We start from the raw sequence: 108,415 nt of genomic DNA on the forward strand, positions 1-108,415 counted from the left end.
GGATTCAGGGTGGGGGGCGTGTTGGGGAGGGGCCCCAGGGAGACTGGGAGGGCAGAGTGAGACAGCCTTTAAGTGCCATGGAAGCAGGAAAGCCAGTCCAGGGCCATCTGGCCCAAGTCCTGACCGGGGAGCGGCAGGCTGGCCCCAACATGTGCCGGTCAGTGGTCACCGGTGCACTGGGAGTCTGACCCTCCTCCCCCACCAGAGCTCGGAAGCAAACTTCGCAGGGGCTGCCACCGGGGAGGCCCGCAAAGCTGGGAGTGGGTCCCAGAGGGCTGGGGGAGCAGCAGCAGCGTCCGCCCTACCTGGGTCCCCCCCCCACCCCGGACCCTTCATGACAGGCAGGAAAATGTCCTTAAAATTCTCCGTCATCTACATCAAATATGTCTCAATAAAACTGTAAGAAAACTGTAAGGAAAATGAGTAATGATTAAGAGCTTAGTGGCTCGGGAAGGGTGCATGCAAAGCATGGGTGAGGGCGGGTGGCATGGGTTCAGGGCCCCCTGGTCACCACCACTGATGAGGGGGCCGAGGAGGAGCCGCCGGACAAGAAGGACGCTCGGGATCGGCCGGGAAGCCTGCGCTTGTGCCTCGGGGAGGAGAGATTTCGGAATGACACCTGGTGATGTGTGAGCCAGCATCTCCAGGGTGCGTCCCAGGTCACAGACGTTTGAGACCTCCGGGTTAGACGGGTTTTCAGAGCCTTCAGCACGGTGGCGTGCACGCTTGCTGTCTGTCCAACAGAGGGCGACCTGCCCACGGCCGCGTCCCTGCGGGACCCTGAACCTGCGCGCTGGGGATGATGGTCCCCTAACAGGACCACGGAGACTCCCACCTAGCACCCCCCAGACGTCTCAGGGGTGACAGCGGTAGACTTCTCTGTTGTGTTCTCAGATTATTATACTTCCAAATCCTAAGCGAATTCTGTCTTGAATTCAACCAGTGAATATAATGAAACTATTGATTGAACTGAAGACAAAGGAAGTTTTAGCTTTGAAAGAGTGAGGGACAAGTGATTTTAAAATAAGGCTTATTGATATCTCATTTAATTCTCAAAATGTTCGCTGTTTGCAAGTTCACACAGTATCTCAAACTTGGATTACTGGTTAACAATGGTGTATAATTAACCCTTATTTATTTTATAAATGTACTTCTAAATGCATATGAGTATTTAAATTCAGGACCTCTCAAGTATTTTAATATTACTCCTGCGTCAAAAACAAACAAACAAAGAAAAAACCACTAAGTTTCACCAACTACTAAGAAATGATTACTCAAAAAAGGCAAATTTCAGCCAAGGTTCAGTGAGAATTGTCGCAGGTTTTAAAAAAGAGGATGAATTGATAGGATTTATTCTACCATCATCTACTCTTCAGCTCATCCATTCATTCATTCATTGAACAACTATGTAATTTGGGGGCGGGGTTTGACTAGGATTTTTAAAACTTTTTCTTAGTTTTATTGAGATATATTTTGATGTACAATAAACTTCACGTTCAAAGTACACTATTTATGTTTTGATGTATGTATAGTCATCAAACCATCACCATGATCAAGGAAATGAACATATTTATCACCCCCAAAAGTTTCCTCCTGTGATTGGTCCCTTCCCATCCAGGCGCCCACTGATCTGCTTTACTGCACTTCGCATAGGGCTGTGCAGGGTCTCTATTCTGCTTGAGCGAGCGTGGTGGTTGGTGTCTTAGGACTCCGCCCATTTCACACGCCTTATAGAATTTATTGGTGTAAAGCTGTTCGTGATATTCCCGTATTATCCTTTCAAATTCTGGAAAATCTGTAGTAATGTACCTCCTTCATCCTGATAGTATTTCTTTTTCTCCCTTTATTTTTCCTTGGTTTATCCATTTTATGGATCTTCTCAAAGAACCAGCTTTTGCTTTCATTGATCTTTCTCCGTTGTTTGTTTTTTATTTTAAAGATTCCTGCTCTATTCCTATCCTCATTATTCCCTTTCTCCTCCTTGCCTTGGGCTTCATCTACTCTTCTCACTGTAGTTTCTTGAGGTCTCAACATCTGGCCCGTGTTACAGTTTTCTTTTAGTAACATCCTATTTTTTAAAAAATTTACAGTTGATGTACAATATCGTATTAGTTTCAGGTGTACAATCTAGCGATTCGACATCTGTGTACCTTACGAAGTGATCCGGACCACAAGTCTCGTGCCCTTCCCTCACTGTGCAAAGTCATCACGATATTATCGACTGGACTCCCTGGTCTCTACGTGATGTCCTGGTCACTTAGTTTTACTCTACGTCTGTCGATTGCCCCCGGGAGTCCAGCTTGAGCAGCAGTCTCCCGGACCTCCAGACTGATCAGCTCCGGGGCACACACTAAATCAAGTTTCTGCGCTGGCAAAGGAAAGGACCAGAGTCCTGGGCCACTAGAGCCACGACACCTGGCTAGCGAGGTCCAAAACCGTCCCCGGCCTCCGCGTCATTATTCGCAGAGTAACTGTTAACACGGGCACTGAACAGTTCCCTTATTCTATTTTCCCAAGAGCTAGGAAACCATTAGCTGGCGTCCCATCTCAATCAAATTCCTTCAAAAATCCAAGTGCCCACGCTCGGTCCTACGGTCGCCATCAGGCACGGGGCTACCCGGGCGGCCTTCCCGCGATCGGCAACGTCTGACCCGCGCTCCTACGGTTCCTTCTCAGCTCAGTTTATTTTCCAGTTATGCAATTAAGGCTCGTTACAGGTCCATCAGCTGCAGAATAGACAGCTGAGAGCAGCTCTGCACACCTTTCCACCCCACGCCCTCGCTGAGGGGGCGGGGAAGCCGAGGCCCCATGGTAAGGAATGGTAGAGGCGGAGCCACCTGGAGCTGGATCCGACTTGTCAGCACGATCTCAGGTACGGGAGTGCGCAGCTGCACACCAGCCGGGCGTTCGCAGGAGTCCGCTTTTCCTATAAACCGTCACAAATACGCGTTCTGCCTTCAAGGGGCAGGACCCCTGCGGCCAAGGGCGACAGGCGCGTGCGTGGCCCATACAAAGAGCTTGTGACAAAGCGTGAGTGAAGGAAGCTACGGCTTCCGAGTCTGTTCTTTTAACCACATCTGCAGCCGAAAAGCATTTTGTCACCTGTGCCGGTTTAAGATATTGCCACAAGATTCAACTCTTAGGAAAAGTGTTCCCAGAGACTGCAGCTAATAGAAAAAATTTTTTACTTGGCATAGAACTCCCTAAAATACTTTATGCTGTATTTTTAAAAGTTTTGTTTGTTTCCACTTTCAGCACCCCTCGTTCCGGCCAGCTCTCCGGCCAGCTCTCCATCCCACCCCAACGTCGCGACCGAATTCGCTGAACCGAGGTGGGGACAGACAGCACCTTCTCCACCTCACTACCCGCGGCCAGCACCGTGCGCGCCGCGCTGGGCCCAGGAGCCTGGCTGCCCAGCTCCAGCTCCGCCTTCCTCCCACCTCGCCCTCAGCTTACAGTGCCTACACTGTGGTAAGTAACCCAGTAAAAGGAATGCTTCTTTGATATAATATAACATCCGAATCATGTTCAAATTTCCCTAGATGGGGGTTGGCTCCATAGTGTAGTGGTCAGCATGGCTGCTTTACACGCAGCAGGTCCTGGGTTCGGGCCCCAGGGGGAGCCACGGACCATACCCCGGGTGCGCCAGGCCCTGGGTGCACGCCCCGTCTTCAGAGATCCAGCTCTTAAGGGGAGATGGCGACATCCGTAGATGAGGGGTGGAAGTGGGGGCAGGGGGAGGAATTAAAAAGGGAAATAAAATAAAATAAAAAAAAATTTCCCTAAATGCACCAGAAATGCGTTTTTGCGATGGACTGTTATAATAAGGATCCGAGTCGGGGTTGGCTGCTGGGCAGGTGCTGATGCCCGCACCGCCCACCTGTCCCTGTGTCCTGCACAGATGTCCCTGCTGGCGTGCGCGGCCAGCACTGCCCAGGTGTTCCCAGTCTGTTCTCCACTCTCAGCGCCAGAGGAAAAGGCCTGTGCCTGTCGTCTCTGTACCCCAGCTTTTGTCGCAAGGTCTGCTTCTAGAGCACACGCGCGGATTTTGAATCCTGACTCTGTTAGTTCAGGAACCAGCTAGTTATCCTCCGATGCAAACCAGTCATGGCGTCTGGGCCTCTACCGCCTCCCTGGGAAGGAGGTGACGGTGTGAGCTCACAGGGTGGGGGCAGGCTAAGTGAGTGCAGACGGCCTGGGGCAGGCGCTTGGCACTCAGGCCCCGCTGGCTCCAGGACACAACCCCATCGGGGGTGGCAGGAGCAGGTCTTCCTGGAGCTCCGATTGAGGGAAACGGAGATACACAGCGACAAAAACAAGGCCCCCTCGAGGCTACGTTAAAGCACATTGTTTAAAGTGACATTCTCGGATGTCCTGGCTGTGTCCTCTCTCCTCTGCCTTTCGGGTCCTCCATGCAGCACGGGGCCAGGATGGAAGGATGTGTGGCTTTTAGGACAAAACACCTCCTTGAACTTGCTTCTGGGACCGGCCGCTCCCCACTGCAGGTGAGGCCTCCCATCCGTCAGCGCTGCGCTCCTAGTGTTCCTTTGGACAGGGTCCCCTTTGTCCCCTGGTGCCCAGCACAGCCACCTTTGTGCCATCACCCACAGGAAGCTGTGTGTGCCCATCTGCTGGTGGTGCGTGCTGGCTTCACTTACAGGCCACCCCAGGACACACACAACCTGCTTGTCCCCAAAGCGTGAGGAACATGGCGTGTGACAGTGGGTTCTGGGCTAGCAATGAAGGCCGACTTCCCTACATGACGAAACCGTCTCCACTTAGGGTTTTGGGGACAGGAAGCCACTTGGTGTAGCAGGAAGACTGTTTTGTTCCACTTTTTAAGGCATGGCTGATCCCCGGAAAAATTTCCGAGGGTGGGGGCGGGGTCTCTCCCCAACATCCTCCAACCTGCCCAGTTCTCACTACCCACAAAGTGCCAGTGATGCCGGCAGCCGCCAGACCGGTCCACCTATCAGGGGATGCTCTCGACTCGTCTAAGTTCCCCCACACGTGAAACCCAACGGCCCCTCAGCCCCTCAGCCTGCTCCACACAAGGTGCACAGCCCAGTGCTCCGTGACGGCGGATCCGCGTCTGTGATGACGTCGGTTCACCCCGGTGGCAACTGAAGCAGCCCGCAGGCAGTACAGGGTGCGCCCTGGGCCAGCACACCACCCTCCTGCCCCTCCGCAGGCCGCGTCCCTTGGTCCTCACCTCTCTCTTTCTGGGCGAGTTCAGACCCCCAGAGTCCACGTCGCAGGCCCGGCACCGCCTCCCGCTGTACGAGGGGGCTGTGGCTCTACTTTGGTTCTGAGGACTGACGGGCCCCGATACGTAGGACAGAGTGGGCGCCAGGGTGACCCGGGGACATGGGTGGCGGTAAGGGACAGAGGGCTCTGGACGGTGCGGCCGTTTGCGTGGCCAGTGCTTTTCCACGTGGTCCCTGCGCATCAGTGCGGCCAGGACCATGAGACAGATGGGTCTCAGGCCCCTCCCGCCAATCCTGCTGACGGGGTTGGAAAGCCCAGGGCCCACACGTCCCCGCTAACAGCCCCCCGCGAGGCCGGGGCGCTGGGGTTTGAGAACACAGTTTCAAAGATCCGCTCTTTCTGACCACAGTGCTGATTTGCCCGCTGGGGGCAGAACGAGCACTTCATGGAGAAGACCCCGCCCCATCTCCCAGCCCTCGTGCTGCCACCTGGTGTCCCATGCTCTCATGCCCATCCCCCACCGGCCGAAGACCCGAGGCCTCAGTGAGGCTGAGGAGGTAGATTTGACATGCATTTTACAAAAGCAGCAGCCAAGACTCAGAGACCCCACAGGAAGTGGCAGTTGTTTGTCAGGTACTGGTTGGACCTGACCACCAGCCACACCTGACACGACACACCTGAGAACAGATGAGGCACAGGGACGGTCACTGCCTTTAGAAAGAGAAAGACAGCCAGAGACCGGACCTGGGCCACTGTTTCTGTCCCACAGCCAGGCCCCCAGCAACCTGTCAAGTGCTAGACTTCAGGTGGGACTCCCTTCCATCCCAAGCTACCGCTTTAGAATGTATTTTTTAATGCAATTCCAGGGGCTTTGGTAATTGCTTTAGATGGAGAAAAACATGACGCGGTATCCACACGGTATTTGGTGAACCAGAAGAAACATGCACTGATGTTTAAGATCACGTACACGGCCTCATGACTTCCTGACGAAATCTCCTGGAGCTTATCTCACCTACCATGTCATCTAATACCACCTTATTTGCAAAGAATTTAAATTTACTTTCCCAAGCCTTCTCTTACTGATCGTCACAGTAACTCTAAGAACTTGCATATGATTGTCTTCATTTTCTAAGACAAAACGGGGGCTCGGAGGCTGCAGAGTAAGTGGGGGGACATGGCTGCCAAGTTCTTGTGGAACACCGGACGTGTGCATGCCTAGGTGTGACCCCAGCTCCTGCGGTGACTGGGATTCCTAAGGCTCAGTGAGCGGCTGCGTGTGTGGTGTCACCAAGACCTGGATACGACGGTCACACGGGGCGGGGGCGCTGAGAAGAGGCAGCAGGTGTCTTACAGGTACATTTATTAATGCCACAAAGGACACAGTTCTACAAGCACACGGCGATGTTCCATGGTCCCATCTGTCAGAGCTTGTGAAACGTACAGGCGGACCGATGCGCGCGCCCCGCAGAGCCGGCTAATGGTGACCGTGGGCAGGAGCAGGACTCGAGCCTTTTGGAAGAGAACACGGATACGACTCAGGAGAGGAGGAGCAGGTAGAAAGTAGCCAATTACGCAAGTGTTAACAAGTCAGAGGCGTGAACGACAATCTTCGACAGTACGAAGGGCTATGGAGGGTTCTTTCCAAACCCGCCCGGTGTGCTGAAGGGGCTGCGTAAGCGACTGTGCATGCAGCAGCAAGACAGAGGTCAGGAGCCAGCCCTGGGTTTGTGCAGGGCTCAAATGACCACAGCTTCCCTGTCCTCTGGGAGACAGCGAAGAACCTAAACTCACGCAGTGCCTTCCCCCAGAGCACGTGCACAGGGCGGCAGGCCCATCCAGCTAACCGCGCTTCCTACAGGTGGCACCAGCTACCCCAGTGAATCCATTTTTCCATCACCCCTGCAGATGGGAGCTTTACTTGGCCCAAGGGGGTGAGCGGTGGTTCTTAGCATTCAGATTACAAGCAGCGGAATTTCAGAATTCTCTTTCCCGGCAGGTGCAGTGAACTTCACCTTCTGAAGTGACCCCATTGCATCTTCTATGTTTACTAAGCCACGTGCCAATGTCAATTCAGAACAGGGACAGACCTCGTCGGGGAAAGGGGCGATGGAGTTTTTCATTCCCCACCCATTTAAAAAGCAAAAATCTTACCTTTCAAAGCTTTACTTCTTTTATCTAAAATAGAAGGAAAGAAAAACTTGGTCATATCAACGCTTCCCACAAAGCCTCAGTCACCTCGTTGTGGAAATCCACATCTGACTGGCTTAAGAGCTCACACTTAGGCAAAGCTGTGACAGGAAGCCTTCAGGAAGCAGGAGTTACTAGACATCTTGAATCCAAGACGTGGTAAAATTTCTACCAAAGATGTCTGTGAGCGGCTCAACAGTGCAGAATTGGCAGGGCTCAACTCCCTACCGCCCCCCGAAATACAGTCTTGCAATTTAAAGTTTTCTGTTCTTTCCTCTTTAACCGATCACTTATTAGACACGGTTCTCTGTTCCACTGAGAATCAAATGACTTTTATCATGAAGATATTTCACGCATTCAGAACCATGGAAAAGGAACAATAAAATACCACATACCATGATTTCACCCCTAGCTGAGCCTGCATTTCTCAACACTATGGACATCTCCTAGGTACCTGAAATACCAGCGTCACATCCAGGAAATTCACAATTCTCTGATATCCGGGTCTTGTTCAAATTTCCCCAACTGTCCCCAGATGTCTGCCAGCTGACATGTGCTCCCCGCCTTTTACTGGAGGACCTCTGGGGTTCTGACGGCCACTCCTAGTCCTTTACGATGTCAATCGTGATGCTTTTGAAAATAATTTTCTTCCCGACCACTAACGAATCAAACATGGGGAAACTCACCAGCACTCCTGATTTTGTAAATGATGAAGGTCATCAAGCCCATTCCTACCCAGATCTCCTGGTAAACCTGGGTGTAGTAGGGCTTCATGGGGACCCAAACATTTTTTATGAGGCTTTGCAACATCTGAAAGGGAAGGCAGTGATGAACAGTTACACAGCCCTTGTTCTAGGCTCCGCTGGTAAGACACGTCCACTTCCCGTTAAGGTCCACCCTACTTCCCACACTATTCCACAGGGAGCCCCTCTTGTGCCAGCACCGCTCCCCACAGCCATTACTGCACCCCATGGGGGCTCACCTCTCGACGCCCTAGCCTTAGCCATCCCAGCACCTCTCATTCTTCACACCCAGAGCTCTCCCAGCATGTGCGGGCCTGAGGTGTCATGGAACGGTCCCCCTCTCGGGTGGCCACCCTCCACTAACAATACGCCCCAGATAACACACCACTTTCAAACTTTTCAATTGAAGAACCAGTAGATGAAAAGCTGTTGGCATTCAAAGCTGAAAAAGAACACGGTCCAGACGTGGTGATTTCCTGTGAGACTAACACCCAGGCTTGGACGCATGCTGATCAGGGGCCTTGGTCCTTTCTGTTAAATTTCAGCTTTACTGAGGTGTAACTGACATATAACATGTAAGATATTTAAAGTATACATCGTGGTGGGGATTTCATATCTGTATACACGGGGAACGGATTCTCCCGTGTGGTTAATTAATACATTCATCACACCTTTTTTTGGGAGGGGGTGGCAGTGAGAACTTAAAATTCTATTAGCAAATTTCAATAACACAACACAGTGTCATTAACTAGTCACAGTGTTTTATGTGTGTCTCAGTCTTGACTGCTGAACGCAAAGCAGACAGCATACAAGGACACTAGCTAAGAGCTGCACTTGTAACTTCTTTCATGAATAAAAATATTTAATGACTGAAATTGGGAAAAGCCATCAGATTCTGAACTTACACAGTTCACTTTCACGTGCAGGTCTCAAAGTCATGTTTGTGACTTTTATTGACTAGACTCTAAAATGACATGCTCTCGTTTCCATTCCATCGAGCTTTGTAACATCTGAAGCGGTCTACTAACTAGTCATTCAAGTCACTGTCGGGGTAACTAACCCAGCCCTTTCCATTTCACTGGAAACCGCTACCCTGGCTTCAGTTAGAGATGCAGCCTCAGCCGCGCCCCAGCCATCCTTGCACCTCGCATAAGGGTCCAAGACACCACCAGCCCTGCCCTGAGAAGGTGCCCGAGAGCACCCCAACAGGACCCTGAGGAGGCCTCTGGGAGCCCCAGACCTCAGAGTTCAGAGGCACCAAGTGCATCCTCTGCCCCCTGCACCCAGCGACGAGTGTGGAGGAAGGTGGTCCAAGGAGGCTGCATGTCTGGGACTCCTGGGTTCCAGCCCAGTTCTGCCTGCTCTCTTTCGACCCTGGCCAAGTCCCCGAAGCTGTCGTTCCAGAAGTTTCCCTTTCTGTGACACAGGGATACCGCCACTTGCCCCACAGGGCGCCCCGACGGAATTTAAAAAGGAAACGAAACCCTGCCTTGCTAGCGCCTGGCGTGGAGCAAGAATTCGGTCAATGATCACAGCCACAGAAGGAAACGCCACAAACACCCGCTGGCAGCAACAGCACTAAAGTACCGGGGTTCCAAGAGGGGGGCCTCGAGGTGCTGCTCTCACGTGGAGAGGCCAGAGGAGGGTCTGGAGGGTGCAAAGGAGATAAAAAGGGCTCAAAGAAACGTCAGTTATCCCCACGTTTTGCTCAGGGCCCAGGCGCCTCAGCCCTGCCTTCTCCCCACTAGTACCTTAGTACACTGCGAACACCTTCCCCCGGCTTTCCTATAACTAAGGTGGTCATATTTGCCCAGACAGGCGACATGTTCCCCACATTTACTAAAGTGAGACCCCTCACTTTTTTCCACGTGAATCCACCCTGTCCATCCACATGTTCCAGCTCTGTGTGTGGGTTTTACAGAACTGTTCCTTCAGAGGCCCACCCTACTCAAAGGTCAAATGGGTGTCCACCGTGCCCGCTCAGGTCTGCAAAGTTTCTAGCACATTATCAGCGAACCATTACCTGACCTTACACTGGAGACAAAACGCCTGCCCTGTTGAGCCCCAGACCAGGATTCGGCCCGAGTTCCATCCTCTGATCCCGTTTTGGTCCCGTTTCCCTCTCCCAAGGCCTTGTCACATGCACAGTATAACTTGGGGAACGAGTGGGTTGCGAGAGAACCTGGGGTGCACCGGGGAGAAGATACTAAACGGGGTGAGACGCCCCGGCTGGGCCTCCGGCTCCACCACTGACCAGCCGGGTGGCCGAGCCTTCCCACGGCCGCAGGACGCTCCGCACCGAAGGCGGCCCGCGCGCGGCGGCGTTGGACGCCAACGCCGAAGGAAAAGGCGCTGCTGCCCACTGACCGTTAAGCCCCGGACGGCCTCCCTTCGGCCTCGGGACCCGGCAGGAAACGCCCGCGTGGACCGGGAGGGTTGGACCCCAAGGTCAGTTGGGGCCGCGGCGGGGCCGGGGGAGGCTCCCGCTCGCCGCGGGTCCCCTCCGCGGGCCCGGATCCAGCCCCGCGCCTCCGCCGGCCACTGTGCCGCCGCCGCACCGACTCGGCTGGCCCGCACCGACCGCCCAGTCCCGGCCCGCACTCACCTCGCCACAGGAAAGGTGGCTCAGACCACCCGAACCCGCACAGCCGCCTCGGAAGGTCACCGAGCGCGCAGGCGCCGCGCGGGGCAGGCCGGGAAGGCGGAAGGAGCGGCGGCGCCCCGACGCCGCAGCGCTTCCCGGCCGCGCCTGCGCACCACAGCGCCCCCAGCGGCCGCCGCGGGTATGTCACAATTCGGTGACCAACCGTCCGGATTTGTCCGGGCCTTGGGACTTTCAGTGCTGAAACTGGGAAGGTCCTGGACACCGCGGACGCAGTGGTGAACCTGTAAAAAGGACCGTCTTTCTTTGCTGTGTTGAAGGCAGAGAGGTCGGATCTCGCGTCCCCGTGGTGGTTTTGCCTTTTCTCTTTATGTTAATATTTTCGCTCTGCATGTTTTTATGCATTGATTCTGTGCATAGCAATTCTACTCAGTAGCCAATATAAAGGCTTCCACGGGGGCTCCAGACAGTGATCTTGACAAACACAGGCTTTAAAAATAACCATGCTTACTATGTGCCAGGAAATAAAAACGAGACTGAAAATTTCAGAAAACTGGAAACTATAAAAAATGAAACAAAGGAAAACCACTTAGCCGATTTGAAAAAGAACCAAATAGAAATTGGATGGGTTTAACAGCAGATTAGACAGTCGGAGAATTCCTGAATTGGAAGATAGGTTAGAAGAAACCATTTGGAAACAGACAAAAGAGGAGTTGAGAGATAGGCTACAGCGAGAAAGTCTATCATATGTGTAACTGAAATCTTGGAAGAAGAAAATGAGAAGAGGACAGGAATATTAGAAAATGGCTGGCCGAGAATTTTCCAAAAGTGATAAAAAAAAAACCATACCAAAGATTCAAAAAGCCTTATGGAAACCAAGCAGTCAGGTAAATGAAAATAAATCGAGACCTCAAAACTTCAAAATAAAACCACAGAAAACTTAAGAAAAAGCAAACCTTAATAGCCAATCTAGAATTCAATGCATAAGGAAATTAACGTCCAGTAAAGAAGGCGAAGTGACATTTCAGACAAATTAACAGTTAGGGAATAACCAGTAGATCCTCAGTAAAAACAACAAAAAAATCAGTGTTCATTATTCAGGCAGAAGGAAATGAGCTCAGATGGAAGGATGGGGATGCAGGAAGGAAGAGCAATGAACACCATCCTGCTTCAAAGAGAAGAAAGCTTAGAGCAATTGAAGCTGCATGCAAAATTTGAAAGGCTTTCCATTTTAGGGTAGCGTTTCTCAAAGTGTGGTTCGGGCATTTCCAAGGCCCCTGAGAGTCTAAAACTATTTTCATAAGAACAGTGAGATGTTATTTGCCTTTTTCACTAAAATTCTCTCATTAGTGTGTGGAGTTTTCAGAGGCTGTGTGACTTGTGATATCACAACAGAATGAATACAGTACCATATGAGAATTCAGCTGTCTTCCACTTAGGTAGCTATTAAGAGATCTTTGAAAATGTAAAAGTATCATTCTCACCCAGAAATTTTTGGGTAAATAGTTACTTTTCATAAAAATATTCTCTAACACACATGGTTATATTCCTGTTCTTTTAAAATGAATTAAAAAGTAAAACATTTCTCAGTGGTAATCCCTAATACAGTAAATAGTACCCACATAAACAAAAACGCTCGAGGGTCTTCAATCATTTTTAAGAGTATAAAGGGGGCCTGAGACAAGGACCGGGTTTGAGAACCACTATCTCAAAACATGTTTTAGACTTATGAGTTAGAAAACTGCTGTCGACAACAGGCTTTTGGGGGAAACTTGAAGAACATCGTCATAAGCTATTTCAAGATAAAGCTTTTGAACTTCAAACTCCACTTGAGATCAACGGAATTTTAATATCTTGAGTTGCAAATCCAACACGCCCTAAGAAAAACACATCTTCAAAGAAAATGATGTTTAAAGAAACGGCCACCCCAGCAGATTTATTCAAAGTGCAGATGCTACATTTTGTGGTTGAGAAGGTCAGTGAAGACAGAAAGGTACTTCGGGCTCGGCTTCTCCTGTTTTTTTGAGAGTGCCTTGTTTTCACATCAACAGCAGTTGTAATGGCTGTCAGCTGTTAGATTTCCCTTTTCACCTGCAGCTCAAGCTGCTCTGGAATGCATATATGCAAAACCTCCAAGGCCCACAGGTCTTCAAAGGCCAGCCCACCCGCTCTGGCCTACATGTCTATAAGTCTATTAAGAAGTGTCAAGCTAACTCTGAACTTTAGACAGGAATGCCAGATGAGCTGGAGTATGGAGCACCAAGAACTACTCATAGACATCCAGGCTGTGCCGACACAGAATATTAAGTAGTGCTTAGTCAGAAAAATGGCAATGAGAACAAATTTCCAAACTGAAGAATCATTAAGACACTGTCCTTAAACTATGGGTAAAAACTCAACTTAAGAAGACTAAAGGAGATAGGAACCCAATCTAAGAACATAGAAAAAGCCTTCAAGAAAATGTGTGAAATGAATCCTCTTCAGAAATAGAGCAACTTCTACTTAAAAACATACTCATTGTGACATCGACAAAGGATGATAGCAGGTGGGAACAGTAACATGCTAGGAAGCACATCAGTGAGTTCCAGAATTTGAAGTGGTCAACATGTTTTGTAAACTTTAGAACATGTACTGGTCTTCGCATAAAGTATGAAGTTGCAGTACTTTGCAATCAATGCTCAATGACATACTGTCTCAATGATTTTACTATATTTTCTTATTTATTAAAAAACGAGTTCCTTTTTCCTGCCCAAAAATGTGAGGGGCACCTTTGGAGGCTGCGGTATTTGGAACAGTCAGAATAGAAGGCCTAGAGCTCACGTTAGTGGTGTGGCCAGGATTTGGACCTGGGATTCGCAGCTCTGTACCATGCTGGGCTCATTTTTTGAGACACCAATAGATGAGACCCATCTAGTCTGACTTCTGCTGCACTTTCTCAAGCTGACCTCTTGCCAATCCTCGGGCATTTTCCGGTCCTTAACTTACTGGACTTCACATAGCTGGTCCATGGTCTGCTTTCACCTGGCTTGTTCCCTAGAGCCCACACTGCGCCAGACACTGCTAGGCACTGACACTGTGATGGTGGCCAGGCAGTCATCTGATTCTCTGTCGCTTTCCTTCCTTTGTATACCTTTGCTGGATTTTTCCTTCTGCCTCTTCTTCCAGGCTGTTTCCCAGGGTTCTGTCCTCCACCTTCACTCATCTAGAACTTGACCCGGCCCATTTCAGCCACTCTGGGGTTTTAGCCACCGTGCATTTGCCGGTGACCTCCAACTCTGTGCCCCGCCCCCCCACCTGTTTGTCTAGGTGTGGGTAGGACGCTGGGCCAGAGATGCAGATTTAGGAAGGAGGAAGATGAATTCAGATTGTGTTCTGGCTCCACCCAACTCTCTAGATCCTCAACTTGGCTGCTCGAGCTGCCTGCCCACAGGCCTTCCTTCGCCTACGACCCTCTCTCCGAGTCCTCCTCCGTCGGATTCCTGCCCGGCTATCCGCAGGTGTCCACCCTGACCTTCTCCTTGCTTCTCTCCCCCAAATTAGGTGCAAGGTATCCCAGTGTGGCAGCCAGTTGTTTGCCTCAACAATACAACCACAAGTCCCTTCTCTGGTTTGCCTTCCCTCCCCTCACTCTGAGTTCTGTCACCGCGGAACCGCCGTGGCCCGGCACACAGTAGGTGCTCAGCAAACGCTGTCCCTCCTCGGCCTGAAGCGCCAGGCCTCGCTTAGTAACCCTCGGGGGGCGAGGGCAGAGACCGGAGGCCCCGCTCTTTGCCCTTCCCGAGTCCTCTGACGCCCTGTCCCCACCCAGAAGGCTGAAGGGTGCTGAGAGTCGCACTACGGTGACTCCGGGGTGAGGGGGAGCGGCTGACGATGCTCCCCAGCTGCGAGCCAGAACCAGCAGAGGCCCGGCCCCGCGCGGCGTGGGCAGGCCGAGCTCCCGAAAGGCCTAGCGCGGCGGGGCGGGGCTGGTGGCACACTGGCGCGCTCTGATTGGAGGGCTGGAGCAGGGCGGGGCCGCACGTGCGTCCTCGCGGCGTCGCGCCGCCGTCGCGTTCCCGCCGTCGCCAGTTCCCGCCGCTCTGTGGGGCAGTTGAGGCGTCGCCGACGACAGGCTGCGACCATGCTGCGCAAGCTCACCGTCGACCAGATCAACGACTGGTTCACCATCGGCAAGACCGTGACCGATGTGGAGCTGCTGGGCTCGCCGCCCGCCTTCCCGGCTGAGGTGGCCAGGGACGAGGCGCAGCGCAGGGACGCCACCCCAGAGCCCACCGCGGCGTCGGAGCCGGCCCCAGCCCAGGCCCCGGCGCAGGCGCAGCCGACGGCACCCGGGAGGTAAGGGGGCAGGGGAGGCCGGGTGGGTGCGGGGCCGGGACGACGAGGACTTGGGCCTCCCTGGCACGTGTCTGGTGCCTGCCGCGCTGGCCGTCTCGAAGTGAGGTGGCTGCCAGACAAGCCCCATCCCCTCACCGACACCAGGCCACCCTTTCCTTACCAGAGGAAGAGTTTTAAACTTTTTTCTTTTTTTTTTTAATTAATGGACTTTAGTTTTTAGAGCAGCGTAGGTTTACAGAAAAATCGAGCAGAAATTACAGAGCGCATGTGCCTCCTCCCCCGGCAGTTTCCCGTACTGTTGACACTTTGTTATGACCGATGGACCTTTGTAGGCACGTTAGTATCTAAAGTCCATAGTTAAGGGCTCACTTTTGGTATTGTAGGGCGACACACAGTGACATGTATCCACCATTAGTATCACACAGAGTGGTTTCATTGCCCTAGAAATCCTGTGTGCTCCACCCCTTCATCCCTCCTCCCTGGGGACCACTGATCTCTTTAATCTCCCCATCGTTTTGCGTGTTCCACAATGTCTTACGGTTGGAATCACAGTTTCAGATTGGCTTCTTTGATTTAGCAATATGCATTTAGAGTCCTCCGTGACTTTTCAGGACTCGTTAGCTTATTTTCTTTAGGTGCTGAATAATATTCCGTTGTCTGGATGGACCACCGTTTGTCCATTACCTACCGAAGGACGCGTTGGTCCTTCCAGGTTTTGGCAATTACGAATAAAGCTGCCATAAACTCATTTGGGTAAATACCAAGGAACACGAATGCTGGATTTTTGTTCAGTTTTATTGATGCTCCTTCTTCCACTATTCTTTGACTTAAGTAGCTGCTGTCAGTTAACCTGTGAATGCGATTTTTGTGGAGCTAAAAGGGCAGGAGGACACCTGTTTTTAGAACACCTAGATCTGTTGAGTGGAAACACCTGCTCCCTCTTTGAAGCAGGCCAGTGTGAGAGCAACCCGCTCGGAGTATCTGCTTCACTGTTTGGCCAGCTCTCCTCAAATTCAACACCCTTTACAGTTGAGAGAGTGGTTTTTGTTTTTTGATTTTCTTAAGTTACTCTTATTTGTTGGCCCTGTAGGACCTAGTGGGTCAAGTTTTCGTGGGTTGTTTTGAGCCTTTGTAGAGTCAAGTGCAACTTGGGATCTTTGGTAAATGTTTCTTGGAGGCAGGGAGAGGACAAAGAGACCCTTGTGCAGCTTTAGAGTGGTTGTTTTGTTCATGTTTTCGTTCACTTTATTTCCTTGAATTACTCTTCCAATTGATCCTGCAGGATACCCCCACTTACCGCCTCTCCCCTATTTGCTCCCCAGACTTAGAGGACAGAACAATATTGCTTTTAAATAATTCATTGTCATACTGGAAATAAATTAGTATTAACCTTGTCAGAAACTAAAAGCATAGATTTAAATGTCCTTTTAAGTTCTAAGGACCAGGTTTTTAAATTTCCGGGCCTTTCTGGACTGAGACTTTTGTAAAATGAATAAAAATGAATTTTCAGAGTAATGAAATGAAAAAAAGACAAAATACAAGCCACATTTTAAAAATGATTACAGTCAACACATGTAAAGTTACTTTGTAAAACTGCCGTAAGTGTTTCAACTTCTGTACTTAACTGGTGGCAGACAAACAACGTGGACTTTGGTCTGAGAAGTACTTCCTGTGGAAGTGCTGTCCCAGGCCCCCGACACACACACGTCCAGTGCCAGAGGCCCTGGATGTGGTAGGTGTGCAGTGAAACGGCCGCAGTACGTATGTCTTGAAACAGCCCTTTGAGATTGATGACATCATTTTGATTTTATGGATGAGAAAAAGGTGTTTAAGTGGCTTCCTCAACTTTCTATACTGAATGGTCATGGTAGGTAGAATGACCCCCGACATTGTCCACAGGAACCTGTGAATATGTTGTGTTACATGGCAAGAGGGATTTTGCAGATATAATTGGGGTTACAGACCCTAAAATAGGGTGCTTACTTGCATTATCTAATGCCCTGTGCCCTTAAAAGCAGAGACCTTTTCTGAGAGTCAGGGATTTGAAACCGGAGAGGGACTCGCCTGGCCCCTGTGAGGGTCCACGTGGAAGGCTGGGAAGCACTGCGGTCCTGAGGAGCAAAGACTGGATCCCACTGGCGGGAAGGGGGGCCGCAAGCCTGCAGCCCCAACAACCTGAATGAGCTTCCAGCAGAGAACGCGGCCCTGCTAATAAGTTGGGTTTGGTCCTGTGTGCCCCGCAGCAGAAGACCCCGCTGAGTTTACCTGGCTTTCTGATTTACAGAAACAGAATTTCCATTGTTTTAAACTGCTGAATTTGTGATCTGTGCATCCCTCAGAGACACTGCAGGTTTGGGCCCAGACCACCACAATGAAGCATGTATAGCAATAAGGCGACTCACGTGAATCGTTTGGTTTCCCAGTGCATTTAAAAGTTATGTCCCTTACACTGTAGTCTATTAAGTGTGCCATAGCATTATGTCTAAAACAACGTACACACCTTAATTAAAAATATTTTCTTCCTTATAAATGCTATATGAGCTGTTGGAAAAATGCCTTGCTTGACACAGGGTTGCCACAGCCTTCAGTTTCTAAAAAAAACGCAGTATCCGTGAAGCGTAATAGAATGAGGCGTGCCTGTAATCTGTTGTGGTCCAGCAGGAAACTAAGACGGTGGAAGAGCTGGCATTTGGGTTTCGAGTCAGCTGATCCAGGAAGCCAGTCTCAGCCACAGTGTCTCTGGCACGTAGTGGATGCTCAGACAGTTGTTGAATGACGTCTTTCCAGAAAGGAGACTTTTGAGTGGGTTTTGATGTTGATGACAAGACGTCTGACCAGGGGAGGGCAGGCTTTGTAAACATAGGATATCACATTGTGAAAAGGTACTGGAAGGGACGGTCACTCAGGTGGGAAGACTACCTTGCATTGAGTCCCTGGAGTCGGTCCGTGAGAACGCTGGTAAATCAGCTTAATGAGTCTTATGAGTAGTGACCACCAGCATTAAAAAAAGAGAGGTAGAAACCAGTTGGTATCACAGGTAGTTCGGCTAAGAATCGCTCTGTGAGATGCACGTGTGTCTGTTTGCGAGTTCAAGATCACAGTGTGATTTTCTTACTGAGAAAAGCCCTGCTCGAGTCCATGTCGTGAGAAGGTCAGGGACTCGGGAGGGATCGACGAAGCGCGTGTGAGCGTTGTTGGATGGCGTGCAAGTCGTGTTTGTAGCGATTTTACGGCTTCCCCCGTCTCGTTTTCGACATGGTATTGCATTTTACTGCTTTGTGCTGACTGCGGAGTCTGCTTTCATCTTCGCATTTCTGTTTCTTCGCCTTGGCGCATGGAAGGCGGAGACTTAGCAGCTGTCCGAGGCATTGTGAGCATCTGTCTCCAGCGTCGTCAGTGCCAGCTTTCCTCGAGAGCAGGCCGCGGGCCTCAGCCTGGCCAGGAGCCCTGCCGAGCTCCAGGCTCCTTCCGCCCCGTGTTCCTTCGCGCCCTCTGCGGGGGACGTCCTGTCATAGCTCACGTTAACTGCTGGCTCCTGCCGGTCTTGCTTAGTCGTCCCTTTCATGTCTTTTTGACTCTCCAGTCCCTGAAACTGTACTTTATCCCGGAGAAACCTCACCACAGAAAGCGTTCAGGTTGCCACTGTCTGATGCTCGCTTTAGCCTAGTTTCCTCTTTCCTTAATTTCACTTTTCCCTCTTGGTAGGTCTCAGTGTACGTCGCACACCTCCTGCGTTGGGCACCGTGTCAGGTGACAGGCAGTACAAGCAGCCTCCGTCCTTCTGGCAGATGAGGGCAGTCCCGTTTTCTGGCCGAGAAGGTTGGGGATCAGATAAATTAGGAAACTTAACAGCCCAAAGTGCACATCTGTGAGGGTGTGGGGCAGGTGCACCCTCTCCAGAGCCTGCGACTCTGTCCTCTGGCTGTCGCCTTGCAGAGTTTAGGCCTCGCACAGACGCTGGTTTGTGCTCACGTTACCCCCAGGGATCCCTGGTTTCTATTCAGTCTGAAGTCCGTGTTGTTTAAAAAACCTCTTTGCCTCCAACAGATTTAGTTTATTGGGTGATTTTCCTGTTGATGAGAAAAGTGTCTGTCCATTCTGTACCTGCTACCCACAGCTGGCGTCCAGTGACTGAGAAGGAGACTGTGGAGGTCAGAGGGGTGGTGTGGCCAGGTCAGGAGCAGTGCCTTCAGCCTTAGCGAGAGCTCCGCCACATCACCTGGGGCAGCAAGGAGCCACGGAAGGCACTGTGGGGTTCTGAGCAGAGCTGTGACATGTGTGACTTGCGGCTCTGACGGGATGATTGCCGTGTTGAATGTGTTGAAGAGGGCCCGGGACAGAAACAGAGAGGTCAGGGAGGGGTCTCTGATACCATCTGTGACACGAATTTTGTGTCGACTTGGTGGCACCATGGTGTCCAGACATTTGGTCAGATTTTACTCTGGATGTTTCCGTGAAGGTATTTTTGAATGAAATTAACATTTAAATTGGTAGATTTATTTTGAGTGAAGTAGATGAACCTCCATAGTGTGGATGGGCCTCATGTAATCAGTTGAAGACATGAACGGAATGAAGGTAGACCTCCCCGAGCAAGCAGGGATCTGCCAGCAGACGAGACGTCCTGCAGACTCGGGCCGTGACTTCCCTGGGTCCCGGCCGGCAGCCTGCCCTGCACCTCTACACCTGCGGAGGAATTCCTTAAAGTCAGTCCATCGCTCCTTGCCTGCCTGTCCGTCTCTCCCCCCTTCCCCACACACAGACATCCTGTTTGTTCCTTTTATCTGGAGAACCCTCACTAGTATATCAAGCAAGAGAGACGATGGTGGCTGAGACCAGGACGGGAGCAGTGGGGCTGGTAAGTGGTGGCGTGTGGGATGTTTTTCTGAGACAGGCAAGGGCTTCGTAACTGGGTCAGATAGCGTCTGTGAGCGAGGGAGCAACCGTGGGTGACACCAGCGTTTCTGGCTGAGCAACTGGAAGATGCTGCCATCAGCTGAGAAGGGCGGGCTGCAGGAGGGGCTGGTAGGGTACCAGGAGTCTGATTTTGAACACGTTTCCTTGAAATCCTTGTTGGATAACAGTAGATGGAGGCAGCCTGCAGGTGAGGAAGGACCTCTGGCTAGAACTGGACGTTCAGGAGTTTGAGCCTTTGAGACCAATTAGACAAGATCTGGTGGTGGGTGCAGAGAGAGAAGAGGTCCAAGTACCCAGGCCCGGAACACTTGGACGTTTAGAGGTTGATGACTTAGGATGAGCAAAAGGGATTGTGAAGGGACAGCTAGAAGGGTCAGGAAAGCCGAGTGAGCGAGCGCACTTTAAACAGCTATTGCTCACTGCCCTGTGTGTGCGTCTCCCAGTACTTTTATGTAAAGAAAAGTCGTTTTCCCCACCTGGGAATTTCTGGAGGGTACGGATTACCCCGAGTCTCCACCTCTCAGTGCAGGACCGGGCACAGAGTCGGGGCGCAGATTCGTTTGGATGAATGAACCGCCTCAGTAGGTGCCAGTCATTGAGTGCTGGTAATGTGCTGGGTCTTTATTTTAGGAATGATGAGAGTTGGCTTCCTCATCTGTTCCTGCCTTGATTGAATCATAAAATCCGTCTTACTCTTCTGACCGTAGCTGATTTCCCTAAGAGGGAGGGAAGGTGTGTATGTGTGTCCATGTGTCTGTCTGTCTGTCTGTGTCTATGTGTATACAGTCAATCCTAAAAAAATTCAGTATCCTGAAAACTGTACCGTAAAATATTTCCAAAATAAGAGCGTGTCTCACTGTTTATCACCACCTGGACTACATAAACCACCGCCATCTCTGGTCTGGGTGATCACAGAAGCCTTCTGTTTGTGGTTTCCTTCCTTCTCATCCTCGCCCCCACTAATTTATTCTAGCACCTTGAAGAAAACCTGGCGTGAGGTAGATACTCAAGTAGGTTGTTGCATGAACAGACATTCACACCTAAGGTTCTCCGGGCACAGGTGCGGCTTTCCGTGGGATAGATTGCCGTGAGAAAGGAGTGGAGACAGTACCGTGGCTTACGGTGCCGCTCTGGCTGGCACCTGCTCATCTGCTGCCCCCTTTGTCTGCATTCTGGCCACATGGGCATTTTTCCTGTGTCTTGAAGGCAGCAAACGCATCTCTACTTTGGGGCTCCCGCATCTACCCTTACCTCTGCCTGCAGTACGTGCTCCCGGCACCCACCCCCCGCCCCCTGCCCTGTGTCTTCTCCGGACTGGCTCTTCCAGGATTTGGGGCCCTGTTCAAATGTCTGCTCCTTAGACACGTCTCCTACGACGTCTGTAGCCACGGAAGTCCTCCCCCACCTTCTCCCCAGTCTCCAGTCTGTCCTCCTCTAGAGCACTTACTGTGCCCCAAGTCTTATTTGTTCCTGATGTTTTTGGCTCTGCCACCATCCCAAGGGGACCAGAACGATTCCACGGTTTCCGGGCGGGTAGGTAGTGTGAATACTTATTTTTAGTGGAAACGTTTGAAGAGTTACACTTTTCGTTTGTGTGTGTTGTTTCGATTTCTTTGTTGCATTCTCGAATCTTATTTATCTTTTTAGAAAATGAACCTCTGTGTCTGGTTTTGAGCATGTTGATTTGAGTTTGCCTGTGGACATCTGAGCGAAGGTGTCAAACAGAAAATGGGCTATATGCATTTGAGGCTCAAAGGGTAGGTTGGGGCTGGCGGCACTCTGTCAGGGGCCAGACAGAATGATGCGAATTCCTGCTGTGCCATACACTGTCTCTGTGATACCGGGCAAGCCACTGAGCAGGACTGAGGCTGTTTGCTCAGCGGTCGAATGGGAATAATAGGATCTACTTTCAAAGTTAGTATTCGGTGGGAATATACATACAGTGCTTCGCACAGGCCTGGCGTGTGGAAGAATGACTTTAGTATGGCCGAGTGGGTGGGCCGATCGACGATAATGATTGAGAGCTCACTGCATGTCAGGTACGCAGAATACTTTTACGTGGGTTGGTATGTTTACTCCTTACTATTCCCTACCTAAAACTTACATTACTGTGCCAATACTTTCTCTTCATAAAACACCCCCTTATATTTTTAACCCTCATTTCTTTGCCCACTTTTGGTACCGTAAACAGCCTAAGGTATAAAAGTGTAGATCCGTTAATATTCCGAAAGTTATTTGTGTTAAAATTTCTATTTGATTTTTTAGAAGTTCTAGAAACTCCTGTAATTTTAAACTACATGTAACAGTACTGTCACAGGAAACATGGTTATTAGGCTATTGCCAACAATGAGATGAGAGGCAGGAACTCTGAAAGAATACCAAAGCTCAGTGTATGTTTCTGCTCCCTTCGAAGTCCGGCTTAGAATTGATCCACTGCATTGTGGGTGACTGACAGTGGCACGGGGTTCGTTTTCGTCCGGGGGTAATGGAATGCCGTAACTTTCTACAGCTCCTCCTGTCACTGTAAGCTTTTTGATAGTTGTTGTTTAACAAGTGATCTTCCTGCCCGACCCGGGAGGGGGCCCTGTGGACAGCGCCGGGCTCATTCACTGCTTTCGCTCCGCTCCGTTGGGCTGCGGTGCCTGGGAGGGAGATCGAGGTGCTCTGGGCCCCTTTGTGCTCTGCACTTCCTGCTCTGCATGGCGAGGCTGCTAGTTTTAGTCCTGGATTTCACAAACTCCAAGTTCTGTTTCAAACAGAAACTTTGTTCTCACTGTTAAGGCAGCGATATTGCAGCTCCCGTTTGCTGCTTTCTCTCTTCCCTTCGCAGCTCGCACTTGTGCACTTTGGGGCCACGTGTCCCTCCCACCAATCGTTTCCACACTAGGAAATCTAATAGTAACTGAAGAAGCTGAACAAGCCTCGGGTAGTTACATCTCGAAAACCAAACAAAATAGCGAGCAGGGATGAGGGGGTCTTTATTTGAGATCCACTTAGGGCTGTGTTTCCATTTACCTCCTCTCATCAAACCCTGGTCAGCTGACACCGTTTATCACACAGTTAGGGTTTAAGACCAAGTGGAGGCCTCTTCAGAATGGCGTAGAAGTTGGCCGGGAGTGCAGGGAAAAAACGAGTCAGTTTTTTTTTTTTCTTTTTTCTTTGAGTATATATTTAGTTCCAATCTTTTTTTTTTTAGATTTTTTTTTAATTTTTTAGATTTTTAGAATTTTTTTTTAGATTAAAAAACCCAGTAAGTCTCCGAATACTGTTATAGACTATGTTCTTTGCTCTTACCTTCGAGAGCAACAGAGATTCTAGTGCTTTATCATAAAGTAAATCAGAGTAATGAAGTTTCTTGAAGGAAATTATGGAATGCGGAATTCCTATTGGAACCGTTTTGCTATTTTAAATGAACATAGAATTGGTTTAAGTTACACACCAGCTCTGACTGTTTTTCCTGGAGAGGCGCAGTTCATAAAGCAGTTCACCTGTGTTCGCTGACGGAACGCGGGGCTGTGTGTTTTGTGGCCTTTCCCTCAGTGTGAGCGGAGATTACGAAAGGGTCTGTGCTGGGATGAGCACTGCTTTGTCATCAAACGGGACCATATTTCCTCCCTCACTGTCATCTTTCCCGTCCCTGCTGAGTGACAGCTCTGGGGACAGTGATATAGTAAAGACAAGGTTCACATCAATCATTTATTTTATTTTACATACAGTTTCCTTTTAGGATAAAAGTCAAGGTTAATGTCTGAGTTTCACACAGAACGTGTCGAGCTTTATACTAAATACAGACTTTAGTTCCTGTGAGATGTATGAGAATTATAGGAAAATACTTCAAACATTTTTTGTTCAAAATATTTAGGAAACACTGTAGTTTTTACTAAACTTGCCGTTTTAGAGTGGTTAAAAAAGGAACACTATTTAAAACATAGGGCACACCCACAGGGACGTTAGCTCCTGACCTTGCAAGGAAGAAACGGAAAGTCACATCACGTTTTCTTATTGTCACTGTTGAGTTCGGATGCCGAGATGGTCGTAGTCTCCTGGGCGCAGTGGCCTAGCTGGGCGGGTGGTGATGCAGGAGGGTCCCTGTCCTGTGGGAGAAGGCGGGGAGCCGGCTCTTTGCGTTTCTGTCCACAGCGCTGGAGATGGTGGGGATCTCGTCCTTGCCTGGGGCCCCGGCGGCCCCCCGCTCTGCCGGGCCCTCGCGCTGCCCGCCCCTCCCCGAGCTGCCCAGGGAGTCTTCCAGAACCTGCTTGAAGATGTAGACGATTTCCCAAGGCAGCACGTCATTTTCTGCCAGAACTTCCCGGAACCTAGGGGGAAGGCAGCAGTGAGTCTTCCGGTCAGAACAGCTCCCCCCGCCCCACTCCCACCTCACACCCCCATGTCCACAGCCCAGCCTGGCAGCGTGATCATGATTGTGGGGCTGCTCGCCTTTGGAGAGGTCTGCGCCTCACTCTAGCATTATGCTTCTCATAAAGACATGGTGAGTGGGGTTTACAAACGTGTCCCAGCTGGCGGGCTGTCAGCAGTGACCTCCGTCCAGCCTGCGGGGTGTTTCGCTTGCTGGGAATTTGACAGCTGTGGTTAAAGGGTTTGCACGATACAGTAGTTCCCAGTCGGCTCTGTGAGGAGCCTGGACTCAACAGCACTCACATCACAGAGGACGTGTTTTACCTGCTGAGAATGCTTCCCGTTTGGCAAGGCTGAACTTGCGAGCAAAGAACTTCAAGTTGTCTTTGTTCAGTAGCTGGGATGGTCGTGTGGGGATTCTGGTAGTTTCTCAGCCAGTTGTAATCCACACCTGTTTTTTTCACTTTCTGTTCATTTTCGATCTCTTGTATTAATCTCTCTCGTTCCTTTAGATGCCATTTTAATTCCCGAAGCAGAGTCTTTGTCACTATGTCTGAGCCAGGATAGTGTGTGGGTTTGTAGGAATCATATTTTGGCCATTTCATCCAGCCAAAAAGTGGCATTTTTAGCCTATGGAAATATTTTCACTTGTTCATTTGCATAAAATATTGTGGTTCAGATGAGCAAATATTTGTTTCTTTGCAATAGATTTGCCAGAAAAGTGCATGAATTTTTTACTGGTTAGATATACAGGTCAAAGTAAGATTAGAACATGGATTAAAGTCTTTTAATTTCTAACTAGGTCAGTGCCAGAAACTGAGCTTTGAAAATACTTGTATGTAGCTGAACAGGAACAAAATATGCAAAGTTAGAATAATCTGCAGACTGAACATTTTCTGAGAATAACACTTAACACTTGCTATTAAAAGTTCTTAAGGTGCTGGAAAATGTTAATGCATAGGAAAGTGCTATCTACAAACGTACTTTGACTTAGGTTTTGTACAGGTTTAGAGATTTAAAACGTACCTGTTAAGGTGATGGATCTGATGTGGTGGTGTCGCCAGCTTACTCGGATCGGTGAGGAAGCGTGTTTCACGCGGGCATGTCTTGTTCCCCTGGAAGTGTCTCCTGTTGGAGTGAGTCTCCTGACTCAGCCACTGAAACTGCATTGGAAATAAATAACTTCTTATGTTAAGAACGAGGTTGCGATGTCTTCATTTGGAGAGAATGCTCATTAATTCACCTCGTAAGTAAGCTAGAAGAAATAACAAAAATAACTTACTATTTAATCTTCACAAATTATATAATGGTCTGCCTTTGAGTGGAGCTCAGTCTGTTTGAAGAGGCTGCTGGCAGCTCTGGATTCTGGTCCTAAATGCGTGTCGACACATCTTTGGTAATGAAATGAAGAACGGTCCAAGGACCACAGATGCGCTCCCAGCCAAAGTGAAGACTGTCGCATGATGTGATGCGTTGCTGTGCATAGCCGCGGGTCACAGTTTAGTGCTGTATTTTTATGCCTGTAGAGCTCTAAAAATAACCATGTTCTTCAGCTTAACTTTCAGGCCATTTGGAAGCCAGGTCACTGTCCCCTCTAATGAAAGCAGGAAAAATAGATCAGACTTGGCTTTTTTGCAAAATATACATTCTGAGAAAGCGCTTTATAATTGAGTAAAATGGGCAAAGAATGCCACTCTCAGTCACGTGTGGAATATTTAGTAAATGTTACATTCTGTACTCATTTTGTTTTTGTAAGTAGTAGTTACATTTGTATACTTAAGCGAGTTGCCATGCTAGAGGACATCACATACACTTAAGTAGATAACTGTATCGTCAAACACTTACTAATCTCTTTAAAAACGTGGTGATGAGGCAGTGATAGAATAAAGTCAGGAGGAAATAGAGAGGTCAGAGCATACAACTCATCACAGAAAACCGCTTTCGGGCTCCCTTTGCCGCCGAGGCGGAGGCGCTTGCAGGCTTTGTCTGGGTGAGTTCTGGGGCGTTGGGGCGAGTTCTGGGGCGGCCGGGCCTCGCCGCCTCGTGGCCCTCAGCGGGTTGTGCCTCCTTCGCTGGAGGGGACGCGCTCTGGCTCGGGCAGGTCCCAGGAGGCTGCCTGGTGGCTTGGCTCCTTGTGGCATCTATCTGTTCCTCCTGTTGCTTTTTCCTCCATATGAACCGTGCAGAGTAGACGTGGTTTACACGCGGCCCGCGCGTCATGGCGACAGCGTGCGTGCGGTCGCCCGGCCCCTCCAGCCGCTGGTACGGCGGGAAACGCCTGGCGTCGGGGTTTTCGCGATGCGGCACGTGTGCTGCTGGAGCAAGTTCATGGCGGAACTGTCCTGCCAGATTTTCTGCTAGAGTTACGACGAATCCTGCCGTTGCTTCCTTCGATGTCCTCCTGTCGTCGCCGTGACTTTTAAATTGTTGCCTCTGGTCTGGTAATGCAGACCCCAGGGTGTGGGCATGGGACGGGAACGTGAGTGGAGTGTCCCCGCCCTCTGCGGCCTCTGCCAGCTGCGGGTCACCCGTCGGGGCACAGCCTCGCCCTGTGGGAGGCAGCGGGTGGTGTGTGTGCTTGATCTTGCGGAGGCGAGACCCGCACAGTCGTTCCTGACGCTCCTTTTGCTTTCTCGCCCCCCAGGTCTCGTTGTCAGCGTGTTCTGTGTGCTTCGCCTCTCTGCCGCGTGCTCGTCGGAGCCCCTTCGCGTGCCTTGGTTGTGGCGGCGGGCTGTTGGGTGGTCTCCTGGGCTCTGCCCACTACCCACCCCCTTCGCCTGGTCAGAGCCATCGGTTAAAAAACCAGCCGAGATTCTTATTTCTCTCTCTGCTTACACCCATCCCACTCTGAGCAAAAGCCACAGTCATCATAATTAGTCCCTGCCGGTCCTCTAGTCCCCCACCCGGCCCTCCCCTGGCTGCCACTAGCCCACCCCCTTCCAGGCTCCCTCTGCTGGAACCACACGGGCCTCTGGACCCTGGCGCACCTTCTGCTCTCCCCGGACCCCGAGCTGCGGGGCCTTTCTCATCCTTCGTTCTGATCCTTGCTTAACCGGCCCCTTCTCGTCCGTCCCGTTCACACTGCGTCTCTCCTCGCCCGGCTCCTCTCCTGGCAGGAGGCTCCTCCGTGCACTTGTCAGGTCTGACATGCTCCGTGCTTTACCTTGTTTCTCTTCCCCGAGCCCCACTGTGCTCCACGAGGGCAGCCTGGAACTGCGTTTCCCCGGCGCCCAGGACAGTGCCCGCCGTGGAGTCAGCCCTCATCATTGCTCTGTTCGGTGAATTCACTAACGAGTCGGTTTCAGGCAAACGGTAACGCAAAGAATGCCGACACAGCCGTTGTTCAGACAGGAGCAGACTTCAAAGCAGATGATGTTTTGTTGGAGTAAAGCTCCTCGTTTGGTGTCCTGCTCTCCTGCGACAGCAGTGCACTTAAATTAGACGGGGCCAGCGAAACACGAGTGGCAGCGTTCGCACATCGCAGAGCAATTCTTCTTTCACTCAATAGATACAGATAGACATTTTTATCTGTTATAAGTGAATAGCCGTGGCATGCTTAAGCAGTGACACATTTGAAGAGGCCACAGTACAGCTTGTCCCTCTGCTAGACACTCGAAGTTCTGTTACAGATCGATGAAAAGGTGCCCCCACTCCCTGCAACCCTTTCCCTCTCCCTGTTTTCCTCCCCATCGCTATGAGTGCCTCAGCTTCTGTCCTGCCTCATGCACTGGAACCGAGGGCCCCTGAGGACAAGGGTTTGCTTTGTTTATCGCTGTTCAGTGCATCCCAGCGCCTTGCACGTGCTGGTGTTCGGGAGCCGTTTGCGGAGTGAGCGAAAGCTTCCGTGCCCGTCTGCGCATGCTTCCTCATCTGCACGTGCAGACGCTGCTCCACGGACAGGCGGAGGGACGCGTTGGCTGCAGGAGCAGCAGCATCGAGACGCTGTGCCGCGCCCTTCAGAGTGAGCCCAGACCCGTCTACGGCCCTCCTTATTGTCTAAGAATACGTTCTTTTTGGCCACATTGAAGGATGAGGAAATGATTTGTTTTACTTGTTTTAATTTGCAGCTAGTTGGTAAATGACTGAATTTGAGTGTATTTTTATTTGTGTATTGAACATCTGCATTTCTGTGACAACGTAAAAGTATTCAAGAACTTCTCTAGCACGTGGAGGTTTCTTGGCTTTTTTTAAAAAATTTATTATTTAAGCCTGTAGCACCTGGTTATCCTAGGTGGTCTCCCATCCAAGAATTAACCAGGCCCGACCCTGCTTAGCTTCCAAGATCAGACATCGAGCTTGTTCAGGGTGGCATGGCCATAGACCATGGACTGTGGCTCCACTGGGGTGTGAACCCAGGACCTTCTGCATGTAAAGCAAGACGTGCTAACCACTACACTATGGACCACGCCCAGTTTCTTGGCTTTTCGGAAACAGCATACTAACTTTGAATGTCCTTTGCAGGCCGCTTAGGCAGAGGAGCTCAGAGCTGGAGTATATTAACAAGTACAGACAGCTGGAAGCTCAGGAACTGGACGTGTGTGGCAGCGACCGCTCAGCCCATGGGCCAGGTAAGCAGGCGCCTCAGGTGGAGTGTGGTGCCCTGCGGGGGTTTTCACACGCTATAGCATTCCTTTCTTAACAGCCTAATAAATGTAGTATTTTAGTCAATAAAGAATCCATATTGCTACTTATTCAGGACTTTTTTAGGGGGCGAGTATATGATAAGTTGTAAATTGCTCATTTTTTTCTCTTTTAAATATAGTTCCTAAATAGTCTGTTCTTTGGAAGACTAATAATGGCCCCTTACCTTACTATTAATTGGAAATACTTAAAATTTTTATTTAAAAATTATAGCTTTTTTTACAATACACATATTAAAACAAAATTTGAAATGGTGCATAAATATGTAGAAAGGTAAAAGGCCCTTCCTAGCCCCGCCCTCACAAGGGTACAGCTGTTCAGCGTTTGGAGTAAGCTGCTTTCTCTGAGTGCACAGTTTCTTTTTGTGAGTTAATTATCTTATTAGCATCAGGCCTATTCATATGGTAAAAGCCAACTTTCCATTTTTTGCTTTATAAAAGATTCTCCATCCCACATTTTCTACCAGTTGAGCCGAGAAGTTCTGTTGCCTGTCCCTCCACCCTGTGCACATGTGCTCCGACCTCACGACAGAAGTCAGGGGTAGAGCCATAGTTTTCTTCCTTAGCCTTTTAAAAATTATGAAACACAGTCCGTACGTAATAGTACATAATCCTGCCCTTCCTGAGGTCTACCTGGGCTTCTTGGCAGTTAAAATATTGGTATCTTTCATCAGTTCTGGAAAATTCTGAGCCATTTTCCATGTCCCCCTCTTTCAGTTAGCCGTGTATTTTTCATTTTTTTGGTCACTGTATTCAGGTTAATTTCTCACTGTGTGTCTCGCCTTTGCCTTCCATCTCTGTTCATGCCTTGTCGTAGACTTTGGCCTGGTTTTCTCACTGTCTCATCAACCCTTCGGTTCTTGTAAGGTGACATTTGTATATTTCACCTAGCATCTTTAGTTGCTCTCAGGAGTGTTTGTCCGAACAACCCAGGACGTCATTACCAGAAGTGATAGTTCAGAATGCACGCGTCCTTTGATCCGGTTCTTACTCACGCAGAGAAAATACACAGTCGTGCGTACGAGAATGTTGATTGCCTCGTGGCTTGCCTGTGGGAAGCCTTAGATGTCTCTTAACTGCTGGTGCACAGTGGGCTGGTGACTCCACCTGTGCAGTGGGGGATGCGCAGCCACACGCGGTGCCGTGGAGGGACATCGCCATCTAGGATTTACTTTTGAGGAAGCCCATTGGGCTCCGGGTGACTCCGAATGCTGTCGTCCTCACTGCACCCCTGTTTACTGGCCCCGGGGCCCCACCAACCCCGTGTGCAGCACCTCTGGCCCTGGAGCAGGCCACTGGAGGTGGCCCGCGACCCCGCGTGTCTGCTCTCACGCTGGCTTAGGCTCGTGTGTGAGGCTGCTGTTTGCTTCCTTGGTCCCTGGTGTCTCCACATACGTGGAGCTTTGCACTAGGCAGTCCCACAGATCAGAGTGTGGTCCGGGAGGCACGGGAGCGCAGTGACGAAGAGGACTCGGCCCCTCTCACAGAGACCGTTTAACCCGTAGGCACACAAACACACGCTTGTGGGGACAAACGCCCTGAAAGACAGTTCTGCGGGTATATAAGACAAGGGCTTCTGACTTGAGCCAGGGTATCAGGATGGTTGCAGTTGAACTTGGAGCTGAAAGATGAGTATAAATCACCTCGGCCACGTGGGCATCAGGGCAGAGGGGCAATGTGCGCAGAGCGCGTGTGATGGGACAGAGTCTGGGGCTCCAGCCCTGGAGGAGGGACTCGAGTGGGCGTGGAGGGCTGCGCAGGCGTCGTAGGCTGGGTACTGGCCCCCGCAAAGAGGCCCACGTCCTAACCTTCAGACCTATGACTGTGTTTCCAACGTGGTGAAAGGGACCTTGCAGCTCTAAGTTAGGGAGCTTGAGCTGAGCCGCTTGTCCAGGTGGGCCCAGTGTCATCACAGCGTTCTTAACAGAGGAGGCAGGAGGTCACAGTCAGTGGTAGGAGATGTGACATCAAAGCCACAGGTTGGAGTGATGTGAGAAAGAGGCCTCAAACTAAGGAGAGCAGGCAGCTTCTAGAAACTGGAAGGGCACGGGAACGGATTCTTTCCCACAGAGTCTCCAGAAGGCACCAGCCATGCCAACGGCTTGATCTCAGCCCATTGAGACTGATGATGGACTTGTGACTTCCAGAACTGAAAGAGAACACATGCGTTTTGTTTTAAGATCTTGAGTTTGTGGCGATGTGTGACAGCAACCGTAGGAAACTAAAGAACCATCGGATGAGGCCGGACGAGACAGGTGTGGTTGGAAACAGGGCTGTGGCCCCCACTAAAGATTTTGGTCTTAATGCTCAGAGCAATGAGAAGGGATTAAGGGTTCTAGGTGTTTATTGGGATGAGCGTGAAGCAGGGATGGGAAAGTCACGTGATTAGATTTGTGATTCGAGAAGACCACCGTGGTCATATTGGAGGGACTGGGTTGGAGAGGGCCGGAGCGGACCTGAGGAGGACTGAGGGGGCGAGACTCGATGGTGATGACCAGCGCGATGGCGGCGGAGGCAGGAGCCGGTCAGGGGATGGACCGGACAGGACTTGGTGATGTGTTGCACGTGGACGTGAGGGATAAGAGGCCGCGGGAGGCAGGGAGGTGCTGCTCCAGGTTTTGAGCCTTGAAGAAGAGGCTGTCGCGTGTGCGTGTGGACACGTGGCGGTCTTCCTCTGCGTCCACTTGTATCAGAATCGTGACGTCACAGCGATGCCTCTGATGCCAGCCCAGCACCGCAGGCTGCAACAGGAACATCTCGTTATGCCCAGTTATAAAATACTTGGATTCAAAATGCTTTTGAGTTGGGTGTGATTAGGTGTTGTTTCATCTTTGTAAGTGTTTAAAAAATTATTTCTAAATAGAAACCCAAGAACGCACGCATTCAGTGAATTTCTATAAATTGCATTATCGTTTCATGTAATTAAAGGTAAATTGTTTTTTAAAAACGTTTTAAAAATTGAGATTTAATAGCATTTCCTAACAGCTTGAACCCGGTTCCAAACTGTGGACTCCCGCTTTCAGGGTTTCTGTTGCTTTCCTGTGACAGCTTCGTATTTGTCCTGGGATGGTGTCTTTAGGTTGTGATGAAGTGCTGTGGTGCCACCTCCCTTTTAATTTGGCGGTCTTAGTAGTTGTTTCCGTCCTCCCTGTCACTCTTCCGGTTTTGAGAAAGTGGCCCAGGCAGACGGTGTGAGCACCGAAACGGGAAGCTTTCTAGGTACGTTTCACTTCGTATTCAGAATACCGCCCCGTGCCAGGGAGAAGGTGAAACGTCGATATTTATTTTGAAGATATGGGTTTGTGGTTAAATCAGTAATGCAGTAATTAAAATTATTTTCTCTAATGTACAGTGTCTAGACTTTAAGATGAGAAATATTAACATATTCCCCAGTTAAAATCCATTATATCCTGTTTGGACCCCCTAACTGCTGAGTTTTTTGGTTAGATTTTACAGTTGGTTGATGATGATGTAGTTGGTGGCTTATTGAAGAGAAACTAGCATTGTTTACTGTTCTCAATTCTTTTCTAGTTCACACAAAACACTTTAATGTTAATAACCTAGGATAAAGAGATGACAGAAAAACAATGAGCAGATGTTAGGCCGAGGCTTTGCTCCTGTCACTTTTGCATGACCTTTGCCACGTGCCGTTTGTTGACTTGCCGTACATTTTCCATCGTCTTCTCTTGAGAACTTAGCTCTCCCTGGTCCCCTGACTTTGGCTTTGTCGCTGCTGCCCAGACGGAAGGGCCTCCAGCCGTGAACAACATCCCTCGGTTTCCTGTCCTCCCTCTGGCGGCAGAGGGCAGGCGGGGCTGGACTCTGTGGTCTGCTTCAGCCAGTGGCCTGAAAACGTCACACTGCATTTGTGTCACATGGAGAAAGGGCTGTGGTGAAATAGTACAGTTAGGACTTTAGGATTTATTTATTTATTTTTACTAACATTTCTGTCTTTTGCCACCTTCACAGTGCATGTGACCAAGGGCCGCCAGCCACATTAGAGCTCAGCAGCACTGAGGCGGCTTAACGTCCCTCAGCAGGAATCCAGCGGCATCTTTTGTCTTTCCCAGCGGAAGTCTGGCGCCCCTTCTCCCCTCCAAGAGCCGCTGTCAGGGCTGCTCACGCCCACGCTGTCCCCACGTGCGCCCGTCTCTCACGTCCCGGTGGTGTCCCTCCCTGCGCCCGTCCTCATTCCCAGGCTGCGCGGGTTCTCGTCCCTCTCGTGCGTTAGGCTAGAAAGGCCTGTTGTTGAGTGATAGCCCTGCCAGCATCCAGGACGGGAGGGTGTGTGCTTATTTCCCCTGTTTTGACACGTACGTTTCCGTCTTGCATTCGTGGGCTGCCCTGGATGCGCAGCGGCCGTCAGAGTCCACACGACCTATCGAAATGCTGCACCCACTTGTAAGTTAGGAACTGTTCACATGTAGGGTTGTGCTCAGGCTCAGGTTTTGAAGGTTGGGTGGTTAATGTGCGGGACTCCTTAGCCTTAGCTGAGGAAGCTTCTGGAAGGGGTGTGACTGGGAGGAAGTGCCGGCCGGGCAAACAGGAGGGCATCAGTGGCTGTGCTTTTCAAAGCCGAGGGGAGTGATGGGAGGGAAATGGGATGTGACAGTGGAAAGCAAATGCTGGTTTGAGAGCGTCGGGCAGTCAGCGCAGTCGACCAGACTAGAGGCCGGGCAGGGCTTAGCGCCTCCCCCAGGTCGGTGGCCTCGGTGCCCCAGGCAGAACACAGTTCTGGCTCCTCTGTGTTTAAAATTCAGAACACGAGCTAGTTCCCTTGATTCACACGTACGAAAATAGTCATGTTTTAATTTTATATTATTAGGCTTATTAATAAACTACAAATACACGTAGGGGAAAAAATGTAGTAGAACAAAAGAAAAGCCCGGGTGCGTGTGTGTCAGGTGGGAAGGGTGGTGGCAGGTGCAGAGGGGAGGCGATGGGCAGGCAGTGAGGGGCTGGTGGGGAAGGGAAGGTGGGTGTGGGGCGGAGACGCCTAAACTTGGAGAGGCAAGGAGGCTTAAGGTTATTTTGGAAATAAAATTATTTCCCAATAAAAGTTTGTATGTTTGTCTGTTTGTTAAGTGAGGCGCTGAGGTCCAGAGCCACAGGAGGAACTCAGAGGAGGACTTAAGTCGGCGAGGGATCAGCATGCGCGTCGTGGCTCTGAGCAGGGCGCAGTGGCCCTTCGGGATGCAGTACCCACGTTGTGTTTGCTTGTCGACCATGGGCTTGTTTTAGTAGCAAGGAATGGACACTTAACAAATTGGTGCTTTCATTGAAATTTTAAATTTATGTTTGCTCTTTAATCCTTTCCTACCGTTTTCAAGCGACGTGTACTGTGTGTTATAGGCCTCTTATCTCAGAAGGTGGCGCTCAGCCTACAGCGTCGTGGGCTGTGATGGGGAGATGAGAGCATGCGCAGCTTATGTCGGTTACCAACAGTGGGTACCAGAGGTTTTCCAGTTCAGCCTGTAGAATCTGTATACTCTGTGTGTGTGTGTGTGAGTGCGTGAGTGCGTGCACGTGCGTGTGCACACCCGTACATGCTGTGTATGCAGAGTAGATAGAACATGGCATTGTTTACCTTGTCTTTCTTAAGATAAGAAATAGCATTGCATTTGTTTTTTCGAATCCAGGTCCAAGGCCACCTTCGGCTAAATTAAGCCACGTTCCATGCATCCCAGAGACAACTTATAAATATCCTGATTTGCCTATAAATCGATGCAGGGAAGAGGTAAGATTATTCTTGTCACACTGTGATTTGCTGTTTGTGTAAACACCTGAGGCCCCGCCCTTTTTGTGTATAGTCTGACAGTACCCAGATGCCAGGCTCGGTGGCAGCAGAGGAGGCGGCTGCCACGGGAGGCGCCCTGTGTAACGGTGCCGGCACTGCTCGGCCTCCCCTGGGCTGCCTCCTGACATTCAGTCTGTCTGCTCGTCCCTCCGACATGGTGCGGGCACATACCGGCTCGTTCCCACCGCCCCGTGGAGCTTCTTAGTGAAAATGCACGGCCCAGTCTCTATGAAGCGAGCGATGCCCCTGGCCGCAGTCCCCCTCGCATCCCGTTGGGGCTGCTTTACACTTTTGCTTTGCGTGCACTTCTGCCTAGTGATCCGTTAGCTCCATCAGTGATGTATCATTTTACGAACGATGCCAGGCCGGGTATAGCAGCATTTGTGTGTATTTACGATGACTCGTTTAACCGTGTTTAATAGCACATAACTATGTTGGAACCTTAGTAACTTTACTGGTGGAAGGGGTAGTTACAGATAAAACAAAATGGTAAACATTCCAACTTTAATTTTTATTTTGCTTTCGATCGAATCACGTTTGTAGAGTAGATACACGTTAGTAATTTTCAGAGGCCAACATTGAAGTTCAGCTGTATTCCCTGAGTGCAGCAATCCCGGAAGAGATGGGCGCGTAAATGAATTTAGGGAGAGCAGGCCAGTGATGGGGAGGAATGGGATTGTGGATTCAAAAATGCTCCATGCAGACTGTAAGTGGGACGGTGGAAGTTGTTCAAAAATAGGAGAGTTTCAGTTGATATTTTGAAACCGCTTGAGTGTAATAACAGCTGTGTTTTCTTGTTTCTCAGTAGAATTATTTGAAAACTTTAAAATAGTAGAAATTTAGACTTAGCAAGAGCCATATAGGAAGCCCAGTGTGATGTTTTCATTTTCGTGGATGAAGAAGGTGAGACCTAGAGCTGAAGTTGGTCCTCTTTTCCCCAGCATGACAGGTACTGTCACGGTCAGACTGGTTTGACATGTCACAGATGTGTAACCTTCTTCTGTCATTTGTGATGTTTAACTGGTTAGCTATTAACCGTAAAAGGTGACAGGAATCTAAATCTCGACAGTCTTTTCAAGGTAAAGCGGGCTCCTAGGTAACGCTTTTAGATCATCGGTAATTTTGCGGCGGTTTTGAAAGGTGTTTCCCTGTTTGATTCCAGGTGATATCGCTGGTAGAAAGCAACTCCGTGGTGATCATTCACGGCGCCACGGGCAGTGGGAAGAGCACGCAGCTCCCGCAGTACATCTTGGAGCATCACATCCAGCGCTCCAGCTACTGCAACATCGTGGTCACCCAGCCCCGGAAGATAGGGGCCAGCAGCATCGCCCGCTGGATCAGCCGGGAGCGCGCCTGGGCTTTGGGCGGCTTGGTGGGCTATCAGGTGAGGCCGGGCGTCCCTCTCCTTGTTCATTTGTATTCTCTGTAAGTAGATGAGAGGATGTGTTTATTTTCTTCTGGACATTAAAATGAAACCAGTTGCTTATAGAGCAGAACTTAACATAATTTAAAAAATAGTTAAACTCTGAATTTCTTGCAAATAACTTTAATTTCTTTCCCAGTTTTTAAAAAAAATTTTCCCCTCTTTAATTACTCCCCCACCCCCTTCCGCCCCTGGAGGGTTTCTCCTTAAGAACTGGATCTCTGAAGGCAGGGCGTCTCCTCCCACGCGCTGGCGGCGTGTTCCCGGGGCCTGGTGCACCTGGGGTATGGTCCATGACTCCTCCTTGGGTGCGAACCCAGGACCTTGTGCATATAAAGCAGACGGGCTAACCACTACACTATGGAGTCACCCCCTCTTTCCCAGTTTTGAATAGCAAAAAAATAAGAATTTTCAGACTCATAGCTTTTGTAACTTTAATCTCTCAATTATATTTTTGTATGTAGATGTCTTCATACATAATTGTCTCAGTGTTGGAGTGATAGGCAGTATGACTAAGCCAGACTTCCTCCCTCAATAAAAGAGAGAAAGTAACTTTAGTTTTAGCTTGGACCTTATATCTTTTGTGATATACACTAATTTTTTTGTCTGCTTTCATGCCTCCATGATAAAACAGACATAGCCTTTTTTGGTAGTTAAAGCAAGCCATTTAAACCTGAAATTTTTCTCCTTTCTCTCTTCCTTCCCCAATTCGAGGTGGGATTGGAGAAAATAGCGACGGAGGACACCAAGCTCGTGTACATGACAACTGGAGTCCTGCTGCAGAAGATCGTCAGCGCCAAGAGCCTGATGGAGTTCACGCACATCTTCATCGACGAAGTGAGTGCTCGCGGCCCACGGGGAAGGCCGAGCGGCTGCTGCCAGGGCCCTCTGCCCGCAACGGGGCAGCTGGCTCTCTGGGTCTCTGTCTGCTTGCTCTACTTAGAATGTTGACTTCTTGTGTTTATTCTTTGCCCCACAGCGCCTGTGGGGAGGCTGAAGACTACAGCCGAGTTCCTCCTCAGAGCAGGGTGGGCCCAGGACAGCCCCCGGCCGGGTTTGGCCCCTGGCTTCTAAGTTGTCATTGGCATGCAGTTTTGCCCATTGTCTGTGGTGGCTGCTGGGTTACAGCAGAGGAACGAGTAGTGGGGACAGAGACTGTGTGTCTTGCAGAGCTGGAGGTGTTGACTGCCTCTTACAGGAGGTCCGCTGGCCTGCTTCCACGTGTTGGCCACAGCAGGCGGCGAAGGAGCGCTAATTGTATGCAGGTGTTTTCAGGGCTTGACAGATACTTTCCATGTAGTCAAATGAGGACAATGGTATCTTTAAAAAATCAGTAAGTACAAGATAGTGACCTGTTCACTTTTCTTAAAAAAGCTCTCATGAAGCATGGCGAACTTCGTCTTTGTACCGGGCTTAGCGCTCTGGCCCTTTCAGTAGCGAGGGACTAGCGAGCTGACGTGGTTTGTGAGTCAGGAAAGGGTGTTTCGGGGTGGGGCCGTCTCAGACACCTGTCCCAGGAGCTCTGGGAACACCCCACGGCCAGCCCTTGGGTTTTAGCCTCCCCAGGAGCGACGCTTTGGGAAGCTTTGCTTCTTGAAGAAAGGCAGCCGCTGGCCAGAGAACAGGATTTGTGGATGGTCGCGCTGCGCCTGGGCCCCGTGCCTGCCCGGGGGCGCCCGTCTGCGTGTGCTCATCAGTGCCGCGGAGCGTCCCACAGTCAGGCGGAGGGACGCGCTGGCCATCCTGTCCTGTGACTTGGTGGTAGACGGCTGTGGGCTTCGGGAGAGTGGAGGGAGGGAAATGCCCTGGTGTCGTTCTCGGCAGATCAGCGTGGTGGATGGCACGGTTCGGAGGTCTCCCTTAGGACTTCTGGCAGGTTTGGCTCTCTTTAGAGTAGGCGGAGAAGAAGCCCAGAGGCGGTGGCGGTGTGCCCACGACACGCTTGCAGCACCTGTCGGTCGTGGAGCCTCCCCCGCGAGGTGCTTGGGGCTCAGCCGCCCATGCCCCGTACGTCCCGTCTAGCACGCACACACACGTGACGAGGACACCACGCCCTCATCGCACTGCTGACACGCGCTACCTGCAGCTGTGCCATCACGTCGAACAGAAGCAGAGTGTTCTCTGCAAGAGCTCGCCCTCCCAGGATGGGAGGTGGCAGGGATCTGTCTGGTCACGCTCTGCTATTGTATCCCCGGCCCCAATAGTCATTTGCTTAAGGAACGAATGGATTGGACGTAGTACTGGGGAGGCAGACTCTGCTGAAGTGTGTACGTCCATGTGCTACGGGGACGGGCCACTGGCAGGGAGGGGGCTGTGGGGTCCTCAGAGGGCAGGAGGGGGAGGCAGGGCCCGTGGGGTCAGAGCTCTGAGGTGTGGGGTCCTGTGTTCTCAGCACTGACCAGAGGTCACTCTGGAGCTTTCACCACTGAGAGTCCTTCTTTCTTGAGTAGGAGACAGGTTGTGTGTGCGCGTGGAGTGTTCTGGAGCCTGGCGTTAGGACGAAATAAGAATTAGACTACAGTGGCCCGTTAGGGTCGCCAGCCGTTACCATGAACGTTAGATACTTCCATGGCTGGCTCGCCCTTGTCTTTCCTCCGCCCTCCTTCCCCACCCTTCCGCTTCGGTGGGAGGCGGGGGACATGGGAAGGCCTGACTGTCCAGGGCACGACCAGGGGAGAGACGACCTCCTTTCAAGCTCAGTAGCTCCTCTCCATTTCAGTGGAGAAATGGCTCAGGATAGAACCTTACCATCTCCTTGTGTGCTGAGGTATCTTGACTAAGGGACAGAAAGGTAGCACCATGTCCTGGCCCTTTACTGCAAGCTGGCTCTGGGCGGGGGCAAGCCGGGGTGGCCGAGCTGGCTGTAGATCCTTAGATAGCTCGGCCTGGTGGTCTCTATCTGAGGAGGGCCATGAATGAGCGCCCGAATTCTCCAGGCTGAGCTAGTTCTCCACGGCCAACCCTTCCCACCCTTGGGAACTGCAGGCCAGTGTGTCAAGGGACATGTCCAGCCAGGCAGGACACAGCGCTGCCTGGGCACAGCTTCTGCTCTGTCCTTACCCGCTAAAGCAATAGTGTGACTTGGGACCGTGCGGAGGTGTGTGGTACGCAAGGGGTGGCCTAGGGAGGTTGGTCAGTGGTTCTTAGTGCTGGGGACATGTGGTTTGTGGGTCTATGTTCTTTGCTCCCTCTTGGCCAGGAGTGACATCAGGAATAGTAGCAGCCCCTCAAGGAGCCGTGTTGAGCAGAAAGCGCCGACTCACCTTCAGGCTCTGGGGTGTGCCACTAACCGCGTCCGTCCGTCCGTCTGTCCAGCGATGGTGTGCCTTGCTCGATGCCATGTGGGGCGCCCGATCCTTATTTTTTGTAGGTACACGAGAGAACTGAAGAAATGGATTTCCTGCTGTTGGTTGTCCGCAAACTTTTAAGAACAAATTCACGTTTTGTGAAGGTAAATTTGATTTTATAAATAACATACTTAGGATTAAGGCTTATTAATTAGTTTTGTGTATTCTTATTTTAACAGAAACAGTGACTTAAATTTCACTGTCACGTGCAGTACTCCAGATCTTGCTGGCAGGCCAGCTCAAGGGCACTGTCCTAGGAACAGAGTGGGATGTGCTTTGGTTACTATGCTGCGTTAGAGTCTAAGTTTTCCAGGCTGCAGAATATGGCCTAATAATCGTTGACTGTAATGAAACGCTGGGCATTAGAGCACTGCTTTCGGTTGAATGAGCGCTCCGATTTAGAGCTGCAAATAGATCTATAATCTCTGTTTTGAAAATAGCGCCAAAGCATGTTGAAGTTTGAGAACAGTTAGACACACTGCGGGTTTCGAGACTTCATGGGGAGCTAACTGAGATTCCGGGGGTGGGGGACGGTAAGCATCGTTTACATCTTACCTGCCCTGACGGAAGGGCGGGCACAGCGAGGCTTTGTCGCGGGCATGCTGTGGGTCCTGGGGCGGCCTGCTGCGCTCCCTGGAGGTCTTTGGGCAGCAGCTTCACAACGTCACTACATCACCGTCACCGACGGCTGCAGGACTCGCTGTTAATGGGAAGCAGCTGCTTTCTCAGTCACGAAGTTTCCGTCCTGTCTCCCAAGTGTTCCATCTAGTTCATCCTTTAGGGAAACTCCCCCCACCCCTCCCCAGGATGGGACGGATCAGCCTCAGGTTTCATATTCTCAGCTGGTGGGACAAACAAGTGGAACCTGCCATTGGCAATGTGTTGTCTTATTGCTTGAGATGATTGTAAAATGATGAGAATTTGGCTATTACACTTCTCTGTGGAATTTTAACTTAAAGATGACATAAAGATTGTTCAGTCAGAGCTTTTCTTGACTGTCATTTTACGACTTGTCATTTTTGCTTTAAGACAATGACTCCATTACATGTTTTCTTAGTTTTCAGTAGTCAAGAAAGTTAAGAGTGCAGTGGATTTTTAAAAAATTATCCACTGCTGAAGAAAAGGTGGTCAGGAATTTGCACCTACTGTCTAAGTAGCAAAGTGGCTTATCAGTTTCAACATTCTCATGATTTATTTAAAAATATATGAAGCAGAATGTTTTCTAAATCTAGAATCTTATGAGGTACATGTAGTTGGACCAAGAAATTGAAAGTCAAGTTCTAGATGGTTTTGTAATAAGTTTTTTGAAACTCGAAAATTCCTTTCCCATTACTTTTTAAAAAAAGAGCGCTGTCGTCAGAGGCCGAGGTGCAGAAGCCACATGGGCCTCAAGTCTCCCCTCCCGCTCCCCACTCGGACCTGTAGAGGTCCCTGGCTCTGTGCCATGCCCCAGGCCCCTGGCCTTGCTGTCGCTGCTGGCCATGTCACCAGACCCAACCCAAGGGCAAGCTGGACAGACGGGTGTCTTGGGCAGGCTGCGGACTTGCCTTGGCAGGTGGAGGAGAGGTGAGGGCCACCTGGGTGAGGGAGGGAGGGCACACGAGGGGAGGCTGCTGTAAAGCGCACGGCGCCTTGAGCCTTCCAGGTTGGGCCTCACGTTTGCATCACTTACTGTCGGGATGTGTCTCTTGGGGTCTCTCTACACTGCAGGTGGCTTCTCAGAGCCTCCTTTCCAGCCTTAGGCATGACATCTCAGAGTGCATTCTGGTCGCTATGGTTTTACCATTTGCATCGACCTTCAGAGAGAATATAGATACGTTGTCTACCCGGTAGCTGTACCGATAATGTGTACATTTTACTTTCTGCTGAGACCGGCACTGCAGAAGTCCTCGTTGCCAGATGCACGAGGCGGTTGGTAGCCATCGGATAACTGTGTCACCCCTGCTTAGCGTTTTGGAGACTGGCGAGTGGCGCCGCTCCTTCGCGATGCCGTCACCTCCTCCGGGACACGTCCGATGTGCCGAAGACACAGGTTCTAGCATTCTTGGCTATGTTGCTTCGGGATATTGTCCCACGTTTGCTTTTTGGCAAAACCGAAACGTGCAGTCAGGTGGGCCCTGCTGGTCCCGGGAGCCCCCGGGCTCTGGGCTGAGGCCCGCGGTTCTCCGGCCCCCGCCTCCCCCAGTGCACGCATCCAGCACGCACGCAGAGGTGCAGCAGCCATGCGGGCGAAGCTTTCGTTCATGGGAATGGTTGTAGCTTTGCGGGGAGTACGCAGTTTTTCACTTGATAGAATCGAAGAGAAATAGTAAAAGTTCGTATCTCTGAGCATTCTTTAAACTGTAGCCGTTTGTTTCACACTAGAGATTAAATCAGTGTCCTGTGAAAAGTCCCAAGAGAGTTAGCAAAGCAGAGCCCAGGCCTGGGATTTAAAAAGTGCCCCATCCAGTTAGTCGTTAGCGTTTGTTTATTTCCGCGGCCTCTCACTCCTAGGTAGTCCTGATGTCAGCCACCATCAACTGTAAAGAGTTCGCAGATTACTTTGCCGTTCCCGTCCAGAACAAGATGAAGCCCGCACACATTTTCGAGGTGGAGGGGCAGCCACACTCCATTGAAGAATGCTACCTCGGTGACTTGGAGCACATTCACCACGGCCGGGTAGGTGGGGTGCCCTGCGTCCCTGAGGGAGGACGGGACCACGCACGTCTGCGCTTGGTCCGACCTGCGCTCTGCAGCTGCTGGTGAAGGCTCTTGGAAGTGGTAGTGGAGCCTGGAGATGGCCGGAAGTGGAACTGGGAGGGAGTGGGGTTCGGGATGGGGGCGGGGGCCCCTGCTTTATTGTCTTGAACTGTGGGCCTGATGAGCTCGCATTCTGTGGGTCCCTGTGAAAGGGACCCGAGCTGGCTTTCGGCTTCGTCGATGTAGAAAAATAAAACGTTAGATTTTGTTCAGCTACAAAATCACAAATTCAGTGGAGGGTGGGATGTCATTTACTTTGCTAAAACTGAAATTTTCTACTATAAGTCATATTGCTCCGAACTGAAGGAGGATCATGTTGTGGTGACAGTTAAGAACTGTGATGACAACCTGTTCTTAGGACAGTCGCAGTCGATGTAAAAGTGTTTTCGGATGGGGGATACGTTACAGGCTTTGAAGCGCAGAGAGAGTAAGCAGGTGTACGGTGGCTTCTCCCCGCCGTCCTGTCTGCCCAGCCGCGCCCCAGCAGGAGGGAGCACTGCTGTCGTTTCTGATGGGTTCTCCCGCAGGCTTTTGTGTCTGTACAGGCAGATGCGAAGGTGGCGTTTCTCTTTTTCACAGAAACGGTAGCGTTCTCTGCACACCTGGTTTTTCCCATGTGTCTTCTCACATCTCTCCGCATCAGTGTCCAGTTTCTTCATTCCCTTTTAAAGCCCCCTTCCCCCGCTGGTGTGGCTATACCATTCCTCACTGAATCTCCAGCCGTCCCAGTCTTTTCTTATTAAAAATCGTGCTGCAGAGAACAACTTTGCACACACGGAAGTATATGTTACAGGCCAGGCCACCTCAGCCACAGGGTGGCTGACGCTGTGTGGGTGGGGGCTGTCCTGTCCTGGGGGGGGGATGAAGTTAGCGCCACCTGGCATCCACCCACTGGGTGCCCTTTGTGACAGCCGGAGATGTTTTAGACGTCCCTGGGGAGTGGGATGCCCTGCAGATGATATTTTTGGTTGAGGTGTTGGTACAGTGAGTGACGTGCGGAGGAGAGCCACCGCCCAGCCCCGCAGCTCCCCGGCACCCCATCACGATGTTCCGCCTTCTCGGGTTTCAGCTTTCTCCTCACCTCCTGGAGGAGCCCGTGATAACGAAGGACATCTACGAAGTTGCCGTCTCCCTGATCCAGATGTTCGATGACTTAGACATGAAAGAGAGTGGGTAAGAGGCATTTTTAATTAGGTTATTTGTTTTCTAATGGTTGAGTTTGAAGAGTTCTTACATTTTTTGGATATCAGTCTTTTATTTATGTGTCCTTTGCAAATGTTTTCTCTCAGTCTGAGGCTTGTCTTCTCATTCTCTTGAGACTCATGGATTTTGATTCATTTAAAGTGTCAAAGTTAATTATGGTCAGATTTCTTTCTTGATGATCAGTTGTCCGAACGTTGGCCAGTGAGAACCATTTGATCTGGCTCTTGTGTTGTGTGGCACATGGCATTTACTTGTTTTCTGTCACAGGATGCCCCAGGCTAATCCCCTTGTCCTTCCTCTGCAGTAGGTCAGGAAGCACCCGTGTCCCCAGGGAACTGGGCCCTTGCAGTGAGGGGCATTGTAGAGGTCACGTCTGGGATCACTGCTCCTAAGTCTTTGTAGTGGGTAGAGCTGGAAATCTGCTTTTAAAATATTACAGATTCATGTTGATATTTCAGCCTAGACTTAACAATGTTTTTACCTTAAATTTTCGCTTTTTAGTTCTTTTTCTTAAACCCTGAAACTTTTGGTTGCTAAGGACATTATTTACTTGTTTTCCTCTGTAATGTGATAATAAAACAGCTTCAAAAGTATAGCACTGATATTCCTTCTAAAACTAAGCCTCCTGGGTGACGTACGGGACTTCCTCGACGTTCCTGAGTCGGCATTGACCTTCGCCGTAACTCCCTCCCGCCTGCTCCTTCAGTTTGCTTCGTTATTGTTTTCTGTCTTTATAAGTTGAATAGTTAATCCTTTTATTTTCCTCCTTTCATTTTGTTGATAAAAATATTGAATAAGTGATTTTTAAAATCTGGTCACTTCTGTGATTGTGTCCCCTGTATTCTGGTGTGTAGCGTTTTTGAGACAGTCTAAAGTTTGTCATATACTCCTTTTTATGACTGAGCCCTGCGCCATTATGTGGCTGGACCCCGTCTTGTCATCTCCTTTGAAGCGGAGATTTGGGTCGTTCCTCCTTTGGCCGTCGTGAGAATGCTGCTGTGAGCTCTGTGTATACATTTCTGCGCGGACGTGTCTCTTCATTTGTCTTGGGTGCCTGCCCAGGAGTGGCATTTCTGGGTCACACAGTACCTGTGTAAGCGTTTGAGGGCCTGCCAGGTTGTTTTCCAGAGCAGCTGTGTCACCTGACATCCCACCAACAGCTTCTGAGGCTTCTGCTTTCTCCAGCACTGGTGGGCATCTGGCTTCCTGCTTCTGGCCGTCCTCGAGGGTGTGAAGTAGTAGCACATTTCAGTTTTGATTTGCTTCTCCCTGATGACTAATGAGGTTGAGCATCTTTTCATGTGCTTGTTGGCCATTTGTGTATCCTCGTTAGTAACATGTGCTTTATATTTATTTATACTTGGAGACAGTAATTTTGTGTCCATTTTTGATTGTTTTTCTTCTTATGAATTGTTAGAGTTCTTTATATGTTCTAAATACAAGCCTCTTATTAGAGATTTGATTTGCAAATATTTTCTCCCATTCTGTGGGTTGTCTTTTTATTTCCTTGATGGTGTTCTTTGAAGCACAAAAGTTTTTCATCTTGAAGTTCAGTTTGTCTGTTTCTTATTTTGTTGCTCTGGCTTTTTGGTGTCATAGCTAAGAATCCATTGCCAAATGAGGGTCATGAAGATTTTCTCTATTTTTTTTCCTAAGTGTTTTATAGCTTTGGCTCTTTCATTTAGAGCTTGGATCCATACTGAGCTACTGTTGGTGTGTGTGTGAGGCGAGGGTCCGTCTTCATTCTTTAATGTGTGCTGTTCAGTTGTCCCAGTACTGTTGATCGAAAGGCTCTTCTGTCCTCGTGGACAGCGCTGATACCCTTGTTGAAAATTAGTTGACATATATGTACGGGTTTATTTCTGGACTCTTCATTCTTTCCATTGGGCTGTATGCGTGTCCTTGTGGCAGGGTGCCACACTGTCTTGAGTACCATCGCTTTGAAGTAATTTTGAAATTAGAAGTGTGAGTCGCCCCGACTTTATCCTTTTTCAGGATTGTTTTGGTTATTCTGATTCTCTCACAGTGCGACGTGAATTTTGGCATCGGCTTGTTAATTTCTACAAAGAAGCCAGCTAGGACTCTGAAAGGGTTTGTGTTGAGTTTGAAGATCAGTTTGGAAAGTATTGCCATCTTAACAATATTAAACCTTCCAGTCCATTAAAATGGAATGTTTTTCTATTTCTTTAGATTTTCTTTAATTTTTTTCAACAATGCAGTAGTTTTTAGTGTGTGAGTCCTGCAGTTGTCTCGTTAAATTTGTTCCTTTGGTGTTCTCTTCTCTTTGATGCTATTGTGAATAAATGATTGATTTCACATTCATATTGTCCACGGCAAGCATACAGAAACAGCGGTTGGTTTTTGAGTGCTGGTCCTGCGTCCTACAGCCCTGCCGAGCTCGCTCACTAGCTCCAGGAGGACTCCTAAGGTTTTCCACTTGCAGAGTTGAGTCATCTAGGAACAGAGACAGTTTTATGTCTTTCTTTCCAATCCGGATGCTTGCGTTTCTTGTTCTTGCCCGAGTGCCCCAGAACCTCGGGTACAATGCCGAGTCGGGGCGGTGAGATGGACAGCCAGTTCTGCCAGTTAGTGTGATGTTCCCTGGGGGCTTTTCCTAGATGACCTTTTTCAGTTCGGGGAAGTTCACTTCTGCTCCTAATTTGTTGAGTGTTTTATTATGAAGAGTGTTAGGATTTGTTAGATGCCTTTTCTGTGTCTGTTGAGATAATCGTGATTTCCTTCCTAACAATGTGCTGTGTACGGTGCTTGGTTTTTAGGTGTTGGATCCACTCTGCACCCGGGATAAATCCCACCTGGTCACGTGTCCAGCTCTTTGTCTCTGTTGCCAGATTTGGTTTGCGAGTGTTCTGTTGAGGATTTTTACGTTCACATTCCTAAGCGGTATTGATTGGTCTGTAGTTTTCTTGTGCTGTCTTTGGTTTTGGTGTCAGGGTAATAATGCTGGCCTCGTAGAACGAGGCGGGAAATGGTCTGGTTTTTGGAAGAGTGTGTGAAGAATTGATGTTCTTCAAATGTTTGGTGGATTTTAGTTAGGAAGCCATTGATGTCTGGGATTTTCTGTGGGGCAGGGGGAGTTTAAGATGACCAAGTCACTCTCTTGTCACAGGTCTATTCAGATTGTTGTCTTTTTCTTAGGTCAGTTTCGGGAGTTTATATCTCTTTAAGAAAATGCCGGTTTCAGAGAAGCTGTCTAATCCGTTGCATACAGTTGTTCACGGAGTTCCTTTATTACCCTGTTTTCCCCTGAAGTCAGTGGTAGTGTCCCCTCTCTCGTTTCTGATTCTAGTAATTGAGTCTTCTCCCTCTTTCTTCTCTTGGTGGCTCTGGCTAAGGACTTGTCAGTTCTGTTGCGCTTTTCCAAGGGCCGGGTGTCGGCAGGAGGGGCCGCCCAGCTGTGCAGGTGGCTCGGGGTTCCGTTCTCGCCACGTGAGCACTGCCGGGGTGGGGCGAGCGGATGAGACCTCACTCTGTGAAGTGCTTTCTAGTAATATTTTGGACTCTGGAGATTTTAAATTTTGCTTGTCGTTATTTTAAACATTTTGTATTTTGAAGTTCTGGATTATAGTAACTAAATTTCAAGGAAAATGTTTACCGATAGTGAGTTTTGTAAGAGATCATGGGAGTCTAGAGGTTTGTGGTCCCCAAAAGGGTGTGGGGCTCTGGACAGTGGCTCGTCCTTGGGACTCCGCGTTTTCTTCTGTAAGAGAGAGAGCGTTACACTGCGTGATCTAAGAGCCTTTCGGGACCAAAATGCAGTTCAGGGTTCTGGAAGAACAGCGGCCGTCTCAGGCTGGATTAATATTTGTCATGTCCCATTTTAACAGGAACAAGAACTGGTCGGGCGCCCAGTTTGTGTCGGAGCGGAGCAGCGTGCTGGTGTTTCTGCCAGGTGAGTGTCACCCTCCATGACCTGGAATCGTGATGCCCCGGATGCAGGCCAGGTGTGCGTATAGCACACGTGATGGAAAACGGTGCTGGCCATTGTATGGGTTTATTCTTTTAGACCCTGAGAACACGAACAAGTGTGATTGTCAGTTCGACTTTTCACTGTGATCTTCGCATCGCTTAAGAGAGCGATAATGAAGAGTTTAATTTTTTGAAGGCAGTGTCTTACCCCCTTCAAAATTTTCAGTAAAATACTTGACTTTGTTAAATTTGGTTTGTTACATGTTTATGTTTATAAATGTGAGGTGATTGTCACCAGTCTGTGTTTAAGGCTTACTTATTGACATTTAAGTGTCATTAAGTCATAGCGTTGCTATCCTCGTACCATGAGAATCATCAGGTAGTCCTGGAGTTTCCTTCTAAATATTTGAGAAAATGAGCATTTAAAATACCTGAAAAGATTAATTTATGTGAAATTGTACGTTTTCAAAATGACGTTTTTGATGATTTTAAATGAAGTGGAATAGCTTGGTGAAACACGGCCGCAGTTGGGGTCGTCATTGAAGGTGATACATAGCGCGTGTGCGCGTGTGCGCGTGTGCGCGTGTGCGCCTGTGCTGGTGGAGACCGGGAGGCATGGATGACGGTTCCTTATCTAGCTTTGGAAAACAACCCAGGGGTTTAACACTTGGATCACGTTTTGCTTTGGTTGCTGTGGATTAGTGTTGTATCAAGGAAACACCATTAGCTGTCAGTGGGGTCGAGTTGCATTCGCCCCAATAAATATTTATCAAAAACTTCTTTGTGCACAATGCTGCATTAAGGGAGAAAATGACCAAAGCAGAGCTAAAGAGCCCTCACATGAGATACTTTTCAACTGTTAAACATCGCCAGGCTCAAATGTTTATAAATGATATTTTACAGTTTCATTTGTTGTCTTTCTGTCAACGTGTTTATGACATATTATTTCACTAATTGATCATTTATGAAGAGTTCTATGTGAGTTTCCTAGAGCTGCTGTAATAAAGCGCTACAAACCGGAAGGCTTAAATCAACAAATATATTCATTCACAGTCTGGAGGCTGCAAGTTCAAAATCAAGGTTTCACTAGGACTGCGCTCCCTCTGAGGCTCTGGGCAGAATCCTTCCTTGCCGATTCCAGCTTCTGGCGGCCGTCAGTCCTTGGGCTCCCTGGCTCGTGGCCACATCGGTCCGTCTCTGCCCCCTTCTCATTGCATGGTGCTGCCCCCGTGTTTGTCCATCTCGCTCCCTTTCTGTCAAGGACAAGGTCCCGCTGGACGCAGGGCTCCTTCCGCTGCAGCATGACCGCAGCCTAACTGAACGTGGCTGCGGTGCTTCTTTTGGCACACGGAGGACGCTGACTGCGTTTAGGGCTTCAGCACCTTTTGGGGGTGACAGTTCAGCCTGAAACAGGTTCAAATATCGATGATTCAGGATGAGGCAAAAGCATGTGTAAGCTTCATTTATTGCTAAGCATTGTTTAAACCTAATGAGAGTATTTAGCATATCTTTGTGCCCAAGAGTTTTTTAATATTACTTTTTGGTTGTAAAATTTTGCATGAGCATCGTAGGAAATTTGGAAAATCAGTGGAAAAGAAAAAAAATGTAAAATTATTCGTCTGAGCCACATTCGCAGGCCAAAGAAGACCCTGCGAGGGTCTAGGTTTTCACACCTTTTTGGGTTACCGTTAGCCACTGTCGTTGGACGTGTTCACTCGTGGTTCTGATAAACTTAGGTGAAGAGGATAAAAACGTTGTGAAATGAATTAGTGGAGCTTTCCTTGAAAAGGATGTCATCTTAATTCAAAGGTTGGTTTTTAGCAATAAATACAAATCTTTTTCTCCCCACCCGCCTTCTTCTCTTCCCTAGGTCTGGCTGAAATAAACCGTATGCACGAACTCCTCACAAACATGGTTCACAAAAGGTGTGTTTAAGTGACACTGCTGGGCTTTCACTTAGAGCCACTGCACTGTCTCAGCCTTAAGTCACTCCGGTGACCTCGGTGCCTAGTTATTCCTTCAGTAAGTTCACGCACATACCTGTCCCTCATGGGCGTTCTGTTCCACCGATTGTCTCAGACTGCAGGTGTACCCGCTGCACTCGAGTGTGACTCTGGAGGAGCAGAGCAGCGTGCTGCTGAGCCCGGTGCCTGGGTACAGAAAGGTAGGTGGGCCAGGCCATCCCGCTGCACTTGCTGCCTCCGCGAGGCCTGCGCCTGGCTCCCTGTGCTTCCGGCTTTCCACAGGCTGCTGAGAGTGATTCACCAGGGAGGGGCAGTGACATTGTGTTGGGGTGTAGGGGTCAAGAGGGTGCATGTGGAATTGGACAGATGACTTGCGTCTCTGTCACCTGTGTTTGTGTGATTTTGAGCAAATCATTTCTCTAAGACAGTTCCCTCATTTGAAAGTTGAGCCGATAACATTTACCTTGCAGAGCTCTGAGGAAGGTTAATTATAACAATCCACGTCTGCTCTTCGGTCATGGTGGCACGTGGTGGCATTGCAGTGCGGGACGCGGGGTCGGTGTCCGGCGGGGGTGATAGTACTGGTAACGGTAGCTGCTGTTTACTGAGCATTGGGTTCAGGCGGGATCAGTCCCAGGCATTTCACACTCGCGGTCCTGTGATCACCACCGCAGCCCTAGGCCGGCTGCCATGATAATTAGCTCCATTTTCTGCGGGGAAGAACGGGGTAGGGAGCTGGGCCAGCCCCAGCCCACACTGGGGCAGAGCAGATCTGGCTGCGCTGAACTGCCCCCGCCCCCCCCTCCCCCGAGCCCTTGAACTGTGAGATGTGTGCAGAATGGGAGAATTTGAGTCTAGCATTTACATTATGCAACTTTGAAATAATTTTTTAGTTCGAGTTTTCATTAAACTTTGCCTGATTATTTCCAGCATATAGTTAGATTCTTTTTTCTTTTTTGATGTTTGATAGATTATTCTGTCTACCAACATTGCAGAGAGTTCCGTCACAGTTCCAGATGTCAAATATGGTAAGATGCTTCTCTGTGTTCCCCATAACATGAGTCATAGTAGTCGCAGGCTTATTTGCCCCCAGGAATTGTGGGAACACAGCTCTGAGGAAGTGATATTTGAACAGGACTTGAACCTAAGGAGAAGCGAGCCATGGAAAGGTGGGGTTCAGGAGCAGGGAACAGCTGAGGGACAGCAGGGTGGCCACGTGGCTGGAACGGACAGACGGGGAGGTGCTAGGCCTCTCTGTGCCAGGGGTGGTGTGGAACCGGGGTGGCAGTCAGCAGGCGCCTTCGTTCTCATGACGCATTCGAGGCGAGCGTTTGAAAGAGAGTGAGTAAATAAATCAATGAAAACATGTAGTAAGTTAAACCTAAACCACAGTGTGTCTATGAGGAAGAAGTAGGGGAGTGTGGGGCGGGGGGTGTTAGGAATAGAAATCAAAATTTCAGTTTTGCTGGATTAAAAAAAAAAAAGAAAAAGAAAACTTTGGCCTTTACCAAGTGAGATGGCGGGCATTCCAGAGCTCCAAGATGAGGGCAACGTAAGCGAAGGCCTGCTCAGCAGGGTCCGTCGGGGCGAGACCGAATGAGGCGAAGGAGAGGAAGGGAGGTGACCCGGGCATCGCGGTGGCCGTCGCCCGTGGCTGGCATTCTGGGGTGGGGTGGGCGTGGCCGGAGAGTGAGGGGTGTCCTTTTCAGGTAGGCTGTGAAGGTGGAGCCCATGGGGCTGTCCCCAGGGACCTGGTGAGAGGCTGGGGGTGGCCCTCCACATTAATGGCCTAAGGACGAGAGAATGGAGCCGTGAGGTGCTGGGGACAGGAAAGGGCGGGGACAGGGTGATGAAGAGCCTGGACCTGGCCATGGGAAGTTCCAGACATTGTGGAAGCAGTTGGCTGTGTGAGCCTGGGGACCAGGGCAGAGGAGCAGGTGGGGCGGCTGGGACGGGCAGGAGGAGACAGGAGCCTCCAGCAGCCAGTGATGTTCTGGAAACTGAGTTGGAAAGGGTTTTGGGGAGGCCGGGTGAGCGGATGTGCCCTGCTGATGACAGATCATGGGTTTTAGCAGGAGGCCCTTGCTGTGACCTTGATGCACAGGTTCAGTGGGGGCGAAGCCTGGTGGGAGTGGCCTCCAGAAGGAAGAAGGATTGGAGACAGGAGGCTAGAGGACACTCTCGGGGCACTTGGCTGTAAAGGGAGGGAGGGGGCCTCAGAGGACACAGTCCCTGGGTGGGGAGCAGCCACTTCATTGGGCCATCAATGGAAGAGGTGCGGGGATGGTCAAAGGAGCCGCTGGCTGTGAAGGGGGGAGGGGCTGGCCTCCAGTGGCATGTGGGTGGCTTACCCGCTCACGGGGCCAAGGTGGAAGGCTGAGGACGGAAGGGCCTGTGAGAAGTGGCCGAGGGAGCGTGTGGCATCTCCATGGCCGCTGCCCTCGGTGAGCTGGAGGGCTGGTGTCAGGTGCGGGTGGCAGTGGGGGAGGGTTAGAGGTTTGGGAAGAGGTCACAGCAGGTGCCCATGGGGTGGGGCAACGAGTCATGGGGTCTGTCCCCACCGACCACCCAGGCTAGTGGCCAGGAGTGGGAAGGGCAGTCAGCCTGCCGGCCGTCTTGTTCGCCCTCTCTGGCCGCTGGGCTGCGTGGTGGGTGTAGACAGCTGGTGACTGGGGCTGAGGTTGAGCCAGACAAGTAGGACAGAAGGAGAAGGGCCGGGCTTCATGTGACATGCCCCGGGGTGAGCGGAGTGATAGGCGTGGCCTGTGGTTCTGTTAGGAGGGTCTTGCGGCGGGCTGAGGGGGATGCCATAGGGGGAGAGTGAGGCTTGACCTTGAGGTGGAGGAAGGGTCATGACTGTGGGTGTGGCCATGGGAAGGGGGTGCTGGCGTCTTGGAAGGTGAGCCCCTTGGAGGAGAGGCGTTCACAGGACGGAGCGGCTGGGTGCTGCCACCGCTGGTTCTGTGGGCGCAGAAATCACCCAGTGTTATGGCAGAGGGGCTGGGAGCATGAGAGGCCTGGCAGCCGGGCAGGGGAGCAGTTAATGGGGGGAGGTTTCCCGGGGTGAGGACACCTGCCGCCTCTCTCGGCTCAGTGTGAGGGAGTGGGCAGCGACAGCACCCTGCCTGCAGGGACAGCCCTTTCTGTCGTCGGGGCAGGGGGTGGCGGGCTGTCCAAGAAGAGTCGCAGGGGCTTCTGTCACCTGGGTTTACAGGTGAGGACACTGACCACAGAGACCGAGCAGCTTGGCCCCAGTCCCCTGCCCGCCCCGCCCCAGGCCCGAGTCCAGCCGTCCAGGCTGTAGCTGCTCCTCTGCGTGGTGCCCGCGGGACGGCTCGTGCAGTCGGGGCGGCTCAGCCTGTGACACGGCAGGTCCTCCGGGGGGCCTGTCATTTATGCCCAGACCCCCAGTCCTTAGAGGAGAGTGTGACCAGTTCATTTCCAGAGGCTTCCGTGTTTCGGTTTGTTTCATTACTATGCATTGTGATTATTTCACAATTATTTCTGGTTAGCATGGTGTTTACATTCCTTTTTTTAAATGACAGTTATAGATTTTTGTTTGACTAGAACTCTGGTTTGTGATGAAGACACGAATTATCAGAGTCTGCGATTGACTTGGGCCTCTAAAACCAGCTGTAATCAGAGAAAAGGTAAGACGTTTGCGTCCTGGGCACAATTCCGAATTGGTGGCACATCCAGATGTCTCTTTACAGTATTTGTTTTTTGTGTGTTTGCTCTCAACTCAGACGCTTCCTTTATTGGAATGGGCTTTAAGGTCTTAGCAGCTGTGTCTCGTGTCGTGAGACTCTCCACTTACACCCGTGCGTCCCCTCATGCCCAGTGAGCCAGGTGACAGTTCTTGTACGTAACGGAGAAGTGTCCTGCCATCTCCAGCACTGTCGTTTTTCTCAGTGAATTTATAAAGTTTCTGGTGAATAGTTACGGAAGCCAAGCGGATCTCTTCATTACCTTTTGGTGACCCTTCCTGTGACGTCTGTCCGAGTGTTGATCTTTCCAGGGTCGTTTTCCTGACTGGTGGCACAGAGAGTTCAGAGTCAGCTGGATCAGGCTCCAGGGGACAGCGCGCTCGGTGCCAGGCTCATGCTTCTTTCAGAGCCTTTTCGGGAGGGCGAGGAGGGGCTGCTCCGAGTGGCCCTGCGGGCAGTGGAGCCAGCTGCCCCCAGTGGAGCAAGACAGCTCTTCTCAGGCGCCCCACGGGGACGCCGGGCGCAGCTGTTTGCTGTGCTTGCTCATTTCATTCCCTACGAGGTAGCGCGCTCTTCGTGTCCCCGTTTCTCAGTGACACGGCCAAGACCTGGGAGCAGTGACCTGCTCAGAAGGAGTAATACCGGGAGGCGGTTGGGATGGGGACTGGAACCCTGGACTCTGGCCTCAGCCCACAGGCCTGCCCACTGTGCCTTGTCCCCTCTTTTGATGTGACTTGCCTAGAGGGGTGAGGAGGGACTGTCAGGTGTGGTCACGAGGCCTCGTACGTTGGAGAACCTTATGTTGAGTCGTGTAGTTACAAAGCTAAGTGGGAAAGGATGTAAATTATGATCGTTTTTCTGTGTTCAACCTCCCCCACTGAAACCCCCGAAACAAAAACTGTGCTTTGAAGAAATGACAAGTAATTGTACAGACGCTGGGAGCTGTCACCTTTGTCTATTTTTTGGTATGTTCAGACTTTCTATAATTAGAAAAATTTGCCCTCATTGGAAGTTGCAGAAATAGTACAAAGTCCCCCGAACCCTTAGCAGTGACATTTCATGTCACTTAGCACAGAGGCAAAGCCAGGCAGCGAGGCATAGCGCCCGACCACAGATCGCTCCCCACGCACTCGTGCGTGTGCCTCTCAGTGTGACCCCTGGCGAGTCCTGTAACCACCCATCACGACCAGAGCACAGGCCGATCCCCCTGCCTTGAAGGAAGAAGCTCCGTGGTCACGGCGCCCTCGGCTCTCTGCTCTCCGCAGCCCGTCCCTCACGTCTACTGTGTGGTTGTTTGGAGGGTGTCGTATGAGTGCGGTCACACAGCGTGTCCCCTCTGGAGACTGGCTTGCTTCACAGTTCGTTCTTTTCGTTGCCAAGGAGGGTTTTGGGTGCCGTCCACCTGTTGGAGGACGTTTGGCACTTCCCAGTTCTCGGCAATGGCAAATGAAGCCACGTGCGCACTGGGGCCTGGGTCGGTGTGGGGGCCTGCCCTCATCTCCCGGGGACCCAGGCCCAGGGAGCACTTGCTGGGTCTGCGCTGAGTCTGTGAGAAGCCACCCGGGCCGCTCTGGTGGTGGCAGTGCCATTTCAGGTTCCCTTTAGCAGGTCTGAGACCCGTCCCCTCCACACCGTCGTCGGCACCGCTGTGAGCACAGGCGTCGCCCTGTGATGTCCGCAGTGACTGGAGGGGTGACCGATCTTTCCTGTGCTTGGTTGCCATCTGTGTCTCCACGGAGATGGATTCGTCTCGTGCCTGTTTTCTGATTGGATTGTTTGTTTTTTTACTGTTAAGTTTTGAGAGTTCTTTATGTAACGTGGATTCTGTCTTTTTTATAGGTATGTGGTTTACAAACATTTTCTCCCATTTCATTCTGCGGTTTGTCTTTCCATCCTCTTAACGGGGTGTTTCACAGAGAAAGTTTTAAGTTTTGATGAGGTCCACTTTATCAGCTGCCCTTTTTAGGGACTGTGCTTTTGGTGTCACGTGGGAGAACTGTTCACCCAGTCCTCTGTTTTCTTCTAAAAGTTTCAAAGCTTTGTTTTGCATTTACATCCATGATCCATTTGAGTTAATTTTCATCGAGGTGTGAGGTTTGGGTCGAGGTTCACTTTGTCCTTTGCCTGTAGATGTCCAGTTGTCCCTGCCCAAGTGTCCTTCCCCCGTGGGATGTCTTCTTCCCCTTTGTGAGATGTCACTGGGAGAGCTTGGGTGGGCCCCTTCCTGGGTTCTTTCTGTTCTTCTGACCTGTTTTCCCGCCACCAGTGCCATAGTACTGATTACTGTCTCGTGAAACTTAACGTAGAGCAGACGGATGCCTCTCACCCTTTTCTTCATCTTCGCGGTTGTTCCAGCCGTCCTACTTTGCATTTCCACGTGGATTTTACGGTACGCTTGTCCATAGCTACTAAAAGTCTTGCTGTGATTTTGGTGAGAACTGTGTTAAACCTGGAGCTGCATTTGTGGAGTGTCGAGTCTTGAACAGTGTCTCTATTTATTGATGTCGTCTCTGACTTTGGTCAGCAGCATTGTGTTATTTTTCAGCGTATGGATCCTGTACATGTTTTGTTAGATTTACACCTAAGTATTTAATTTTATTTGGAGCAACGGTCATCAGTGGCATTGCGTTTCTAATTTCGGCTTTCACACGTTCATTACTAGTGTACAGAAGTGTGATTAATTTGTGTGTCCGTCATGTATCCTGTGACTTTACTGAACTCGGTGATCAGTCCTAGGAGTTTTTCGTTTGTTTTTGGTAGTCACCTTGGGATTTTCTGCTTAGACAGTCATGTCATTTGCCAGTGGGGGGGGATCTGGACTGCTGGGGGGTGCCTGGAGGGGCCAGCAGTCCAGAGCCCCTCTGTCTTTCCTGACTGTGCATGGGAAGGAAAGCGCCTCCCCGGGCTGCCCCCCATTTGTAAAAGCTGGGAACGTAAGGACACCCCCCGGGAGAGCTGACAGGTGGGGCTGAGGGGTGCGTCCTCCACAGCAGAGTGGCATATTCTGCAGTGGTCTCTGCGGGCCGGGCCTGGTCTGAGCTCCTCGCACGTGCTCGCTCAGTCGCTGCGCAGCGCTGTCTTCGCGGTCACCTGTGCAGACGTGTCAGGCGGACGGAGCCGTGAGGGGCCGAGAGTGCGTGACAGCCTCCCGCCCTCGTCTCCCTGCACGGCCATCAGCCACCTCGCCGGAAGGAGCGCAGCTCCTTGTGACGTCGCTGCTCTTGCTTGGCGGCGTCTGAGTCCTCACTGGTGTGGGCCGTGCCCCTGCGGGAGGTGTGCGGTGTGTGCCATCGCGGCTCGGGGCCGAGGCCGCTTTCTCTAGAAGTGCGTCGGGTTTTGTGCTGTGGATTACCGAGTGGAAGTCGGCAGTATGTGTAAGACTGCAGACACTGACTTACTCTGGAAGGTTCTTACTGACCTGCTCTAGTAGAAGGTACTGAAGGTTTTTCTTACTCTTTAACGGTTATTCGTAAATGTGTCTTTATGCTGGTGTTAATTAATGCCAACGGGCGCGTGACTGTTTCTCCCCCCAAGGCCGTGCCGGACGGGTGTCCAAGGGGTACTGTTACCGCCTGGTACACAGGGATTTCTGGGACAGCGCCATCCCCGACCACGTCATCCCAGAGATGCTGGTAAGTACACTTCAGCTTTACTGAACAGTCTGAGTGATGTCATTTGCAGTGTTGTGTAGTTTCGATTCCAGAAAAATCGCCGTCTGACCGGGCTGTGTTGATGGCAGCGGCTTTCGGCAGAGCCGCGCTCGCCGCCTGCTGGCTGCGCGACAGGGCTGTCCTTGGGCTGTCCTTGGACGCAGCGCTTCGCTTTCCTGTGACACTCGTGGAGTCGCCTTTCGCTTCGCTGTCTGTCTCTCCGGCCTCCCTCTGCCCCGCCCTGTCTCGCCCACTTTCCTGCCTTTTCTGCCCGCTCTTTCTCTTCCTTCTCCTTGTCCGTCTAAAATGCTAGTCATGTGATAGTTAACCGGTTTAATCATTTTGTTGTTTCTCAGTGAGTTTTGTTGTTTTCAGCGCTGTCCTCTGGGAAGCACCGTCCTGAAGGTGAAGCTACTCGACATGGGCGAACCGAGGGCCTTGCTGGCGACCGCGCTCTCCCCGCCCAGCCTGAGCGACATCGAGCGGACGGTCCTCCTGCTCAAGGAGGTGGGTCTGCCTGGCCTGCGCTCGCGCCCAGAGGGCTAAGGCTCGTTAGATACATTTTACAAATTTTGTGACGTGGGTCTGTCTAAGGCATTTTGTTGTAAATAATCGGCATTTGCTTGAGAAAGCACGTGTGGCGATCAGTTCTTGAGTCCAGATTGCACGCGTGTCGACGTGAGCTCCGCGAGCGGCCGTGCGGCACTTCCGCTCTCTCACTGTGCACGCGCTCCGCTCCCCTCCTTGCCTGACACAGGTCGGCGCGCTGGCAGTCAGCGGGCAGAGGGAGGACGAGAACCCCCACGACGGCGAACTGACCTTCCTCGGCAGGGTGCTAGCCCAGCTTCCCGTCAGCCAGCAGCTCGGCAAACTCATCGTGCTGGGGCACGTGTTCGGGTGCCTGGACGAGTGTCTCATTATAGGTGAGCCACGTGAGGCGCCACATGAGGTGCCACGTGAGGATACTGTGCCGTGCGGGGCGATGCCGGCCGCTCTCGCTGTCTTAACGTGCTTGGTTTTTCTGTTGTAGCGGCAGCTCTGTCTTTGAAGAACTTTTTTGCGATGCCTTTTAGGCAGCATCTTGATGGTTACAGGTATTTCACATTCATATTTTAAAAAGCTACTTTGTTTCACTGGAGTCGAGTGACACTGTTACCCGTTTCTAGGAACAAAGTGAATTTCTCCAGCAACAGTAAGAGCGACTGCATCGCGCTCGTCGAGGCATTTAAAGTAAGTTTTCTCTGTCGCGCTGGGGACGTAGCACCTCAGCCGCCAGCACATGCACAGGCCACACACCTCCCTCTGTTGAGAGTGTCATGAGGCCCTTGATGTCCAACAGCAACAACGAGCTGTGTTGGGAACCGTAGTTGGGGGCGGGAGCCCAATTTTATGAAGCTGATTGAAAAATTAAATTTGTGAGTTTCCTGTGGTCAGACTGTGTTGAAATTGGACTTAAAAAAATAACTCAGTAACCACGAATATATTTTGAAACTCTGGTCCTTTCTTTTTCAGACTTGGCAGAGTTGCAGACAGAGAGGAGAGCTGCGTCATCCGAAGGTACGTGTCTGCGGGGGGCCAGAGGAGACCCGCAGGAGGGCACTCGAGCTTAGCCTGTTGCTGCGCGCGCTGGGCCTGAGGCAGGTCGCTGTGGACAGTCCTCGGTGGCGGCTGGGCAGATGGAGCAGTGACCTGCCCAGGCCTTCTCACTTGCCTGTCCTTTCCTGAGCCACTCCCACTGAGCAGTAGCGACCCTCCGTGGGGTCAGGAGCCTCTGGCTGCGAGTGCTCAGTACCTGTGGCGCCCTGGCTGTGCTGGTTCCAGGCCGGGGACCCTGAGGCCTGCTGCTGGTCGCAGCCAGCTCTTAGACAACAGGCCGGAAAGAACTCACCCTGTTAGCTTCATCCCTTTTTTGCATCTGGTTTTCTGTTCTAAACTAATTAGTTTCGAAAGACCGTTGATACGTTTGTCTGTGTGTTTAAGTTTACCCCGCCTGGATGTATCCCTGCAATGACTGTGAGTTAACCTGTTGAAGCTCTCTCTCTCTCTTAAAGAGTCAGCCACGTTGTTTTTCTTGTTACTGTGTATTCTTGTTGGTATATGTTCTTAGATGAGATGTACATATTATGGTAGCTGTTATTTCTGATTTGTTAATTAACATTGAGTATTGTCTTTTTATGTGTTTAAAGGATGAACTTGACTGGGGAAGGTTAAATTACATTCAAATTAAGAGAATTAGAGAGGTAAGTTGGCAATAGTGAGTATTCCATGAAATACGTCCTTTATTTCTAACTTTAGTAAAATTTACATGTTATATATTTACATATTAATTAGATATATTTATGTGAGATACAACATACATTTTATATAATCCACATATTTATAAGTAATTATATATTATATATTTAAAAGTGATAATATCATCTTTCTCATTCTGAATGTTGTGAACTCGTGTCCTGTCATTTCTTGATTAGATCTGTGTGTTTGGGTGCGGGGTGGTCCCCAAAACAACCCCCGGGTGCAGTGATTTGCTAGAGAGACTCACAGAACTCAGAAAACTGCGACACGGTTATGGTTTATTATGGTCAAAGGATGCAGGGGAAAACCAGCGGAAGTGGGGAGGCGTCCAGGGGGGACGAGAGCAAGGCCGCAGTTGTCCTCTCCCCGTGGAGTCTTGTGAGCACGACGGATTCTCTCGGCGATGATGTGTGGTGACAGGGAAGAACTGCCCACTGGGATGGCTCGGCCGGCCTGGCGTCCAGGCTGCGGGTGAGGGTTGGTCAGGCATGCGGTGCTTGCCCGGCTGACCTTAGTTTCTTAATTTTGGGCCTTTTGAGAGGTCACACTGATACTGCTTGGTTCAAGGCCCCCGCCACACATGAATCACGTTGCTCCCAGAAACTGTTGTACCCAAGGTCTCTGGTAAACAGAGACACTCACGAGGCAGAACATTCCAAGGGCTTAGAGTCCATCCCGGGAGCCAGGGTTTCCCTGGAAGGTGCAGAGTGGACGCCAGAGTTATCCTTTACTGCACAAGCCTCCAGACGCTTAGCCTGTTTTATTGTATTTTCAGAGAACTCACTCTTAGTTTGATTTTATAGTGTAGGTTTTTTGGGGGAAGGGGGGAGGTGGAACTTTGCTTTTTCTGTTAATTTAGTCTTCCACATCTTTTGGTTGGCCGTTTTAGTCTTGCTGAGATGAGTATTTTGTTAATACTTTCAATATTTTTAAGTAAATGCTTTTAAAGCCATGAATATTTTTGTGAGCACTATTTGGGCCATATTCTGTCGATTTTGATGTTCACCATGTCCATCTGTGACTTTTAGTGTTGGTTTCTTGGTTGACTTGAGAGTTTTTTAGAAGAGTATTTGAGTTTCCAGGGAGGAAGAAAGACGTATTTTAAGATATTTTTGGTTAATTTCTGGTTTTATTGCATTTGGTCAGAGAAAGTGACTTGCATAATTTTACATTGATTTTCCATTAGCAAGGTTACATGCGACTACAGCCCTAGAGGACTTCAGTCACATGGAAGTGCCCGTGCTGACGTGGGACTTCGGTCCCGTGGAAGTGCCCGTGCCGACGTGGGACTTCGGTCCCGTGGAAGTGCTCGAGCTGACGTGGATGGCTCGACCCTTCCTTCCTGTCCCCAGGTTTCTTCTCCTGCTTCACAGTTTTTACGTCTTTCCATTTCTTTTTAGTTGTTTTTTTTCCAGTTATGTTGACGCTTGTGTCTTGTGTGGCTTTACTTTTTGTAATGTATTGAGATAACTGTGGTAACTTGATTTCCGATCAGTTCAGAGGTATTTGGAGTCGTGTCTTCTCACATGTGCGTATTCTCACGTCTTCTCATCAGACACCTGAACGGTTGATGTTTCGTGTGAAACAAGTTTACTGCAACCAGGCGGTTTTTGTTGTCACTCAGAGTGACTCTTTAGCCATCAGTCACCTAGCTTGCTTTTAATCACAGCAGCAGCACACGTGCATGGCAGAGGTGTGGGAAGTGTTGCAGGGACCGAACGCAGAGGGCGCTGTGCTTCCGAAGGCCGCTGGTGGCCATGGCCGCACGTGCGCAGAGCTTTCCCGTGTGCTCGTGGGTCGGGTCCGGTGTTTTCCGTTAGCGTTGCATTCGGCACCCTTTCCTTGCTTGCCGACGAGACTTCGGGAGGAGGACTGTTACTGCTCCGCTTTGTCCCACAGCTCGCTTAGCGCTCGGCCCATTTTCTAGTGTCCTCGCTGCTCCCGGCAGCGTAAGCTCTTGGAGACCTCACATCTCGCCGTGTTTTCTTAGGTGGCTGAATTATATGAAGAGCTGAAGGGCAGAATCTCTCAGTTCAACATGTGTGTGGACTCTCGGCGGCCCGTCGTGGACCAGGAGCACACGTACAAGCAGCGCTTCATCTTGCAGGTGTGCGGGCGCCCGGGCGTCTTTCCGATTCTGATTCTGTCGGCTGGCGGGGTCTGTGGCCGGGAAGCTGCCGACTGCTTTCTGATGCAGGCCGTGCCTCGGGCGGTCGCATGGCCACTGTGCCCGCGCCGTGCCCGTGCCGTGCCCGGGAACAGGGGGAACTGCTGTCCTTCACAGCTTTGGGTTTCCTGTCTTGATGAGTGATCCAGACCCCTCACTGGTGTCTGGAGGGGGTTCATGTCGCACAGCCACCACAACTGCCTCCGGACGGATCCTTTTGTTTCAGTGTTCCAGAACGGAAAAACGCCCTTAACGTTATTTAGTGTAGTTAGCTTTCCCCTCACGCTGCAAACATTGTCATAGCTCTGGAGGCTGTGGTCAGCTGAGCTTGTCGGGTGGGAGCTTGGGGGCCGTGTAGAGAGAAGTGAGTTCTGGAAAGGTGGCCGAGGGGGCTCCGATGGGGGTACTGGGAGAGATGCTGGGAGAAGGGGTGTACCTCTGGATGGCAGGTGGTTGCAGGGCTGGGGAGCGCCTCCCACGGGCATGCTTCGGGGTGTTCTCATGGGAGAAGGGATTCTGCAGCGTGCGTTTCAGCGTGGATGGGGCATGCAGGCCCGCTGCTCCGGATGCGAGGACACCAACTGGAATCTTACCTCAGTCGGGGAAGTGCCTGACCCGCAGGATAAGTGCGTCTGGTGGAAGGTGGTGAGCTTGGCCTGCCGCCCCGGGCTACCTGCGCACACGCGTTCGTACACTGGTCCGCCGCTGTTCCCTAAACCTCATTTGAAAAGTCCCCAAGCTCTTTCAAAGAAGGTCATGTGTTAAGTGTTTCTGTTATGGAGAAATTGCCAAGATTGTGACTTTCTGCTTGATGAGTTAAAAGATCTTTTTTTCTGGTATAAACTCATCTTTTACATTACGTTATATTGTTGTGGGAATAGATTAGTGTATTGGTGAGATAAACTGATAAAATGATGCTGTTACTTCATGAACATAAATTTCTCTTCCAGGTCGTGTTGGCAGGTGCTTTTTATCCAAATTACTTTACTTTTGGACAGCCTGACGAGGAGATGGCGGTCAGGGAGCTGGCTGGCAAAGACCCCAAGACAACAGTCGTGGTAGGTGGAGACTGGCCACCTTCCCTGGGGATAGCTCGGGCCACTGGTGTTCAGATGGGGCCTCCCTTCAGTGCGGCTGATGCAGAGTATTTTTCTTCACTCGTTTCCGTTTTCATAAGTAGCGAGTGGGTTTCCCCCTACCGTGAGTATTGCAGCCTGTTTGACCTTCACGTGAGTCACCTTGCCCCTCAGTCTTGCTGCTTTGTTTGCGGGACTGGCCTTGAAGCCTTGATAGACAGGTTGTGTGTCCTTGGCTAATGCTGGTTGATCATGTGCCATTCTGAAGTGCTTACGACTCTTCTTTGTAAGCTTTAAACACGTTTAGTTAATTTACTCCATTTACATACACCACTGAGCACTGCCGTCTACACCACGGTTCCCAGACACAGGTGCATCACCAGCGTTTAAGTTCATGTTTGAGGGCTCCCCTCACAAGATCCAAACGAGAAGGCGCAGCCTGGCGGGTGGCATTCAAGTGGCATGTGTTCTGGGTGAGTCCAGGGGTCAGCCAGGCACTGGCCCCAGTCCGCACCTGGGGCCCGCGTGGTCCAAGCTGCCGCAGGATGGCCTCAGGGCCCACGGCCCGAGTAGAGGCTTCGCCGCCAGCTGCGGGGCCTGCAGAGCTTGGGGAAGTTCCCGGTGGCTGTGAGCGCACTCAGGGCGAGCTCTTGCCCCTCTCATGGGGCGTCGCCACTGGTACGAGAGAGTGGGACTGACAAGGGGAGGGTGACGATCACTAGGGCTGCACACAGGTCTTTGGGGCGCGCTGGCAGGAGTGGTTCTGGGCAGCAGTGCAGACATGGCTCCTGCTGGGGGCGGGCTTCCTCAGAAGGCGCAGCCCTTCCCGAGTCATCACGGCACCTGGGCACTGCCTGTGCTGGCCACCTGGATTCCCGGGGCAGCCTGGTCATGTGCACTCTGGGTCCGGAATCACCTCTCCACTGTGTGCCTGGTAAAACCTGAGTGACAGCCACGTGCGCTCTGCGCTTGTCTGACAGGCCTCGGTGGGTCGTCCATGTCCGTTCTCTGACCGCACGCGGACCCTCTGAGCGGGCGATTTCTCATCCTTGCACCTTGTCCCATGCCTGTTGCGTCCTAGTGCGATCCCCTGACCTGCCTCAGGAAGCCTGGCTGGGTGGGACTCGGACCCGAGTCTGCAGCCGGTCAGCCCGTGCATTTTTACCCACCCACCGCTTCTCATGGAGCTGTAGTGGGACCTGTGATGACGGAACCTGGTTACAGGGCCAGGAGACTCCTGGCTTCATGCCAGGGCGAGGTGCGGGGATCACTCTGACGGAAGGGAGGACGGGCTCGGTCTGCAGAGTGGGATGGGGGGTCTGGAGCGTGCGCGCCTCTGGCTGTGGGGACTGGGTCTTTATTTTTCTTTGTTAGACTTTCGGACCATTTTAAGAGGGGAGAATTAGCCTTTATTTAATATATTTATTATTAAAACTTAGTTACAGTTTAAAAGTCATTAGTCTTTCAGTATCCCTATTCCTGGACTCCGCGTCTGTGGTTGAGACGGTAGAGTGTGTTTTCGTGAACTGAAAACGTGCGCGGCTTTAAGCGTGTGAGCGTGACCGCAGCGTTCTGTTCGCTCTGACGCGCGCGCACTGTTTTCCAGCTGAAGCACATCCCTCCGTACGGCTTCCTCTACTACAAGCAGCTGCAGTCCCTCTTCCGGCAGTGCGGCCAAGTCAAGTCCATTGTGTTTGACGGTGCAAAGTAAGTCCTGCGTTCTGTCAACTGCGGTCACGAAAGAGCCGTGGGTTCCCGGGTCCCAGGAGCCGGCTCTGAGACCCCGTTGCTGTGGGGCGGCCCCCGGGGCTGCTGCACACAGCTCCGAATGCAGCTTCGCTCTGTTGGCGGAAGCGGTTGCCCTCTTTCAGCTGGCGACTCTGAGGAGCTGAGCCGAGTGGTCAGTGCTCCGGTGCCAGGAGGACTCTGCGACGTGTGGTCCCGGGGTTGATGCGTCACTTCACGTACCTGTCCCTGGCCTGCACGCGAGTCTCTAGTGACACGCCTTTGTAGGCCACGAAGATGTCCGGGTAGAGTTTGTTGCTCATAATTGCTCAGCACACAGGTTCTAAATAGTGTGTGGGACAGATACTGGGAAACCCGATGACGTTTGCCCTCATTCTAGTTCATGACCAAATGGCGTGTTTTGGAGTAGCGCTCTGAGTTTCTGTTTCCGAGAGAGAATTTTTATACACAGAAGAGACTATTTATAGTTTTCAGGTTGATTTTTATTTTTTTAAATTAGAAGTTGTTTCTAATACTCTAATTTTATTTAATTTACAAATCTTTGTAAATCTGGAAAACACTTTTTCCTTGATTAATGTCTAATAAGTTGAATATATTAAATCTACGTTCAGTTTGGATTAATTCTGTAAAACATTTTAAGTTCCGTTCTTATGATTAATGTGTTGATTTTCTTTGTAATCATGTAAATGCGTCACACGGCAAACTAATAACTCTACCAGGCAAATCTTTGTAAGTCCTTTTAACAACTGTTACTCATTTAACTAAACTTACAGTGTCTTAAGTTTTCTTTAAGTTACAATCAAATTTAAATTCTTAATCATATATGTAAAATCACATTTAAAACTGGATCTGCACAGCTAAGCTGTCTCCTCTGAACGCTGAAAGTCCACTGGTGACACCTGGGTGTCTTTTGGCCGCGATGAGTGGCCAGCAATCTGGGCTCTCACGAAGGTCGTAGCAGCCTGTGTCACTAATCTGTACGGCTGGATGGGATCCTGGGTTTGTTTCACATTTCTCCTGTCTGGGACCTTTTCATAGCTATTTTAGTTATATTGTACTCAATTTTTCTAACTTTCTAGTCATGGTACCGATGTCATGTCAGTTACTCGGGAAAGTAGCAGTGTCCTTCTCATTTGCCAGTGGCAGTTCTTGTGCACCAAACATTTGAAGGCAAAGAATGACATCAGATCGTACTTGAAGGAGGAAAGCCCGCAACCCTTCTGGGGTGCAGAGTCCGTGTGAGCCTGAAAGGTGGTCCGTAGGCACAGTTTCCTCCCCAGAAGCTTTTGGCTTAGTGGGGCGGTGGGGGGGAGGGTAAATTGATTGCACGATTGACCGTCGCCTGTCACAGAAAGTCATGGGAGAGGCCCAGGTGAACAGAAGGAGACGCTCTGCCTGGAAGCTCAAAGTAGGCACAGGGACATTCACTGAGACTTGCTGAAGAGATATTTGAGGGGGAACTGGGAGCCTAGGAGGCCTGGGCAGGTGGAGGGCCAGGTGGGGGGCCAGGTGGGGGTGTGGGGTTGTCGCTCCAGCAGGAGCCCACTCATGACTTTGCAAAGTGTAGGGAGTCGGGCTACGTTTTGGATGATCTGTGGCCGACTGACAGGTGTGGCTGTGAGCAGATGGGCGTCTGGAGCCCCGAGCGCTCTGGTCTGCATGGTATTTTGTGGAACCGAGTCGGGGAGACGGCCAGGTCTGAGCTAATGTGGGGTGAGCAGCCGTGACGTCTGCCCAACGTTATGAAGAGGAGCGGGGCAGAAAAAGCTGGTCTGGCTGTTGATGGCCGCGGGGGACCCAGAAGACGGGGTGAAGAAGGGGGCCCTCCCGCTGGGGCTGTGAGGGGTGACCAGGAGTGGAGGCGAGGCCAGGGAACGGGGTGGGCGGGGAGTGTCACAGCCGAAAATGGCCCTAGGAGATTGGAACCTGGGAAAGGTGGTCCGAAGCCTAAAAGGAATTATGCCTGAGGAGAGGCTCAGGAGCCCCTAGAGAGGGTGGTGGAGAGGGATGTGGGACGTTCAGGCAGAGGACGGGAGGCAAAAGTGGGGATTCAGTCCCAGGAGTCAGCTGAGGAGGGTGACGAGCCAGGGCGGGAGGAGGATGGTGGGCTGAGAGAGAGGGTGGCCGCATCTCCCAGATCACCGGGAATCAAGCACTGCCCTGGGGAGTTGGCTGCAGGGACTGGGGCAGGGCGGGGGGAGGTGATGTGTGATGTTCGACCCAGGAGCATTTTGACAAGCAGATGCAAACAGGTAAAGCGAGGTTGTTCTTCTTTATAGCAGAAGTGCCCGGGAGGCACCCTTCCTGCAGCTCGATCCCCTCCCCCGGGGGTGGGGGGAGGCGGAAGTGGGCTTGGCGGTCCCCAGCCCTGCTGTGTTTTTGGAGGGAGGGCACAGCGATCACCGAACCGCTCATGTGGTTTTAGCTGTGGTGTAGTTGACGATGAAACGGAAAATCCCCCAAACCTGCTATTCTTTTCTAATTATGAGAATTAAAGTTTCTTAACTGAAAACTCGATCTTGGTGTTTATTCTGCATTATTCTGCGTAATACGTAGGACGATTCTTGGTTTTAGTTAACGATATGTCATAATTTTTATTTAAGTAAATAATTTTCCCTTAAATACTTCTTGATTAATTATGGAATGAAGAGTCACTTCTGTTTTCAGGAGAAGTGTAAATGAACATTCCTGTCTGATATTGAGAGAAATATGCATTAGTTCTTGTTTTCAGATCCCTGATACATTTTTTTTTATTTGCATTTGCGGAGCAGAGCCTTTGTGGAGTTTTCACGAAACCCGACAGAGAGATTTAAAACTCTTCCTGCAGTGTATATGGCGATTAAGATGTCTCAGCTCAAAGTTTCCCTTGAACTCAGCGTTCACTCTGCAGAGGAGATCGAAGGGAAGGTGCAAGGAGGGACCGTCTCGAAGCTCAGGAATACCAGGTACTGTCACCGGAGCATGGGACTCCTCTCCCGGCGCGTCATCCAGGTTCTTGACGTCTCGAACAAAGAACTGAGCGAGACACCGGAATACAGCAGCAAAGGAAAGCTGTATGAGAAGGGAAGGTCCACTCCCAGACGTGGAGGCTCAGAGGGCCTGGTAACAAAGCCTTCGGGGTTTTTATCCCAATGTGCTGTGGGTGGTTACTTTTCTCAGAGGGGTGGGCTTCCTTGATTGACAGCTAAGATTGACAGGACTCTGATTCACTATTTGCTTTCCGCATGTGTTCGTTTCCAGAATTCAGTCTGTTATAATGATATTAATGAACTTCCGGGCATATGCATCATATTATAATGATGGTATAATGAGGCTCAGGTGAGTTGAAGATCGTTGGATCTTTATTGCGTAGGTGCGAGTGACTGGCTGAAACTAGAACCCAATATTCTGCTCACTTGTTTCTTTTTATGAGTTACTTTTAGCCTAAAATGCCTTCTGGCTTGCTTAATTGTGGGCTGACTAGGGCAGATCCCTTCTAGGATAGGAAGACTTCAGTGTCTTTGCAGGCAGACCCAAAACTCCCTAACTTTCCTGTCTAACCCTTTTCTAAGGGCCACGAACCCCCTTCTTATTAGTATGGATGTTGAGGGACAGGAGGTCTCTCTTTCTGTATCTGCTTCCTGCTGAGAAGGGTCCTCATCCCTGCCCACTGGGGTTTCATGGCGCTCTTTCCCTTTCTGCCTTAGTCACAGCAGGGTCTTGGGTATCCTGCTGAAGTGCCGCCTCAGCCTAGACGAGGAAAAGATACGAACTGGTCACGTAAATCATATATCTATTAATTTCTGTTAGCGATTTGCCTATTTAGTAAGTAAAGGGAAACAGTCGATTAATATATTTCTTGAAGAGTAAAAAAGACTTTCGGCCTAAAATCCCCTCCCCTCCCGGTCTCTAAGGCCCTATCTGGCCAAACACCATTTCTGCTAACAGTGGGCCAATGACCCTTATCAGTAGCCAGAGGATCTGAGTCACCAGTTTTGGGGCAGTTATCGGGATTGGAGGGAGAGGGTCTTTTCTTTTCCCAAAGAAAAGAGGAAAGAAAAGTTAGCTAGGTTTACTAAAAAGATTAAGAACTCTGCAAGAGTCGTCTCACGTCATTTCCTGCTAAAAGATCAAGAATTTTACAAGTGGCGTCGCATATCGCGTATCGGTACTTCAGAGGGAGGCGGCGGGACTGTGCACCTGCCTCCCCACGTTCCGATGGTTCTCACAGCCACCCACCCGTGCTTAGGCTCCCGCGGGCAGCGCTGGCTGTGTAGCCGGGAGAGCCGCCTTCAAGCCTGGGCCCCTCATCTCCTCGCAGTGCGCTCAGCCTCTCTGAATCTCAGCGCTTCTCATCTGTTTATTTTCCAGTTTTATTGAAGATACATCGCTGTACGTTCAAGGCACAGAGCATGATGGTTTGATTTATAGGTGTTGTGGAATGATGGCCACAGGGGGTTCAGCTGACCTCTGCCTCTCATGCAGACGCAATAAAGAGAGAAAGAAGGAAAAACCTTTTCTCCTTGTGATGAGAACCCTTAGGGTCCCTCTCTCGCCAGCTTCCCAGCATCTCCCGCCTGGCAGTGGGAGCTGCGGCTCTGCCCTAGGGCCGGCCTCTCTTCTGCCTGGAAGTTGGTGTCTCCGACCACCTCCCGCTTCCCCCAATCCCTCTCCCCACTCCCCCGCCTCTAGTAACCACAGGTCTGGTCTCTTTTTCTATGAGTTTGGCTTTTTCTTTTCTGTTTTGTTTCAGATTTCACATACAATTGAAGTCATGGTATTTTTGTCTGTCTGGCTTATTTCACTTAGCATCGTGCCTTCACGCTCCATCCATGTCGCTGCAGATGCCAGGATTTCCTCATTTTTATGGCCGAGTAGCATCCCATTGTATACATCGACCCGTCGTCTTTGTCCACTCACCCACCGATGGGCACTGAGTTCCAGCGTCTTGGCTACTGTAAATAATGCCACCATGGGCATGGGGTGCAGACGCTGTTTCAACTTAGTGTTTTTTTTTTCCTTTGAATAAATACCCAGAAGTGGAATAGCTGGGTCATAAGGTGGTTCTAATTTTGAATTTTCTGCGGAATCCCCGAACTGTTTTCCACGGCAGCTGCGCCAGCTTGCAGTCCCACCGGCAGTGCGCGAGGGTTCCCTTCTCCACATCCTCGCTGGCGCTTGCTTGTTGTCTTGACGACGGCCATTCCCTCCCAGCAGCTGTGATGTGCTAGCTCATCCTGGTTTTGCTTTGCATCTCCCTGATGACTAGGACAACTTCTGTGTCCGTTGGCCTTTGGGGAAATGTCTGCCCGGGCGCTCAGCTGACTGTGATTGGACTGTTTGCTTTTCTGCTGTTGATGGATCTGCGGGATGGACGGATGCCTGCTGCACAGGGCCGTTGAGAGGGTCCCGGGGAGTTGCTTCTGCGATTTGCAGTTTAAGTAGCAGGGGTTGAACCTCCTCGTCCCCTTTCTTCCTCCTTCCGGCCGGGTGTTCATTTTCTCTTGTTAAGCACAGTGGGATATTCTGTCCTCGACAGAGCAGACGGTGGGTTAAGGTGGAGATGAGTTGGGAGCACCTGGGTGCTGGCCGGCACAGTGCCCTCCCTGCCGAGCGGGCCTCCCTGCCGAGCGGGCCTCCCTGCCGAACGGGCTGGCGGGCATGGCGGGCGGCCATGTGGGTCCGGTCGGCCCAGAGCACTGGCACTCGCCACTTCGCACCTGCCATCGAATTAGTGGGTTTTCTTGGGCCAAGTTAAATCCCCCTTTAGTGTTTGCCACAGATCGCGGGTCGTGCTCCGCAGTGCCGTGCGTAGGGATTCTCCTTTACCATTTCTCGTTTGTTATCTGTTTAATGCCGTGAGGGACTTGACAGGAATTTGAGGACTTGGAGAGGGAAGGGAAGGTGTCCCATCGAGTCGCATCTAGCGTGTGCAGTTTTGATCTCGACTTTGGGAGTGCGGTCGGTGTGGCCTGGGACAAAGGACGTGCCTGTCCTGCTGGGTCCCTTCACCTGAGTCACTATTAATAAATGGGCCCGAAAACTGGGAAGCGAGTCAGACCAGACCTCCCTTATAAGTCTTTCTCTTCATTTTAGAACAAAAATATTTTGGGGGAAAATTTTATTTTTTATCAAATTTACGTTTCTTATCCTGGATTGTAGCATTTACCGTCTTATTACTTTAAGGGATGAATGCTATTTTTTGGGTTTATTGGAAAATCTCGTACGTGTTTTCCAGCAGCGTGAGCCAGGCTCGGATTTCTGTAGTGTTCTCAAGGTGAGTCGTTCACCTCTGAAACCACAGCTCAGCGAACATTGCAGGCCCTAGATGCAGCGTTTCTGTTCTTGAAGGGTGAGGTTCTAAAGTGGCCTTGACCTTGCAGGTGTGTTCCAGAGAGCGATGTGTAGCTGCTGGTGTGCACGCCCCTCCAGGTGGCTCGGGAAGCCACCAGACACTCAAGTTTGAGACGAGACCAAATTCAATCAAATTCATCATCTCAGGCTTAGGTGTTTTAGTGAAGTGTTCTGCTCTTGTAGAAATGGCGGGGTGGGGTCGTTCAGGCGGTAACTCACTCATGTAAATGTTTTCTGTGTGACACTCGACTTTTGCTCCTATTTCTAGGGTGAACGTGGACTTCCAGAAGCAGACAGTGGACCCCGTGCAGGTGTCACTGAGCACGCTCCACAGGTCGCGGGCGGTCACGGAGCTCCTACTGACGGTCGATGTTACAGAGGTAAGAGTCATTGGAGGGTCCCCTCCCCAACCTGATCTGGAAGTGTCACGTGTGCGTGACTTAAAACACGTGTGCACCCACAGTCTGCACACTCAGCGACCTGCCGAGTGGTGAGCTTGAATTACTGTACTTGTTAAAGAGAATGTGGCTGGAACCCAAAATGAAACACAGATATTCATTCCAGAATCAGAGTTCGATTTTTAAGATGTTAAGAATGTCTAAAATGCTAAAAATCAGTTTTAGCCATAGGATACGTGTATAGTGATAGATACCTGTGTAGTTTGGTTTATAACAACAAAACCATCATTGGCACTGTTCTCTAGGGTATGAACAAAATAAAATTCCATCTGTGATGCACCAGCGCTTTCTGGTAAACCCACCTTCTGCCAGGAGACGTCCTGTGGGAACCTGGGAACTGCTGGGGCCTCGCAGTTGTGGGACCTAGGGTCTCGTGGGCCCAGCGCAGTGTGTGGGGCTGCTCAGTAGGCTGGCTCTTGGTGGCACGCCCACTCTCCACTTACCACTGCTCTTCCTGCCCCGGCCCTGGGAGGGCGCCCGCAGGCTCCTCGGTGGGGCAGAGGGAAGGTAAAGCAGCCTGCTCTGCAGGCCCCCAGAGGTGGCTTGCCCTGGACTGTGCCAGCACCCCGCACCCCCCGAGAGGGGGTCCATGGTGTGCTCACCTCAGTCGGCCACAGAGTCCCTTCTCTCTCATTCGCTGTCAACGTTTGTGGATGCCTCGGTACCCAGGACCCAGTTCGTGGCCAGGAGAGCGTGTTGGCCCTGTGCTCTGAGCTCACGTTCTTTGTGGACATCCTTTCTGGGTGCCATCTCTGCTTCTGTCCATTCTGTTTCAGGTGGTTGAAGCGGGGCACTTTTGGGGATACAGGATTGACGAAAAAAATTCAGAGATCCTGAAAAAGCTTACTGCTGAGATAAACCGCCTGCAATTGGTGCCCTTGCCTGTTCACCCGCATCCGGACTTAGTCTGTCTGGCTCCTTTTGCGGATTTTGATAAACAAAGCTACTTCAGAGCTCAAATCCTTTATGTTTCTGGGAATTCGGCTGAGGTACGTTTTTCTGTAACATCACTCAAAGGAAAATGAGCAAACTTAACAGCAGTTTGTAGAAAATCTCTAAGTTAGCGGAAATCAAATAGAGAAGTTAGAAAGGTGCTCTAGTAGAAAAGTTCTTTCCCACAGCGACATGGGTTGACACTCAGGACACGGAGCTGCCATGACGGGCTTGGGGCGGGACAGTGCCAGGCTTGGGGCGGGACAGTGCTCGGCTAATGTGTGCCGCTTCGTTCTCTAGGTGTTTTTTGTGGACTATGGTAACAGATCTCACGTGGATCTTGACCTTTTAATGGAGATTCCCTGTCAGTTTCTCGAACTTCCGTTTCAGGTACGGCAGACGGGCCCCGGAGGTGTGGGTCTTCACGCTGGGAGGATCCCGGAGGCCAGATGGGACCCCAGAGCGGGAAGACGTGTTCTGTCACACTTGCCAAATTTGGTTTCTGCTTTTTTTCCAAAAGTATTTGCCATAGATATTTTTGCCAATATTATTTTTGGAGTGAGTTAAAATATATGGAGGATTTCATGCTTAGCAAAAAAAAAAAAAAGTTTTAATTCAGCATTATTCTCTAAGGTTTCTGGTTATGTTGAAAGCAGACAAAATTTAGGTGTGCTGGAGACAGACCCACACATACCCCTTCTGTCAGTGTGGGGACAGTTGGTTATTCCAGACTTTCACTGTTGTTGAAAAAGCAGAAGCCAGTGTCCTTACTTGTGGAATCGTCACTCAGCCCAGAATTGTTTTTTCTTTGTTTTTTACAATAAGGACAGCTCTTAATTCAGTTCGATCCTGCCGTTTTCTCTAAAATCAAGAAAAGTTCGTTAAATGAATCAAATCTCATTTTCTTATACTGATAATGTTTTCTTATTTCTCTCCAAATACCTAATGCGTTTTTGTTTAGTTTTCCATCCTACGTAGACATTACACCATTTTTTCAGGTACACTTGACATTCAGTATTATGTTAGTTTCAGGCGCACAGCACGTTTATATAATTTATAAAGTCCCCCAATAAGCCTCGTGTCCACCTGGCACCGCACGCGGCTGTCACGGTAGTGTCGACTGTATTCCCTGTGCTGCCCTTTACAGCCTGTGACTGTTTTGTAACTGCCGTTTCTTCTTCTCCATCCCTTCCCCTTTCTCACCCGGCCCCCCGCCCCCGCCCCGCTCCGTCTGGCAGCCATCGCTTTGTTCTCTGTTACGTATGAGCCTGTTTGTTTCGTTAGTTTATTTTTTAGATTCCACGTATAGGTGAAATCACACGGTTTTGGTTTTTGTCTGACTTACTGCCCTCCGCGTAACGCCCTCCAGGTGCATTCCTGCCGTCGCAGGCAGAGTTGGCTTTGCAGGTTTTCCGAGGGCACTGGTGGGGTCCGTGGATGGGCGCTCCTCGGTGCTGTGGGGCTGAGCGTTCGCCCTGCCCTTCTGTCGTAGGCCCTGGAGTTTAAGATCTGCAAGATGCGCCCATCGGCCAGGTCCCTGGTGTGCGGCGAGCACTGGAGCGGCGGGGCCAGCCGGCGCTTCGCCGCCCTGGTGAGCGGCTGCGCGCTGCTTGTGAAGGTCTTCTCCGTCGTGCACAGCGTCCTGCACGTGGACGTGTACCGCTGCTCCGGCGTCCAGGACCTCCTCAGCGTGAGGGACGTCCTCATCGACGAGGGCTACGCCGAGCTCGCCGATGAGTGCTACGAGTCCAAGGTGCGCTGTCCCTGTCGCCGGCCAGCGGGCGTGTGCCCGCGTCCTTCTCCCGTGTTTGGTGTCCCTCGGTGTCCCCGTGTTAAGATCAGTGGTGCCATCTTAACTTTCTTTGCGGTTTCTTGGAGACTGACTGTGGGAGCTGATGTTTTGCTGGTTTCCTGTTGTCAGACTATTTTTTTTTTTCTTCTTAGAATAAAAATTAAATGTGAAAACATTTTTTCTTTGCGGAGGTTTTCAAAAATGGATTCCAAGGTTTACTTCCCCAATGAAAGTAGTTAATAAATATTTGTTTCAAGTATTTCACACATTTCAGATGCCTTTGAATTATTACTTTCAAAATCAGTTCCAAAGTTATTTTTCTCGGTCCGAGGTTTCAGAGATGCCATTTCAAGGCTGCTGCCGAAGGCCAGAGATGTTCCTTCTGTTGTTTCTGCTGGGGGTGATGGGGGTGAGGCGTTGGGGAGCGGACAGACGTTAGCGGAGAGCTGACTGAATTTTGTATTCCTGGGACTTCTGGTAATATCCCCATATGAAGCTGAAATTTTGTGTACAGAAAGTTCCTTTGAAAAACATTTTTCTTTTTTTTTTTAAATTATTTTTATGATGACATTGATTAACAAGATCCAATAACTTTCAGCTGTGCGTTTTAGCAGTCAGGCACATAAATATTTACACTGTGCGTTCACCTCCCATAGTTAGATTTCTTTTTTGTCACCACGTATTTGACTCCCTTTACCCCGTCCACCTCCCCGCTGAAAAACGTTTTCACTTTCAGTTCTCGATGCTTGAAAGATAGCGACGGCGAACGAGTTGAGCTTCTAATGAGTCGTGTCTTATTTCTTTTGTTTGAATTTAAAATGTACTTGATAAAATTATCTCTTGGCACCGTGATAACCTAGCGATCAGCTAATTTCATGCCTCTGAAATACTTTGATTAGTTTAGAATAAAGAGCTTTTGTTCCAGTTTTTCCTTTAGCAAAATGAACTTTTCTCGTTTTGTTCAGCAAAGCCATGAAGTTCTCAAGGGTCTCTTTTCCAAATCAGTTGAAAATGTGACAGACATGTCTGTGGCGTCACCCGGGAAAGATGAGGAGAAACACCTGATCCGCATTCTGTTGGACGGCTTCTCTTCCCGGAAGCTCGGGGCCCCAAACTGCAAGGTAGCCCGGCGCCCCACTCACTCCGCAGTGGGGGGCTGCGGCGGTCCACACGGGGGGCCTGGGTCGATGAGAGCAGAACCTGGGCCCAGAGTAGAGAGGAGCTGGGATCTGTCCTCGCTTTAGACCACCCTTTCCGAAGGTGATCTGGGTCTTCTTATCACAGGCGGGGAGCAGCGTGTGGGCTTTTGGGGAGTAGCTCATGGTCTGATTTCCTCCTCCTCGGGGAGGAGGGCACATCCCCTCCCTGTCTGGGACTCTGCTCCTCCTGTGCCTGTGGCTGTGTGGCCTGGGGCCCGCCCAGGGGCACTGACCCGGTGCTTGTGCTTCCTTTGGGGCCAAGGCTTTGTTAGGTGTTTATAGTGGGGGACGTTAGTGAAACCGTTGGAGGAATCGGTTGCATCCCAGAAAAATATCTTCTTTAAGATGTTTTTTCCCCACTGAATCTTGAAGATGTTGTGGTTAAGATGTGCTGTTATCTTTTTTTTAAATAGGAGTTGACAGCTGGATTTTTAAAATGTACACGAAGTGATGATGCTATGCTTTTAGGTGACGTTTTGTATGTTTTGTGTATCCAGGTCATTCTCCACGGGCCTTTCAACCCTTACGAACTGAAGTGTCACAGTTTGACCAGAATATCCAAGTTCAGGTATGAGTCACTTAAGTTGCACATGAGACTTTTTTTCCCCACTGCTCCTGTGGTTACAGACCTGTCGAAAAGGGACCTCCTTTGTCCGGAACTGGGGGGCTGCCTCGTCTCTTTCAATACCTCTAACCTCTTAGCTCCAGATCTCAGGCCCTCTTTTTGTCACGTGAAAGCCACTCTATAGACAGTTGTGAGTATCTTTCATCAAAGACTTTGTTTTATTTCTGTTCTTATTGCAAATCTGTGAGTGCCTGCTGTGCTCTGGGAACATCAGAGTTTGGGGGGAACGATAGTAGACAAAATATGGCCAGTGTACTCCCCAAAATGACGGTTCAGTGCGGGGTACGCGAGAGAAAAGTGGCGATTACAGGGTCCACTCCCGAGCGCCTCCACGGGGCTACAGAGTGTGACGGAAGCGGGAGTCGGGAGGGCCTGACGCCTGAGGCCGTCCAGGCAGGTCTGAGGCCTGAGGGTGCACAGCTGTTGGCCAGGTGGGGGAGGCGAAGGCTGGAAGAGATGGTTCTATTGGCAGGTGTGGGGTCTTTGTTTGGGAGTGTCACTGCTGGTGAGGGGAGTGGGGCTGGGGGTCAGTGGGCGTGGCGGGCCTACATGGCCTGTGGCGGTAGAGGGGGTCCATGCTGTGCGCATTTTACATTGGCCGCTCTGCGGGGTGGGCAGAGGTGAACCCTGGTGTCCCAGCTAGCTCTGGGACCAGCAGCTCATTGTCCCCTCGGAACTGGTTAGAGGTGCTGACGGGAGCCCGCATTTTCTCGAGACTGCACACGTGCACGGGTGGAGCCTGAGGGTGCGCTGCCCTGGGCGGTGGGCGCGTCCTTGGGAAGGAGCACAAGTCAGAGGCTGGGCGCACTGCAGCGCACGGTGGGGATGTTGTGGGCTGCGTGGGGTCCACTGCCCAGAGCTTGGCGTGTGCAACCAGTGGGCGGGGCCGCGGCAGGGCTTCTGCTGGAGCAGCCGGGTGGTGGCTGGGAGGCTGGAGCGCAAGGCAGAGACAGGACAGAGGCAGGCAGAGGCAGAGACTTGGGCATTGTCAGCATGCGGGTGGCACTGGAAGCTGGGGGGTCGTCGGGGGCATGTGAGAGGGGTGGAAGGGAGAAGAGGGTGGCGGCCCAGCTCCAGGACTTGGGGTGAAATGGCAGCGGCCCAGCAGGAAAAGAGGTGCTGAGGAGCGTGGGCTCTGCGTGTTCCCCGTCGGTTGCTGTGTGTGTGTGAGAGAGACCATGTCTTTGAAGCGTGTCAGGCACGGGGTGGGCATCACCCACTGCCTCGGTGGTCACCAGCGGCTTTCTCGGACACCCCTGTGCAGATGCGTTTGGATCGAGAAGGAGAGCATCAACTCCGTCATCGTCAGTGACAGCCCCGAGGACCTCCACCAGAGGATGCTGGTGGCAGCTTCCCTTTCAGTCAACGCCACGGGTGAGTGGAGGGCTCTGTTCATCCACAGTGTCACCCCTATCTCCCCCTGACTTCAGCCCCTGGGGACAGGGATCCTGTCATTAGTGAACTAACTGAGTAAGCGTCCCTGCTCCATCTTCTGGCGGGTTCCCAGGTGATGGGCTGATGCAAGTGTAACAAAGGGCGCCCCCTGCCCTCCCCTCCCCGTGAACAGCTAGTCGTGCCCTTGACTTTTCACTCACCCCACTGCGCTTGGCTGCAAAGGGACACATCCGTGTCTGTCCTTGGCCGACAGCCCTGTAGACCAGTGAGGAGGCACAGGAGGGAAGGCGACCAAGCACAGGAGTCCCCAGATGGCTGGGGGGTAATGTCCCATGAGGTGCCTGTCTGTGGGGTGCTGTAGGAACAGGAGTCAGGGAGCGCCTTGCCGTTGGGGCGTCTGTGGGGACAGACTCAGCAGAGGGCTGCCTGGGGGCGAGGGGGGTTTGCCGGGAGGGAGCGCCATCCGCAGGGCGGTGCCCGACATGGCCTTCCTCGGCCTGCTCACAGGCTCCACCATGCTGCTGCGAGAGACCTCCCTGATGCCGCCCGTGCCCGGCCTCCCGGCCCTCCTGAGCATGCTGTTTGCGCCGGTGATGGAGCTAAGGTGCGTGCGGCCGTCTGCTCTGTCCGTAGCTTTTGTAAAATGGGAACCGAGTGGCAGAGACAGGCACTGCCTTCTTCTGGAGAGAAAGCAGGTACAGGAGACCTGGCTGCGGCACACTGGGCTGCTGGCCCTTCCCTGTGCCTCGCCGTGAAGAAAGAAGCCTTGTTGCTGCGGAGGCGTCTGTGCAGGTGTGCGGTATTACTTCAGGAAGAAGCTTGAGGAGCTGATCAGACACAGGCCGTGTCGCACGGGAGCTTGAGCCGACGTGGGCCAGGCTCAAAGAATGGAGCCAGGGGAAGGCTCACGTCCGGATGGGGCTTTCTCGCTGTCGTTAACGGGCTGCATGTGTGGGGACCTTGTCATGCTCTTAGGATGGTCACCGTGAGTGAGGTGACAGATTGTCGCCCTTTTTGGTGCCAGGATTAAACATCGGTTCTCCCAGGGACTTCAGGGAAGGGACCTGTGGCCCTGAGCCGAGCCCTTGAAGGCACGCCCACAGTGGGCCCCACCTGGCGCGGGTCTGCTCTGAGCAGCAGCTGCCTTTGCCCAGCAGAGGGGCGGGGGTGGGGGAGAGACCCCGTGGGTCTGGAGGAGCCATGTGGCGGCGGGGCGAGGTGGAGGTGGCTGCAGCAGGTGCTCATGGGGCCTCATGCAAGGGGTGTTCGGGTTTGAGTCCCCTCTGTCTTCTGGCCCATTTTTTCTGGTTGCCGGGTGGGGTACCTGGGTGGCCTCGGTTGGTCGAGTTTGGTCCAGGTAGCTGAGAGCACCCTGCTGTCGGCTTAGTCCTCTCTGCCAGGAGCCTGTGCAGAATCTGCTGTGCAATCTCAAATGTTTAGTGCCTTTTTCCTTTTTAAAAATAATCATGTATGTTTTTTTCTTTCTAGAAATCTATAGTACTTAGGAAAACTTGAGGAAAAATCGACGTTATTTTTTTAAACTTTTAGTGAATTTCAGTATTTTTATACATTTTATTTTGTTTTTAGATTTTTGGCATGCTATATCCTTTTTACATATTAAGCGTTTTCATGGTATTGTGACATCTTTGTAACTATCTGTTTTAAAAATTGCATCATGTACTACTGGGTGGGCATATAAGGGCTTTTCTAGACCCTGCCCTGTTTTATTTGCATGCATTTGTTTCTAACCTGCCCCTGTCCCCAGAGGACTTACTGTGCCTTTGGATGTGGGACCTTGGCTTCTCTCTAATTTGCAGCAGCGATGTGCTAAGTATCTCCACGAACAAAGGCATCTTCTGAGCCCTCGTAGGGGAGGCACGCGCGTGGACACAGTGCCCTGCGTGCGGGTGTCTGGTGAGACAGCAGCAGACCGAGCGGCAGTGGCCGCGACTTCGCAAGCACGCTCTCTTGTCGTTGCTTCCGATGCTCTTTTTGCCTCTTGAACGAGACCCAGCCCCTGCTTTGACTCCTTCCTTTTAAACAGAAGCTTTTGGAGGATGTGGGTGAGGCAGTGTATTACTAAAGTCTCCAACGTGCAAGCGGTTTTGTTGAAGACAGTCAAGAAATACTAAAATAATTAGTACTTAAAATGCCATCTTTCTAGAAAAAGAGTAAGGTCAACGTGAGGTTATGCGTGAGTAGCATATGGTGTTTTGACATAGCCGATGCTCAATGCTCATTTTGTTGAGTTTAGTGCGGTCAGCCGGATTGGGACAGTTTATGTGACAGCACCAGTAAGACGCGTTGACTTGGTGTCCAGAGGTTCGGCTAGGTGGTCACGAGGAAGGGGCGGTGGGCCTGGAGGGTCCTCCTCCGCAGTCCGCTCCGGCCGGTCCTGTGCGGTTCTCGTTACCTCGCTGAGTCAGGAGCAGCCACTTTGAGCGACTTGGGAAGATGAAGCGCTGTCCGCCTGGGGCGAGCACCTTCCTCCCCGGCAGACGCTCAGTCTGCTGGGGCTCAGTCTGCCGGGGCCGTCGGTGCAGACCTGACGGGGGGCCTGCCCCTGGCCCGGGTGTGCCCCAGGGAGGAGTTGTCCTCCTGAGCCTGCAGCCCTGTTCATCTGTGACCCGCCTTTCCGGGGTCCACCTGCAGGGGAGCGCGCGTCCTGCCTGGCCCAGCCCCAGATGACGCAGGCCGCTGCTGTGGAGAAGCTGGCCCGGGCCACAGTCAGAAACCAAGCCTGCGGCCTCTGGGTCAGTGGAGGCAGTTCTTCCCTAGGTTTGTCACCGTCCTGTCACAGTTGCGGCAACTAGGCTGAAAGGAGGTCTCTTGCCACCTCCAGCTTATGCTTCCTGCAGTGGTGGGAGGGAAGGAACGTGAATGAGAGTAAGTTTTACATTTTGTTTCTGTTAAGAAAGGAGGGGGCGTCTGCGTCACCCCCCACTAGCCCCAGAGGACAACGGAGCAGAGGCCGCTGTCCCTGGTCTCGCCCCTGGTCAGGGCTGACCGGGCTGCCGCCCACGAGTCCTCGCTCTGCCTGCGGCGCCCCTTCGCTTTCAGCTGTCCCCGGGGAGCAGGGCGCCTCCGCAGCTCTGCCTGTCCGCTGTGGGCGTGCGTGTCCCTCCCTCTCTGTCTGGGCCGCGTGTGCTCCCCTTTCGTGCTGGCTCCTCCGCGCGGTGTCTTCCTGGTGAATGGGAGCCGGCTGTGGTGCCGCTTCTGATTCGGTGGCCTCAGCCTTCAGTGCCTGCTGGGCGGTTCTCCCCTGGGCGAGTGGGTGCTCGGAGCAGCCCGGCGCCCCCACGATGGGCGGTGAGAACGTGAGCGCAGGTGTTCGGCGTGGGGCCGAGACGCTGCCCTTCGGCCCCTCCGTGGTTCCTGGAGCTGGACATCGGGCTGCTGGGCGTGGGGTTGGGATGCGAAGCCACGTGTGTAGGGCAGCGCCCCGAGCAGGCCACGTGTGAGGCGAGACCTTTCAAAACCACAAAACGTGCTGCCGGGTAAAATTTAAAAGTGAAGTGAGAGGCCTGGAAGAGGACTCCCACTTTCTTCTGTTTGTTTCTGTCCTCGGGGCTGCATAACGGTTACCCACGGCCACCCTTTTTTTATGCCGTGGATGACGGTTCAGACGGGACCATGAGGGACAGAGTGTGTGGGTCCCCAGATGGAACGTTTGGAAGCCTGGGCGCTGGTCCTGGCTGGAGGCCTCCCCATGTGGTCTCTGCGTGGGCCAGTGTGGGCTCCTCAGCCCTGGTGGCTGGGTGCCAAAGTCGGTGTCCTGAAAGAGCCAGCTGGAAGCTGTGGCACCTTTTGTGACCGGCCGCACAGGTTGTGCATCGTGAGACGTGCTGCGGTGACAGGCCCTCCCAGGCTTGAGGTGCAGGCTTGTAGTTCCCGCTCGTCACTGTCAAGCGTCAGCCTTCCAGCGGCTGAGGAGTGTGTTGGATGGGGCTGCTGCTGTCGCATCTCTGGAGTCTGCCACCTCCACCCTCTGTGCTGAGACACCTCGAATGCTACAATGTATCTGCTGGCTCTGCAGTTGGAAACAGTCTTCATCTGTACTCCACGTTTTTAAAAAAGCCTTGGAAAACAGGAAAATAAAGCAGTAGTGCTTTTCAGTGTCAGAAGTGCGAGGGGGTGAGGATGTTCGAGAAGGGACCCTCAGGTCTGGCGGAAAGGCTGTGGTGGCCGCCTCCTGGGCCTGCCCCCGGCCCCTCAGGCTCCCCCACTGTGGGGAGGGGCCGTCTTGATCTCACGGGGTTGTGGAGTGTGGATAGATTCAGTGAGTCAGTGAGGGATGGCATGCCGTCTGGCATGCTGTGTGGCATCTGACGCGGGGGAGTGGTGGCAGGTGGCAGCACCCTTGTCTTGGCGAGCAGAGCAGGGTGCATCGTAGACGTTGAGCAGGGCTTGGAGGGCTCGCAGGCTTCCGACAGCGTCGCAGGATGACACCTGCACACCACAGGACGCCTGATGGCTTGCTTATAGGGGACTTTCAGCTTGACCAACATCTAACTTTTCAGGAAATAGATTTCCTTATTTGGGTCATACAGAGAGTTCTAGGATATCATCTTGGAATAGAAATTTTTCTATCGTTTTTATTTTAAACACAATGGTTCAGAGTAGTTAGCCCTTTGAACACAGTGTCGTCAGCTGATACCAGCTCCAGGTCCTGTGTGTAAGTTGTTTCAGAGTGAATTGTCTAGGACAGGAGTCCCCACCCCGGGGCTGCAGACTGGTTCTGGGCCGCACAGCAGGAGGTGAGCAGCGAAGCTTCATCTGCATTTGTAGCCGCTCCCCAGCGGTGGCGTCACCGCCTCGGCTCATCAGGCATTAGATTCTCATAGGAGCACCGGTCCCTGGGGCCACAAGGGTTGGGGACCACTTCTTTCCAGTGCGCCCTTACCGGTCTCTATGAGATATGCTTGCTTTTGTTCTTATCACGGTTTCTGCAGTTTTCAGTATGAGTGTGGAAGATGTATTAAACAGGAAGTGAAAGCATTCCTGTGGTTGTTAGGCCTGTTTTCTGGGTTCCTGTAAGTGTTCAGGGTCCCTAGAAAAGAGGGAAACCCCACGCTTTGGTTGCTTTAAGGTTGATGTAAGGTTAGAGCAGGAGAACGAGGAATTGCTCCCCTAGTGTGGGTCGTTTCTGGGCCGGGCCTCTTAGGACGGTCCTTGTTGATGAACACGTGTCATCAGGTGTGAGCAGTCAGTCAGCTTAAGTCTCCTGGCAGTTGTCAGTCAGGTGGCAGTCATGTGATATCTTAGGAACACTGACAAAGTTACCAGGGGTGACTTGGTGACCCCTGGATGTTACTCCTGTTTTGGAAAGATTTTATGTAACTTGAAGTAATGATAAATTATAGTCTATTAAAAATAGTGTAGGGGAGCTTGCTGTTAAACAGTTTTGGTGACTGCTTTGTAAAGGAAATACTTAGCATCTAATTTATAAGTCTGACTTCTGGGTCTCTTTTTTGAGTTCAGGTACACTGGGATTCTTTTCCATTTTCATTAAAGTGGAAAAGAAGTACGTGTTTGTGTGTTGTTATATACGTTTTCATGGCTAAGAAGAAAACTTTTTGCCTAGACTCTTTCATCAAAACTTTATTGATCTAGATGATGTGAAAAGGTCTGAGTTGATTCAGAATCAAAGAAAATTAGCAAAATATTTTCAAAAGTATTCAGTATAGTGTCTTCACTTATTTTGTAAAGTATTTATCGAACCCATCACGGGCTGTAGCACTGGCATTTAAATTAACACCCGAACACAAGAAAGAGCCTGGCGGGCCGAGGGCTCCGGGACCTGCAGGGGAAGCCAGAGCAGCTGGACCCAGCCAGCAGCGGGAAGGCCGTGGGGGTCCAAGCGAGGGCCGGGCTGTGCTGCGGCACAGAGGCCCTGGAGTTCGGATGCGGGAGGGGCCGCTGGGGGTCCGAGGCCCGGCAGCGACGCGTCGCTGCTGGGTAGTGGGTTGGAGGAAGCAGGAGCTGGGGGAATGGGTCAGTGATCGCGTGAGGCTAGCTGAGACGCGGCAGTGGCTTGGGCCAGGCCATGGCGGTAGCGACGGAGAAGACAGGCAGATTCCTGAAAACTCGGAGAAACGGAAACCGCCGGGTACGCCAGCGGCGGGTTTGGGGTGAAATGGGGACGTGACGCTTTGTATGAGAAGTGTGTACGATGGTTCTGGGGCAGGGAGGTGGGACCGACGTCTGTAGCTTTTAGGAAGTGCTAGACTTCTTTCACGAGTCATAGATGTGTGTGTAACCTTTTCTCCAGAAAGCTCACTAAGAACTTAACCCGTGGAGAGGATTCAGAGGTAGGGAAAAACTGTATATGATAGAAATATTTCTTATATTATCTTTTCCGTCATTGTGAGAATTACAACTAAACAATGGGTTAACAGAAAACATTTATTTATAACTATATAACGTAAAAACTGAAAGAAAATGCATAAACGAAATTAGTCTCTGGACTAGGTGGGGCTGGCAGAACCTAAGGTGGACTTATTGGTGGGTTAACGTCAAAGTAGTGGCTGACCAATTTTGAAATGTTAACTCTTTTCAAAACTTCTCCTTTAGGGTCGATCGGGCTGGGAAATCCTACACTGGGGTCCTTTGTGGCTTGGGGTGGAACCCAACCACAGGGGCCCCCATTCTGCCAGAGCACGACATCGAGCTAGCGTTTGACGTTCAGTTCAGCGTGGAGGACATCGTAGAGGTGAGGCCGCTGCCCTCTCTGGCTCCGCTCGGACACCCCGTTAACAATGAGCAGGGCACCTGCCCCAGGCGACAGGTCTGCTGTGAATCTCTGTCCGGGGTCACCCCTGTCAGGTCTCACAGGACAGACAGCCTTGCTTATTCTCGTCACGGGGCAAGGAGATGCATCCTGCCCGCCCCGTCCCTCTCCGGGCGTGAGTGGGCTCAGCGAGCCGAGCCGACGCTGGTGTGCACAGCTCTGCAGCAGGGCTGCCTGTCCTGGCCCGGGGCCAGGTGCAGACGCTGAGGCTGAGTGTTCAGACCGTGGGGCAGGCTGAGGAAGTCCCGTCGCAGCTGTTGGATCGAGCGAGAAGTTCGGGCTTATGTTTTGTGTGCTTCTGTTTCCACATCTCACTGTTCTAGTAGTTCGGTTTTACTGCTTTTTACAAAGAGGAAAGCTGGTCCTACCCTCAGATAGTCTGGGAAGCGCTGCCCGAGCCCTCGAGGCCCGTGGAGCGGGCGAGGCTGGCTTCACCGCACGGAGGTGGGAGGGGAGGCGCGAAGTGGGCTCACGAGCTCGTCCTGGCCCAGTGGGCACACATGAGGTCCTCTGTGCCTGTGTTGTCGATTTCACATAGCTGCTCTGCCACATAAAGGGACTTTCTGGCTTAAAGATATTCCTCTGATTGCAGACCTAATTTTAAGGTGTAGAACTACACGACTTATACAAGTTAATGTAGGAGAAAGCCTATGTGACCTTGGATTTGGCAGTGAGCTTGTGGATGCAAGGCCAAAAGCATGATCTATGAAAAACATTGATAAGGTGGATGTTGTTAAAATTAAAAACTTCTGCTCTGCGAAAGACCCTGTGAAGAGGATGGAAAGACAAGCTGTACACCAGGAGGAACTGTTTGCAAACCGTTGTCTGATAAAGGACTTTCGTCCATGATACGTAAAGGGCTTTTAAAACTCAGTGACATAACAAGCAACTGAACTAAAATGTGGACGGCGATGAACGAGTGAAGAGCTGCTCAGCACCTGCGTCATTAGGAAGATGCGAATTGTGACCAAAGTGACATCCTTCTGTACTATCTCAGAAACCAGCGGTGACCGCCACGGTGGGGACATGGAACACCAGGAGCGCTGTTCATGGCCAGGAGTGCCGAATGGACGGCCCTTTGGAAGGCCACGTTCTTAAAGACAAGTGTGTTAGACACATCTGCACAGGGCCCAGCAGCCCCACCAAACTGTCTGTCCAAGAGATTCGGGAGCCGATGGGCACCTAAAACCTATATGGATGAGGCCTGCAGCGTTCCTAGCTCACAGTCACTGAAAACTGGAAGCAGTCAGCTGTCCTCCCGTGGGAGGGGATACGCAAACTGGCCGACGATGGGGCCTCTTCAGGAGCAGTTGGGTCTCAAAGGCACGGACAGAAGCCAGGCCCTGGGCTGCGACCTCCCCTGCGGTTCTGGGTGGAGGATGGCACACTGCAGAGGACCCGGGCACCACAGAGGACGGTGGCTCTGCCTGCTGCGGGGTGGCGAGGGGCAACTCCACATTCATTAAATGCCAGGCCTCCCCCTTGAAAGAGTGGAGCTTCAGAGTATGCGATCCCAGCACGCACACACCCCCATACACACACGCACCCTCAGCACACACCCACACACAGCCCCCCAGAAATCGACACACACTCCCATGCACCTAGACAGGCGCCAAACCCAGACAGCACACGCACTGAGACAGGCCTTAAACCAGACAGCAGCACACCAGCACCTAAACAATTATAAACCAGATTTTACACACACATACACACCTGCCTGCCCAGCAGCGGCACCCTAGGCAGATGCATGCAGACACACACACAACCCCCCATGCACGCAACGACCGAGATGTTGCAGACCGCATTGAAGCGGAAGGGAAGGGGCCTCTGGAAACGGCGTGTGGGGTGGGGACGGCGAGGCTGCAGACAGACAAACAGCGCGAGACCTGCTCCCTCAGGCGTTTCTCATGGAGGGCGAGTTAATCCAGGGCTGCCTTCCCTGTGCCTGGGGTGACCAAGAAGTGGACGTGGGACTCAGGTGTCTTGTCGTTGGACAGGGAGCTGCAGGTCAGCAGGAAGGGAAGCCTGCAGGGACCCTGGGGTTCAGGGTCAGAGATACCCACGCGCATGGGCTTGTGCTTCCCTCAGCGGGCACAGATCCAGCTGTGTGTGCACGAGTTCACATGCGCGCACAAGGGCCTAGACACAGGACACCCGGAGCCGTGAACAAACCCGGTGCCCGACTTGTGGTTTCTGATAGGACTTTGCAACAAAATGAACCAGGGCTCCTTAGAGAAGTGGCTTTTCCTAGGGTCGGCGCGGGGGAAATAAAGGACAGTACAGGAGCTGCTTGTGGTGGCAGAGAGGATGAGGTCAGCCCAAGGGTGGGGGCGTGCGCAGGGACACGCAGCTGTTCTGAAAGCCGCAGCTGGAACGAGAGTGTGAAATAATTATCTGTGGGTCCACGAACTGTAGATGAGTAAATGGACAGATGGGGAGAAGAAACAAACGTCCCCAGTGGCACCTGTCGATGCCCACCCCCAGGAAGTGGAGCTTAGCCTGCCCCCACCCCCCGCCCACGCCCCTGCTTGTGGACTGGGCTTGGTGACGCACTCCCAACAGCAGAATAGGGACAGGGCCGAGAGACTTCACAGCTCGAAAGCCTGGCAGACCCACCTCAGCCGGTGGTCAAGGCCGATGTCACCAGTGATCATCTTGGTGGTAGTGCACACATCCTGATACGACGTGAGTTCTTGTTCTACGACTCAAGAAGGGTACCCTCCTCTGTGGGGTTCTCCCCAAAACTCATCATCCGGTCTGATCATTAGAAAAGCGTCACACAAACCCAGACTGGGGGACGCGCCATGAAATGCCGGATATGGGACAGTTGAGGTCTTGAGGAACAAGACCAGGCAGAGGAGCCTGGGGGACACAGTGACAGGAACAGTGGTGCCCACACGAGGCCCTAGGGTGGGGAGGGGCCTGAGTGGGAAAGCCGGTTCGATCCAGTCCATAGCAGCGCCCCAGAACCCGAGCCCGAGTTGTGACACGTGCGCCGTGGGAACGCGGGCTGGCGTGGGGGCTGGGTGAGGGCGTGCCTACAGCCTGTGCTGCCTTTGCAGCAGGTCCGTGGAAAGCTATTTAAAAATGCGACAGGCTGCTAACGAAGCGTGGCGTAAGGGGGCTACGCCCCTTATTCCAACAGTGGACAGTGGAGCGAGAGGAACATGCGTGACGAAGTGCGCTTTGGCCTCGTGACCCCTGAGTTAAGCTGACTAAATTTTAAGACACGTTTAAAAAGTGTGCTTGTACTGAAAAGCTGGCGCATTTCTTGCTGATTTTTGACTTTTTCTTTATCGTTCCTTAAATTATGAAAGCGGTTATTGACGTTATTCATGTTTTAATAATTTGCTCGGAAACCTTATTAATGATAGTCGTAGAACAAGAACTCGGAATGTTGGAGCTGTCTAAACGTGGAATGACAGTCAGTTACCGTCGAGCCACACGCATGTTTGGCCGTTTATTACAGATCAACATCCTCAGGGCCGCTGTTAACAAGCTCGTGTGCGACGGGCCAAACGGGCTGAAGTTCCTTGGGCCGGAGAGGATCGCACAGCTGCAGGACAACTCTCGTCAGAAGCTTCTGGGGTAAGCTGTGCAGTGACACAGGCCTCGTTCCTTCCCCGCCAGCTTTCGTGGCTGTCGGACTGGGAATGTTCAGGAGATGCGACAGGTTGGTCCCCTGAAGTGAAATTCCAGTGTCGGAGGCCACTGGACACCATCTAAGCGGTGTTGGGACGTGGGCCCCAGCTTCCTGTGGAGAGCCTACAACTCTGTCCCGTGTCAGAGTCCAGGCGGGCCATCGTAGGCACACTCAAACTGAGTGATTTGAGAAACATTTAACAAAGGGACCCTTTCCGGCTGCACGGGCAGGGCTTCAGGGAGCCCTATGGGGAGTGCTTGTGGGACCCGACTGGCCAGAGGCAGGGGGCTGGGTGGCGAGGACCACCTTACCCTGTTGAGCCTCCCCCGGGAGGAGGGCTGGGGATGAGCACCCTGCCCCCTTCCTCGCGCGCAGCAGCCTTGCCGGCCGGAGGAGGCCAGGAGGGCAGCGGCGGTGGAGGAGCAGGCGGCCCACAGCGCGCCCAGGCCGGCGGCAGGCCCGTCCTTGCCTGAGACCCCAGACGGCGTCTGTGTGTGAGCAGGGGCTCCGGCACCGCGCGACTGTCCGCTCCCGCCCAGCCCCCTGTGCGCGGTTTCTCGTAGCTGTGTGATCACTTTAAAAGGGAATTAAATACTCTGAGCCGTGTTAGCGGTGGTGAGAAAGCCTAACGTTGGTTTCTGAGCCTCGCTTTTTTCCATAAAACTATTTCTGCATGAACTTTGTGTTGGACTTTGACACACGTGAGGTGTCCCAGGCCACGTCGGCAAATGTGTCCCATGGGCCGGCACCTAGATCAGAATTGCGATACAAAACGTCCAATGTGCTTAAAACCTAACGCTGTCCCTACCTGGTCACGGCTGCTCACGAGCAGATGGCGGACAGGACCTGGCTCCGCGCACAGAGCCTCAGGGGCGGGCAGCCGCCGGCCGTGGGGGGACGTGGGCAAGGAGCTGCTTCCCCCCATCGTCCCCTCTGGTCTTGAATGCACAGTGGGTTCACAGGTGCCCTGGTCACACCCTGTACGTTTTGACCTTTTGAGAGTCGTGGTCCCAGTTTTGAGGAGAGGGGGAGGTACGTAGGGTTTGAATCTTCGAAGACGCCAGTCACGCTTTCAGCGACTAACTTATCGTTAAGAGGTTGTAATTTTCTCTTTAACTTTAGTTTGTTCTGTCAGCTGAAGCCGAGAGAGAGAATCGTTCCCAAGTGGCATGAAAAGCCGTACGAGTGGGACCAGGTGAGTGAGAATCAGGACGCGGCGTGAGCGGCCGTCCACCGGGACGGGGGGAGCAGGCCACTGGACGGACCCAGGGCTCGGAGTGGCTCGCGGAGGGTGCCGCCAGCAGGGCACTGGAGGGAAGGGCTGGCGCTGCTGGGTGCCACCATGGCGGGAAGGCAGAGCCCGGGCTCGCTGGCCTGTGAGTGTGGGTAGAAGAGGTGAGGGTGTCTGGATCAGCCCTTGGGGGGCCCTGGCTGCTGTCTTAGTGTGCCCGGCCTGTCGTGGCAGTATCCCGATCGGGCAGCTTAAACAGCAGACGTGTCTCTTCTCTTAGTTCAGAGGCTGGAAGTCGGGGATCAGGGGCCAGCATGGTCGGGGGCTGTGAGGACCCTCTCCCTGGCCAGTAGACGCCCCTTCCTGCTGTGTCCTCCCCCGGCAGAGAGCAGAGGGCGCTCCCATCTCCCCCTCTCACAGGGCGCAGACCCGTCCACGTCTAACCCTGAGGGCCTCCCGGAAGCCCCACTGCTAACTCCTTTCCCTGGGGGTCAGGGTGGCAGCGTAGGACCTGGGACACGGTTCAGGGCACAGCCATGGTGAGCGGAGCAGGGCCCGTCAGGTCTGAAAGGTGTAGGAAACATGTGACTTCAGCGAAAGGGCTCTGGGAGGAACGTCGAGCTTGGACTCTAGAGCCAGGGATTTTTTGTAAACAAACCCGGGGGTGGGCAGCCCCCTCCCACAGTGTGAGTAAGAAGACCCCGCTCCTGGGGGTCGAGTGTCTGCCACCCCAGAGTCTGCAGGCTGCTCCCCTGCCTCTCTGTGTCCTCTGGCTGGAGCTGGAGCCCACTCCCCGTCCTCACCTGCACGCTCCCCAGGGCGTGTGACGCCTGTAGTAAGACTTAAGTCGAAAGCAGAAGCATGGGGTCGCCGTGTTGTAGAAGGCTTGACCTGTAAAGCCTGCCCTGAGGTGACCACGGGCACATAGAGAGGGATGCGGGAGGTCATCGCGGGGAGCCCCGTACTTGGGGTGGGTTTGAAGGCGAATCGCCAGGTGCGCAGCACCAAGGGCTGTGAGCAGCGGGCATCCCGCGAACACGTGGAAAATGAGCCACGTCTGCTGCGTCCCACATGTGCACGAGCTCATCTACCAGGGCCACTCCTGTGCCGTGCGGGCCGGGCCCGTTGCCGAGCCTGACAGCCCTGTCTTCCCCGCCAGGTCGACCCGAAGCTGGTCATGGAGCAGGCGGACCCGGAGGGCGGCAGCGGAAAGAGCACCCTCCTGTACCAGCTCCACAGGCTGATTGTCCTCAGCCCCTAGGTGGCCACCCCGGGGTGCTCCTGCCCCAGGAGGAGCCCCAGGGGGTCGGAGCACCCTGCAGACTGCCCGCCCCTGTCCCAGCGCCCCCAGGGGCCGCCACCCTGCTCCTCTTCTCTTGGTGGCGGTGGGAGGGTTGGGAAACCTAGGCTTTCTAGAAACAAGATCAGTGCATTAAATGCCTGGGGGAGACGGCCTGAGAGAGGGCTGCCCGGGAAGAGCCGCGTGTCGCTCGAGCCTCATTTGGGTAGGTCCCAGGGACCGGTCTGCATGTCAGGTCCCAGCGTGTGCTCGCACGTGCTGTCCTGCCTCGGTGACAAGCCCGGGCGTGCGGAGGACAGGACTCGACTTCCCCACAAGGCACAAGTTGCATTTTTTTTCAAAACAGTGTGAGTTTTTTTTTTTTTCCATGAGGGAAAATATCTAATTTTGGTAAACTAGCTTCAGTTTTGTATATTTTAGGTTTTTACTTAAGTTGCAATTTTTAGTTCACATTTTGGAAATTGGAGAGATTGCCTGGCAACGAATATATCTGTTAAGACAATAAAAGCATCAGACTAAGTTTCTATTTCTGAGTGTTTATTCTAAAAAAAAAAACCGTGCCGGTTCCAGGGCTGGGATCTGCCCTGCAGTGTGGAAGGAAGCGCCGTGTCCCGACCCCACGGCTTGCCCGTCGCTGTGCGGGCTGAGGGGGGTGAGCGTGGGGGGCGGTGGGGGCAGCGGCACGGGGAGCCGTCCTGGGCCGCCCAGCTCTGCGAACCAGCCCCACGCGGGGTCACAGAAGCGGCTCCGGGCGAGTTCCACACGGGGCCCACTCTGAGGCTCCTCCGGGGCCGCCCTCAGGAGGCACTGGGCCTCGCACCCGCGTTCCCGGCCGCCGCCTTGCTCCGCAGTCCCCACGAGGGGCAAGGCTGCACTGCAGCTGGCCCGTTTACCAAGACAGGTGTCAGCCGCGGGCTGCGGCCTGCGGGCCCTGTGGTAGCGGCGCGGGCAGGGGGGTGACAGGGACACTGCCTCCAGACGGCGGCTGGCGAGGGCCCTTCTGACGAGGGCTCAGAGCGGAGACCTGAAGCGTAACAGCAGCGCGGCACCGATGGCAGACAGAAGCCAGGCGCCGGGCGGAGGGGCAGACCGGACGTGCGCCGGAGGGGAGCGGACAGGACGAGCAGGTTGGGTTCGGTAAGTCACAGGGAGTTCTTGCGCCGATGTAGTGGCCCGAACGGTGGTCACCCCAAGAGCTAGGTCTGCGTCCTGACCCCCGAGCCCCCTGTCCATGGGACCGCACTTGAGAAAGAGGCCTTTGCCGGTGTGATCTCATGAAGGACCTGGATTTAGGGCGGGCCCCAACGCTGGTGTCAAGTGTCCTTAGACACACAGAGGACACGAGAGAAGAGGCCACGTGAAGACTGAGGCAGAACTCAGAATGACGCGGACACAGACCAAGGACGCCCGGGGCCACCAGAAGCCGGGAGAAGCCGGGAGGGACCCTGCCCTGGAGCCTTCGGAGAGCCCAGGGTCACACTGACGCCCAGGAGGGTGACGGAGGCACTTCTGCTGCTTTAGCCCCCAGCTCGAGGCCATGTGGCAGCAGCCCCAGGAGACGAACCCACATCTTCCACGTCCTTCCCTCCTGTGCCGCACACGCGTGGGCACGGGTGGTTTCACTCAGGTGTGCGTGCCATGGACGCCGATCTGCGTGTTAAGATTTTCATATAACCTCCCATAGGGTCTACAAGTTACCCTGCGTGATAAGTGAAAAGTGTGGATTCTTGTAGGTCAGTGGGTCTTGTTGGAGCTCTTGATGTCTTCTAAGCATTACTGGGCCTTAATTGTTCTCACAGCCGGACGTTTGGATGGATCGGGTCTTGCTGTTGATGGTGCGGCGTTAAGCGGATGTCCTCGTTAAATCTTGATCTGATGTCCGCAGGATCAACTGGATTAGTTATCGTTGAATTGGCTCACTGGAACGTTGCCGGAACTTTCCGTCAGAACACCTGTCTGTTGCCCTGCCCCCACCAGCCTCCCGCCCTTACGCCTCCCCACTTTTAACCGCCTCCTTGTTTGCCCCCCACCCCCCCCGCCCTTGCCTCCCTGCACCCATGCCGCTTCCACCCCTGCCTCACGCGCGCTTTACCTCCTGCTTTATAGCGCTCATGACCCCCCGCCTCCCCGCCACTTTACCCACCTCCTGCACCCCCCCGGCCTCCCTGCGCCCGCCCCCACCTCCTGCCCCCACATCGCGCCTGCTTGCTCCTGCGGCCCTCCGCCTTCACGCCCACCTCCCTTGGCCCCCCACCTCCCACTGCTGCTCCCTGCAGCTCCACCTCCCCCTGCCCCTGTCCTCCCCCCCCGCCCCACCTCCCTGCAGCCCTCCTCCTGCTGCGGTGCTGGGAGGTGCCTGATGGCAGCGAGACGCTGTCTCAGGCGGGCGGTCTGACGTCAGCGCTCGCTCGTTCCCGCGTGGGCTGAGCGCCTTTGCCTCTCCCCTCTCTGTGAACCGTCCTTTCTCACCTTTTGCCAAGTTTCTTTGTGTCACGTTCTCCTTCTTTTCACAGTAAGGAATCAGTCCGTGGCACCAGTTACAGATATTTTCCCATCCGTCGTTTGTTTTTTGACTTTATCATTATTTTTACCATGTAAAATTTATTTTCGTGTGTGTGTGTTGTCAGATGTGTGAATCTTTCATGCCTTCTGAAAAGAAGCCCCTCGTTTGAGCCTATGAGAAGTATCTCCCCTGTTTACTTCTGATGCTTTTACGCTTTTAGTCTGTAAACCTACGTCATCGAGGTAAAACTTACATACAATGAAACACACCCATTGTAAGTGCTCAGCCTGGTTTTGACAGCTGTGCACGTTCACGAGACCCCCCCTCCATAGTGCTCCTTCGCGGTCAGTTCTCACCACGCAGCCTGGGTCATGGGCCCGGGGCGCGAGCCTGTGCTTTGTGGAACTGTCCGCAGCACCCGGCCTCCACCTGCTGCACGCGTCACAACCCTCTCCGGCTACGACAGCCAGGGATGTCTCCAGACGTCACTGGCCGAGGAGCGCTCTGGCACAGATCTCGCCCTGCAAGGATTTCGTGTTGACGGGCTCCCGCAGGATTTACTGTACTGGATCCTTTTGCTTAGCGTGTTTTTGAGATTCACCATGTTTAGTACTTAGTTCCTCATTATGCTCTTCATTGATCCGTTTACCTTGATGGTTATTTGGGTTGTTTTCAGGTTTGGGTTAATTATGAATAAAGTGGCTGTGAGCATTTGTGTATCTTTGTGCAATCACATTTCATTCCTCTGGAGTAAATACCTAGGATTGGCAGTCATGTCGTAAGTATATGTTTGTCTTTTTAAAGACTTTTTAAAGCAAGTATCTGCAGAGCGGCTCTGTTAGGTAGGCAGGCATGAGCGACAGGCATGAAGGCCACCTCTGTAACCATAGAAACCTCCCTTGAAGACCTCCCTTAAGGATCTCCCAGAAACACCTATTTTATGGTCATGAATCACCCCTGCACCTTAAAGCACAAAGGCCATTAAAGCTCCTGGCTAAAACCCGCCTCAAACACGTGCGTAGAAAGTACTACCCTAACCTGCCCGTATCCGCACGTGGTCGTTAGAACATCACGCCTGTGCCTGAAAGTTCCTCAGTCTAATTACAACAGACTGAATTCTGGGGAAGCACATGCTCAGTAGCCAAAGGGTTATACGCAGCCAACTGGCAGTCAAGGTGACCTCAGTCCCGCCCCTGTGCCCTCCCATCACAGGCCAATATAAACAGCCCTTCCCCCTCCTGCGCTGTCACACCTCCGCTGGCACCTGCTCCTCCGCTGGCACCCGCTCCTGCCGCGGAGCGGAGCGGAGCAGACTCTGCCTTTTGTCCCCTCACCTCTCAAATTCCACGGAGCTGCAGCCTTCCCTGGTGTGGCCCGTCTCCTTCTAAAATGTACTTTTAATAAATCTCGCTTCTTAAAAATCTCACTGACCTGTCATTCTTTACTGCGTTGGTGGGGAGGAACCCAGGACCCCCGCGGTGCCGCGGGCCGGGCCGCGGAGGCGGCATCATTCGGTGTTTCTGCCCCCGGTGTGTGGGCGTTTCAGTTCTCGGGTCTGCAGCCATGAGTTTTAGTCTTTGAATTGGTGGAGAGTCGTGTCCTACTGTGATTCCGTGTTTCCGTGGCAAACACTGGTGTTCAGCATCTTTTTATGTGACTATTATTTTTACATCTCGTGAAGTATCGGTTCCACATCTTTTCCCCAACTTTTATTGGGATTGTCCATCTTATTATTGACTCGAATGAGTTTGTTAGATAGTCTGGGCATAAGTTCTTTATCAGAGGTAGATGTTGCAAGTATTTTTTCCCAATGTGGCTTGTCTTTGCAGTTTTTAATGGAGTATTTGAGAAAGTAAAAATGTTCGTTTTAATGATATTTAAGTTAGTTATTTTCCTTTTATGCTGTTTTATTATTTTATTTTTACGCCTACAGCACTCGGTCTTCCTAGGTGGTCTCATCCGAATACTAACCTGGCCGACCCTGCTTAGCTTCCGAGATCAGACGGGATCGGGCGTGTTGGGGGGTCGTGGCCATAGTATGGTGTTTTGTTTTGTTTTGTTTTTGGTTTGTGTGTCTTATATAAGAAATTTTTAATTCCAGATTGCAAAGATTCTTCTAGAACTTCTAGAAGTTTCATAGTTTTAACTTTCACATTGAAGTCTGATTCATTTCCGGTTTAATTTTTTACCTTTCGCTTGTTTTGTTTTCAAGGTGGCGAGTCCGAGGTTTACACTTTCCCACACGGACGTCCAGTCGTTTAAGCAACGTCTGTCGAAAACACTTTCTCCATTGCGTCCGCTTCGCTCCTCTTTCAGAGATCAGTCGACTAATCCGTGGGTTTCTTTTGGGGCCCTCTGTTCTGTTCTGTTCACCAACTTCGTTTCCCCCCCAACACTGCCCTGTCCCCGTCGCTGTAGCTGTAGAGTAAGTCGCGAAGTTGGGGTGTCAGTCCTCCGACTTGCTTTTCTTCGTCGCTGTTCTGTTGGCTGTTCTGGGTCTTTTGCCTCCGTGTGAACTTTAGAACCAGTTTGTTGATATCCACAAAATAACTTGACTTTGGGTTTATTTTGGATCTATAGATAACTTTGGGAAGAACTGACATCTTAACAATATGAAGTCTTCCTATCTACGAACACGGACAGCTCTCCATTTATTTAAGATGTTCTTTGAATATCTTTCGCGAGAGCTTTGTACAGATCTTGTACATACTTTGTTAGAGTCATAGCTAGTATGTCTTTTCTTTTTACGGTGCTAATGCAAATGGTATTGTTTTTAATGTCAAGTTCTCATGGGTCATTGCCGGAATATAGGAAAACAATTGTCTTTTACATATTCACCTGCAGCCTGGCCGTGGTCGCTCCAGAAAACTTTCTCTGGTTTGTTTTCCATCAGTTCTTCGGGATTTTGTATATAGGCATCGTCACCTGTGAACAAAGGGCGTTTTATTTCTTTTTTTTTTTCCCAAGCTATATGCCTTTGCCTCCTTTTCTTGGTTCTTGCACTGGGTTTCCCGGTGCACTGCTGCACAGTGGTGAGAGGCCTCGCCCTTCCCGCTGGTCACAGCGGGGATGCGTTCTCTGTGTCCCCACTGAGCGCGATGTCAGCTGTGGGTTTTTCACAAATGCTCTTTATGATGTTAAGAAAATTTCCTTCTATTCCTAGTTTTTTCATGAATGAGTGTTTTTCATGAATGAGTGTTGGATTTTAATCAAATATTTTCTATTTCTTGATATGATTGTACAACTTTTCTTCCTCGGCCCTACAAAATCGGTAATGCGATGTGATACATTACTGATTTTCGCTTGTTCGCACAGCCTTGCATACCTGGAATAAATCCTACTTGGTCAGAATATGGATTTTTTTAATACATCATTTTCAATTTGCTACTTCGTTGTTCATATCTTTTTGAGGACTTTTACATCGACTTCATGAGCGAGAGCGGCCTGTCGTTTTCTTGGACTTTATCCGGTTTGGGTATGAGAGTAAAGCTGGCCTTGAAGAAGGCGTCCGGAAGGGTCCCTCTGCTTCTGTCTTCCGAAAGAGATTGCGGAGAATGGGTTTTATTCGTTCTCTAAATGTTCGGTAGAATTTGCCAGTGCACCCATGAGGGCCTTTTGGAAAGGTATTCACTCCCGATTCGATTTCGTTAGTATCTAGAGGCCTAGTCAGGGGTCCGTTTCACCTTGTGTGAGTTTCGGTAGTTCGCGTCTCTCGAGGAGTTTTGGTCCATTTCATCTAAGATATCAAGTCTGTGGGCGAGTTAACAGTCCTGCATTATCCTTTTGACGTTCATGGGGTTTGGGTGACGGCCCGTTTCATTTCAGATACAGAAATGTGCATTTCTTGCTTTTTCTTGATTGGCCTGCCTAGAGTTATCAATTTTATTGATTTTTTTCAAAGAACCGTCTTTTAGTTTCATAGTTTCTCTAGTTTTACCCATTCTCAATTTCATGATTTCTGCCGTAATTTTTCTTCTTTCCTGCCTTCCGCGTGCTTTCGGTTTATGGAGCTCTTTTTTCTAGTTCTCTAGGCTAGAAGCGTAGATGATTAATTTCAGATTTTTTTTCTTTTCTAAGCCAAATAGTCAATGCTCTAAATTTCCTTCTAAGCCCTAGTTTTTCTGGATGCCACAGGTTTTGACGTTCTATTTAATTTTTATTTAGTCCAAATTACTTTTAAATTTTAAAAAATTGTAAATTTCCCTCGAGACTTGTTCTTTGACTCGTGTTATTTAGAAATATATCGTTTAATATCCAAAGGTCGTGGGATTTTCCAGATGTCTCTCTGTTGCTGATTTCTCATTTAATTCCTCTGTGGTCTGAGCAGACGTCGTGCGATTTCTGTCAAATGTACTGAGACGTGTTGTGCGTCTCCGAATGTGGTCCACTTGGCGGATGAGCCGTGAGCTCGTAAAGGACATGCGCTCTGCTGTTGCCACGTGCCGCATTCTGTAGGGTCAGTCAGATCCAGTCGACTGACGGGGCTAGTTAGATCAACCGGTAGACACCGATCCTCCTGCGGTTTTATCAGACTTTTGCCTCGTGTATCTTGACGCTGTTGTTAGACGCGTGCGCATTAAGCACTGTCCTGTCTTCTGGGAAAGGTGACCCCGTTGTCGTTAGCTAACGCCCTCCCTTATCGCCGACGGAAGCGCTTGCTCTGAAGTCTGCTCGTCTGAATCGACACGGGACTTCGGCGGTCTTCTGCGTCGTGTCAGCGTGGCGTGTCTTCCTCCCTCCCTTTACTTTTTTCGAAAATCGAGGGTAAATCCGCATAACTTGGTTATTTCGAAGTGTGCGACTGAGTGGAGTTCAGTGTGTTCACGGCATTTGGAATCCTCTCTCGTGTCAGCGTTGTCGTCACCGGCACTGTTTTTCTTAGTGGCTGAACCATTTCAGCAGTGTCCGAGGTCCCAGTGAGCCGCCTTGTCAGTTAGAGGTGGTGGGACCCCCCGACGGCCAAGCTCCCAGAGGCCAGCTGGGGCCCCTGCCAGCCGGCCTTTCCGGGGAGCTGGGTGTTGGGCCCGCTGCGTGAACTCCCTCCATGACGGGAAGACCTCTGCTGTAAGAAAACGCAGCTGACCTTGGGACCACACGGGCCACTTAGACGCGATGTTTTCACGGAGCACCTGTCCCTGGTTTCCACCAGTGGCCGGCAGTCCGCAGTTACGAGAGCCAGTGGCCTGCCTTGCTGCAGGCGGTGTGAGCACCCATGGATTTGGTATCTGCCTGGGGGTGTCCCAGAACCAGCCCCCCTCAGAGACCGAGGGGCAACTTAGATTTTGGGGAGTCCCAGTTACACGCAGTTTTTGACTGTGTAGGGTCAGTGCCCCTAAGCCCTGTGTTAGCTGGGCGTTGGCCAGGCCTTGAGCACAAGCTGAAGGTGCGAAGCCACCAGTGTCCTCCACTGTGGCAACAAGAACCTAGGAAACGTTCTGTGTACATGGTGAAAAGGCGTTTCAGGTGGCGAACCCACAATGCTGTGTGCGGATGACGTACTGTAGAACCCTACACTTGGAACCTGTGTAACTATTAACCAGTGTCTCCCCAATTTAATTAAAAAAAACGCTTAGAGTAAAGGTGTAGCACTGATACCCACATGAGGAGACTTACTGAGATCTTACCGGGACACACATAGAATCGGACAGGTGAAAAAGCAGGCCCTGGGGACATGTAACATCACGAAAAACGTCAAGTGAACTTACAAATGAACGTGATTCCGATTAGAATCCCCATGAGGTACCTTTTCGTGATTAGACAAAAGTATCTTAAAATCAATGTGGATGAGTAAATGCCCAAGGATAGACTCCCACCGTAGGTATGGGGAACCCTGTTAACACCAAACCAGAAGCTGTCGAGATAACGAACATCCGTAACTATGCATAAAAAACACCGTGGCAAAATATGCCATAACTGTCAATCAATGGATAGATTGGGAAAAACACTTATGATGTAGGTGACAAAGGGTCAGTGTGTACCCTCCCGAAACCTTTTTAAAAAATAGGAAAGAGCAACAATCAAACAGAAAATTCAAAAAGTATGAGAAGATGGCACATCAAAGAGCAAATCTTAATGGCCAAGAAACATGAAAATGCCCATATTCCTTAGTAGCAGTGGAAACAGAAACCAGTGGCCCTATACCCACAGGCTGGCTGGCAGCACTTAAAAAGAGTTGTTCCCTTTGTCGTCGATGGGAGGTGGAGGGACGTCCTTACATGTGGCTGGTGAAGTGGGAGGCGTGCCAGCTTCTTTGGGACCCGACCTGGCCACACCTCACCTGGGAACGCTGGGGACAGGCCTCCTTCTCGACTATGCCATCAGGACGTCTGTGTGGGGTAGGGTAATAGAAGTCACGATGCCCACCCAAGGGGGCCTGCGGCATCAAGGGACAGTGCGGCCATGTGGCAGGGGGGCAGAGGGCTACTCCCTACCCTGGAGGGGTTTCCGCAAGGCATGGCGGCTGGGAACGGGACGCAGAGATACACGTAATGTCGCATTTAAAAACCAGTACCCCCCCCACACACACACACAGACATGTGTTACTGTGCATGTGTGCTTAAGCTTGTCTGGACAGGATTAGAGCACAGAAAAATGTGAGCGGGTGCATTCTTGGTGATGACCTTTGTCATAGGGGGTGGGTGACGTGGTAGGGGCCCTTGTCTTTGTGATTTCTGCCTGCTGTTTTCCTGGAATGCAGACCTGATGGCTGGGATGTCAGCAGCCATCTTTAGCCTTGAGAGGGCCTTGATAGTAGAAGCCATCTATGAACAGTGGTAGAGCCTGGGTTCCTGTCGGCCGTGGTGCCAGCCACTGGCCCTGGACCGCCCAACTCCAGGCTTTTACGTGAGAGAGAAGTTCTCTTTTGGAAGCCTTGTTATATTATTTGGTCTGTGTTACAAGCAAACATAGTTCCTGTTTGATAGAGTACATACTAAAAAGAAAAAAGCACAATGAACAAAGTGCGAAGTCGCAGATGGCGTGTTAAAAATCACAAGAGACCCAGGCAGAGGGCTGTGTCTCCGACCGTGTGGTCGTGGGTACTTGCTTCAGGCTGTGTGTTCACACTTGTCTGAATGCAGAGCGACTCCTGCCCACCTGCTCGCCACTCTGAAAAGTCAAACTGTCAGCGTTCAGGTAGGTACGTGGCATCGAGCCTCCTCTCTCTCTACCATGAAGTCGCCGTTTTAGGGGGTACAAAAGGTGCCCGGACCGAGTCCCCGACATCAGGTTCAGACTCACAAAGAAGCCAGAGGCCAGCAGCTGAGGGGGAACCCCGACCCCACGCAGACGTGGTCATGAGCAGTGTCCGGCGTGCCCCGGGTTAGACCCTGGACTCGCTCTGCATCGGCGTCATTATCTTACAACAGTAACTCGAAAAGATTTTTTTAAGCAAAAAAAAAATCGTTTTCAACAGAAATGGTGCAGTGTCGAAAAACGATAGGCCAGCTTTGGAGGAATCTTAAATTAGCCTGTGCTTTGGAAGGCCTGAAATTAGAAACCGCATATCACCCCTTACATAAGACTTTCCTGCTTCAATCACATTCTACAGTGAGCTGCTTGGGTTTCAGGAAACCAGTCCAAGTGTAGGGAGCATTATTTTTTCCCAGAGGACCAGCACTGCCACCTAGCCCGTTTTTCAGACAACTGCAGGCTTTGCCTCAGCAGCTGTTCGTGTTTTTAGGCAAAAATGGAAGCTTGTCTCAGTATTAGCTTGCAAACTGTTAGTAGGGAATGCGTCATAAAAGAAAAACGTTGGAAATATTGGTGCGAAGTATTGACGAGAAACCAGGACTCCCCATTTTATGGAGGCATTTTTATAAGCAATTTGGAGAGCCGTTATTATGTAAGTTTTGTTTGTATGTTATTGGTTAGGTTTATTCCAAAATACCCTGTAGTTTGGCTTAGTATGAAACTAAAAGACATCGCCAGGTGTTTCTGCGTTTCCTCCTTTTTCACATGTAGCTCCAGATCAGAGGTTCTGTTTCCCCCTTTTCAAGTTGTCTGAGGTCTAATTTACATCCGGGGAAGCTGCAGGTCTGCATCTCAGGCCGGTGGGTGCTGACGCAGCCACACACCCACGTGTCCACGTGGTCTCTTACGGTTCGATTTCACCACGCAGTGAGTTTCCCGCGCGCGCAGCCAAGCCTTTCGCGCCCCTTTGGCTGCGGGTCGGACCTGACTGTTGCTCAAGTTCACGTAGACGGAGCTACCGCGCGCATCGTTGTGTGTCAGGCTGCGTTTGCTCCACATAACGTTTCTGGGGTTCATACGTGTTGCGTAAGTCGACGGTGCTGTTATTCTCCGTTGTACAAACACGAATTTCCTTGCGCGTTCTCTGGGGCACGTGCAGCGTTCCCCGCTGGCGCGTCCTGGGCGCAGCTGCTGTGCACAAGCCTCGCGGGCGCGTTTTCGACTCGGGTAAACGTCTACGAGCGGTGGCACTGCCGGGCCATGGAGCAGGTGCCGTTTAGCTTTATGAGAAACGACCACGTTTTCCGCGGAGAAGGTGGCACTGGCACGCTGCTGGTTGTCACCTTTTCCTCCCGGCTCCCACCTGCTGCGTGTGGCGCCACCGGCGCCTGCGAGCTTGTCCCTCCCGCGGTGCAGTGCGAGGCCTCGCCAGCAGAGGGCACCGGGGGCCGCGGGGCGGGGCCTCGCCCGGCCTCGGGCTGCAGGTGTCCGCCCTCCCGCTGTCCCCGCGTCTGCGCCGCAGGCGGCTCAGTGGCCTCTACAACCCTCCAGCCGCATCCTGGGTCCCAGCGCGTGCCCGCCTCCTGCGCTGTGCCCGGCGGCTCGGATTCTCCCCATCAGCAGCCACCCCCTCTGCCAGCGAGTCGTCGCCACGTGGTGTTCTGCCTTGTCTTCCTTTGCGATGGCTCCTTTCCGGTCTTGTGCCCATTTCGAGGGGTCGTCTGTAATTTTGGTGTTGAGTTGTAGGACTGCTTTGTTTATTCAGGCACAAGTCCGTTGTCACATGTGTTCTGCAAACATTTTCTCCTAGTCTATCCTTGCCTGTTTGTTTTATTGCGGTAAATAAACATAGTTTACCATCGACTGTTTTTAAGTGTTATGTACACGTTGCTGTGAGATCTCCGGAACTTGTTCGTCTTGCGAGTCTGAACCTCTGTCCCCATTAAACGACACCTTCCCCTTAACCCTTCCCCCCTCAACCCCTGGCTCCCACCATCTACTGTCTGTCCCTATAATTTCAAATACTCTAGGTCCCTCACATATATATATAGACTTATACAGGATTTGTCCTTTTGCGACTGGCTTCTTTCACTGAGAACAATGTCCTCAAGGTCCATCCACCCTAGCAAGGTCGTAGCTTGTGCTAGAATTTCCTTCCTGTTCAAGGCTGAATAATACCCCGCTGTCTGTGGACAGACGGCATTTTTGTCTGTCCATTCATCCTTCAAGGACATTGGCTGGCTTCCACCTCGCGGCTATTGTGCACAGTGTGCTAAGAGCATGGTGTGCAAATGTGCCCTCGAGACCCTGCTTTCAGCTCTTTTGGATAAATACCCCGAAGGAGATCGCCGAGCCATAAGGTAGTTTTATTTTTAGTTTTTTGAGGCACCGCCATCCTGTTTTCCACAGCAGCTGTACCAATTTATAACCCCGCCAACAGTGCCCAGGGGGTCCAGTTTCTCCACATCCTCACCAACACTTGTTTTCTGTATTTTGTTTTTTGTTTTTGCTGGTAACCATCCTAATGGGTGTGCGGTGACAGCTCATTGTGGTTTTGATTTGCATTTCTTTTTTGATGAGTGATGTTTACCACCTTTTTCGATGCTCATTGGCTGTTTGTATATAATCTTTGGAGAAATGTCAATTTCAGTCCTTTGCCAATGATTTGAGTTACTTGTATTTTTATTTGAGTTAACTTTTGCATACGGACTCTTCATTTTTAAACTGTCTTTAGAGGAACAGTTTCCTCTGGGCATCTCAAACATGAACGAGCCCACCACGCCTCCCTCCCTCCCGCCCAGTCCCAAACCTGATTCCTGCTCCAGGTTTCTCGACTCAGTAAAGAACACTGCGTGGAGCAGGCTGCTCTGGCCCAAACCGGACTTATCCCCAACGCTTGTCTTTGCCTCACACCCCAAGATTCAAAACCCATTCCCAGCGTGACCACTGCTCACTTCTTACGCATCCACTGTTACCCCTCTGCTGAACCCAAACCGGATGGTCCCCCAACGGGTTAAGACAAACCAGCCCAGCCCTCTGGGGGCCGATGGTCACATTTAGGGTTAAATCCAGAGTCCTCTCCTGGTCCCACAGCCCCTTAGCCCGCGTCCCCTCCCTCCGAGGGCCCCCGCCCCACTGACCTCCGGAGCCTTGTGCAGACTCGGCAAGCTGGGGCCTGCCTGGGGCCTGCCTCCCTGGGCCAGGCGTGCTCTGCCCACCCGCTTCTCCCTGTTTAACCTCTGCTCGGACACTAGCCCTTAGAGGCTGTCCCTCGCCACCCTGCAGGAAGCAGTTCCGCCTGTCCCTTTCGCTCTCTGTTCTTCGCAGTACTTGTCATCACCAGACACTGGGGGGCTGGGGGGGGAGATATCTGTTGCTGCCCCCCCCCACTGGAAGGTGAGTGCAGGAAGGCTGGACAGAGCCCCCGGGGCATAGGGAAGCCCCTGGCACCCAGCAGGTGCTTGCACACAGGCCACAAAGATGGTTAAGGAGGAGAGCTCTGTAGACGTGGGTCGCAGCAAGCGAGAATGCAGCTAGCAGAGCAGGGAGGGGTGGCAGGACCGCCGAGCTCCCCAGAGACGCTGTGTACCCCTGGTCCTCACCGTTAGACGGCAGGAACCTGTGGCTCACAGCCCTGAAGAGAAGCCGCTGTCAGTATGGCACCAGAGGCCTGCCTGGGCCCACACTCGTTTTCTGGACTTACGGTGGCCAGAAGGGTGTTAGGGGTGGCTTGTACGGACGCGGCAGGTGCCAAGAGCTCAGCGACCCCACACCCAGAGCCAGGCTGACTTAGGACCCTCAGGGAGCAGCCCAAAGGCAGACACACGTAGAGAGTGGGCTGGTGACATGGGCATGCAGACAGGGCACACAGTTCCCGAGGGAGGGGTCAGATTGTGTCCCCCCTGCCCCACAGTCACACGTTGAAGCCCTGACCCCCAGCCCCTCAGAATGTGACAGGGCCTTCAAAGATGTGACTGGGTTAAAATGAGGCCTTGAGATGGGTCTTAGTCCAGTCTCACTGGTGACCTTATAAGAAGAGATTTAGACAGACACCCGGGTCCCGCACAGGTGGAGAGCCATCTGCATACCAAGGAGCGACGCCACCGGAGGAGCCACGCCTGATTCCGGACCCCCAGCCTCCTGCTGTTCCCGCCGCCCGGCCCGCGACGTTGGTCAGGGCGGCCAGCGCACACTGATGCGGACCCCCAGCTGCACAGAATTCACTCGCATCTGTGTAGACAAGATTTTGTTGTCAGTATCAAAATAACTTCCATGGAATGAAAATCAGATACGGGAAGGGCTCTTTCTGGAGACGGCGCAGTTGTCCGGAGTGCGCGCGGCCTGGTCCCCACGCGTTCCGCCGCGGGGGGCCGGCGCTCGGGGACGGAGCCGCATTTCGAATCCACATCGAGCCTGCTCAACGTCTCCCTTCCCTCTGGGCTCTTGCCCTGGAGGAGTCCCCTCGGGCCCTTCTCCTCGATGGGGTGTGAGGGGCGGGCTGAGGTCTCTGTGGGTCCCAGGCCACCCCAAGGAGTGGACGCTGAGGGCGTGGAACACCGCGGTCTGTGGGGCTGCCTGGGACGGGAGGGCGGCCCCTCTGCGCGTGGGGGTCCCCTAGCACCTCTGTCTGTGGGCACGTCGCCTATGCGCCCTTGTCACAGATACACCCAGGGCCACTGCCAGAGCAGAAAGTCGCCAGGGAGGCCCAGGCCCCGCCCCCGGGAGGGTATCCGGCTCCCCCGGGCGGGTGGACTCCCACCCGCCGCAGGCCCCGCCCCGGACAGGCCCCGCCCCCGCCCCGCCCCCCAGGGCTGCCCTCCGCCCTCCGCTACCTCTCCCCAGTCCCACGGTGCCCACGGCCCTTCGAAGTCCCCTGGGGTCCCCTGCAGTCTTCCGCCGTCACCTCCGGTTCCCCGCAGCCCTTACAGTGCCCGTCCCCCAAGTCCTCCCTGGTCCCCTGGCTGGCATGTCGCGCGCAACGGGGCCCGAGCGGCGGCTCCTGGCCATCTACACCGGCGGCACCATCCGCATGCGGAGCGAGCAGGGCGGTGAGTCGCGACGGCTCGGGGCGGGGGCGGCCCCGGGGCGGTGGGGTGGGGTCGGGCTGGTGCTGTCGAGCCCTCGCGAGGCCGCGGGTCCCGCACCCCGAGCCCTGTGTGCCGAGGTGCGTGCTCCTGGACTGTGGGAGAGGACGTGGCAGGACGCACCTGGACCTTGGCGGTACCGTCAGAGGGTCGTGGGGTCTGGAGGCCCCGGGGCGTCTGTCTGACCCTGTTCCTGGGCAAACACGCCCGCGGGCAGGTGCTTAGGGGCCGTGAGGCCCCTCACTAGGGCTGCTGAGTGGCTGTAATGTGACCCCCACCACGCATTCCCCACTGTTCTAAGTGCCCTGGGCCCCTGGCACTTAGGGCGTCTGACATTTCTGGGGATGTGTCCACTGCAGGAGGTGCCTTTGCGGAGTTGGGGCAGTGGCATGATTGGAGTCAGCAGGAGTGACTGCTGGGGTCTGGCCAGGGCACCCAGCTCCCCAGCCGCCTGGGCAGGTGTGCCACCTGCATGGCGGAGCACCTTCGACGGGGACCCAGTGTGGGGTGCCTGAGGCCCCGCAGGGGTGAGCAGACCACTGCTGCTCTGAGCACCCAGGAAGCCCCCATTCCGGAGGGCGGGTGCATGTCCTGCCCACCAAGACTCCTGTAGCCCCCATTCCCGAGCCCCTCTCCTGCTGTCCACTAAGTCACTGTCCCTAGAGAGTCCGGCTTCCTGTGGGCACTGGTCCTTCTTCTCTACCTTCTTCCTCCCGGCTCCCTCCACTGCCGGCCACCCCTCCCTGCTGCCGTTCACACCTGGGGCAGCCCCAACGCTGGCCGACCCTGGTTTTACTCACGCATGGACCTCTGCAAAACCACATCAAAGGGGAGGGCGTCTCTATCCCCTGCCCCCCGTCCCCCCCACACCCAGATCTGACGGTCTCCTTTGCTCTGGCCGGTCCTCGGGCCACTTCCACTCCCGTCTGTCCCGCCTCTCCCGACCGCCCTCCTCCACCGAAGCAGCTGCTCAAACGCCCTCGGCAGCTGCTTCTCAGTCTTGTGTCCCTGTTACTCCATCGGGGGCACCCAGTGGGCAGTTCACGGACATTCTCGAGGCCAGTTTGTGCTGGGCCCTGGGAATCAGCCCCGCGTAGAGCTCTGTCCTGGAGGGTCTTGTGCATTTGGGGCGGGGTCGTCCACATGCCCACTAGTTGTCGCCCCCTGGGCTGCCAGGAGCCTGTCCTCTGCAGCTGTGCCCTCGGCCCTCCCACTTGGACAGTCCTCAGGTTGGCACATGCCTGGTCCTCAGCTCGACCCTCGAAAGCCAGAGGGGGGCTGACATTAAACCTGTAGGGGCACGTGCTTAAGGAGCCGTCGTCACAGGGCATGGGAGTCATCAGGCCCCATGAAGGCGAGGTCAGCCCTGAAGCCGGCATCGGCCTGGGGAGGTGGGGGGCCCAATCGGCAAGCTCTGCACAGCACACCTGTCCCAGCTAGAGGGGCCGCTGGTCTCCTAAGCTCTGGTGTCTTGGAGAAAGCGCCCCCTTCCGGGCACGGGGGCTGCTTATCCACGGGGAGCATGGCAGCTGCTCAGCACCAGCCCTCTCGTGACCTGACCCCACTGTCAGACCCTTCCCCACTTCAGGGGGGCTTCAGAGAGCCCAGGGGTTACGCCCCAGGGCACGAAGGAGGACAAGACCTGAGATCTGGTCCCTGCCATCACCCTAGAAGAGAAGCAGCCAGGGAATGGGGTGCCAGGGCTTCGTGACCCCTGACCCTGAGGGACACACACAGGTCGTGTTCGTTTTCCTGTGTCTAAGGACGAGGGTGGCTCCACGGCCAGGGAAGGAGCAAGGCGGGGACAGGCTCAGGTGCCAGGCCCGGGGCCAGGGGAGCCCCTGACTGCCACGAGCCTGGGGGTGCTTGGGGACTGGCGTCCTGCCCTGCCCACCCGCGCTGCCACCACGTTAATGATTGACCGGCCGCACTGCTGAGCAGCTCTGGCGTGAGAGGTGGTGAGGGAGGTGGTCCCAGCCACAGCGCAGCTGTTTGGACTGTCGCCGTTGAGAGCATTTCTGTGCCTGCCAGTAAACAGTGGCCCGCAGGGGGCACGGCCACAAGTCCAAATCCTGCCAAAGGTCGGGACAGCGAGGGGAGGGCAGGGACGGTGGCAGCTAGGGACACCCCTTGGCCTGTCCCTTCCCTGAGTTCATCGAAGATGTCACAGATCAAGGGGCATCGTGAATCCTAAAACCGCCGATAAGCCCGGCCTGCATCAGAAGACGAGGAGCTCAGAGGCCTCGGGCGTCAACTCGGGGGCCACGAGCCTGAGGGGCCCTCGCAAGCCTCACTCCTCTCGGGCACGGCGGGGCGAGCAGGGCTCCGGGCCCAGGACGACAAAGGTGCCAGGCGGCCTGGGAGGCTGCGGGTGGTCCTGACAGCTGAGTCTTGTTGGTCGGGTGACATCCACGGCTTCTCGATCACTGCAACGTGGCATCTGTGCCTCCAGCCTGGACCTCCTTCCTGAACGTGGTCCCACAAGCTCACAAGTTCACGTTTTTATGGCCTAAGCTAGGTTCCAGGGGGACCTGCTGTCCTGGGGGAAACTGTCCCTCTCAGGTGAATGTGTTAGGAGCCTGAAGCGTCCCTCTGCCGGCCACTCTGACTCCCTGCCTGTTCGGCCCAGGCCCAGGCCCAGGCCCAGGCCCAGGCAGGGCGGGCTCTGGCTCTGTACGGCCTGAAGCCTTGGTGGCCCTCGTTAAGAAAAATTATACAATTTACAAAATCAGAGTTAGTGTGAAAGCAGACATTTATTTAGAACGATGAAGGAGACTCACATGCAGGAGAGGCTCAGAGACAGGGAGGGAACGTGGCTGGGGACAGGCAAGGTGCGGGGGGCCGCAGAGGGCCACTGGCAGCTGAGAAGGGCAACTGTTTAGTAAACGAAGTTTGCCCTGCCCCCGCGTCAGAAGAGACGGTCTCGGATGATTTTTCATTTGGGGCACAGCCCCTCGTTCAAGTCCTTCTAGGAGTTAAGCAGGGGACAGAAGATTCTCTCGAGCCCGCAGCTAAAGTTGCCGTTAGCTCAAAACAATCCACGAACCCCAGGGGCACACTGCGGGGTGACTCGTTCTGAACTCCCCTCCCAGTCCCTCCTTCGAAACTCCCCCAGAAGCGGCCCATTCCAGGAGCTGGGCCGGTAGATTGTCCCATATCTCATCAAACCAGTCCCAGCCTTGGAGAAGTTCAGCTCCATGACAGTGACAGCCGTGTGCCATTCCAGGAGGCGGTGACGTGGGCGGCTCCCAGAGTGAAGCCTGTGGTGCAAGCGCTCGGGCAGCTAATGGGGGGCTTTCCGAGAGGTGCCTGTCCCGGGGTGTCCCGGGGTGTCCCGGGGTGTCCTCCCGGGGCCCGGCGCAGCAGCGGAGGCGTCTGTCTCACCCTCGTCTTAGGCACCTCTGGCCCGTTTACTTTTTCATGAGCTCTTCTAAGTCAGTCTTTCAGTGAAGCTACTTTGAAATTTTGAAATTGCCTGGGTCAGAAACGTCCAAACCTGCGGAGAATTTTGATGAGTTGATTTCAACCAAACTGACAACAGTCCCCGGGGAGCGAAATCTCAACGGAGAAAACGCTCCGGACGGGGGCAGCTCTGCGGCTTCCGTTGTATGTTAGAATCTAGAAATTGCGTGGCATCCACCGGGGGTAGATCGGGGGGCGGCAGGAAGCAAAGCGGGGACATCCCTGGGACCGGATAACAAGTAAGACGAGGGACACACGCTTCTCTTGCGGTGGCGGGTGCGGGATGGATGATAGTTAGCGGTGACACGCGTGGAGGCGGTGTGCAGGGGACAAGGGAACGGCGGGGGGCTGCGGTCTGGGGCGGGCGTGCCCCGAGGGGGCTGGACAAGGCACTCGCCTGACATTTCTAAGGTACGTGATCTCAGATGCACAAAGACGATAGCCAGGCTC

At 52.2% G+C, this 108,415-nt stretch overlaps 4 protein-coding genes across 6 annotated transcripts in view; 2 read left to right on the forward strand and 2 right to left on the reverse strand.

Annotated features, from left to right (window-relative positions):
• Nucleotides 1-6,551: 6,551 nt before the first annotated feature.
• Nucleotides 6,552-10,867, reverse strand: ATP5MJ (ATP synthase membrane subunit j). Of its 3 annotated transcripts, XM_039876562.1 has the most exons (5): nucleotides 10,744-10,867; nucleotides 9,628-9,785; nucleotides 8,082-8,205; nucleotides 7,360-7,383; nucleotides 6,552-6,717 (listed from the first exon to the last, which is right to left on the reverse strand). In XM_039876562.1, exons 3-5 carry the CDS (start codon nucleotides 8,203-8,205, stop codon nucleotides 6,683-6,685), a joined length of 183 nt encoding a protein of 60 aa, XP_039732496.1. In that variant the 5' UTR covers nucleotides 9,628-9,785; nucleotides 10,744-10,867; the 3' UTR covers nucleotides 6,552-6,682. The 3 variants fall into 3 exon arrangements, with proteins under 3 accessions (XP_039732496.1, XP_039732497.1, XP_039732495.1); XM_039876563.1 differs by lacking the exon at nucleotides 9,628-9,785; XM_039876561.1 differs by lacking the exons at nucleotides 9,628-9,785; nucleotides 10,744-10,867 and adding an exon at nucleotides 8,524-8,586.
• Nucleotides 10,868-21,473: 10,606 nt separating this feature from the next.
• Nucleotides 21,474-89,900, forward strand: TDRD9 (tudor domain containing 9). Its single transcript, XM_039876564.1, has 36 exons — nucleotides 21,474-21,522; nucleotides 28,807-28,913; nucleotides 34,625-34,722; nucleotides 35,945-36,166; nucleotides 36,920-37,042; nucleotides 39,576-39,656; nucleotides 42,046-42,210; nucleotides 43,361-43,464; nucleotides 47,340-47,404; nucleotides 49,292-49,346; nucleotides 49,501-49,585; nucleotides 50,356-50,413; nucleotides 52,931-53,035; nucleotides 56,627-56,724; nucleotides 57,118-57,249; nucleotides 57,500-57,665; nucleotides 57,773-57,836; nucleotides 57,909-57,972; nucleotides 58,255-58,299; nucleotides 58,929-58,982; nucleotides 61,028-61,144; nucleotides 62,155-62,262; nucleotides 63,887-63,987; nucleotides 66,798-66,971; nucleotides 70,628-70,739; nucleotides 71,594-71,806; nucleotides 72,051-72,140; nucleotides 73,243-73,503; nucleotides 74,508-74,663; nucleotides 75,239-75,309; nucleotides 76,631-76,740; nucleotides 77,269-77,365; nucleotides 83,335-83,473; nucleotides 87,021-87,139; nucleotides 88,317-88,389; nucleotides 89,585-89,900. Exons 5-36 carry the CDS (start codon nucleotides 36,965-36,967, stop codon nucleotides 89,684-89,686), a joined length of 3,462 nt encoding a protein of 1,153 aa, XP_039732498.1. The 5' UTR covers nucleotides 21,474-21,522; nucleotides 28,807-28,913; nucleotides 34,625-34,722; nucleotides 35,945-36,166; nucleotides 36,920-36,964; the 3' UTR covers nucleotides 89,687-89,900.
• RD3L (RD3 like) lies at nucleotides 24,047-24,968 on the reverse strand. Its single transcript, XM_039876566.1, has 2 exons — nucleotides 24,670-24,968; nucleotides 24,047-24,305 (listed from the first exon to the last, which is right to left on the reverse strand). The coding sequence occupies exons 1-2, from the start codon at nucleotides 24,966-24,968 to the stop codon at nucleotides 24,047-24,049; spliced, it is 558 nt and encodes a 185-aa protein (XP_039732500.1).
• A 14,413-nt stretch (nucleotides 89,901-104,313) lies between the features above and the next one.
• Nucleotides 104,314-108,415, forward strand: part of ASPG (asparaginase) — a 26,023-nt gene continuing 21,921 nt past the window's right edge. Inside the window, exon 1 of the mRNA XM_039876565.1 lies at nucleotides 104,314-104,467. Within this exon, the coding sequence (XP_039732499.1) occupies nucleotides 104,386-104,467 (82 nt within the window). The 5' untranslated portion in view covers nucleotides 104,314-104,385. The remainder of the gene's footprint in view (nucleotides 104,468-108,415) is intronic.

Source organism: Pteropus medius, unplaced genomic scaffold (assembly GCF_902729225.1).
Source record: "Pteropus medius unplaced genomic scaffold, Ma_sr-lr_union100, whole genome shotgun sequence".
NCBI classification, from domain to species: domain Eukaryota; kingdom Metazoa; phylum Chordata; class Mammalia; order Chiroptera; family Pteropodidae; genus Pteropus; species Pteropus medius.

Excerpts from the sequence above, each read along its gene's own strand:
- ATP5MJ (XM_039876561.1), bottom strand. The coding sequence starts at position 8,574 with ATGCCAACAGCTTTTCATCTACTGGTTCTTCAATTGAAAAGTTTGAAA. Across the intron at positions 8,206-8,523 it reads AATTGAAAAGTTTGAAAGTG|ATGTTGCAAAGCCTCATAAA; the intron begins GTGTGTTATCTG and ends CTTCCCTTTCAG. Across the intron at positions 7,384-8,081 it reads TTACAAAATCAGGAGTGCTG|ATAAAAGAAGTAAAGCTTTG; the intron begins GTGAGTTTCCCC and ends CTTCTATTTTAG.
- RD3L (XM_039876566.1), bottom strand. The coding sequence starts at position 24,968 with ATGCCACTTTTTGGCTGGATGAAATGGCCAAAATATGATTCCTACAAA. Across the intron at positions 24,306-24,669 it reads ACGGGAAGCATTCTCAGCAG|GTTCCGGGAAGTTCTGGCAG; the intron begins GTAAAACACGTC and ends CCTTCCCCCTAG.
- TDRD9 (XM_039876564.1), top strand. The coding sequence starts at position 36,965 with ATGACAACTGGAGTCCTGCTGCAGAAGATCGTCAGCGCCAAGAGCCTG. Across the intron at positions 47,405-49,291 it reads CGTGCTGGTGTTTCTGCCAG|GTCTGGCTGAAATAAACCGT; the intron begins GTGAGTGTCACC and ends TCTCTTCCCTAG. Across the intron at positions 53,036-56,626 it reads CAGCTGTAATCAGAGAAAAG|GCCGTGCCGGACGGGTGTCC; the intron begins GTAAGACGTTTG and ends TCTCCCCCCAAG.